This window comes from Callorhinchus milii, unplaced genomic scaffold, assembly GCF_018977255.1.
Source record: "Callorhinchus milii isolate IMCB2004 unplaced genomic scaffold, IMCB_Cmil_1.0 Scaffold19, whole genome shotgun sequence".
Classification (NCBI taxonomy): Eukaryota; Metazoa; Chordata; class Chondrichthyes; order Chimaeriformes; family Callorhinchidae; genus Callorhinchus; species Callorhinchus milii.
In genome coordinates this window covers 1,134,095-1,277,249 of record NW_024704760.1, presented here as the reverse complement: position 1 = coordinate 1,277,249, position 143,155 = coordinate 1,134,095, and the positions used below count along the sequence as shown (strand labels likewise).

Below are 143,155 nucleotides of genomic sequence, written 5' to 3'. Positions count from 1 at the left end.
CTTTGGGACGTCCTCCCGACGTGAAAAGCACTGTATCAAATGCAATGATTATTATTATTATTATTATTATTATCTGCCTTCCTTCCTCAGCCACCACTCCCCTGAAACTCTGGAATTCTCTCCCTCAATCCCCTCCCCACGTTCAAATCCCGCCTGAAGACCTTACTTTTGGATCTTGCTTAGGGTCACTGCCCGCCCCACCCCCCCCACCTCCCCCCCTCTTTCCCCCCCGAGCTCGGGTTAGACTCCGCCACTGTCAAGCGCTCCGAGACGCTACCTCGCGTGTTGTTTACACCCCTTTGCCTATCTCTGCCCAACAGCGGGAAGCCATCGGAGACCTCACCATCACTCACGCGGAGCTCCGACACGCCGGCACATACATGTGCACCGCACAGACCGTGGTGGACAGCACTTCCGCACACGCTACCCTGGTCGTCAGAGGTAAACTTTTACCGTCAATTCACTGTGCAGTGTGTCCTGTGAAGCGCTTTGAGACGTCTCAACGACGTGCAGTGCAAATTGTCAGAGACACATTGTTGTTGGTGTTGGTGTTGATGTTCAAGCGCGAGGGCCGCTACCCCACGTGAAGGGCGCTATGCGAAGGCAAGTTGTTGTTGATGTTGTTGATGATGCTGTTGTTGTTGTTCATGTTGTAGGACCTCCCGGGCCAGCAGGGGGCGTCGTGGTCAAAAAAGTCAACGACTCCTCGGTGTTGCTGAGCTGGAGCCGAGGTTCCGATAACCACAGCCCCATCGGCAGCTACAACATCCAGGCCCGGGCTCTGCTCTCCCAGGAGTGGAGGAACGTCAGGACAGGTGGGTGTTGGGACCTCTTCCCGACCGGGAAAGGGTGTGACACAAATGCCATTTTGTACTTGTATTGTACATCAACCCCAGAACGTCTGAGCCACACTGTCAGACCTGTTAACAGTGACAAAGTAATTTGATAGGGAGGGAGGGAGGGAGATATTTCAATTCCTCTGGTTTTCTGGTGCTGTTTGGCCTCATTGCTCTGTTCTTCATCCCTCCGCTCTCTCTCCCCCCGCGCCCCCCCATCTCTCTCTCTCTTTCTCGCGTGCCCCCACTCGCTCTCCTTCGCCCCTTCTCTCTCTCTCTCTCTCTCTCTCTCTCTACACCCCCACCCCACCCCACTCGCAGCTCCTCAACACATAGAAGGCAACGCCGAGTCGGCCAGAGTGGTCAACCTCACTCCGTGGATGGATTACGAATTCCGAGTCACGGCCAACAACATCCTGGGGACGGGTGACCCCAGCCTCCCCTCACAGGCCGTCCGCACCAAAGCTTCCGGTGAGTGGGGGGTGGGGGGGTGGTGGCAGCGAATGCCTTTGGAACCAGTGGGGAGGGTGAGGGGGTGGAGGAGGTGATCTCCCACGTTGTCATTGTTCCTGAGTCACGGGTCATGGTGAACTGTGTTGACGTGTTGTGTGTTGGGATCAGTCTGACCGCCACCTCTCATGTCCGTTGAGATGAACTCTGGCTCTTACCCGCACAGCTCCCACCGTGGCTCCGTCCAGCATTGCCGGCGGAGGGGGCGACCGGCACGAGGTCGCAGTCACGTGGACGGTAAGTGCTGAGAAACAGACTGTTGCTTGAGACTTTCCCGTACTTCACCTCACCTCACCTCACCAGGCCAGGCCAGGCCAGGCCAGGCCAAGCCAGGCCAAGCCAAGCCAGGCCAAGCCAGGCCAGGCCAAGCCAAGCCAAGCCAGGCCAGGCCAAGCCAGGCCAAGCCAGGCCAAGCCAGGCCAAGCCAGGCCAAGCCACGTCCAACCTAACCTGCGAGCTCAGCTTCAATCAGGCCAACTTTCTTTACCCGTTAGTTGTCCTCCTACCGATCAACTCGCTCCCTCCGCCCAGCAGCCCACTCCATGTCCCCTACCCGACCCACCCCACCATCGCCAGTCGGGCCTTCAGCCTCTCTGACCCCACCCTTTGGAACTCCAATCCCACAACCCCTTTGACTCTCCACCCCCACCCCCCACCTTCAACCAACTGCGCCTTTGGTCGGTCACCCTCCTACCCCCCACCCTCCCCCTGCTCTCCAGCCCCTCCTGATCCCAACTCGGGTCAAAATCCCTGACTGTCCAGCGCCTTGGGACGTCCTCCCGACATGAAAGACGCCGCTGGATATAAATGCAATGTGTTGTTGTTGTTGTTTTAAGCCGGTGCAGCGGGAATACCAGAACGGCCCCGGGTTTGGTTATGTCATCTCGCTGCGGAGGCAAGGGACGGAGCAGTGGGTGACGGCCAGGGTGGCAGGCGCTGAATCCACACAGTACGTTTACCGCAACGACACCATCGGGCCCTACACCCCCTTCGAGGTGAAAGTCAAACCGTTCAACAGTGAGGGCCAGGGGCCGTTCAGTCAGGTGGCCATCGTCCACTCGGCCGAGGAAGGTACGTCCGTCCATCGCAACCGAGACCCTCACCCTCGCTCTCCTCATCTCCCGCCTCAACCTCTAGTCCCACGCCCTCCTCTCCGGCCCCACCAACCTCCGAACTCCAAACCGTTGCTCGAAAGTGTTGTGACCGCACGTTTTTCATATTAATTGTTCTTTTGAAGGGATTATTTTCCCCCCGGAACAGTGATCCGTCAGTTGACTGACACCGGGGTTCCCACTTTACCCCTCGGTAAACAGAGGCCGGGAGCAGAGGGATGGACTCTCACGCTCTCTCTGAACACGGGAGGGTTTCGAGGGCTTTTCTTCGGTTGCCTGTTAACGCGGCAAATTCTCGATCTTCCTCAGAACCCAGCGTCGTTCCCTCGAGGGTCTCGGCCACCAGCCTGTCCTCCACGGAGATGAAGCTGAGCTGGGAAGCGGTGGAGCAGGTCACGAGGAACGGCATCCTCCTGGGCTACGAGGTGAGATACACAGGGAAACAGCAACACTGACATTTAGGAACCTTTAGCGACTACCAGACAAAGCCAGACGACCAAAGTTCACCTGGTTTGCCTTCTCCCATCCCGGTAGCCGCTTACTACAATAATATGGGTGTGTTTTCCAGCCCGCGGGGGGTCAGACATGTGCGGAAACCCATCCAAACCAAGCTGAGGATTCCCAGTCCTCTTGTGTCGCCTTTGAGACGCTCTGTGTGTGTGTGTGTGCGTGAGTGTGTGTGCACGTGTGTGTGTGTGTGTAGAAGGTGATGGAAAGTCAGAGATCTGTAGAAATGTCCTGTTTTGTTGTTGCCGTCTCCAAAGATCAGATACTGGAGAGAGAACGACAACGAAGCAGCGGCCGATCGGGTCAGGACCCTCGGCCTCGAGACCACCGCCCGAGTGTCAGGTCTGCGTCCGCACACGCTCTACCACGTGGAGGTCCGAGCCTACAACAGCGCTGGCACCGGCCCTCCCGGCCCCTCCACCGTCATCACCACGAAGAAAGCTCGTACGTATGGCTCTCGTCTTAATAATAACAATAACAATAATAATTGCAATGAATAATGATCCTTGCGGTTGACACGACGCCTCATCACGTCGCGAGGACACCCCAAGGCGCTGACGTCCCAATGCACTTCACAGCATGTCCTGTAAAGTGTAGTGACTGTGTATTTTGTGAGACAGTAAGTGTCCACAACAACAGTGATACCTTCCAGGAGATACAGCAAGTGCAACGATGGAGTTAGGGACCAATTTTTCTGTCTGGGGGGCAATGTCTGGCAGAAAGTCCCTTCTCTTTTCAAATTGCACCGCGGGAACTTTAACGTCTGCCTGAACAGTGCACAGATGGTGTGGGTGGGGGTGTGGGGGAAGGTGTGGGGGAGTGGGGTTTAACTTCTCTTCTGAAGAACCCCAATTTCTCCACCTATCCCCCCCCTCCCAACCTCCACCCCCGCCCCAGAGAGACGATAAAGTGGAGACATTGGCGTGAGGAGTGAATGGGTGGTGGGTGGGTGCGGGGGGTGGGGTGTGGGAGGGGGCGAACCTGTGCCGGTCCGGATGAAAGACTTGACGTCTCCGTGTCTTTCCAGCTCCGAGCCAGCCGCCCGGGAAAGTCTCCTGGAAATCCATCGGCTCCTGGATCCGCATCAAGTGGGATCACGTCAAGGCTCTGGAGAACGAATCCGCTGTGGCTGGATACAAGGTGCGGTTGGTGTCCGTCAGAGCCTCAGCCCTGGCTCAGTCGCTCATACTCACACTGACACACTCACTCACTCTCACACTCACTCTCACTCCCTCACTCTCTCACACACACACACTCAAACACTCACACATTCACACTCACACACTCACCCTCAAACTCACACACTCACACACTCCCACACTCACGATCCCACCCTCGCCTTGGCCTCTGGGTAAGAAGGTCGTGGGGGTTTTGAGCTCACAGTTTAGGCCGACTGTCCCATCACAACAACAACAACACATGACATTGACACAGCAACTGCCTTTCATGTCGGGAGGACGTCCCAAGGCAATGGACAGTCTGGGATTTGGACCTGAAATGAACAGTGGGATCAGGACGGGAGGGCAGGAAGGGAGGGTGGGAGTAGGAGGGTGACTCAAGGTCTTGAGACGGGCCTTGATGGAGGGGAGGGAAGGGGAATCGAGGTGAAGTGACTGTGGAATTGAGTTCCAGAGGAGGGGGCAGAGAGGCTGAGGGTGAGTGGATTATTACATTGCTGGGATGCAATGCTGTGGAGGGAGTACAGTACCCCAGGACTGTGCTGGAGGGTCAGGTCATGGTGTGGGCTTGGGTGAGGATGGCTCTGACCTCTCCGCTGATCGCTGCAGGTCCTGTATAAATCGGACGACCAATCAGGCATCAAGTTGGTGGAAACCAGCAAGAACTCTGTGCAGCTGCCGATGGCTGAGGACATGAGTTACCTGGTGGAGATCCGGGCCTCGGGGGAAGGTGGGGACGGAACGCCCACCAAAGTCAGGATATCCAAACACTCAGGTGAGGGTCATCCCTCGGGAATTGAGGTCAAACGTTCGTTTGGGCCACCGCGGCAGCCATTTTGCTGGAGGACCCGGGTTTGATTCCTGGGAAAGGCGTAAACTTAGGCAGGTTTCCTTACTCCACACACACACACACACACACACGCGCCTCTGTTCACCTGCAGTAAGTAGGAACCCGGTTGTTAGTCGATTGGCGGATCGCTTTCTGGGGGTAAAAATCCCTCAAAAAAAAATTGGGTCACTCAATCCACGACTGTTTGTGGGACCCTGTTGTGGGCAGTTGGCTGCCGCGTTTCACCCACAATCTGTGAATATATTTTGAGACGTCTCAACAACATGATGAGGCGCTACATCAAATGCCAGTATTATTATTATCATTATTATTAGTATTATTATTATTAATGTTACTGTTACAATGAGGAACAGTCCCCCTGTTTAGGATCCCTCCGCCAGTGGGAAGAGTTGGCCACTGTCTATCTTGTCAATTCCACATCATTGCTCTTGAACCATCTCCTTGTTGTTCACCCCCAGGTACCGGCATGATGGTCGATTACTCAGGGGTTGAAGCGTTGCGCAGTGCTCTGGCCACAGTGATACTGACTCTCAGTGCAGTCGGGTGTCTGAGCCTCTGACAACCGCGACTTGGCTCCCAATCGACAGCTTTGCACCGTTTTCTTCCCTCCAGCGTTGGATCCTCCCCGTCCGTCAAAACGTTTGTAGAGTCGTCGGGGGTGGGTGGGGGTTGGGGGGAGAGAGGTGGGGGTGGGGGTGTAGGGGAGGAGTGTGGGAGGGGGGCTGGGGGGGTTGGGGGGGGTAAACAAATAAACTAACCCGCAACATTTGTCTCGCACCAATTTTAAAGTCGAAGATTTCATACCATTTCAGGGGGTGAGGGAGAGAGGGGCGGTGGGGGGAGAGGGGAGGTGGGGGGAGAGGGGCGATGGGGGGAAAGGGGAGGTGGGGTTGGGGGAGAGAGGGGAATTGTCAAGTTAAATTGAAAGAAACTCACAACAGAAACTTATTTTGAAAAGAAAAACAAAGAGATAAAGCAGATGAAGGTTTTTTTCCCCATCACAATGGGGGAATATTGGACAGTTTGCCTGAATGGGACAAACTGCTGTGCACAATTGGCTGCCGTGTGTCCCTCACAAAATACGCAGTCACTCCACTTTGCAGTTTATTCCATGAAGCGCTTTGAGACGTCTCGAAGACGCGATGAGACGTCATATCAAATGCATACTATTATTATTATTATTATTATTATTATCCATCTACTCTTGTCTGACACTGTTATGTTACTGAGAAGAGAGTGTGGCGATACCCACAGGAACACAAGGGAGTAACGCTATAATGAGTTCACCATTACGTGGGGATTTTTTTGGGTGGGGTGGGGGGAGGAGGGGGGATGGGGGAGGGACGGGGGTTTCTAACGCACCCGAAGGCCGAGTTGTATAAAGCAGTCTTTCTTTTTACTATGCACATTCTATTGTATATTTGTACATACAGATCGAAGGGAGGAGGTGTTAGTCGCCAGTGTCCAACCCTCTAACAGGGGGCAATGTTTGACATATCGCAGCTCTTCTGGACATCAACATTACTCTACACTCCATTCGAAAAGTATTGAGTCTTAAGTTGGGAGGAGGGAATTAGATCTTTGTGGAGTCCTGTAGTGTAGTGGTTAGATAACTCGCCTCGCAAGCGAGAGGACCTGGGTTCGATACCTGGGGGGAGTGGGGGGGCAAGTTTCCTTACTCCATGCACACGCCTCTGGTTACCAGCAGTCAGTAGGAACCCGGTTGTTAGTCGATTGACGGATCGCTTTTCCGGGGGTAATAATCCCTTCAAAAAGAAGAATAATTTGGTCGCTCAGTCCACGCTGTGCACAATTGGCCGCCCCCACTCAAAGATGTGATAAGGCGCTCTATCGAATGCAAGGATTATTATTATTGTCTCTGAGGGTTTAGTTAGCGATGGCTCTGTAGCGATGGGTGTGTGAGGGGGGTGGGTGGGAGGGAGGGGGTAGAGTAGGAGGTGAGCGTGACGCTGAAGGTAGCAGATAGTTCCTAGCAGTAGAGGTGAGCGATGTGTCAGTTTGTCAGAGGAGGAAGAGAGGGCGAGTGTAACGGAAGGCTCGAGGGTCTTCAGCCCTTTTCCCCGAAGGAAATTATTAAACGGTTTGTCAATTGTGTTTTGGAGGATTCCTCAGCTGTACAGAAAACATGTGTGTGTGTGGCGGGAGTGTGTGTGTGGGGTGGGGTGGGGGGGGGATTGAAGCCAGACCTTTGAAAGGATGGTGGAATAGTCTCGGAAACGTCAGGGTTAAAGGAATTGAAGTACTTGCTCCCCAGAGCGAAGGGGAGAGCACGGGAAGCCCCCTCCTGATCCCAACCCCCAGCTCGGGTCCAAGTCCTTGACTGTCCAGCACCTCGGGACGTCCTCCCGACGTGAAAGGCGTCGTGTAAGTGTCATGTGTTCTTGTTGATTCCTGGTTCCCAGCTGGGCTTTAAGAAAAGGCCCCAACTCTCTCCCCCCACCTCCCCCCCGACCATCAAACCCACCCATCTTGTCTAACGTTCATTCCCTTTTTTATATCCAGTGTCAGTCAATGGGCTGGAACCATTCACTAAAACAATTTAAATTCATGGCAAACTGTGAGACATTGTTGAATGTTAAATTTTGTCTCAATCTGCAAAGTGTTTTTCCTCCCCACTTCCCTCCCTGACCCCATTCCAAATTCCCTTACTCCACACGCGGCTCCGATTTCCCAGCAGTAAGCCCGGTTGTTAGTCGATTGGCGGATTACTTTTCTGGGTGTAATAAATCCTTCAAAAAAAAATACAAATAATAATTTGGTCACTTCAACCCACGACTGTTTGTGGGACGCTGCTGTGCGCAATTAGCTGCCGCGTTTCGCCCCCAAAACGCACCGTCAATTTACTTTGCAGCATATTCTGTGAAGCGCTTTGAGACGTCTCGAAGAAGTGATACGGCGCTACATCAAGTGCAAGGATTATTATTATTATTATTGTTATTCCTCCCCCCACAACCCCCCACCCTCCCCGTCTCCAGTTTCTTAAACAGAAGAAACCGACAGTTCCAAATAGAGACAGGGTTTCCGATTATGTTATTTATTCATATTTTTTACTCACACTTTTCTGCGTGTTTTCAGGGCGAAAAAAATAATCGGGCCACCTGTCTGGGACCAGGTGGAATTTCGAGGCCTGGGGGCGCCGGGACAGGGGGTGGGTGGGAGGGGGCGGGAGAGGTGTGAGGAGTGAGGGAGCTCCTCACAACACAACACAAAGGCCGGAAATCATGGAGCACAAGGAAATCCCAGAGATAGGTTGTTGGAACGGAATGTGCGCTCTCTCTCTGTCTCTCTTTCTCCCCGGAGGGACACATTGATTGCTGTTGGATCTGTTTGATGGACCCATTGGTGGTGTCGTGACAACGATCCTGATTGAAGGCCTATCTCACTCCGCAGATTAGAGAGGGTCGGGCACTAAAGCGGGGGGTGCCTGTGTCTGGTGGTTGCTCATTGCTCCAGGAACTGCCGAGGTGTAATCGGATGGGCTTGTTTAACACTGAGCTCTTTGATGATTCCTTTGGCCAACAATTGGGGGTAACCAAGGAGGGGGGGGGGGCACCTCCTCCTCTGTCCTGTTCCGAGCCCCCGGTTGTTTTTTCCCAGTCACTGCACCTGCAATCCTTGCATTTGATACAGCGCCTCATCACGTCTTCGAGGCGTCTCAAAGCGCTTCACAGGACACACTGTAAAGTGAATTGACTGCGCAGTGACTGATGTATTTTGTGGGCGAAACGCAGCAGCTGATTGCGCACGGCAGCGTCCCACAAACCGTCGTGGATTGAGTGACCCAATTATTATTTTATTGCTATTTTAATAATTAAAGATTTTTTTTTGTTAATGTCGTGGTCTGAGGTTGGAGTGGGGGGAGCCGGAGGTCAGGAGACGAGAAAAACTGGGATAGATTGCGGTGTTAAGTCACGTGTAAACCATGTATGCATTTTGCGCCGCGTGTAAATACATGTGCACAGAGGGAATCACAGGTGTCCTCGATTGTGTAATTCACACACAAATGTTTTTTATTTAATTGCATAATTAAATCTTCCCTCTCCCCAGCAACACCCCCCCCACCCCCACACCCACACATTTCCCTCTGTGCAACGTATCTTCACGTGGTTTGCGTACGGCTCATAACAGATGCCCAAATTTCACCACGAACAGTCGCGGATTGAGTGTCCAAAATGAGGACACCCAATCCACGGCTGTTTGTGGGGACGCAATCGGCTGCCGCGTTTCACCCACAACATACACAGTCACTGCATTTGACAGTAAATCCCGTGAAGCGCTTTGAGCCGTCTAGAAGACGTGTTAAGGCGCGATATCAAATGCAAGGATTACTGTTGTTGTTATTGTTATTATTTCTGTAACTCTGTCAGGACCCAGAGTAAAAATCAGTTGAAAGAAAGAGAGAAACTCCGAAGCTTTCTCTCCACGTCGCGTTTCAAATTGCTCCGAATATCGAAAGGAATGTAGAATATCGTATTTCATTTATACAGTATAACAAGCCTGGACATTCAGAGAATCTCTTCCTAATAAAGAATTACACGGATGACTGACTACCGGACTTGTGTGATCATTATTCCTAAAGTGTCTGGTCCTGTCTCTTCTCACCCAAATTGAAGCGTAAATACTGGAGATTGTGTAGGTGTGCACTCAAGCCTCACCGCAAATATTTCAGGAGAAGGCCGGTAACATGTTATTAAAATAAACCTTGAAACAGATTACTGAGAGTCCTTAAAGCCGAGAACATTTCGGAATGATTCCAACCTCCCCCCCCCTCCTCCTCCCCAATGGATGGTCAACGTGATGCTCACACTGCGATGTAAGTACAAAAGCACTGACTGATGAAAGAGTTTAAGGATATCCCATAGGATTTCCTGGAGCAAGTCCCTGGATTGTTTCCCGGTAGCTGACGTGGAGCTGCCCGGAGCCTATGTTGCATGAAATCTCCCACTGGGCACAATATGCTTATTGGCTTTGCAAACGAGCACAGAGGCAGGATTTACTGAATGACTTCCTGCCCGAGCTATTGGATGGGTGGGGGTGGGGGGGGGCCTTTGTGTTTGGTTTATTTATTGGAATCCCTCAGTGTGGAATACGTTATTTCCCAAACGCAGACCAGGCAGCGAGGCGAGCAGTCATTCAATGAGGCAACCAGTAAACAGCTCGCGAGCAAAATCCTCGTTGAGCCAGAGATTGGTAAACAGAGTCGATCTCCTCCTCGTTTCCTCCTCACCCTCCTCAGCCCACCCTCCGTCTCCGCCCGCCTACCCCAGCCAACCTAAACAAACAAGCCCATCTCACCTTAATCTGGCCCAAGCCGGCTGTGACTGCCAGTGGGTCAGTGAGCAACGAGGTGAGGTTCCAATCTCAGACTGCATCCCCCCCCCATCCCCGCACCCCCCACCCACTTTCCCTTCATCGTTTCCGACACCGCACAGTCGCTTTCCGCTCCCCGGAACATTCTGGGACGTCCCACGACGCAAAGCTTCGGACACGACGGACAACAATAGTTGAGCTCAAACTTTATTAACTGTGAAAAAAAATACATAACAGTAATACAGCGCTCACAGAAGTCACGTCAGATGGGACCAGACATAATATAGACTTCAATATAGACTCAATGTAGACTTACGCAAAGTATGAGTTGTGTCAAATTTGCATAGAATATAAACTCTAGATGATTATAATAAATAATAATCCTGGCATTTGATACAGCGCCTGATCAGGTGTTGAGACATCTCAAAGCGCTTCACGGGATACACTGTAAAGTGGAGCGACTGTATATTTTGTGGGCGAAACGCGGCAGCCGATTGTGCACAGCAGTGATTATACGATTTGTACAGATCAGACTCGGGCGGGTTTTATTGTAATAATAATAATAATAATCTCTCATCTCCTTTTCAACGTGTATAAGATTAACAGTCCCACGATGGTCCCAATGGTGCCCCCAATGCCAACAAACCTCAAGTTACTGTTAGTGTTTGTGAAGAAACTGTTGAAAAATTCCCACCATCGTTTGATCTTCCCCTTCTGGATCGCTGGCACTTGCTCCCCCTCCATCATCTCCAGCTTCTGCTGGGCCGACAGGGCTTTGAAGAAGTCCAACTCCACCAGACCCGCTGGGAGCACCCTGATGGCGTTGAGAATCTGCTTCACCACCTCCATGGTTTGACTGTTCTGCACCTCGCACATGTAGGTGCCAGCGTTCCTCTCCTGCACGGGCTTCACCGGTGAGAAAAGGGGCAACAATAATAATAATAATAATCCTTGCACTTGATGGGGGCCTTATCACATCTTCTAGACGTCTCAAAGCGCTTCACAGCCAATACTGCAAAGCGAGTTGACTGTATATCTTATATTTCTGTATATTTCCATATTAAGTCTTGTTAGGGGATTAATAATAATAATAATAATCCTTGCATTTGATACAGCGCCTGATCACATCATCGAGACCTCTCAAAGCGCTTCAAGGGATACGCTTTAAAGTGTAGTGACTGAAGCTTATCAGCTAGAGGAGTGCAATATCCCTGAAACTCACCGTGAAACTTATCAGCCAAGGGGCCTTGGTGTACCTCAGTGGGTAAGGTCTGAAGAAAAAATTATCTGTGGTCACGACCCCCTTTGCTATCCTCCAAATAAAGGTGAACTCCGTTAACCCTACACTCTCCATGGTTTCATCGACGCAGCTGAGGTTCAGGCCGGTGCCCGCTGTGAGGGTCCTGGTGGTCAGCCCGCACTCCTTGCTGACGAGGCACAGGGCTTTCTCCAGAATGCATTCGGTCGTGTTGCCCACCTTGTCCACCCTGCACCGGTATTCCGACCTCCAGCCCAAGCCGCAGGTCTTGCTGCAGGGGCTGGCGCTCATCAGGAGCACCCCCGTGACAGTCACGTTCTGTAGCTCGGGAGGTGCCGTAACCCACTGGCCGTCTTGGTGCGAGCGAGCGGGGAGAAGGGCTGAGAGGATCAGGGCCCCAGCGTAGGAGAGCAGCATGGCTGCCTTGGCTGGGTGGGTGGGTGGGGGGTCTTGTTCTTGTCTAAGGGGCTTCAGGTGTCTTTGTTACATCAGCACAATGGGACATTGGGAACAATATGGTGTTGAGGTGACAGTGTGACACCCCCCAAACTCCAGTCGGTTGGTGTTTAATAAGAAGCTTTTTTCCCTGAATCAACACAGCCCCACTTCTTCATTCGATTTTTTTATTTTAAAAAAAATTAGACAAAACAATGCTTTGAGAATAACTCAAGCAGTTAATTGGGAGCGGGTGGGGTGGGGGGGGGGGGGGTAGAAGAGGAGAGGAATAGAAAAATGATTACCCGAGATTTAAAATAATCAATGCGTAGATTGAGCCGTTTTCACCGAAGCGACACCTTAGAAACAAAAATGTTTTAAAAAGCAATGATTGCTCAGTTTGCACCTGTGTTCCTGGTGAACAGTCAGGAGTGTTCAATCAGTCCTCTGACCAGAAATTGCTACGTATCTCACTTTTCTCATCAGCGAAGCGTTGTGTTAATAATAATCCTTGCATTTGATAGAGCACCATATCACGTCTTCGAGACGTCTATAAGCACTTCAGATTATATTGTGAAGTGAATTGACTGCGTATATTGTGGGCCAAACGCAGCAGCCGATTGCACACAGCAGCGTCCCCGCAAATGGGTGTGGATTGAGCGAACAAATTATTATTATTATTTTTTTGAAGGGATTATTACCCCCGGGAAAGTGATCCGCCAATCGATTAACAACCGTGGAAAATTGCTTAATGTTTCACCCTGCCCGGGAATCAAACCCAGGTCCTCTCGCTTGCACTCACCACTGCACTACAGGGCTCCTTTTCAAAGACTGTGACATTCTCGGAGTGCTGTCAAACACGGGAATTGTTAATCACGGTGTTTTCGAATCACTGGGAAAACCCACTGGAGAGATTAAACCATAGAATGAAAAGCTCTTGGGCCTTTACGAGGTCTGAAGCGAGTGAAAAAGTCACCTTTTCAACACTGATTTCCGTAACATGCAAACGTGGAAACACACACGTGTGTGTGGCTTTTATACTTAAGGCACACCTCTAAGGGCAAGTGGTCTCAAAGCGTCAAATAAAAAGGAACATCAAATGGACAGAGGGTCTTTCAGAAAGAAGCCGGGAAGTTGTACAAAGCGGAACTCCGACCGAACCAAACACTGGGAAAGATAAGAAACCAAATCACTTCGACTCGACAGTAATTACAGTATTTATGAGACACTCGGGAGACATGATGAGGTGCTATAACAACACAGGTCTTTCCTTTGCTTTAAGGTTTATCACTGGTACTCAAGGCTGCTGACACCACACAAATACAACTTTACGTCACTCGGGCATAAGAGAAAACAGTACTGGACTAGATCCGGTCTGACCCGGGAGATTTAGGTACCAACCTACCCGCACCCCCATCGGGCATACACAGCTGCTGGTGAGAAACCTTTGTATTTTTAAGTCATGTGTATGAGGGCGACCAGGTGTAATCCATCTCTCGACCCCATCTCCCTTCACGCGAGGATCAGTATATGGCTTGAGCAAGTGTGACCCCCTTGTCACAGGCAGCATGTATTTGGCACATTATGCTGTGGTTTCGTAGTCAGGCGGGTCCTTCTTATAACTACATCTTGGGTGAGATTTCAAAACCCACTGCAAGGTGAGCAATGCCAGCGCTGGGAGAGGGCGTCAGCCTCTCTGTATTACGGAGATGTGTGGTTCTGACAGCTCTTGGGGAGGGGAGGATCGCAAAGGGTCAGCGACTGCAAACACATCCAGTTTGTAGAAGACTGGACTGAGATAACAGCACATCCACCATCTTGCCCAGAAGAGGCTGTACAGGCATTGAAGAGATTGGGGATGAAATGGAAGGAACGGAGGGAAAAGGACACGGCTATATACGCGCGCTCACACACACCCGCACACCCGCGCGCACAGAGGAAAAACTCACCAGCAATCTGCGCTTCCGATTCCAGGAACGATTGCTTTTAAATGAAAACAACATCAACTCAACAACGTACAAGTTCGGAGGACAGCGAGAGAGAGAGAGAGAGAGCGAGAGAGGGATTAAAAAAAGTCTAGGACGTCAATTGTCTTTTCACTTAATTAGCTGGCGAATTGTCAACAAACTAATGCTACAAAGGTATAGAACCTGTTCTTGTACAAACAGACGGCAAAGGTTTGTGTGTGTGGACTTGTATGTGGAGTGACCACAAACAGCTTTCGGTAGCCTGAGATGTTAAGAGCCTCCGTACTGTGTGGCCAATGGATACCACACCCTGGAGTCTAGCACCGCAGGCAGATACAGGCCTGGTACGGATGCACCTCCAGTGCTTTGTCCAGTGAGCATCTCTGGGTCAAGTCATTGTTGGGGGTGACGCTGGATCCTGTGCTGTTTGTTCAGCTGTTGACCCCCTCTGCCCCCGGCTCTGCAGGCACGAAAATCACTAACCACTCTTTGAGAGATTAAGGTTCAGCGTAATAAAGTTCTTGGTAAATTGTACATCAGATCCTCCTCATCGACCAATGTTTCCATCAAAAATCGACTGGGTTTCACTGGCACTGTTGTGCGGGCGGGTTAAAGAGGACAGCAGTTCCACGCTTTGCAATGGTCCCCTTATGTGCTTCTGTCCTCAAACTGACTAAGATACCAAGTTCCGGCTGGCTCGGTGCTGTTAACACGCTCGCTAAGCTGGAGGGCAGCGCGTCAGCTTAAGGTGTGGACAATAATCACCTTCGCTCGAGCTCACAGGTCGGAAATGACAGTTCCTCCTGAAAATAAAAAAAAACGCGAGAAACAGGTTGTTAAGTGAGGAAAAACACATCGCCAGGTTAAGCCTTTCCGTCCCTGAAGTGCGAGGGGAACACAAAGGGTTTGGTTCAACCAGGATCGGAAGCAGCTGCGGTTGTCCCTGGGCTTCAAAAACCTTTCGTCTCACAACTTCACCGCCCCCCCCGCACCCACCACCACCCTTAGATAAGGCAGTAAAACATAAGAGGGTTCAGGCTGGGACCACAGCACTGACCCACAGGCCCTGGTGGATGGAGAGGGCAGGTTGTCACAAGGCACCGGAGCTGTTCCCGCACCAACACACACACACACACACACAGTCCGTCACGCAGCTTCTCTTTAGCAATGGACACACAGCGCCCCCCGTTGGCCCCGTGTGGAGAGGCGCCGTCGCAGCTCGTCGCTGAAGCCGTGCGGACTGCAACGAAAGCCGACTCGCGGTCCCCGGTCAGTGCCGCGTCGGGATGACTGCAGGCGGGGGGATAAGGACAGGACGCTCGGGGCTACCGACGGCCCCCAGCGAGGCAGGGAAAAGAGGGGAATGAACATCAGTCGAGGGTTCCGTTCCCGATTGCTTTCCGAGCGAGTGGAGGTCAGGCGAGGGCAGGACCCAGGCTCGGGTGGATAAGGTCGCCGCCATTCACTGTCTCGCACCTGAACAACAGCCACTTACTTACCTGTGGATCAGCCAGGAGGAGGAGAAGGGAATCCTGCCTTGAGCAGACGTGGGGAGAGTGTATAACCAAAGGCACTGAGGGTCAGAAACCTGCCACACAACAGTGCAGAAGGAAACAATACCCCCCACCCCAACTTTCATCCCCCCACCCCGCCCTTTCCCACCCCCACAAACTAAAACTACAGCATTTCAGAGCAATCACTTAGCGGCAGAGCCACAGCATCAAGGAGCCAGGAGACTCAGGAAGCAACAGTGATCGTTCCTAACGAGGGGACAAAGCTGCAAGGAAAAGCTGCTCTCGGTCACACGCACACGTCTCGTGGCAATGCTCACTCGCTCCAGGTGCCTTCCCCTCCCCTCCCCTCAGGCTCTCGTCTCTTTGGCTCCAACACAGAGTGGCCAAACTAGGGGGCAGTTGTACTTTCAGCTTAGCACCTGCAGCCTACTCCCACTCCTGCCCACGTGCCTTCATCCAAGTATTTATATTCTTTTGTGTGTGTGTGTGCGTACGTGTGCGTGTGTGCATGTGTGTGTGTATACGTACGTACATGTGTGTGCGTACGCGCGTGTGTGCGTGCGAACGTGTGTGTGTGTATGCCTACGTGTGCGTACGTGTGTGTGTGTGCGCGTTATGATCGGGTTTGAGTACATTGTTAAACACTGCCGTTGTAAAACACAAAACGTGAGTGTGGCCGAACTGGTTAACTCGCACCCCCCCCACCTCCGCCCCACCGGGAAAGCAGGGCCAGGCACTACACTAACAAGCACAGGTACCAGGCAAGCTGCAGCAGCTCCCACCGTGGTCCTTACCTGCGGGTGGCTCTGCCATGTCTGCCTGCTCTCTGCCCTTCACTGCTCCTTCCAAAGCTTTACCTCTGTCCCCTTTGAAGCCTTTGGACTTAATGAAATCTTTCTCTTTACCTTTCGTTCCTTTCGGCCGTCCCGCTTGCTTTTTCTTGGACTTGCCGTCACCCTTCACGCCGAGCAGCGGGTGAACTTCTGTTCGGTCACGTGGCGGTTGGGGGGGTGGGGGGGGCGGAATAAAAAGCGAGAGATTAGGAAAGCAGAGGTGCAAGAAAAGGTTCTAAAGTCCACTGCAGGAGAATAGTGGACAATCTCAGCCCCTCACAAATTCCTGCTCAGTCTCTCTCCCATCCCTCCGCCTTGGCCCCCTCCTTCCCTATCTTCAGATCACAGCTGAAGACTTTTCTCTTTTGACTGCACCAACGATCACTTGCTCCCACTTCCAACCACCCCCCACCCACCGGCTCTGTGTCGCGCTCTGGGACACGACCCTGCATTATTGTCTGACGAGCAACAAGTGATGGGAGACGTTTACCATCTGACGGGACTCCTTGCAGCTCGATGTTGGTCATCTTGGGTTTCTTCTTTGGGGGCTGAGTTCCGTCAAAGGACGTCTGGCGCTTCTTGTCTGGGTTACTCGTATCGTCTGTTACTGGGGTCTGCGAACATAACACACGCGCGCATACACACACCAATCAACCATGAGCAAAGCACAGAGCGATTCCATGTTGGCTTTGCAGTAAGTACTTTAGGCGGACACTCTGAAACCGGAAGCATTTATACACACGCGGCAGCCCACCTGCACGGGTTCAGGAGGGGGTCCGTAAGGGTTTTCTTCGGGATCTTCCACCTCTGGAGATATTGGAAGGTACAGCAGAGCCTTGCAATCCTCAAACTCTTCATCGCTAACGGGAAGACAAGACCAAGCCCATGGGTCAACACACACCTCTACTCGTTGTTCCCTAACTTATTGCAGTCTATTAGAGAACCGCTAACTTTTTCACAATTGGAAATTTCACCCCTTTCCTCCCCCTCACAAAAAAAAATAAAAAATTCAGGGAACAAACGGATGTGCGGCCAACTCCAGAGTCGCCGCATTTCACAGACGTTTCAACGTGATAAGGCGAGATATCAACAGCAACAGCTTGCGTTTATCTCGCTCCCGCCAAGCAGGGCAGCGTCCCAGAGCGCTTGTGTGATATCAACCCCCCCCCCCCAGGCGGGCGAGGTGGCCTCTTGACCAATTTTTCGCGCCCGAGTTAATTCTGCCAGAATTAAAATAAAAGTCTTCTACCTGCTGCAGAAAGCAGCGATGGGGTCCACCGACGTGACGTCAACCTCCTCGTCCTCAGCTGCGTCTGCACCTGAAGATATTCCACACGTGCACGGGCCGGAGACAAAACAACAACGACGACGTGCGTTTACGCAGCACCCCCTCGCTCACGCAGGGCAGCGTCCCAGAGCGCGTTGGCAGTGGCGGAGCGCAACACCGAGCCGGGGGTAGAGAGGGAGGTGACTGTAGGCCCCCACACCGCCCCGGGTGAAGAAGATGGTCTTCAGGCGCGATCTGAAGATGGGGAAGGATGGGGGCGAGGCGGAGGGATAGAGGAAGAGTGTCCCAGAGTTTCGGGGCGCAGCGGTTGAAAGCGCGGACGGCGGTGCAATGCAGGGCACGGGGGACGCACAGGAGGCCGGAGCCAATCGAGTGGGTAGTCGGGTTGCAAAAAAAAACACAGGAGTAAAGAGACGAGGATCGCTTACCCGTCTGCTCTGGTTCACTCTTATCTTCGTCTTCGATGTCAAATTCAGACTCTCTCTCTTCGTACTCCACGTTCTCGTCCAGCTCTTTGAAGTCCGGAGCGAAAGCGCTCCAGTTTTCCTACGGCAGAAACACGTCGGAATCGATTCCCTCCGGACAATTCGGAACCAGTGTCAGCCCCCGAAAGGAAAGTCCAATCCCACGTTACTGCTCGCTCCCCCACACCCTCAGCCTTTAATGTTCCTTCCTTTTTTATATTTTTTAAAAAACATTAACCCACTTGTCGTCCGCTCTCCACGGAAACATTTCCTCCCTCACCGTAGAAGGCAATTAGACAAATTGTCCGGGAATTGAACCCGGGTCCTCTTGCTTTGCGATGCGGGTGCGCTAACCACTACAACAACAACTTGCGATCGCTTCCCGGAGCAAAGTTAGGTTAGCCTAAGACTTACCACTTGATTCTGAGCCCAAATGGACACGACCCCACTGGATATGGAGGCTATGATCGGTCGCACTGGGTGCCACTGGAACAGAGAGAGTCGCATAAAAACAGGAAGTTTTGTTTTATATGAAAAAAGTAATACACAAAACAAAAAGGCTTCGAAACGAAGACTGAAGTAGGAGTAAGAGTGGGAGTAAAATTTTGGGGATAACAAAGGCTGCGACTCACGGCCACGTCGAGCAGCAGCTCTCCCCGGGTGCCGTGCAGGATCTTCACCAGGTTCCCGATGCTCTTCTCCCAGATGTACAGCGCGTGCTGCCGGGCGGAACCCGCGCAGATATACTCCCCATCACCGGAGAAGCAGCATTTCTTCCAGGGGGTCCTTCCGGGACACACGGACGGCAAGCCAGTCAGACAAACACGTACCGAGAGGAGCCTTTGAAAGCGCTTTATTAAGCGTTTCGTCCACAAAATACACAGTCACCGCACTTTGCAGCGTATCCTGTGAAGCACTTTGAGACGTCTTGAAGACGTGACGAGGCGCTCACATCAAATGCCAGGATTATTACGGTTATTAAATGGCCTTTACACAGCGCCTTTCACGTCGGGAGGACGTCCCAAGGCGCTGACCGGTTCGGTTACCTGTTCACCAGGTCCTGTAGTTTCTGCATGGGCTCCGGCTCGCCGTCCCGCCCGCACGTCAGGATCTCCCGGCCGTCGTAGACGCGAATGATTCTGTCCGCTGTGTTTATTAAGAAACAGCTGCGGACGCACAAGAGGAGAGAAATCGTTGTTAAAATTCGATGCAGGGGTTTTTGATAAAGTAAATTAAAACTGGGAGAAACTATCTCCCCAGTAACTCAAGCCCACGAGTTTCAAACCAGCACCCAAAATACCTAAAGGGAGAGAGAGAGAGGGGAGGGGGGGGGGCGGTCAGAAGAATGATTTTACACACAGAGTCTCTGTGTCAGCTTTCTGTAAGAGCGACTCCCCCACTCCCCTCTCCTGACATCCTCTGTTCTAGGGGCTGCAAGTAGAGGAACAGGAGGAGGCCATTCAGCTCCTCGAGCCTGTTCCGCCATTCTGTTAGATCATGGTTGATCCGTACCTCAACAGCAACCGGCAGTTATATAGCGCCCCGCACCCAGGGTGGCGTCTCAAGAGCGCTTAACCCAACTACATTTACCCGCCCTTGCTCCATACTCAGTTGCCAGAACAACCTCCTGTTCATCTCCAGACCTGCCCGCGAGATCACGAAGCCAAGACAAAAACGGTGTCCATCACTCCCTCACCTTCCTTTTCGTGCGAATTCGATGGATTTAATAGCCGTTGTGTTGCTGGTGCCGGTCGTGACGCGGAAGGAAGCCACCAACTCTTGCACGTCCGTCTTTAGAACCAGGATCTGAAACAGCAAACCGCGTCTGAGCTTTTACCGGGTGGGAATGCGAGAATTCAGTCACAACTCCAACACCAACAACGTGTCTTTACACAGCCCACCCCACCTCGCGCAGGATAGCGTCCCAGACCGATGTACAATCATAGAATTAATACAGGACAGAAGGAGGCCATTCGGCCCATCGTGTCTTTGAAAAGAGCTTCCAAATCAACCCCACTCCCCCGTTCTCTACCCATAGCCCTGATCAACCCCACTCCCCCACTCTCTCCCCATAGCCCTGATCAACCCCACTCCCCCCGCTCTCCCCATAGCCCTAATCAACCCCACTCCCCCGCTCTCTCCCCATAGCCCTGCAAACCTGTCCTGCCCAACTTGTCCTCTCCTGCAATGTTACTTGCTCCCCATGTAGCATGTAACATTGCAGGAAATCTTCAACTCTCCCCTCGGGAGGGAAGCACAGGGTGGGGGGTGTGGCTGATCTTAAAATCGGAGGTGAGCCAGTAAAATGCGAAAGCAGAAAACATTTCTTTGCACAGAGCGAACGCTGTGAAAACGTGGGACCCAGAAAAGCCTCAAGAGACAAAATCAACCAGGAAGGTATTGCTCCGTACCTTGCCCTTGGCGTTTCCGGTGTAAATGTACTCCCCTCGTCGGTCGAAAGACGCCACTACGTTGAGGTCCGAATCGTCGTCCACCGGTAGCACCACGTGTTTGGAGTCCGAGAGGGTCAGCAAGACCGGTGCACACTTCATGGGGCAAACCAGGACCCTGTTCCTGTAACACAGGGGTAAACACAAGCTCGGTGACAACGTCTCAACAACAACAACTACTACTTGTCATTTATACAGCGTCCCCTCACGCAGGGTAGCGTCCCAGAGCGCTTGACACGTGAGGCGAGGCTTCGATTCCCTGAGGAAAGGTTAGAGCTGGAGCCAGACTTTCTGGGAAACATGGATTGGAGATGCTGAGCAGAGAACAAGCATCTCCTCCTCGTGGGGAGGCAACGACATCTTACACTGGTGCAGCATCTTTATAATAATAATAATAATCCTTGCATGTCATGTCGTGTGGGGGCTGGAGGGGAGGAAGGGAGGGGAAGGCGGTTAAAAAACATACGCTCGCGGATACAAAGAAGTATGGTAACCCCACCCGAATGTCGGGAATACTCACTGATCTCTGGGATGGAACTGGACTTTCAGGACTGGCGAGGGGAAACGGAATCTCTGGTCACAGTCCCCGGAAAGCACATCCCACAGGGATACTATGTTATCCGTCGAAGCGCTGACCAGTTTATGTCCATCTCGACTCCAGCTGCAAAACACCAACAAGAGGCAAAAAAGTATATATCAGCGGGGAGAGAGGCAGCGCACGGCTAACTGTAATATAACCCTTGCTTTGGACACAGCGCCTTATCACAAAATTAATTCACTTTAACAGTATATTCTGCGAAGCAATTTGAGTCATCTCGATGACGTGATAAGGTGCTATATATCAAATGAAAGGATTATTATTATTATTACCCCTCCCCCGCCACACACAGTATTGCTGAAGACACACACACTGTATTGCTGTAAACACACACTGTATTGCTCTACACACACACACGCACACACAAGGATGTTTATGATGTTCCTACCACAAGGAGCAGACGGGATGGATGTGTGCGCTGATGATTTTCGCGATGCCTCTCGTCAGGAAGTCCCAGATGACAATCCTCCCATCGTTGCAGCCCACAGCCAGCAGAGTGCCCCACCTGTTAAAGGTGCAGGTGAGGGCCATGCTGATGCAGTCCAGTGTGCCATCTGCCTCCTGTCACACGAGCAAAGAAACAACACTCGGATCATCTCGCTCAGACGCACTGGGGGGCAAGCACTGCCCCAGCAAGTAGCTTTCGAAAACCCCCTTTTTTTAAGTATATATTTAAAAATATATGTATAAAATCCACACACAGACACAGACAGAAAAATCACTCTTGCAACAAAATGCTACTTTATCAACATCTCCAGCAGCTCAAATTAGACCAAGTGTGTCAGCGCCCTGAGTCTGAAGGTCTCTCATCCCATTTGTCACCTCCGCTCGACTGACACCTGCTCCCGCTCGTCCCTCGCACCCTCCGCCCCACCATCGGAGGTCGCGCCTTCAGCCACTATGCCACCCCCACCCCCCACAAAACTCTGGAACGCTCTCCCTCAATCCCTCCGCCTTGTCTCCCCCACCTTCTCTCCCCTCTTTCAAGTCCCGCCTGAAGACTTCCCTGCTCGACCGTGCGTACGGTCACATCCCCACCACCCCCACCGGCTCGGAGTGGAGGGCGCGGTATAAGTGCAAGTTGTTGTTGTTGTCTGGGCTGGATTAGATTCAAGTCCGGGTCACAAGAGAACAGTCAGGGTACGAGCAAAATAAGTTACAGCAAAACGTATTAAAACTCATCACCTCTGGGTCACAGGTACTTGGGGGGAGAGACACTAAACACCTTCCGAAAAGCAAAGTACATATAATATATATAAAAATATATGAAACGTCAGACTTACCTCTGGATAATTCTGTCCAAAGGACTCTGCAAAAACACAAAATCAAGTCATTATCTCAAATGCCAAGAATCACCAGTAAAGATTGCGCAGAGCGTTATGTAACCCCTCGTATGTACTTTTTCCAGTTACATATTTATTTCCTAACTCCCCATTTCCACTTCTGAGGGCGGATTCTGCCAAACTCTCCCCCACGTCACCGGTCACTGTCTCCCCCCTCCGAGGACTCTGCCGTTTCCTGCGTTTCACCCTCGACGGCCGTACCGTCAGCCACTGCCCCCCCCCCCGAGGCTCTGGAACTCCCTTCCTCACTCCCTTCGTCTCGCTCCTTCTCTTCCTATTTTCAGGTCTCCGCTGAAGACCTTCCTTTTCGACCGTTCCTTTGGTCACGTTCCCCCCCCTCCCCACCCCACCCCCACCCGCTCTGCCCCGGGATCCGTTACTGTGAAGCGCTCCTGAGACGCCGCCCGGCGTGTGGGGGGGGGGGGGTGGGGGTGGGGGACGCGATACAAAGCCGAGCTGTCGTCGTTGCTGCTGCTGCTGTCGTCGAAACGCACAGCGTCGAAACCTTTTCTACGGCGGAGTCCTGAGGCTCAGCGGTCGGAGCGCTCGACGCCGGGTTCAGCTCCAGACCTCGGGGGCGTCTCCTCACCCCACACACGGCCCCCAATAATAACCCCCTCCAGACAGGACAATCACAGTAATAAATTGGGCCACTTCAGCCCCCGGCTGTTGGTTTGCGGGGGAACGCTCACCGCTGTGCGCAACCGGCCGCCGCGTTTCGCCCGCAAACGTACAGTCACTACACTCTCTACGGTCTATTCCGTGCGGCGCTCTGAGACGTCGAGAAGACGTGAACAGCGCTGCATCAGAGATGCAAAGATTATTATTATTATTATTATTCTCTCACACCCTCTCCCCCCAGACTCTGGGCCTCTCTCTCCCCACACCCTCAGCCCCTCCCCCCCCTCCCCCCCCAGCCCCCATCTCTCTCTCCCCCCACCCTCCCCCCCTCATCCCCTCTCTCTCTCCCCCCACCCCCTCCCCCCCCCCCATCTCTCTCCCCCCCACCCCCCCCTCATCCCCTCTCTCTCTCCCCCCCACCCCCTCCCCCCCTCATCCCCTCTCTCTCCCCCCCCACCCCTCCCCCCCATCTCTCTCCCCCCCTCATCCCCCTCTCTCTCTCCCCCCCCACCCCCTCCCCCCCCCCTCATCCCCTCTCTCTCTCTCCCCCCCCACCCCCTCCCCCCCCCCACCCCTCCCCCCCCTCATCCCCTCTCTCTCTCCCCCCCACCCCTCCCCCCCCCCTCTCTCCCCCCCCACCCCTCCCCCCCCACCCCTCCCCCTCTCCCCCCCCCTCACCGAGCAGCTCCAGGTTCATGTCTCCTCAGGCTCAGGCCCCGCGGCTCTGTCTCGCTCTCCGGCTGCGCTGCTCCCGGTGGGGGGGGGGAGGGGGGGGTTGGGGGGGGGGAGAGAGGGAGAGAGAGAGAGCGCGGGAGGGATGGGAGGGGGGGGCGGGAGGGCAATGTGGGGGGAGGGGGGGACCCCGGACCCCGCGCTCGGGCTGTGACAGAGACTCGGTGCTGCGCCGCGGGCGGGAAGGCCTCGGGTCCGTCGCTGTAAACCTTCCCCCTCCCCCCGCGGTCTCTCCGGGCGGCGGGTTCCGGAGCCCGGACACCATTGGCTGCCGCGCCGCTGCCGTACGGAAGTACCGCGCGTTCCTCACTTCCGTACGGCAGCGGCGGAGGAGGAGGAGGAGGAGAGGGCGGGGCGAGCACCTGCCTTGAGCCCAGTGGGGCGGGTTTCACGCCCAATGGGGCGGAGTTCGCGCCCAATGGGGCGGAGTTCGCGCCCAATAAGGAGCGCTGTGAAAAACACAAGAGTTTAGGGTCTCGAAAAAAAAACCCCTAAATTTCGGTAATATCTTCATTTAAAACCTTTGCTTTGTTTTTTTTTTCCCTCATCAGCAACAACAACAACAACTTGCCTTGACCGGAGCGCCCCTCAGGCAGGAGAGCGTCTCGGAGCGCTCACCATTATGACCAGTACTGCGTTGGGCGAGAAATTTAATATCCGATGTAAGGATTATTATTGGTGTTATTATTATTATTATTATTATAAAAAAATAATAAATTGGCCGCCGCGTTTCGACCGTATATATGTATATACATATACAGTTCATTTACTTTACAGCGTATCCTGTGAAGCGCTTTTGAGACGTCTCGAAGACGTGGTGTCAAACGTAAGGATTATTATTGTGGTCATAATAATAATAATAATAATAATAATGGGGTCAGAACGGACGCCCGAAGAATCCCACGGCCGACGATACTGTGTTTATCCGCCAGCAGTGATTTGGGGGTTCGCGCAGGACCCGCCTTTCCCTCCACGAGGGACGGACGTCGCAAAGCTTTTTGCCGTAGAGAGCTGTCAGGCTCTCAGCCCGGACCGCGTTCCCGCTCCTCCTGTACCTCCTCGTTTCTCGACGACAGAAAAATAACTGTGCGAAGCAAAGTGTGTCGACAAAGCTCAGTCGGCTTTATTGAATGAGTTCAAGTCGGCTCCGTCCGCAAAGATATACAGTCGATTCACTCCCCAGCAAATCCCGTCGCGCGGTTTGAGACGCGACGAGGGGTTACGTCTAATGACTCGCGACGGCGAACAAAGCTCAACTCTTCCAGGATCAATCACACTGGGCTGAAGTTTGAGAGATTTAACACGGGGGGAGGGGGGGGGTGGGGGTGAGGGAAGACGGTGTGGAGGGCAAAGCTGGGTGAGAACCCCAAGCTGGCGGGGAGCGTGGGGTGGGGGGGGGGCAGAAATAACCTGAATTTGCCCCCGTTCTATTTATGACTGGCTACGGAGATGCTCTCACAGTTCTCGAAGGGCACTCGATGCCTCTCCTGCTTTATTCCCGGGGTCCCTGACGCTGGTTTTGGAAGAGATTCAGTTTGCTAACGATCCTGCTGAGCCCCCCCTCGTAGGCAGAGTAGCGCTGGGGTCCGGGCTGCTCTGTGCTGGGCTCTGGGTCCTCTCCCGCTCTCCTGCCCAGCCGCCAGCTTTCCTGGCAGTGCCTGGGATCTGCGCTCTCTTCCCCTCCCCCTCGGTCGCCGCGTTTCCCGGGATGCTGGCGCTTGTGGACACGGCTGACCGCGGAGAACCATTCGCGGGAAAATCCCCTTTCCTGTCCACCCCCCCTCCCCGCCGGTTTCCGTCCCGGACCGTCCCAACCCCCTCCCTCCTTCCCGCTTGGAATCCCCCGTTTCCCGGGATGCTGCCGCCTCTGGACGGAAAGCGGGTCAGTCGCTCGGCTCGCAGGACCCTCAGCGAGTCCCTCACACACCGTCCCCGTCGCCCTCGAGAGGAGATCCGTCAGCGAAGCTCGTTCTGGTGCTAAAAAAAAAAATGCAACGCAGGCAAGTCAAGAGGAGGCCATGAGATCAGCAATGACTTCAAAACAACGAGAACAAATCACTTCAGGGGTCTCGCAGCAGCAGAGAAAAAAAAACATGTCGCTGTGCGCAATCGGCTGCCGCGTTTCGCCCACAAAATATATAGACACTGCGCTTTACAATCTATCCTGTGAAGCGCTTTGAGACGTCTCAACGACGTGATATGGCGCTGGTACCAAATGCTCGGGAGTTGATCCCCTGCGAGACAAGTGAGTTAACCACTCACTCCACTGCAGGGCTCCAGTCTACGCCCCCTCCCGGCACACCAGCCTGACCTGCTCATACCTCGTCGCTCACCCGGCACGGGGTGAGAAGGGCCCTCTCTCGCGCTCTCGGCCCCTCCGTCATCCTGTTGCTGACTGCAGGACAGTCCGTGGAGACATGAGGCCAGGCAGGAGAGAGCAAGCTGGAACAGAAGCAATCTGAAGAGCAGGGCTAATCCCCTGGCCATCCTGCAACAACAACAACAAATTACATTTATACAGTAAACCTCACATACGTCATATCAGTAGGGACATTTAATACGACTTATGCAAAGTATGAGTTTATATTAAACTCGCCTCGAATATACACTCCTGAACTGGACTCGGGCAACTCCGCAATTTGCACAGATCGGACTTATGAGAGTTTTACATGTAAACCACCTTTCACATTGGAAGGATGTCTCAAAGGCACTGGACAGTTAAGTGTTTGCATCAGAGCTGGGGTTGGAATCGAGAGGGGCGCGGAGGGCTGGAGGAATGTGGCCAAAGGCACGGTCAAAGAGGGATGTCTCGAGACCTGCCTTGGGCTGACAGCATCAACCCGCACACCGGCTCAGGGACTTGCTTTCACTCAGAGGGTTTTACATGAACAAACAACCATTTTGCCACCAGTGGTCGATGAAACCAAGACCCTAAAAATAGTGGAAGGGAATCGGAGAAGCACTTCAGAGAAGGAGAACCATGTAAGAAGGCAAAAGGGTGTGGTGGGGGGATAATGTTGCGAGGGTGGTTGGGGGTGGGTGGAGGAAAAGAGCTGGGAAATGTGGAGCGAAGTCAAAAAGAAAACAAGAAGAAAAAAGTTGGTAAGAGACAGAATTCGAGAAAAAATGAAAGCGAAACAAAGGTTTGAAAGAATAATTCACACGAGGACTGTGTACCTGGTCTCGGGTGATAGTTAGTTGTGGTGCACTCTCTGTGGCTCTGCTTCTCTCTCTCTTCTCCTCGGTCTCTGCTCTGGACGTTCTGAGGCAGCAGGCTTTATACGCTTACCATTCACCACCCATTCACCCTCCACCCGCCCCAAACACACACAGCAAGGCAGCTCCTGCGAGCTGGAGTGCCATTTTCTCCAGGGTTTCCTGCAGATTGAGAGCCACGGTGTCTGGAGATATCACCACCGACCTCCCCCTTCCCTCACCACCCCCAGAGAGCAATGCTTCTTTGAGGAAGGATTCCAACTGAGATCCTTCAGTTACCATGGGCCCAGCAAAGGAGGTACAACAACAATTAGCTCTTAAACTTCCTTATCAACACATTGCAGCAATCTCAGGGAAAGTGGGGGGAAAAGGTACGCGCACAGAGCACTATACAACTCTATTCCCTTTGGGTATGGAGTGCTACTGAATATCCGGCTGTTCACCAGTCTGGATGGTGCCAGGCAGGCGCTGGTGGAATGGTTGTAGCTGAGCTTTGGGTAACTCCGATAACCAGAGTCAAGGGGCGAAAGCAATACCAACCAGTAGCCGTGGGAAACGGAGAGAGGGTCTCTGGAACAGTCAGATACATAAAGCAAGTTTCAGGCGAAACGCGGCAGCCAATTGCGCACAGCAGCGTCTCCACAAATAGTCGTGGATTAAGTGACCAAATTATTATTTTTTTTTGAAGGGATTATTGTGCCCGGAGAAGTGACCTGCCAATCAACTACCAACCAGGTTCCTACCGACTGCTGGCAAACAGAGGCGTGTGTGTGGGGGGGTGGGGGGGAGTAAGGAAACTTGCCCAATGTTTCGCTCTGCCCGGGAATCGAACCCGGGTCCTCTCACTTGCGAAGCGAGCGCTCTAACCCCTGAGCTACAGGACTCCACAAATAGCACGATCGAGAGACAGACAACACCAAGGTATAAGGTTAATGTCTGACTTTATTATACAGCACCTCATACATATTCTGTGCAACTTTGCATTTTTTTTATATATATATTTATAAAACAAAGGATTCATGATAGCAAACAGTCATAATCACAATGGAATAACTTCTGTTTTAAAAACAAGTACTTCTGTTCTGGGGCTTTCACTCGAAGTGTCTAAATTGGTGAAAGATTACAAGGAGTACAACATACATGATGGTAAAATATTAATACAGTAAAGTAATGCACCGAGTGGTGACAGTGTTCCGTTACACCAGAGTGTAAGCATATTTAACATTTAAATAAAAACCTTGGTTAAAGGGTTTAAACACACCACACGCTGGGCTCTAACAGCAATGAGCTTGTTCAATACTAGTTTGTAAAAAGGAAAGAGAGTTTAACAGCCACCTACGTAACAGCCAAGTTTAGCAAACTATTTACCTCGACACAAAGTTGTGAGGGAATAAATTTGAACAAAGAGAATACTCTATACAGAGCTGTGCTTATGAACAGTGCACCCTCACCCACTCCCCCTTCACCTCCCGCCAACAAAATAAAATCAGCTTGAACCGCATGAGTCTCCTCCATAACCCAGACTCACAAAAACATGGTTTAAATCCATAATACTCTCCCCTCCAATCTGTGCGCGCACACACACATATATATATATATATTGAATATATGCACAGACACACATTGAATATACAAACACACGTAAAAAAAAAAAGCTAACCGTAGTTACGCAGTGTTTTTAACAGCCACGTAAGGTTTTAGTCCTGTTTGGGAACAGTAGATTATTTGGTGCAAAGCCAAGATGAGATGGGGAAATTTTTACGTGATGGATTTTCAGAAAATATTATTTTTATTCTTTCTTCCTTTGCCCCTACTTACGTCTTCTGATTTTCCAAACGAGTTTTTGTAAGAGAATTTTTAAACCAGTTTTATTAATGTATGATTATGAGCGGGGGTGGGGGCAAAGAAAGAGAGAGAGTCAGACAGAAGAGAAACAGACAGACAGAGAGTCAGTCAGACAGACAGCGAGAGAAAGAGACAGACAAACAGAGAGAGAGAAAGAAAACGAGAACCCAGTTACAATCCCACCATATTCCTTCAAATACAAACAGAACAGGTAGAAAATTCCTGGTTAGTGTTTTTTTTTAAAAAAAGTTCCATTTCTATCTTGGCTTTAGTTGGGAAAATTATGTCGTAATTAATACAGGGCTTAAAAAGTTACAGATTTGTTTTTTTTTTTGGGGGGGGGGGGGGGGGATTGGAACTTGGGCTTCCAGAAAAAAACTTAACTGCATTTGACTTTGTAGCACAAGAAAGGCCAAGGGGAGAGGTGCACCCTGAGAAGTGAGGTGTGAAGTGAGGAGGGAGAGCAAAGGCCAACCTGCAACCTTGGTGGCAGATGGTATGGAAACCAGAGATTAAGTGCTCGTTTAGTGTTGGAGCCGAAAGTGTGAGAGTGAGTGACTGACTGCGTTTGAACAATGGCAGGAGCCAATATTATTATTATAACAAAATACTGAACAAACACACTTTGCGTTTTGAAGTGCCATGAAAACCGGTTATCCCGGAGAGTGAGAAGACGTGCGAGGGAGGGGACAGGTTACAAAGCGTCGCCCTCTGTGCGGTGAGCGCCCCTAGCTTAAAATTCCGTGCTCGTTGCCGTAATAGGAGAAAGATCTAGAACCGGGCTGTTCGGCATCGCTTTGATCCAAGCTACAAAGACTGAGTGCGTTGTGGATTGCGATATTACAGTAAAGACTGTTAGCGATCAGGAAAGCTATTGTGTAAACTCTTCCAAGGACAATGAGTTCAGAGTGTGACTGGTAACCTATAGGTAGCTGCCAACATCCTTACGCCATTTACATGGAAACTATGAGCCAGGGATCGAGTCATTGTCCGTTGAATAGGGGAGGGGGAGGGAGAGAGAGATTGCTGACCCCCTCAGTTGATCCTTCTGCCCCTGAAATCAAGGTGAACAGAAGTCAACCTCAGGTTACAAAGAAAGGTGGAGGGCGGTGGGGTCCGATCTTACAGAACAGTCCTGCAAATTCTGGGGCTCAAGGTGACATTCAGCCCAGAGAGAGCAAGAGAGAGAGCGTGCATGAGAGCGAGGGAGAGTGCGCATGAGCGAGAGAGAGCATGTGAGAGAGAGAGCGCACGCGAGAGAGAGATGAAAGGGGCTTTCTCCCTCAATAGAGCAATTGGCAGTTTGTTTCAATAACTTTACATCCAAGACCCCGGTTTAAGTCCAGCCCAGATGCACACAATAACTAATAATGCTGGACATAACATATAGAAGCTACATTCCCAGTACCTTACAGCACAGTCATCCCTTCCCAACACTCGGTTCAAAGGTTCAAAGTTCTGTGAGGGAGACTTCCTTACAATGATACACATCTTCTTTGTCTGTTTTTTTTAAATAAACAAAATACTGACCCTATCGCTTCTCAAAATTAGCTTTTCCTAAAAGGAACATGTATCAAAAGCATCTCCCTTTAGCACAGGTCAGTCTGCGGGACTGAGGAGAGGTTTTTTTTTGTAAAAGCACGCTTCGAGGTGAAGCTGTTCTAATGAGAGGAGACCGAGTTAACCAGTGCAGATTCAGAACTTTGATCATCAACTTTGGACTAAAGTTTGCAAACACATTTAGAAAGAAGTGAAACGCGACAGTGGTGGAGCATTGAGGGGACGAAACCAGTGTTACTCAGAAATAAACCACGAGCCTTCGTAGAGTTACGCACAAACAAGCGCTCCATCCCCTCCCCCCAAATCGGTGTTACTTAGCTTATGGTTTTGATCATTTTTGCTACAAAGCCGATTGCAGTTAAAGTCAGTTGGTGATTTTGCCTTTGTTTCCTTGTCGTTTCCAACAGAACAGGCTCAGTTTTCCTAGAGATTAGTTGACGCTGATTATTTGCAAAGTGGCATCTCCAACCCACCCGAATGCATTTGCTTTTTCCGAAACTGTAGATTTTGATGCAAATACAGTTGGAGGAGTGAGCAGAGAGGTGAGGTGAGGAGTGCCAGTGCCAGGGACATAGGCATTTATTCACTTTGGACACTCAATGTCAACGATACACATTCCAGGTCAGGCACAGCCTGGGTCAGAAGCAGAGAAACTGAACCATTCTAACAACGTGTGATCCCTGACAATCTCTTAACAATCTCACCCGTGAAGAGCAGCCTTACTACACTGTAGAGACTTCCTATTTGAGATGCTCTTCCCACATCTTACCGCAGCTGCCCAGATCCCTGTTGGGAGTTTGCCCGACACATAGGTCATTCAGTACTGTAGATTTGTTCGATAAACACAGGACTGTGCCTGACCTCAGGGTAAACGTATACATCAACGCAGTCTGTCGTTACTGAGAGCTACTTATCCCGACAAAAACATTTACATGCCGCCTTCCCATTGCACGATTCAAAACAACTTTCACGCAAACCAACTTTAATGTACTGACATTTTTCCCCAATTTTTTTTAATAAAGTTTCAGCATGAACAGTGCAATAAAAGCAGCCAGCAATAAGACGAACTCCCAACAACATCCGAAATATCTGCACCCAATATTGTGCGTTATTGCTTTCCTTCCCCAACTTTAATACTGCTGTAGTTCAGGCTCTCAGATCAAGAGCAGCCAGTGGGCATCTTAACTAAGTCGATGGGACACTTGCTGGCACATGCGATTGTCTACAGTGGAATAAATGTAATGGTTCACATCCAACTCAGCCACAACGAGTAGATCAATCCTTTCCCTATACCAAACAATTCCAGGTCCTGTTTTCTAGTTAAAACCCATCTCTTTCCTGTTTCCCCACTGACTCTCACCAGCTGATTGTATGCTAATGGCACAGTTCTGAGTCCCCAAGTGGCCTACCCTTAGGAGACTGCTGTTTTGTTCTAAAAGTACATCTTTAACTCCACCCCCACACCATTGGGTTATGGTAAAATATCATTCTTCGTGCTGAAAACATTTTTTTTAAAGTTTGGTAAAAAAGGAGGGACTGTTCGTTCTTCGGAAAGGTTAGGCACCCCCATCAGGCATAAACTGATGGGGGTGCCTTTCCCTGAAGAAAGGGAGACTCTTCACATCTGAGGGGAGCCTTTGGTTACTGTAACAGTTCCGATAAACAGTCAGATCGCAAATAATTTTTGTTAAAAAAAACAAGATGTTTATAAAACGCCGATCTAGAACAAAACTAATCTCCTAATTTGCGGACTGGACACAGTTGGGCAGATGTCCCATTTCGGTTTACAATTGCAAAACATCCTGCCATAATGCATTTGAACGCCAGACTTAAATAAGACAAACTCAGGCAGTCTCCAAAAATGCCAGAGTCTAATTTTAGTCGACACGAGTAGGGAAAAAAAATGCGATGTTTGATTAGACACAGCAAGTGACCCAAATGGATAAGATGCCCACAGCTTCACACAGTCAGAACTGCAATGGAAACTCTCCCTCCAACCCAAGGCCACGCTGTTTTAGGGGGAAACTCTTATGACAAAGCAATGGCTGGCGATATAGCGTGGTTACTGTGAGCACCAGTGTGTGATTCCCCCCTCCCCACCCACCCACCTCATTCTGTTTCACAAGTAATTGAACAGTCCACACTCTAACCAACCTCATCACATTGCATGGGTTACTTTTACCAGACTCTTCCTGTTGGTTTTGTGTCAATGAAGTTGTAGTTAATTGTTTTCGTTCCTATTGGTACTAAGGAATCGAAAAGGTGCAAGGTGGTTATAGAGGAGAGTGAGTGGGTTTGAGTGATAGAGACTGAGTCTTGAAACATCAGGTGTATTTTCATTTACGCTTTTGACCCTGTCCTCAATCCTGGAATCAACAGTGTTCTTAAAAAAACACAAACAAACAGTAGGACTTTCGCTTTCCCGATAACTGCTCAGCAACAAGTGAATTCAACAAGTGAAAACCGGTGCAAAGCAACTGGAAGTTGTGCAAAAAAAAAAGTGCTAAGGGTGCAAGAACAGTACTATAATTTCCAGGATTCAAAACAGTTTTACAAACTCAAACCGGTTTTGATGCTCAAAGACTTCCTTCCCTCACCCACAGGGAGAGAGAGAGAGCAACCAACCCAAACCCTTTTCTCTCCCTGTTCCACCCATAATTAGCAGCTTCTTTCTGTTTCCTGGCCACACAGGTCTGCTCCTGGGTGGCAGGCAGTCTGTGTGGATCAGGGGAGGTGGTTGGAGGTGGTTTGAAGAAGGTTAAAGTAGATCTCTCTGGTTGGTCTCAATCATATGCTTTTTTGTGTGCAGCATCTCAGGGACAATTTTTGCGGTTTAGCTGATCGCTCCACCACTCCCGCCCCCACCCCACCACCACCGCATTCAAGCTCATTCAAACTAGGCTTTCGTTAAACGGTAACCTAAGTGAGAAAGTTCCTCATAACTCTACTAATTCCACAAGCTGACTCCTGTTCCAATTCCTGCAAGTAAAACGAAAGAGAAGGACCGAGTTCACCGTCTTGCTGCTTAACGTAACCGGTGATGTTGATCTAGTGTTAATACTGATATTGCTGGGAGCCAATGGCATCCCTACTGCCCTGTCAGTTGGGTCCTTAGCACCTCGCTCACGTGGAGTTGTGCTGCTCTGGGCTTCTCTTACAGAGTCGGTCTGCGACGTTCTGCAGGATGGGCTGCACTATCCCGAGCAGGGGCCGCTGAGAAGGATCTCCACTCCAACATGCCTCCATCAGCTGCCAGCACTCCTCATCAAACATGGCCAGCCTCTCTGGCCGTGCTCCTGGGGCAGGAGGAAGGAGAGCAATCAAATCACAACCTAGGAAAGGGTTGCTGCTCATTTCAACAACAATTTGCATCGACACAGCACCCCCTCACACAGAACAGTGCCCCAGAGCGCTTGACAGGGGCCGAGTACGACGTCGAGACGGGGAGAGGGAGGTGACCGTAGACACGGTCGAAGAGGAAGGTCTTGAGGTGCAATCTGAAGATGGGGAAGGAAGGGGGCGAGGCAGGGGAATAGAGGAAGTGTTCCTCCAGATAAATCGGAAATTCATCTGATGGTTGTTTGTGCAACCCAGCTATAGGGAAGGAAATAACAGGGGCAATTAATAACAATCCTATGTGTTATATATATATATATTAAAAAAACTTTACAAACAAAACGCCCTTTTAAAATATCACTATTGTTGGCAATAATTACTTGTGGTAAGTTGACAGAATAAGGTACTAAAAAGCTCTAGTCTTTCTTTTTCGTCAATTGTGCTGTTAACTACCCAAGCAACCTCCAACATCGTCTAAAGCACGGAAAACGGGAGTCTCGAACAGAACAGTTGCAGTGCCCCCTCCCTCCCTAGAAAGGTCTCCTGCTTCCATCTCATTCCAAAGCCTCTTTTGTGTGAACACTGAATAATTCAGGACAGCTGTTTGTTCCTCCGAGGGGGAAGAATGAGCGAGCGGCTGAAAGCCCGCACATAATAAAAGAGAAATGAATCTAACACAAAAAAAAGCCTTTCATTTGACTCATTTGTGATCATGATGCATCTTATTACAAGATATGCAAAATTTTGATTTAAGGACTCAATCTTAACCCTTTCACCAGCCAGTTTGTCTGCTCATACCTGTAGGAAGCTTCTATATACTGCACAATTGCTGTTTATTCAGCAGGCCTTGGGACACTCACAGTGCAACTATTTTGTTGGACCCAACAGGAGGATTATGATGAGACAGTGGAAGCAGAAAGTGTTGTTTGTCTCAAGAACAAATTAGATAGATTTCTGCTAGAAAATAATATCTGGGGATACCAAACAATATATAGTTTGGGACACACATGTCAAGCGACTGCCAGGATGGTGGAAGGCGAACTAGATGGACCTTGGTCTTTTGTCTTATAGCAAATTCTTAATTTCTCATGCTGCCAACTTGTTTTGCTTAAGACATTTTATGGTGTGCTTGAAAACTCTCTAGAAGTTACTTGGCAGTTGAAAGGTCCCTTCCAACCAGCAAAAACAAGATTAAAAAAGTGGTCAGTTACAGTGTCTAGTCAACAACATGTAAACTACATAAAGCACTACACATACAGTACAACCAATGCACAGCCTCCTAGTTACTGTCATTCTGCCTCTACAACTCCGTTCTAGTTTAAAGAGAACACAAGTACCTTTTTTTACGTTGTTCCAGAGCTGATCCTTGCTCGAGCATTTCTCAAAGGCTTCCGGGAGTTTGATCGTTCCTGTGCAGAGGTACCAGAAGAGAATTCCAAAAGCATAAACGTCCACCGAGTTATCATACTTTCCTACAAATAATCAGAGAAATACAAACATTCTCTTAGTATTCAGGGCACGGCTGAGGCAGATGGGAACAATGCAAGAGAAAATGTATGGCAATGATTCCTGGCAAGTGTAGACCATTTGTCCTTCCAGCCTGACCACCTGTAATTGGCATCACCTTCACAAGTTTGTCTACCTCTCCAACCTGCTTACTCCCCAACCCACTATCCGCTGCCTCTGCTCAACTGGCTCCGGCCGCCTACACATCCCTCGTGCTCTCCGTTCCACCATCGGTGGCTGCACTTTCAGCAGCTATGCCCCGAAACTCTGGCACACTCTTCCTCTATCCCTCCACCTTGCTCCTTCCTTCCCCATCTTCAGATCGCACCTGAAGACCTTCCTCTTCGCCACTGTTAAGCGCTCTGGGGCGCTATCCTAATTGAGGGTCTCTGTATAAATGCAAGTTGTTGTTGTTACCCTCCAAAACTGAGATCCACACTAAAGGGAGTCACGGAGCAAAGGTGGCTTTGTATGTGAAGGGCTGAGGGGCATGAAGGGCAAGAGTTAGCGGGGCTAGTACTCACTCAGGTAAAGCCAGGCTTGCTCGGGAGATTAGATTGCTCCTGAATATTTTAAGGGGACATTGATAGCTAGGCTGAGCGGTGCAAAGCAGTAATTTAATCAAAAGGTTCTGGACAAAGTCACAATTATTGCAGCTCTTTACGTTAAATAGCTCGGGATGTATTCTAGATGTATATGAATGACAAACTACAGAACAATCATCACCTGATCAATTGATCACTCAAAAACGCTATACTTTTTCCCCACCAGTTTGGTGGGGATTCTGTTATCATGTCGATTCTGTGGTCCGAGTTTTGAAGTTTCATTCATGCTCTCTAGATCTAGAGATCAGTGTAATTTGCCCTATTTAATGTGGTTTATAATATCAACCAATTTAAATCAGGCCGAAATGGAGTGAGATTCCGTTCCGTTCGCAGGGCAGGTTTATCCATGTGTATAATATATATACACACACACATATATAAAAATTATGATAATCCTTGCATTTGAGAAGTGCTTCACAGAATACATTGTAAAGTGGATTGACTGTGTATTTCATGGGTGAAACGCAGCAGCCAGTTGCACATGTGGCAATTGTACGGGCATCAGGCGAGGACAGGAGCACGTTTAGCTGCTCAGTTTAAACCTCTTGAATCATAATAAACCACAGAACCAAATCAGCATTTTCACAGCACAGCTGACAAACAACCATTGTCTAAGACCAACCTCTCGAAAAAACTGACAGACGGAACAACTTACCCGAAAACAGTTCAGGCGCCATGTGAATGGGGGTTCCTACGATGCTCCCAGACATCATGGCCTCAGGTTTGCAGAATCCCAAGTCGGTGATTTTTGCTCGGTTCTGCTTATCCAACTGCAAGATGACAAAGAAACATCCAACGTAAGGTTTAACAGGATTCGAAAGACAAATGCCGAAAGGATGTTCACATAGTGACACAACCCACTTTACTTGCGGTTCCCAATCTCACAGCACATGTGGAATAATAATAATTATCCTCCTTGCATTTGATATAGCGCCTTATCACGTCGTTGAGACATCTCAAAGCGCTTCACAGAATATACTGTAAAGCGAATTGATCGTATATTTTGTGGGTGAAACGATGTACAACAGGATTCACACCACAAGACCCTGCAGACAAGTCAGTTTTGACCTAGTCAATGCTAGAGTAAACACATGGAATGAGGAATCGATCTGGTAACATGACTGAGATCACAAGATATTTCGATTTTAAACCAGTGTTAGCTGTCAATCCAATGGCACATGAAGAGCTGATGGTATTTTTAATGTTGCATAAAGTCATTTTTCTCAGAGCTATTGCTACGTTTTCGTGATCGAGTGCGTATTCACTGTCAAGAAAGGTCAGAACAGTTTTACGGAGATTTACTCTCCAGCTGCAGCGAATTAGGCATTCATTAGCACAATGCTTCCAGAAAATGGAATAAAACGTAATGAGTATTTTAAGCGAACTTGACATATGCAGAGGGAGAAAGTTGCGGCAGCTAATTTTTCTTCTATCAGCTGCTACATAGCTCATTTTCAGTTTTATCGTTTAAATCTTAAGGAAGATGGACTTTATAAAGGTTAAGTACACTTTCAAGTCTTTATATAATAATGAATGTCACAATCAATTGCTAACAGATGCAATAGTTTTCCTCAGTTTAATAAGCTGCTGGAGGGAAAAAATAGATTTTTTTTATTCATTAATCCACGGTGCAGAGGAGCTGAAAGTATATCCGAACTAATTACCAAAGATTCAACACAACTCATTTAACATTGTTTTTGACATTTTTATAATTATAATCCTTGCATTGATACAGCACCTTATCACCTCTTCGAGACGTCTCAAAGCACTTCACAGAATATACTGTAAAGTGAATTAACTGTATATTTTGTGGGCGAAACGCGGCAGCCAATTGCGCACAGCGGCTTCCCCACAAACAGCCGTGGATTAAATGACCAAATTATTATTATTATTATTTTTCTTGAAGAATTATTGCCCCCGGAAAAGCGATCTGCCAATAGGCTAATAACTGGGTTCCTATTTACTGCTGGTAAACAGAGGCGTGCGTGTTATTTATACTGAAAAGATGACGCACATTGGAAGTGAGGGAGAAATTATCAGCAGTATTCGGAAAGTGGGGGATGGGGTGGAGGGGTAAGAAAAGTAAATCGTAAACCTTACCAAAACGTTCTTTAGCTTAATGTCTCGATGGACGAGCCCCTGTCGGTGCAGAAAACGGATACCTTCCACCACATCGAGTGCAATCTGCAAACGAACATCCAGCTTCAGACCACACTAAGAAAGGAAGAAAATAAAGCTCCTTTTAATCTGAGAGAAGGAGATGTGGTGACAAGCCTTAAAACTAGATGAGAGAAGACACAGCACATAAATCTGCAGCCAGTCTATGTCAGGTTACAAGTCCAAACCTCCTTGCTGACCGGAATTAAATGCATTAATGCAAAATAACTCATCAGATTGCACTGCCGTTACCTTCAGCCCAGAGTAGAGGTCTTTGTGCAGCCTCTCCATGATTAGCAGGACTGCAATACTGGAGCCCCCTCCGTAACTGTAGTCTATCACTGAGCCATGAAGGTCAACCAGTCGCTCGTGCTTGGGTAAAGATCTGCAGGAAAGGAGGAGGTACTTTATACTCAAGTATTGCATTTGCAAACATAACTGCAACATAGGGACAGGAGTAGGACATTCAGCCCCTCGGGTCTGTTCCACCATTTCCACTTGATCACAACTGATCTGTACTTCAACTCCCATTTACCCGCCTTGGCTTCATATCCCTTGGTAACAATCTAAACCTAATTACAGATTAACGTCTTGATAAGGAGAAGAGAAATAGAAAGAATCAAGGAGATGGGAAGACACGGGATTGGAAGAGACTATTGCAAACTGGCCAACCCTAACATTCAAAAATTACCAAGTCATTTGTATTCAAATCCACCTCGAAACCGTTTGCACTCAGACGAAGAAGTAACGCTCCTCCCCCTCCCCCGGATGATGGGACTGTACCTTGTGTAGTGGAACTCCAGCGCGAGGTCATTCCAGTGCTTGTCATCGGGAGGCACCACAGACTTCAGGGCACAGGGAGAATGTCCAGCCCAACTCTCACACAGGTACACAACTCCGTACTGGCCTCGGCCCAGCTCCCGACCCAGCTTAGGCTTGCCTGAGAAAGAGGGGGGGAGAGAGAGAGCGAGAGAGAGGAAAAACACTGTTAGGTGGACACACTGAATGCTCTCTGTGGAGCTGGCTCGGGCACATGGGAGACTCTTTAACGACAACGGGCCTGAAGTGGCGCTCGGGCTGTCAAGGAGCACCCCCCCCCCCCCACCACCCACCAAATATTCGCAGGGGGGAACTAGGCAAGTCCAGCTACAATCGATAGTTTTTGTTCCTGGAATTATGGCCTAAATCAAGAAATAGTCAAACAAGAGAATCTAGCCAACACTGCTTTAAATGAAGGGTGTGATATAACCGCAAAGTTAGTGAGGACACAGGTTATATATTGTGTCTTCCAAGGTGTTTCCCCATTCTGAATGGGATGCTGCCCCTCTCCGCACAGCTAATAGTTCCTCTCCTCACCGCCCCCCCCATCATAATCAACGCCAAGGTTCAAAAAGAACCAGCGCAAAGGGACGGAGCTCACCGTGCAAGAGCAAATCTCGCAGAGAGCGGCTGTCCAGCGACAGTCGAGCCAGCCTGGGGGCGTGATCTTTCCGCACTTTCAGCCACAAATCCTCCATCTTCTCAAGTCTTCCCGAAAGCCCTGCTTCGAGCTGCAGATGGGACATCGGAGAAATTAAAATTAATCTTTGTGACCTTTCCAACTGCGCGCTGCAGCCCACCCCAGGACCAGGTGAGCTGACAGTGAGTTGACAACCGCCTGAAGTACTAAGTAAATTCCAAAGCAAAGGGTAGTGGAAACCCAACTCTCTCCCCCCAAAAAGCCTGTGGATATTTGTTAGGTAAGGGTTTCAAGGGCAAGTAATTGGAGTTGAGCTACAGATCGGCCATGATCTTATAGAACGGTGGAACAGGTTCGAGGGGCTGAATGGCCTCTTCCTGTTTCTATAAGTATTTGAGAGACGCAGAATGCACTGTTTAACTCAGTAAAACATGGACACACCTGTCGCAGAGAGGCAGCAAACGCTTCATGAGAACTGTTGAGCCTGGTGCGGAACTGACTACATATACTCTTTGCTAGTTTAGTGGCACAGAGGCTCTCGATGGCATCCTGTCCAATCTTTCTTTTCCACTCCGTAGTGACAGCCGGAGGGTTTACCCAAGGCATCCTCTGGATAATCTGTACAGAAGCACACCGACAAAGCAATGAGTTGCACACCATCTATACTCAATTGGCCACCGCATTTCGCCCACAAAATATACAGTTGATTCACTTTACTGTACATTCGGTGAAGTGCTTTGCGACATCTTGAAGATGTGATAAGGCGCTGTATCAAATGCAAGGATTATTATCTAACCAGAGAGTCAATTAGGTTTTGACCTGCAAGATTCTTGTGAATCTTCAGTTTTATAAGATCCTCCTCTTCAACCGCGCTTTCAGCCACCTTCCTACTCCCACTCTCACTGCCATCCACCCCTCATGATCCCAACCCCCAGGTTGGATCCTAATCCCTGACTATCCAGTGCCTTGGGACGTCCTCCTGACATGAAAGGCGCCGTGTAAATGTAATTTGTCGTTGTTTTTATAATTCAGTCAAAGGGAGACGGACAATATTTACAGAGTTTGATTTAATTTGAAAGGTTTGGTACCAACACTCCAAGACATGTCGCTGTTCTAATCTGCACAGTTTCTCCCTGTTACCTGCTTAATCTGCTCCCAAAGAAGCCGAGATACTGTGGATCCTGAGTGAAACGTCACCTCAACATGATAGGCTGCATTTAAAATCTGAAACGGAAATAAAAGCTCGGTATTTTGCTTACTGTTAATAGAGGTAATTTCCAAAGTAGAATCATTACCACAAAGTAAAACCGACCAGAGAAAAACACCCGTCAGTACAAGCAAACAGAAAAGCTTTCATGTTTTGTAGCATTGGCAGTATTGCGGCAAATAATTCTTCCAGGCAGCAAGAAGAGCCCTAGGAGAGAATCTTTCGGACTTGAGTACAGACAACAGGAAGAGAGGATAAAACATCAACTGGAATATGCCCTGAGGTACATTTGCTCTTATCACACCATCCAGATGTAATAGTTTGCAACAGGAAGAGTGCGGTTACAGCAATTAGAGCATCTTGTAACCAGGTTACGTGACAGGAAGGATGGGTTTACCAGAAAAAGACTAGTAGTGAAATAACCAACCCATCAGATTGTGAACCCACCTGTTTTAGGTGATTACTGGTGACATTGTTCATGGCAGTATCGTGATTGGATTTCTCGAGGCTCTTGAGGCAGCGTTCAAGGGTGCCCACGAAACTCTCTCGGAGGTAATCGACAGAGCTGATCAGTTGATTAGCAACAGCTTGGTTCAGCCGTGTTATAATCAGGTCCTGGATCTGCTTAATGCAACATTTAATGTCCTTATTGCTAACAGCCTCTCCGTTTTCGCAAATGATTATGTCTGGAGGAGGGACAAAAATAGTAGAAGATTTACATCAGTGAAATTCTAGATGTTTAAAAAAAAGTAAAACATACCAAAAACACAGAACATCAACAAGGATTAGATTTGAATGTGTGTCTGAATGCACAAGTTTCCCATTAGCACTACCAGTTGTGAAGTCCTGTAGCGTAGTCCAGCGCCTTGGGACGTCCTCCCGACGTGAAAGGCACTCGATAAATGTAATTTTGTTGTTGTTGTAATGGTTTGCCTAGCAGTAAGTAGGAAACTGGTTGTTAGTCGATTGCCAGATTGCTTTTCCAGTGGTAATAAGCCCTTCAAAGAATAATAATGTCACTCAGTCTACGACTGTTTGTGGGACGCTGCTGTGCACAATTGACTGCAGCATTTCACCCACAAAATATACAGTCAATTCACTTTACAGTACATTCTGTGAAGTGTTTTGAGATGTCTAGAAGATGTGATAAGGCGCTGTATCAAATGCAAGGATTATTATTATATTATTATTAGCGCTACCAGATATTTAATGGGAACAATCACCACAGAAACATTGAGGTGCTAAAAAAAAACTGCAATGGGCTCTTAATTAACAATTGTGCTTTAAGCTGCAAAAATAACGCCTCCTGCAAATCCCAGCAGCTCGTTTCAAGAGTGTGTTAATGGCTTTTCTTAATTCTCATTAGTAATTGTTATTTTAATAGGAAAAATTAAAACACTGGTGGGAATCCAAGATGCTCGTAAAACACCCCGGATCTGCTCTTGTGGCTAATTTCCCTGAACCTTCCCCGTGTTCCAATTATTTTCAACCCTCTCGCGATGATGTGTTTATATGATGGAACAGAGAATAGAAACGGCAGCAACTTTCTTCAGAAAAGCCACTTCAAATGGGTTTTGACGTATCTTAAAAACAGAAATTTCGAGCGCAGAAGGCTGCCATTCTGCTCGTCATGTCTGTGCTCTGTTATGTGTTTTAACACCATTAATTATTAATCCCTATTTCCAACTCTTTCCCCATATCCCTCATTACTTTTACCCCATTAAGGGGCCTGTATTCGCACGAGGCTCAGGATCCAAGACTTTTTTTGCTCTCCCCGCAGTTCCCTAGTCTTTGATACCAGCTCTCTGATTCGTTTTATTAGTTATCATTTCAAATACCCATTTCAAAATAAACCCCCCGTTGACCCTCATTCAGTTTGCACAAACATTTTTTTCCCCCCACACACAGGTTAGTGAAAATCTGGAACCCTCTCCCCCAAAAGACTGAGGATTATGGCTGGATCCATTCAAATTTTGAAGCCCGAGGTGGATAGATGTTTGTTGGATAAGGGCATCAAGGTACCATGGGGCAGGGGCGGGTAATTGGAGTTGAGGTACAGATCAGCTATGGTCTTAAAGAACGGTGGAACAAGCTCAAGGGGCTGAATGGCCCCCTCCTGCTCCTATATTCCGACCGGACTTTCTTATTGAGGATCCATTGATCTCTGCTTCATGATTACTGATACAGCTCTTGTTCTACCACACTCCACCGCCAGAGGTCACCTTGATACCCGATTTCCTGTTCATCATCTTCAAACCTCTACCTGGTCACAGAGATTTCCAGACTGCGGACACCAGAACGTTGAGCTAGTTTTAGAAGATATTTTCAGTATTTTTAATAGAGTGGGGGTGGGGGGGTGGGAGTAAGGTATAAAACCAGGCATTTTCAATCATATTCATCTTTTCCAATAGTCACGCGGAAACTGTACCTCCACCTGAAGATGAGAATTAAATTTTTAACGTCTCAAGGACAGCATCGACGAACAACGCAACACTCAGCCCAGGATTGCACTGGGACTAAAAGATAAAGTCCAGAGGTGGGGCTTGAACTTGAAACTTCTGACCCATTGGCAAGAGTGCCACTCGCAACAACAACAAAATGACATTTGTGTAGCCCCTTTCATGTCGGGAGGACGTCCCAAGACGCTGGACAATCAGTGTTTCGGACCCAAACTGGGGATCATAAGAAGCTAGCTCGAGGGTCCAGGAAATGGGAGCAACCTGAGCAACCTCACTGGCAAGCAAGACTTGATCTAATATGTTCACACCAAGTTGAGCAACTGGCAAAACACGAGAAACGATTAAGAGAATCCTGAAACTGTACAACGGGGAAATACTTCGTATTACAAGTACTTCCACCTAATGTTTCCTTTCTCATCCAAACAAACTTGTTAGGACTTCTCTTGTGAATTGATTTGCCCTGTAATAAGGCTGCCCCATCTCTCGCAGATGTTCAGGGATTCCCACTGGGGAGGGCTCCTTTTACAAACCATTCCCTTCAGTTTCTGAGCACCCACTGTTTGTGAGTAAGCATGGATTGGGTGCTGGCTAAATTGGCTCCATTAAAAAGCAGCACTGTCTTCATGAAGAGGGTTAGTGAAAAGAAACAGCTGGGTGAGGTCAATCACAAACTGAGTAAATCACATCAATTATACTGCACTGTCACAGTGAAAATAAATGTCCTTTGGTCTCCTCAGCCCCTGCGCCCAATACATTAAAACTAATTTTCTCCTCTCACAGGGTTTATTCATCTAAGAATACTTGCCTGGGAAGGAATTTACTGGCAGAAAAGTAGACATCCTCATTAAAATGACACCCAATATTTTCCAGACTGGATCTCAAGAGGGATAGGAAAAAAATTGAGAAATCTGGAAATGCAATGGTGGGGGCAGGGGGGGGGGGGGGGGAGAAAGAGTGTCAAACTACATTGTCAGGGATGGCATATTTCAGACAAGAAGGTAAACCTCAAATCCCCTCCTGCCTGTTGAGGTGGAAATTAAAAATACTGCAATACCATTGGGAGAAACAACATTCACTTTTCCGATGTCCTTGCCAATAATCCGCAAGATAAATTGGTCACTCACTGCTGGTCATTGCTTTTCGTGGGAGACTGTATTTAAGGCAACCACTTTGTCTCCAAATACAGTCATTCCACTCAGCACTTAAGTTAAGCTCTATATCAAACGCAAGTTTTTTTTTTAATAATCCTTGCATTTTTTTATAGCACCTTATCACATGATTGAACCGTCTCAAAGCACTTCACAGAATATACTGTAAAGTGAACTGATTGGATAGTTTGTGGGCGAAACGTGGCAGCCAATTGCGCATAGCAGTGTCCCACAAACAATCTTTGGGGTGGGGGGGGGAATCTATTAAGATAATATGCATCCAGGTTAGTATTATTTACTGCAATCCAGCTAGCTTACATATTAACTAAATATCTGTGGCTAACTGCCCCCGTCTACATTTTCCCTCACGTAACACAGTCCACACTTTTAAATTAATTATGAATTAAAACTCTAAACGGCCTATGGATTATACTCTTACCTTGGAATTCCAAGTTCCCTGCCTCTTCCAACAGCCCCTCCTTCAGTCCACTCAACGTCTCTACGATCAAGTCTCTCATTTCTTCCTGCTTTCGGTTCGCTATGTTCATCAGTGACTGGAAGAGTTCGTTCTCCTTATCCCGGGTGTACTCCAGCCTTTTGGGGGTGATCTGCAGGTCCCTCTGCATGTCGAAGGCCTGGTTGATGAAGATGTCCAGCGAGCGGCAGTGAACTCCGTTCAGCACTGTGGCTGCGTCCACCAAATGCATCTGCACCACCTGCTTGGCGAAGGCCCCGAGCTGCCGTAACTTCTCAATGTGTTCCACCAGCACGCTCTGGGCTTTGCCAGCGTTGGGCTGCCCGCTCCCAGCGGGGCCCAGAAAGTCCGACTTCAAGAGCTGCTGTAAAAGGGGGCTCTTTTCCTTCTCGAACTTCGACGCTTTCACCACCACCGGCACGTCCTTCTCCTGTCCCGAGTGAGACTCGGAGTTATTGTTGCACAAGTGTCGCGGCACTTTGATGAAAAACACAGGTAAAGAGAGTTTCTTCAACTCCTGCAACTCGTGTTCTTCAGACTCAGTCAAGTGCTCCTCACTGATGGCATAGACAATGATCGGCAGAGAGTATTTCAGACAGTCACTCAGCGTGCTCCCCTCAGACTGAGCCTCGCGGCATGGGAGAACTAGAATATCCATTTCCTAGGAATTTAGACAAAGGACGGTTATAAATGGATCAGGTGGGACATTGCTTATGATCTACAGCTTTATAGACTCTGCCAGCATTAATGATCTTTCTTTGCAGACTTCAAACTTACCAAGACCCCATTGGACACTCTGAAAGTTCAATCAGCAAGTACAGTAGTTGAGTGCTTAATCTGAGTGAATTATGAATGAAGTGCTACTTTGGAATGTAAAGTGTAGTGACTATTTTGTAGGCAAACGCAGCAGCAATTTGAGGAACAGGAATGTCCCACAAACAGCCATGAAGTGAACAACCAATTGTACTTGGGGGATTGTTCACAAAACACACAAAATGAATCAAGACAATTAATTAATTTTCTGTGATCTCAATAGCAATCATCTCAGGCTTCAATTAAGCTATTTTTAGCACTAAGAGCTACAGGAATTTTATTAATATAACCTCATTATTTGTGATGCTCAGTTACCTCCTTTTCTTTTTAAAATCACTTTTAAGCAACATTTATAAAGTGAAATTCTACACCTTCAACAACAAGAAATTACATTTGTATAGTGCTTTCCATGTCGGAAGGACGTCCCAAGATGCTGGACAGTCAGGGATTTGAACCCGAGCTGGGGGCTGGGATCAGGACGCGTGGAGGGCGGGGAGGGTAGGGGGTAGGAGTGTGGCCAAAGGCGCAGCAGAAGAGGAGGGTCTTGAGACAGGCCTTGAAGGAGGCAAGGGATTGAGCAAGGCGAAGGGACTGTGGGATGGAGTTCCAAAGGGTGGGGGCAGAGAGGCTGAGTAGGGCGGGCTGGGTAGGAGACATGGAGCCTGTTGAGCGGAAAGGTTGATATGGCGTTTGCAGTTCTCAGAGATAGGAAGGAGCAAGGCCATGGAGGGCTTCAAAAACGATGACGAGGATTTTGAACTCTATCCTCTGGAAGACGGGGAGCCAGTGGAACCGGGCGAGGGTACAAAAGAATCACTGAGCAAAATCATACACCAAAGATAAAATCTGTCCAAATTAAATTAGAATCCCTTTTGACCCTCGGTCTGGAAAGTGTTCAAAGTGCTCAATTTTTCCCCCCAGCGAGAAATTGAAGTCATGCCTCAAAAAGGATAAGAGTCGAATTGGAATTAAAATCACATGGAAAGTTCCTTTTAAAACTATTAAAAGCCCAACTCGATGGGTCTGCCCTTGCCTGCTGTGTGCTGAGAGATACACACACAAGAATGACTCCAGTCTAATCTGCTCCCACAATGGAGGCAGTCACTGGTATCTCCGCAATACCGAGCAGCAAATTTACGGAGGAACTCGTGCATTAAATGAAATCCTTCCAAAAAAAAAACAAACCCCTGAAAGGGCAAGGCCAGGACGACGAGCCGGGAAGCAGCGGTTACAACATGTAAGAGTTGCTGCCAAATGCCTTCAAGACGTCTCAAAGCGCTTCACAGAATGCACTGTAAAGTTAGTTGACTGTAAGCTTTGCGGCTGAAAGTAAAAAAGTCAAATGAATTCACCCCTCTGCCCACACACCACCCACAAGTTTTATTTTGGGACTTTCCAAATCCGAAGTACAATATTGCAAACGCCCCATATGAGAATGCAGGACAGGAGATTCAAGGGTTTTGAATAAGTTTCTATTCATTTTGAGGAAGTATCCAAGATGGTAACTTGGGCTAATTTTGCCTACAGCTGTCCACTGAGCTGATGCTTCCCCAAACATCATGGACACCAACATGATCATGGCATACTGAGAATATACTGAGCATACTGAAGAAAAAGGAGCAGGAGTAGGCCATTTGGTTCCTTGAGTCTACCCCGAGAGAATGGGCAGAAACACACAGCTAAATAATTCCACAGTACAAAGTGCTGATGACACCCACGCACTGCCCTACTCTACTCGAAGTGGCTTCCAGAACAAACACAGATGTGCGTGGAGCCCGAACACAAGCAGCTACAAGAAGTTTGGGAAAAAAGGAACATTTAATTAGCAGCGCTGGACTGATGTTCCCCTTCCATCGGTCTTCAAAATCAATTAAAATGTCCAGTGATCTTTCTCGCAAATTTCGTTACTGCAACGAGGGAAATTGGCAACACGCTGGTGATGTTCGTGCCAATTAACGCCGGACCTGCATGTCGGGCGCGCTCTAATGTTATTAGAGGCACCCTCTTTATAAATATCTTGCGGGTAGTGTCGAATATCCGCTGTGCAAACAAAGAAACCTAAGTCTGCTTCTCACAGAGGGCTGTCGGAATGTGGAAAGCTCTGCCCCAGAAGGCCGTACGAGCTGAATCAATCGGATGGATGGGAGACGCGAAGATACAGGGCAGCCCTGTTAGAACAAGGCCCAGTTCAGTGTAGGTTTACTTAAAAGTTCACGTTTGCTATGGATCCGCAACTTTTACTCCAACAGAATCTAAATCGATCCCTGGTACCTCAGTTACACCCCACACCGGGGTCAACTGAAAGAACTTATATAAAACCAGTAAACTCTAAAAATCAGAAGTGCTGCCCCAAGAGAGCACATTCACTGGAGGGGAAAATAGTTTTTATTTTTGATCAATCCAAAGACAGACCCCTCTGAAGTGGTTTCCTTGAATGAGCATTCGGCCCAAACCACCCTCACAAAAAGCGCAAAGACAACATCCCCATTAAACATACTCCTTGGAGAATCAACTGACAACCAAACTGCCATCTATGTCAATGACCCAAATTATTCAAATTTAATCCAATCGGGCAGTCAGACCCAGTTCTGTCTGCTGTCCCATACATCACAGTTCACTTTCATACAACAACAGATTGCTTTTCTAGTCAATTGCCAAGGTCCAAAATAAAGTCAGAGACAGGAGTGCAGCCACAACTTTAGCTATTGAATGACTCATCTGCAGAATGAATTGCACGCACAAAAAATCTCGTGCACAAAAACAGCAGCACTGTATGAAGACCGGAAGGATTAACAGCTGGAAACATTGGTTTTGAAATCGCAAGCTCCTTCTGTATTGTATATGGCAAGATGTTTCCTCTTTCTGAACCCAACCTTATAGATTCCTATACGAGTTTGTGCAAGTTTTATCACTTATGGAGTCCTGTAGCATATTGGTTAGATCACCCGCCTCCAAGCGAAAGGACCTGGGTTTGATTCTTGAGCAGGGCGAAACCTTTAGGTAAGTTTTCTTATGCCACACGCCTCGGTTTACCTAGCAGTAAGTAGGAACCTGATTGTTAGTTGATTGGTGGATCGCTAACCAGGTTATTAATCCCTCCCAAAAAAATTATTCAATAAATAAACTCATTCAGCAATGATGGAAGCAATTTGAACTGTTAAGCTCCATCACAGCACAGAGCCAAAGCTCCTCCAAACACTACTCGCTTTCTCCCTTTCTCTATGGCAATAGTCAGCATGTTTTTGTTTTAAGAAACATTCAATAGAACTAAAAGAGTGGTAAAGGTGGAAAAGGTAAAGTGCGATATTCTAATATAGCTGGTGTCCAACAACGTTAAACCCCCGAAGAGATTAGCGAGGTGCAATTTCACAAACGACAGCAGTATTTGGAATGGATTAAGGTTTAATCACTATCTCTCAATGGACTTTGTACATATTGGATAAAATTTAATGGGGACCTTTTGTGCAGCAATCAATTTTTTATATATATCCGTTACCCAATATTCACATAGCTACAATCTTTAGGGAAAAACAGGTTTGGATATAAAGAGATAGATAGACCTCAGCTCATGTAAGACAGTGGATTTCTATGTCACACAAGGCGGCCTTCAGACTTGACCAGAACTTAATACTCTTAGTTCTGATCTCCCATATGCACCCAAAATACCCTTCATAAATCTAGATATTCATTGGTCCTATGATTAAAGTGTGTCTCTTCATTCACCAAAAATGGCACAGTGTGTGAAAGGCTAGGATTTGAAACTAAGACTGCCAAGCAAACAACAACAATTTGCATTTATATAGCTCCCCTTTTGCAGGGCAGTGTCCAGAGCGCTTGAAACATGAATATAGGTGACCGTTATCGTGAGGGCAGTCTGTTCGAGGGTGTGTGAAGCTTTTCAAAATAACAACTTGTCTATCCATTTAAAAGCAAGTTGGAATGCAGTATCAAAGGGGACAGTACAGAAGTGACCAAAAAGTGGATTAGCATTAACTAAACGTTGAAATTAGAGCCTTACATTAACTAATGATTCATTTTCTATTTCTTATGCTAACAGGGCATAGAATTTCTCAGGTAAAAGAAGTCCCGAAAGTCCTACAAAAAAAGTGAGGAGAAAAATCAATCACAGGTGATGAATGCAAATACAAGGATCATTATCACGTCTGCTCTATAGATCAGATTTAGGCTATTCTGAAACGACGCATTTCAGTTCTGCATCAAAAGCCCCCAATTCCATTGGGAGAGGAAGAAAGTAGAAGGTCAGGAAAGGAATCTCTAGCCAACCTGCTTTAAATTAAAATCCTGGACTCCTAGTATTCTAATCCTGGGCTTCAACAGTGTTAAATACCAGGAACTAATGAGTCATTTTCCACTTCTTATGCTACCTGGATGTGAAATTTCTCAGTAACTTACAACTTTCAGTAATAAGACAGCAGAATGGGGAGATAGATCATGATTCGTCTCCAGACAGACATCTGGAATGTTCCTCAGAAACATCGCAAACATCATGAGGAGACAGTACAAAAGTAAGTTTTAAAAGCATTGTGTAACTATACAAAGAACAAGGTCGTTAAAAGTTTTAATGTACTGTAAGGCTTCAGTGAGTGCCAACTGAACTCCTCCTTTTGGCCAGATCGCCAACTTAACCCCAAAATAGTCTTCAACAGAGTTTGTACATTATGCTGAGGATATTAGTACTGTATTTGGGATAAGGTCATCAGCAAATAGAGCAACAAACGATTGGCCAATTTGCCAACTCAAGAATCTTTCTTTTGTAGAAGCTTTTTTTTAAAAAAAAACTTTTTTGTGGGCAAAGGCACTTATAGACAACAAAAAGTATTATTTGGTGAAGTGGGATCAATTATTAGTTAGGAAGTAGGTTTCAAGTGGTTGCCCTCATCGGTTTTTATCCTCTCATTGAGACAGAAAGGCACAAATGCGCACACTGAGGACATCCTGCACTGGTGTAAAATGGTTTCATCGGAAAGATAAAAGCAAAGGAAAACAAAGTGATACTGCTGAGGACTGTAAATTTGCAATTCTGAGAATATTTTAAATATCTCAATATATTTTGAGTTGATATTTCAAATAATGGCGGATCGCCTTCTGGTGGTAATAAGCCTTGCAAAAAAAATAATAATACGGTCACTCACTCAAACCACGACTGTTTGTGGGACACTGCTGCGTGCAATTCGCTGTCGCGTTTCACCCACAAACTACGGTCAATTCACTTTACAGTGTATCCGGCGAAGCACTTCACGACATCTCAAAATGTGATAAGGAGCTATATTAAATGCAAGGATTAATATTATAAAATAAAAAACAGCCTTTGTCTAGCTACAATGGGCAGCCAACATTCAGGGAACCACTAGAAATTCTTCCCAAACAAGGCACGGGTGAACATCATTACCTGCAACAAGGGATGATGTAGTGTAACCTCCAGATGCGCTAATCTGTGTGCGGGGTCCTCATTGCTGTCCTGCATATTCAGATCCTCTTCGGGAATGGTATCCCATTTCCTTTGGTGGGCAGCGAGATGATGTACCAACACGTACTGTCCAGGCAATGCCAAACTGATACTGGTTCTCTTTCCGTGAGTGAACTTCAGACGCCTCCTCCTGCAATTTTTTTCGTTGCTGTTCTTGACAACTGGTAAGAGTTTTTCACCCAAAACACAATTGAGTACATGGCACTTTGCCCCACAGTTCTGGCCCAAGATCAGAATACATGGAAAGCAGCCCACTGCGGCATGGAGGTAATCCTCTTCGTGTTGTGGGAATGATATGCAGTCTGCCGCACCTAGGAGAGAAACAAGGCAGTTTGGAAGGTTAATATTTATTAATTATTATAATCCTTGCATTTGATACAGCGACTTATCACGTCTTCTAGAGGTCTCAAAAAATATACTGTAAAGTGAATTGACTGTTTATTTTGTGGGTGAAAGGTGGCAGCCAACTGGCAGAGCAATAGTCGTGGATTGAGTGACCAAATTATTAGTTATTTTTTTAAAGGGATTATTACCCGCCAGAAAAGCTCTCCACCAAACGACCAACAACTAGGTTCTGACTTACTGCTAGGTAAATAGAGGAGGACAGAGTAAGGAACCTGCCTAACATTTCGCCCTACCTGGGAATCGAACCTAGGTCCTCTTGCTTGTGAGGCGAGTGCTCTAACCACTAATCTACAGGTCTTCACACAGAAGGTGAGATGGAAATGTGGAAATTTCTTATTGCAAAAGGGATTAAGGGATATGGGGATAAGGCAAGGTCAGGTTATTAGCTGGAGTTAGATTGGAAGATCAGCCATGATTGAATGGCGGGGCAGGTTCGAAGGGCCGAATGGCCTACTCCTGCATGTTATGTTATGAAAGAGAGTGTCTACTGGAAAACTTTCAGGAGAGGAGGAGAAAAGCAAACCAATCATCAAGATCCAGCAGTGAATTTAAGGTATTCATTTGAGGAGCCTCAATGGTATTTAACACCCTTGTTGTTGTTTTGTGAACTACTCAGTTCAACAAAGCAGTAATTCAGGATCTGCCAAATCTGTTCTTTATACAAGCTTTCATTATTTAATAATTGTACATACATTACAGAAATTGTACAGCACGAAAAGAGGTCATTCAACCCACCTAGTCCGTGCTGGTGTTTAGTCTCCAGATGAGCCTCCACCCCTGCTCATCCCCTCCTCCTTGCCACTCTATACCCTCTCTCTCCCCTCATGTTTCCATTCCCTGTACAGCGGAGATGGCAAATGGGACACTGACGTAGGCCCAGCAAAAACAAACAGCAACACAGATAAGGTCTTGGCACAAGTGAGAGGGATAAACCACATCTTAGATCTCTCTCAGGCACAAGGATATTAATCATGAGATCCTTCCACTACCCAAGGCTTTTACTCTTGCATTGTGGTACAGTGGACAGCTTGTGGCCGCCTCTCAATATCCCTTCAGCAGGGTTAAAAAACAAGCTTGATATTCGGTCAGTTGAAATTTCTGATTCGGGTCTGGCAACGCACCACTGTTTATTACACCGTCCAATAAATAAATGGTGACCACACAGTCCAACCAGGGCTGGCAAGACTCGGGCTGGTTGGAAATAAATTGTATACAAATGCAGAAATGTCAACCTTTCTGATTTTAGATGGGCCGAGATGCAGCAGTAGAAAGTTGGGGCTTGGACCCTTTTGCTTGACAATCTTCCTGCAGGGATAATAATAATAATCCTTGCATTTGATATAACGCCTTATGACTTCTTTGAGACGTCTCAAAGCGCTTCACAGGATATACTATGAAGTGAATTGACTGTATATTTTGTGGGCAAAACCCGGCAGCCAATTGCACTCGGCGCAGGACTAGGGCCTGCCTGGTGTTGTCAGGCGAGGAAGAGATTCAAGGTTAAAAAAAAGGCTTATTTAAGACTAATCTACCTTCCAATACACAAGACAACCACTGCAGAATGTGTGATCTTTGACAGTATGTCTGAGTAACAAAATAAGTTGGAATAAAACAAGTGGTAGCACAAAGGATTCAACCTGACAGCTCCAGTAATATTGCAAGACTTGAAGCATTTCTTGAGCAAGAAATCTGTGACATTTCACTTCCCTCCCTGCAAATGATTGCAAATTGTTAGTCTATTATTATCATTATCACATACAAAATACAGTCAATCCACTTTACAGTATATTCTATGAAGCGCTTTGAGACTTCCCAATGATGTGATAAGATGCTCTATCAAATGTAAGTAATATTATTATAAAATTCACCAAAAAGAGGTTGACTTTAGTCATTTATCATATTGCGGTTTGTGGGACATATTGTTGACACAGATTACCTGCTGAGTTTATCTACATAACAGTTAATAATACATTACAAAACAACTTATTCTGAATAGTACTGTGAGATATTTTCAGATAAGATGATACATCAAATCATAATTATAACGTGCTTAAAGTCATTCAACCTACATGAAAAGGGAAAAATCCAACATGAAAAGGAAAAAATGTAAAAGCAAATGCAAGTTGCTCTTGTATTAGCTGCAATAGATGAGACATATCATGGGAGCGAACCTCAATGTACATATTCATGAATCTAAAAAACCCCCCACAAGTAATCACAAATACTTGTTCTGACAAGTAATTTTAACTCAGTGGGAATTCACCATGTTTCCATTATCCGACTCTTCATTTAACTACAGAGGAACGTGCTATTGAGAACGTAATTACATGATATCCAGTGATGTGGTCAAGCCTGCTGCCTGAATGGCTCTGGCATTTATAGTTGGATTTAAAAAAAAACAGGGGCAAGGGACTGGAGGATGCCCAGCACCTGCGAAACTACAACTAAGGAGGAAAACAGAAATTGATTGCTAAGTCTGAAAGCTAACTACATCCATTTACCTTCCCCCTTTGTCATTTTTGTAAAAGTATCAAACCACAATTGCAGAGTGACCGTAACTTCCGATTCAAACCCACAAGAGATTTGTGGCACCACAAAATAATAAATGTAACTAACACATTGCACTAACTGCTGATCTGCAGATAAGGTTGAGTTAAATGCACTGAATTAATTGTAAAAAATGCAATTAGCTGAATTAATTAAATAATTTAAATCAACACTGGTCTACTGCAATACAGATTAAAATGCAGTTATTTACTACTGTTTGTGCGACATTGAAGTCCACAGATTAGCTGCTGTGTTTAACAGTAAAATGCAAGAGAGCTAATCAGAGTCTCCTTGGAGCTGCACTGGCTGAAGGGTGGTCCTTGCCGGACAAGCAGCAGAAAGCTTACCAGACTGGGAATGCAATGGCAAGCGAAGTGGTTTTAACTGGTTAGACTCCAGCAGTTACCCCAACGCACACTCTGGGGTGCCCAAACCTTGGCCGTTTGCCAACCTGCACCCATTTCTCAAGAATTCGGTAAGCAGGATGTGTCCCCTCTGAGGAGAGGGTGCGCATGCCATTCCAACATCTCGGGAATTTCCCACGGGTGGAATCTATTGGGTTTGAATACTCTTAAGCATGGCGATGGGTTGCAGTAAACCAAAGTAAATCACTGAGAGAGTGCGAATGCGCTGAATTACTGCGAACAGCGAGGGGAAGGTTTCCCCTCACTGGTTTTATCGGGTTGAAGGCGTGAAACCAATCCGTGGGGTTTTAACACAGGGGCAGGCAGAGAGACACACACATCCAAACAAGTCTCGTCTCGCCCACAAAATGCACTCAATCCATTTTACAGTATAATCTGTGAAGCAAATTGAGACTTGATAAGGTGCAATATTATTATTATTATTGTTATTATTATGTCAGCTCTGAGGGGGGACTGGAATTTTCCTAAACCCTGGGAAAGCTCGCCCGACGGCCATCAAGAAGTTGAGGGGAGGGTTGACTCGGAAGAGAAGGTTGAGGGGCGATATGATTATGGTCTTTAAGAAAATAATATCTCGGGATATAGTATACAGACACACACACACAGAGACACAGTACATAGACATACACAGACAGACAGACACACACAGACACACACACACACAGAGACACAGTACATAGACATACACAGACAGACAGACACACACAGACAGAGACACACACAGAGACACACACAGACAGAGACACACACAGACAGAGACAAACACACAGACAAACACACACACACACAGAGACACACACACACAGAGACACACACACACACACAGAGACAGTACATAGACATACACAGACAGACACACACAGACAGAGACACACACAGAGACACACACAGACAGAGACAAACACTCAGACAGAGACACACACACACACAGAGACACACACACAGACAGAGACACACACAGACAGAGACACACACACAGACAGACACACACACACAGACAGAGACACACACAGACAGACACACACAGACAGACACACACACACACACACACACACAGACACACACACAGACACAGTATACAGACACAAACACACACGAAGACAGTCTATGGTTCGGGACAGGCCATGTCCAGGCGACTGGTGGAAGGCGAACTGGATGGGGACCTCGGTCTCCTCCCGCCTGGTCAACCCCCGCGTCCCCCCCGGACCCCCGGACCCCCGGGCCGGGCCTTACCTTCCAGCGGGCCCGGGCCCCCGCCCGCCGCCGGCCTCAGTTCCCTGAAGTACTTCTTGGTCTCCTTCAGGTTCTGTTTGAGGTACGAGACGTGCTTGGACCAGCCGCTGAACGTGCGGATCAGCTCCCTGGCCACGGGCGTCAGCGACTTGCCCCCCGTGGCGCCGCCCTCCATCCTCGGGCCGGCGGCTGGGCTCCGGGGCCGCTCCGCTGCGCTCGAGCTCCGGCTCCTCATCGCCGACGCCCCGCGCCCAAAGCCACTGCTGGGAAAGCCGGCCCGCCGCCTGCTGGGACATGTAGGCCCGCGGGGGCATGCCGGGAAATGTAGGCCATGCCCCGTCCTGGCGCGGAGCGAGCGAGCGAGCCTGCGCGCGCACCGCCACCCCCCCCCACCACCCGTCTCTGGGTGGTGTCATCAGTTGCGCCATGGGAAATGTAGGCGGGTTCCCAACGCATTGTGGGTAATGTAGTTCTCCCCACCCCACTCCACTCCAACGACCCCATCCTCACTCAAGGCAATGTGTATAGTCCTCCTATTCTTTTTCTCTTCCCCCCACCCCCCCCCCATCCCCACCCCCACCGATTACCCAACTTTCTAAACACTTAGACAGCAATAACAATTAGCATTTACACAGCCTTTCACACTGTGAGGACATCCCAAGACGCTGGACAGTGAACGATTGGGGTTTCGGGTCAAGAGCGGTAGATGGTAGAAGGGATGGGAGGATGGCCAAAGGCTTTCCCCCCACTCCATCCTCCCCGCCCCCCAGCTCAGGTCTGTAACTCTGTCTGTCCAGCGCTTTGGGACGTCCTCCCGATGCGAAAGGCGCTTTGCAAATCTAATTTTGTTATTGAATAATAATAATCCTTGCATTTTATCCAGTGCCTTAATCACATCTTCGAGATGTCTCAAACCGCTTCACAGAATATACTGTAAAGTGAATTGACCATATTTTGTGGGCGAAACGCAGCACAGAGGTGTCCCACAAACAGTTGTGGATTGAGTGACTCCCATTTTTTTTGAAGGAGGCAAGAGATGGGGAGAGGCAAAGGGATTCCGGGAAGGAGTTCCAGAGGGTAGGGGCCGAAAGGTTGATGTGGGGATGGAAAATGTTCTTCAATTTTAGCTTGGTTTAGGCATGAGGGGATCTCCAAGTACTGCTCTTCATATAGCATGAGCTGGGTGAAATCTAGGGTAAACTCTTGGGAAGACACAATGACCAGATAGTAGGCCTTCCCTCGTCCCATGGATTCCCATTTTTTTTCTAGAGAGGAACTTTGTCGGTTTTGACTTGTTTGCAAAGGTGACAAGGCAATGCAAGGAAGATTACAGCTCACAGAGACTGTATATATACACTGGGTCAGCTGATTAAAGTTGTTATAAAAAAAACACAACTGTGGACTGCCAACAAGAAATCCCAGGAGGCAGAAAGAGAGAAGCCTCTCTCAGTTGAAATAGAAACTCAATCACTGTTTCTGAAGTACAGTATGTTCAAATTTAAAAATTATCTGGAAGAAGACAGCTCATTTCCAATCATTTCTTAGAGATAGGAATATATATATATATATGTGAATGTTCCCAGGCACATACGCACACCAGTTGCTCCCTGACTCACATACAAAAAATATAGATTTCTGTATCAAATGCAAGCAAAAGCTGACAAGTATAAATACTTGCACAATCTTTGATATTCAGACTCGCAGCAAAGGGGCTCCCTCCAATGGCTCAGCTTAGATCATGCACTAACAAATCATATAGAATAGGAAGATTTCAGGTTGGGATCTCAGCTGGACAGCAGTGAAGTACGAACATTGGTCTTAGCATCACTGGACTAGATACATCAGTCAGGATATGTGCAACTGATTATCGTTCACTGACCCTTGCTGGAAAGTAAATGCTTGGTGAGATTGGGTGATTGGGCTCAGCTGTGAGGGAGGATCAGCATGTCAACACTCAGTGTGGAGGTGGACACTCATCTCATGTTTACCTTTCAGTGGTGCACTCAACATAGACCAAAGATTGACCTGGGACTTTCCAGTTTCGAATGGTATCAGCTCAACACCATGCGTTTACCCAGAGTCATCTGGGAACCTTGGGAAGGAAACCAATCCCTTTATAAGTATTGCTATTTTTAGGCATCACCATTAGATAAACTCCAATACCTTTACAAATGGTTCATTATATAACAAATTACTGAATATTCCCATTGTACATATGAAAATATTTGCAACATTTCAATTTTAAAATGAGGAAAATAATTGTATTTGATATTTATTGAAATATCACTGCTTTTCTCTTATATCCAGATCTCATTATTTTAATTCGTTTCTCCGTGCAGTTATATTTCATTTATTTTTTCTTTGTGTGTGCAGCGGTGTGTATATTTGCTCATTTATCTGCCAGTCTATCGAATCCCTCTCACTTTCATGCTCTCTGCTTCTATCCCTTCCATACTCGCGCACTCATTTTTCATCTTTTGTCATTTCCATTAGCATTTAGAAAGATTTACAGTGTGTGTTCAGTGGGGGGGGGGGGGGGGAGGATAGGGAGGGCAGAATGGTCTCCACACTGCCAAGGAATAGATAATACCCCACATTCAGGGTCTTAATTCTCCTGACAATTTTACATGCCTTTGTTAACAAATTCTCAGCATATGTCTGTATGGCGTGAAGTGTTCAGATGTCTATGAGTCACCTCAACCTGGGACCTCACAAAGATAACACAAGGGCGTTATTGAAGATATTTATAACAATTAATATCTGTCGAGATCATGCAGAAATTTCTGCAAAGCACTATTTATGAAAATTTTGATCACAATTGGAAGAGTCACAAAAATACACATCAATTACACATAATAATCCTTGCATTTGATACAGCACCTCATCAGGTCTTTGAGACATCTTAAAGCACTTCTCAGAATATATTGTAAAAGTGAATATGTCGTGGGCGAAACGCGGCAGCCAATTGTGTTCTGCAATGTCCCACAAACAGTTGTGGATTGAGTGACCAAATTATTATTATTTATTAATTTAATTTTTAATTAAACACAACAGACCCCAAGCACATAAGAGGCAGGAAAACAAGCCTCTCTGCAAGATTGTATAATGGAATCACACAGCACATCATCATCTTCACGTTCAATGTTCCCAATTTAAGGTTATTTTTAATCCTCTCTGTTGTTAAATCAACAAATGAACCCAAGATACTTTATTAATTGAATTGATCCTCAGAGAGTATGAAAATAAAAAAAATTGTGGGTTTCTCCACCTCAGCACAGGCCATAATTTCAGCAGTCACAAACACAGTCACAGAGAAGCTGGAGACTTTACATCCCATTGAATGGTCATTTCCAAATGTTTATCTTCGGTTAAATATTATACAGCTAATTCATCTCTTTGACATCATGAATGTATTTGTTTTCATCAGAGGAGGGAGGAAAGAGAGTAGTGATATCCACTCTTCCAGATACTGAACAGTTTTAGACTATAACTGTGACATGAATTAGACATTTGCCAGATTATACAGTACCGTTTGTGTTGGAGTAGATTCGTTTTATTCATAGGGGCACATACATTTATCATCCTGGGATACATCTCCCCGCACTTATGACAGTTTTGTTGCTTTAAGCAACCCAAAGCATACATTTTATAATTACATTAAATAATTACTGCCATCCTTTATTACTAGGACAAAACAAGATACAGTACATCTGTATATTCAAAAAGCTTTGGTTGCTTTGATCACTGTAGATTGAGGAGACTTGAATTGTTTTTGGGGGTGGCGGTTCTTGATTCTAAGCGTTCTGAGATGCTCCCCCACGTGAAAGAAGCTATATAAATGCACACTGTTATTATTTAGGGTTCAGGGAGCTTCTCTATGCAGAACTTTTCCAACAATAAAGCAACAAACCGGACAAATGGAAGCCATGCAGATGCGTAGATCTCAGTAGTTTGGTTTGGAGACTAAGCTTGATGGGTCAAATATTCCTTTTCTTGTCCAATATTTTTTGTGGTCTCCTATATGAGTGCAAGGATCTTTCTAATAATCAGTATCACAATAAAAGGCAGGTTTCCTTTCTAAACTATGCTTACTTTGTAGCTACTGTTTGCTCTATTGAAAGCGAAGAGAATTTTGAAAAAATCAAGACTCCGAGATATATGCATCCACAGCATTTCAATTGGTTACCAGGTCTTGTGACATTAAAAAGCTCCCTGAAGGCTTCATTGGTGGAATTACTTGTGACTGAAATGATCAATGAGCTTGTTTGTTTATCGGCTAACTGAAGGCTCTCTTCCCCATACTGTACAAAGCCTAGTTGATAAGGGTAGACTACGTCCATATTGCACGCACCAAAATCAGAAAAGGGCAGAAAAGGTAGTCCAAATTGGCAGGGAAATTTCAGGGAAGTGCCCTGGGTACAAACGATCTGTGACTCAAATTAATTCAGATGTATTTTGAGGCATCTGTTCTCAACTACACAACCCTTTTATTTTGTAACTTCTGCAACTGAGTATTAGTAAAGTCACAATCAGAAGCCGATTTGAAGAAGAATATGCAATCCAGCCTTCCAAGGCCTGAACCTTCTCATGATCGTAGCTTTATGAGTTGGATGCATCATTGAACTATGGCAACCATCCACTTGTTCGGTTGGCCATTAATAATAATAATAAAGATCCCACAAATACTATTGAAAAAGAGACATAACGTAACATGTAGGAGCAGGAGGAGGCCATTCGGCCCTTCGAGCCTGCCCCGCCATTCAATCATGGCTGATCTTCTAATCTAACTCCAGCTAATAACCTGACCCTGCCTTATCCCCATATCCCTTAATCCCTTTTGCAATATGAAATCTATCTATAACATAACATGTAGGAGCAGGACCCGGCCAATGATCCTCTAATTACTTACTCACCTTCATCAATGTTTGTGGGACCTCGGCTGTGCATAAATCAGCCATCCTGGAAAGTACACAGCAAAAAAAAAAATCACTACGCTTTACATCGAATCCTCAGCTTCAAGTCCACACCGGCTCACAAGAGCGTTAATAACAATCCTTGCGTTGGGTTATGGTTCCTTGTATCTATTTGTGTACGTATGTATGTAATAATAATAGTAATCCTTGCAACTGGCACAGCGCCTTCCACGTCCGGGAGGATGTCCTAAAGCTCCTCACAGGATTTGCTGTGAAGTGGAGTGACTGCGTACTTGCGGCCAAACATACATGTGCATATAATAATAATAATAGAATCACAGAATTATACAACACAACAACCACAACATGATTGCACTTACAGAGCGCCTTTCACGTCGGGAGGACGTCCCAAGGCAATGGACAGTTGGGTCGGGACCCGAGCATTGGGGGGAAATGGTCAGGGTGAGGGGAGGGAGGGGGCGAGGAGGGGGGAGATGGACAGGGTGAGGGGAGGGAGGGAGGAGATGGTCAGGGTGAGGGGAGGGAGGGAGGAGATGGTCAGGGTGAGGGGAGGAGGGGGAGATGGTCAGGGTGAGGGGAGGGAGGGGGGAGATGGTCAGGGTGAGGGGAGGGAGGGGGGAGATGGTCAGGGTGAGGGAGGGAGGGAGGAGATGGTCAGGGTGAGGGGAGGGAGGGGGGAGATGGTCAGGGTGAGGGGAGGGAGGGAGGAGGGGGAGATGGTCGGGGGGGGGGAGGGAGGAGGGGGGAGATGGTCGGGGGGGAGGAGGGGGAGATGGTCGGGGTGAGGGGAGGGAGAGGGCGAGGAGGGGGGAGATGGTCGGGGGGGGGAGGGAGGAGGGGGAGATGGTCGGGGGGGGAGGGAGGGGGGAGATGGTCGGGGTGAGGGGAGGGAGGGGCGAGGAGGGGGAGATGGTCGGGGGGGGGGGGGAGGGAGGAGATGGTCAGGGTGGGGGAGGAGGGGGGAGGGGGAGATGGTCGGGGGGGGGGGGAGGGAGGGGGAGATGGTCAGGGTGGGGGGGGAGGGCTGAAGACGCGGCTGAAGAGCAGGGTGGGGATGGGGATGTGGGGGGGAGGTGGGGGGGCAGTAGTAACCCGGGCATCGGACACAGGGCCTCATCGCGCCTCCCAGACGCGTCTCAAAGCGCTTCGCGAGGACACACTGTAAAGTGGAGTGACGGTATAGTTTGTGGGTGATGTGCAGAGACACAGAGACACAGTGCGTGTGTGTGTGTGTCCTCTCCTCACCTCCTTCACCCTCACTCGGCGCTGACACCGAACACTCTCTCGCGCCCTCTCGCTCTCTACACACACCCACACCCTCGCGCCGAGCGCAACCTAACCTGAATGCGGCCCCACAAGCCCCGCCCCCGCCCCGCCCCCCCCTCGCGCGCCGCCGCCGCCGCCGCCGCCTCTCGAGTGGACGTCACCCGACAACCGACCGCTGATAGGCCCACCCGCCGGAGCCAATCAGAGGAGCGCCTGGCAGCCGAGTCCTGAGCCGCCGGTAGGTGGAGGCGCACGTCAATCGGGGGCGGGGGCGGGGGGGGGAACGCCGGATTCCGACACCTGATTGGTTGAGGTGGGTGTCGCTCAAGGCGGTGGGCGGGCGGGAAGGCGGGAGGCGAGCAGGTTAGGTTGAGGAGGCGGGCGGTCTCCCCCCGGCGGCTGGAAGGCGCGGGTCCGGGAGTCGAGGCGGCGAAAGTCGGTCGTTGGGGCTGAGGAGGTGTGAGGGGGGGGGACTCGGTGATGGCGATTCGAAAAATTCACACGACACCGCGTTCGGTGATGGCGGCGGTGACGGCGGCGGTGACGGCGGCGGTGACGGCTGTCTCGGTCACCAAGTGCAAATTTATGAAGTAAAAAAAAAAACGCCTCTTGGGTTTGGTCCCCCGCGGAGGTAACCTCGGCCTCATTTTTTTTGCGCTCTGAGGGGAGGGAGGGAGGAGGTGTGATGTGATGGTGGGTGTGGGTGTGGGGGGTGATGTGTGTGTGTGTGATGTGTGTGTGTGATGTGTGTGGGGGGGGGGTTGATGTGTGTGTGGGGGGGTGATGTGTGTGTGTGGGGTGATGTGTGTGTGGGGTGATGTGTGTGTGTGGGGTGATGTGTGTGTGTGGGGTGATGTGTGTGTGGGGGTGATGTGTGTGTGGGGGGGTGTGTGTGGGGGGTGATGTGGGGGGGGTGATGTGTGTGGGGTGATGTGTGTGTGGGGTGTGTGTGTGGGGGGTGATGTGTGTGTGGGGGGTGATGTGTGTGTGGGGGATGTGTGTGTGGGGGTTGTGTGTGTGGGGTAGGTGGTGTGGATGTGTGGGGGGGTGATGTGTGTGTGGGGGGTGATGTGTGTGTGTGGGGGGGGTGATGTGTGTGGGGGGGGTGATGTGTGGGGGGGGTGATGTGTGTGGGGGGTGATGTGTGTGTGGGGGGTGATGTGTGTGTGGGGGGTGATGTGTGTGTGGGGGGGGTGATGTGTGTGTGGGGGGGGGAGGTGATGTGTGTGTGGGGGGGAAGTGATGTGTGTGGGGGGGGGAGGTGATGTGTGTGTGGGGTGGTTGATGTGTGTGTGGGGGGGGAGGTGATGTGTGTGTGGGGGGGAGGTGATATGTGTGTGGGGGGGGGGTGTTGATGTGTGTGTGTGTGTGTGTGGGAGGGTGATGAGGGGTGGGGTGGGGGGTGTTTAAAAGGCTTGTCGACGGGAAATTTACCTCATGAAAACCCCCCCCAAAAAAAATCCAGCTTTAATTTAATTTTCTCACCCTTGAAACTTAAAGGAATAAACGCTATTTTTATATATTTATATATAGATTTATATTTATTTAATGATATGTATATAATACATATATTTGGCGTGTGTTTTTAGTGATCCACAGGAGCTGCCCTGCCTTTCCTCGTCGTGTTAACAAGAGTCACTTTTTTTGTGGGATGGGGGGGGGAGGGGGATTCTTTTTGAAAAGAAATACACCCTCTGGGTTTTCATTTCTCTCAAAAAATCCATAAATCCCAATTTTATGCAGTTATTTGGTCCAATAATAACAATGATGATGATGATATTAATGATTATTATAGCTACTGACGTACCTATATGCGCCTCTTTCGTTAACAGATGAAGCGGTGCAAATCCGATGAGATACCCCTGGATGAGGACCACGGGATGAAGGCAAGAGCTGGCGGTGCTGATGCTGGGATGAAGGACCATGTCTACGGGGATGCTCCTCAGGATGCCTCCTGCCCCTCTCTCCCTCCGCCTTCGTCCTCCCGCAACAACAAAACGCCAGATCTTAAGGTAAACCCACATCCCCGAAGATCAACGATCGTTATTTTATCACTTTTTTTTTTAAAAAATCACCTTCGTACAGTATCTTTCATGTCGGGTGTGTGTTGAAGCACAATGGCTGAGATGGGTCCTAAGGTAGGCTTCGACAGTGGGAAGGGAGCGAGCAGGCCAAGGCGGGTGGACTCAAGGGATGGAGTTCCAGAGAGTGGACGCAGAATCCATGAAAGCTTGCCCATCCATGGTTAGGTGAATTAGGCGTGGTTTCTTCTGGTAAGCCAGTGTTCACTGAGCAGACAGATTTCAAGTCTTTGGAATTTATTATTATTTTTTATTATTATAAGTGTTTGGAAGGTTTTGTTCCCCCCCCCCCCCTCCGTCCCACCATCCTCAGGCTCAAGTTGACACCTGTCATTGCCAAGATTCCAGTCCTGCCAGTTTTTGTTATCGGTAATGTCGCGGTGTAATGTTGTTATATAGGAAAATGGGAACAGGAGTACGCCATTCAGCCTCTCGAGCCCTTTTCCCTCATTCTATTCGATTATCGCTGATCGCTACCTCAGCTCCAAATTTTTATTTTTTTATGCTCTGGTTTGTAAGGGCAATCATGGCCCCCTCAAGAGTTATCATAGGTGGCTTAAATTTCAAACAAAAACAAGTGACTAATGTCTAGCATTTTACTTGTCCGGATCCTGCATCCTATACTTGGTGGCACAATGCATCAATGCACTGCTGCACTTTGGCAGCTCATGCTTTCTGGTCACTTTCGAGTGATCAGACTATTTTTGTCCTTATTACTTAGTTGCCTTCCTCCTTCCCTGATTGAGTTCGCTGTTTTCCTGGTTTTATGTCAACCATTTCCAACCTTCTTCATTGTGGGTGTTTGTTTCCATTATCCTGGCCTTTGTATATTTGACCTTGATGCATAGGTGGAGAAATGTCTTGATATGAAAAGACATTCTTGGAAACTTAAGTTTTTTTTTGTTAAGGTTCCCCTTCCCAACAAATTAGAGAGTTAAAGGTAACAAAAATAAATACGGGTGACATTCCAGTGATCTGATAGATTAAATATACCAATAGAACACAAATCTACATTTCCCATTATTTCAAGCTTGAGTATGTTAGAAGCATAATTCTGAAATAAATTGGCTGCATTGAGTTTCGTAAAGAAACAATGAGGAATCTAAAATTAGGAACAAAATGGCATTCACTTAAGCTTTGTTTAAGTTATTGACATAAAATGGTGTGTGTACATCACACCTACGTGCATATCTTTATGCCTTCTAAGTTTAGCTGTATATTCCCTTCCCCCAGAAAATATAGCAAGGGATAAATATACATTGTACTATGCATAGATATTTGGGATGAATAGGTTGAGTGACAGTTTGGTGTTTTCCCAAATGTTCGTGTCTACTGTTCCTGGGAGAATCTATATCCAGTTGCATTCACCCCTGTTGCACTTGTGTGCTCAATCTAACAAATTGTCAAACTGCTACACAAAAAGCAAAATGAAAGATTCATTTTCTGGCCTATATACAAGCACAGCAGTTTAAGGATTAAAAAAAGACCTGTTCCGTTGCATTCCCCGTTAATTGCAAAACAAAAGCAAAGCCCACATTTAGAGGTCCAGTGTTTGACAGATACATGCTCTTGAGTCGGTCAGATACTGCAAGGAGGCGTAGCCCGAGAAAATGCAGCAAGGAATAAATATGCATTGTGTTATTTTTAAGGTTTGGTTTGAGCTCATTTTTTTGCACTTGTTAAGAGAAAGTACACTGGAGCTGATAGCTGCCCGGTTCTGAATGATGAACTGCATTAAGCATTTCTGCTTCCTTGCCTAGACTTGTTTGAGCTAAACTGCTATCCTTACAGTGTCAGCTTGTTTTGATTCTTCCAGTTACAAAGGAGGAGAGAAGCTACAGAATTTAAATTTTAACCGACTCGATGACCTCAGATTATCAGGACCTCTTCTCCCCACCACTCTCCTATTCTGTACTTCATGATCATAATAATCCTTGCACTTGATATAGCTCCTTTTCCCGCCGCCTTCAAGATGTCTCCACACGCTTCACAGAAGATACTGTAAGGTGTAGTGACTTGTGGGCGAAACGCGGCAGCCAATTGTACACAGCAGTGTCCCACAAACAGTCATGGATTGAATGATTTATTATTATTTTTGAAGGGATCGTTACTACTGGAAAGCAATCCACTATTCCTTGGGTTCTGTAAGGGAGGCATGGAAGAATAATTGGAAGACAAGCCCTCTGAAATTCATTTGGCTGGCTACTAGATTAGGTAACATCTGTCCTCTTGACCTAGAATAGTGTATAGGGAGAAGAGTTGATGTGTGAAAGATTATATGTAGATACCCTATCAAAGTCAGAATAATACGAGATTTTAATAAGTGCAAAAATATAATTAACATACCTTTGCATCGGTGCATTGCTCATATTAATTTTATTGTGCACTTCATATTTGTAACGCATTTCATATTGGAATACTGGTCATTCATTTCTGACTTTATTTTTATTTAATCTCCTGGTGGTGCAGGAATGGAATAGTTATATAACATGTAAATAAATAACTCGAAAAAAGAAGTTGTTTCATCATTGTTGTAAGAAATTAAGCTAAGCTTTGATAGTCTCCAGAGAATTGGACAAAAGGGCTGTGGGTTAGCATCCTCAATCCCAGGGTGAGTGAATGTATAATAATAATCCTTGCATTTGGTATAACACCGTATCATGTCTTTGGGATGTCTCAAAGCTCTTCACAGAATATACCGTAAAGTGAATTGACTATATATTTTATGGGCGAAATGTTGCAGCCAGTTGCACACAGCAATGTCCCACAAACAGTCGTGGATTGAGTGACCAAATTATTATTTTTTTTTGAAGAGATTATTACCCCTGAAAAAGATTGACAACTGGGTTCCTAGTTACTGCTAGGTAAACAGGGGTGTGTGGAGTAAGGAAACTTGCCCAAAGATTCAGCCTGTCCGGGAATCAAACCCAGGTCCTCTCGCCTGCGAGGCGAGTGCTCTAACTACCAACCACCCGACCTCCAGATGGGGTGATGGGGGAGAAACCAGGTTGGAGAGGCGGTATAGAACTTAATCACAGATAGTTTATTTTTCTGTAAGCCACTAATTCTAGTTGTGTATCTTGTTATTACCATGTGTTCTGTGGTTAAATAATTCTTGGTTTCCCACACTGATTTTTTTTTAAATAACTACTATTGTGGAATGGGTGTGTCTCTACCTCTTGAGGGAAATGGTTGTTGGAAGTCCTGGAAGTACAGTTTCAGAGACTTAGTCTAGGACATTGGGGGCCAGGACAGGCAGTAATTGCATTGATTCCTAAACTAGGGATATTTTGAAAATGTATTGTCTGCTCTCCTTCAAAATACTACCCTGACCAACAGTCCTCCAGTTAAAATAGGCATTCACTTCATGGCTGTTTGTAGGACCTTGCTATGTGCAAAATGGCCGATGTATTTGTTTTGCCGACAAATACACAGTCACTACATTCTATTCAATATATCAAGTGTAATCACTTCACATCAACAACAAATTGCATTTATATAACGCCTATCACATCGAGAGGACATCCCAAAGCAGTGGACAGGGGAAGATTTGCCCCCGAATTGGGTGTTGGAATCAAGAGGCAAGGGAGGGGGTGAGGCGGAGGGGCTCTAGGAGAGAGTTCCAGAGGGTGGAGGCAGAAAGACTTAAGGCCCGAGGGCAGGGTACGTGGAACAGACCTGCCGAACAGAGGGAGTACACAGGTCGGAAAAGTTTTTGTAGGTGACAGAGGTGGGGAGGAACAAGACAGTGGAGGGCTTTAAAGGTGAGAACAGGGATCGTGAACTCGATCTTCTAGGGGTTGTGGAACTACTGAAGCCGGGCAAAGATGGGGTTAATCGGGTCACGGAGCTTAGTGCGAGAGTTCTGAATAATCTCCAGATTGTGGAGGGAAGAGTTGGGAAGTCTGGTCTGAGCAAGGCGTTAGCATAGTCGAGCCTGGACTTCATGAAAGCAACCTGAGGGGAGAGATAGTGGTGGAGGTGGGGAAGGCAGAACGGGTAATTGACTGCAAGTATCTATGAAGCGCTTCGAGATGTTTTGTCATGGTAGCCGATGTATCAAATGCTAGAATTATTTATTCTTCTTACCTCCACTCAGAAGACAAATTATATCGGTGGCCGGGCTTTCAGCCTCTCTGCCCCCACACTCTGGAACTCCATCCCACGGTCCCTTCGCCTCGCTTCCTCCCTTGCCTCCTTCAAAGCCAGTCTCAAGACCCTTCTCTTCGATCGTGCCTTTGGTTGCCCTCCCACCTCTCTGCCTTCCCTCACCCCTACACCACGTCTCCCCCCATGCTCGGGTCCCGACACCTGACTGTTCAGCGCTTTGGGACGTCCTCCCGACGTGAAAGGCGCTGTATAGATGTGATTTTGTTGTCGTCGCATATTTGTTCCTGGTAGTGTTTGATCAGAAACGTAGTCTCTGCAGAAAAATAAACCACTATTTAGCCAAGGCATGTGGATAGCATTTCAGTTTCATACAGCAGCCTGGCTCCAATTTCAGGAGTTTTATGTTTTCTTAGCTTTTATTACGAGTCATGGAAATCAAACCTCGTCCTCTCTGTGTGGCTCAGGGCTGCAGCATCTTTTATTTTGGGCTGATACTTGCTGCAAATTGAGTTTATTTTCAAATTTTCGCCCCCTGCTCTCATCAAGGTGATGTCTCACGCTGGGTGCTGGCAGACTGCCAGTACCTGTCCCATTGGCCATTCTTTACGTGTGAGCAGGATATTCAGTTGCTGAGGACATCATAGCAGAGCCTGCTACCTGTATCCACACCTGTACCTTTCAGCAGGGATACCTAGTGGGATCACGGTTCATTTTCCCTTCTGCTCTCTCGCCCCCCCCCCCCCCACCCCAAATAACACCTGGAGTAAAGAGGTCAATTTCAGTGCAACAGTGAACAGAACAAAGTGGATGGCTTTGTAGACTATGTAGCTCAGTGCTGTAGAGGCAATACATTTACCCACATTTGTTTCTGATTTTTCGTTCTTTTCTAAAGGCTACGAGTTAAAGAGAGAAAGACTGATGTGGCATACCACCTTGCCTATGAATATTCATTAGTGTATTTCTGCCTCTGCACAAAGTGAGAACGAGGCGCGGCTGTAATCTGACTCTGTCTCAGATGTATCTCAGTAACCTAGTCTCACTCCCATGCTGCTGTAGTGGAAGTAGTGGAAGCTGGCAAGGTAGTGCTTATCTACATATTTGACAGGCTGCTCTCTTCAGCTCAGATGATGCCCATTTTTTTCATGTCGTGAAAAAGCAAGGTGCTCTGCTGACTGAAATAGAAGAGGTTTCTTACCTAGTAGGACTGGTGCCCAGCAGCCTGTTTCCTTATTGACTAGGACAGTATTACGAATTTAGCCCCCGACAGTTTTTTTTTTCCCAAACAGCATAGCTAAAAAAAATTGGCACAACTCAACGCGGAAAAAAAATGCCCTATTGTTTTTGTGTTTGCTACCAGAATGCATTTGTTTGATTGAATTAACCGTGTTCATGGATGAAGAGGTAATAGATCAGTTTTGGCAGAAGTCTGGGTACGGAACGGTTGCATGCCCTTTGTCAAAGAATGCCGTGTGGGCATCGAGCAAGAAAAACCTAAATACCCACTGGAAGAATATAATAATGACTATATTTTGCTTTATTTAAAGCGAATCCAGCAGGTGTCTGAAGGAGGCAGTTCAGGTGGCATGTTTGGACATGGGCTGAAGCAACTTTTTCACCATCGGAAACGGTCCAGAGAACGTGACCAGACAACGCAAGACACCTCTCAATCTTGCCACCATCACCATGGGCACTCTGATCATGAATCAGCGGATGAGAAAGAAAGATCTCCTGAGATGCACCGTGTGTCCTATGCCATGTCCCTCCACGATCTTCCCGCTCGCCCTACTGCCTTCAATAGGGTTCTGCAGCAGATCCGTTCCCGGCCGTCCATCAAGAGAGGAGCCAGCCTCCACAGCAGCAGCAGGAGGACAAAAAGTGGAGCAGCTGAATGTCAGAAAGGTAGTCCTCACCTGGTGCGAAAGACGCCCCAGGACAGTTCGTTGACCGCAATCCTACAGCAACATCAATACAGACCGAGATCCTCATCCACCACGGATACACCCATTGCTGCTGGCGAAAGTGGCAGCATCTACCCAGCAAATGAGGAGTCGGAACGGATCACAGATAAGGTACAGTACCTTTTTTTTATTTGATTTAAAAACCACGTGGAATGGTACTGAAAGATCCTGCAAAACAGTATTCGCACTCGAAGAACATTTAATTATCGTGGATTATTATGTTCCCATGATCTTATTTGGGTAAGCTCAAACGAAGAAGAGAAAAATAAGGAAACTGTCCAAGGTTTCTTTGAAACTGACGATGCAGGAGTTTTCACTGTTAGCAGTGGGAATTGAATTGGCATTCTGTTTGTTTCTTACTGTTGGTGTTTCATCTAAGGTTGGAGTGGTTATTTCCTTCCTCTTCAGATCATTTAAAAGAACGGGTTCTGTTTTACTCGTAACTATCAAAGCAATAAAGCCTTGAGTAATGATTGAGCAGTATGGCCACAGGAACTGAGCGCATGTGGTTTTACAGTCTTGTTCAGAAACTCTAAAATCACATTAACTGCCAGTTTGATCTTTATCAAACATTTCTTGATAATATGTGTCCAGCAACATTGTCATTTCTTTTGGAAACCTTGTATTTTTTGGTATATCTTAGTTTTGTAAGGTGGAGGACGTTCATGCGAGAAGTTAACATAGTTCTACTTTTGCATCCACCACCAGCCTCAGCAAAGCATTCTTTATGCTACTCATGTGGTTTTCTGCTTCCTGTACAAACTACCTCTTTAATCTGTAGGGGGGGAATTGTCAATTCAGCGCCTGACAGTGCTGACTTGTGAGCCGTTTCTGTGTTCCTGACCTCTTCTGTCCATGAAGAGCAGAAGTGTGCCAAAAGGATTTCACACGGGACCTTTACTGCCAGAGCGTTTATCTTGTTAATCTGGTCTTGACTGAAACACAGGTCCTGCAGGTGAAATTAAGGTCTTCTGTCACTGCATCACCTAGTAATAGCACTGAAATTTCATGCTGTACTCTTTTGGCACCAATATGGGACAAATATTGCACATCGGAGCTTTAAAAATAAGACATTTATAGAAACAACAGTCAGGGATTGCTCGAAAAATGGGCACCAATATTCTTATTTTTTAACCAGAAAAAATTATATGCAAAATGAGTAAAAGTGAGCTGCTAATTTTTTTTTCTTTGTTCTACCTTCAGGACCACTAAAAATTCAACTCTTATTTGTTAACCAGTTAGGTTTTAGCTATGCTAACCTTGGGTTATGTGTAACAACATTTAATAACTAAGATTACTGAATCCACGAGATTAGAAAACTTTGTCTCAATGTGTTTGCAATAGTAGCGGCTTGCTAGCGTACACATTGTCCAAATTGTGGTTATTATTCACAAACGGATTGACGGATCTTGACCGGATCGGACTTTAGTCTTTAAACTTTAGATTTTTCTTTGACCCTGGTATATACGGGTGATATTTCCATTTGAGTTTAGTTAATTCTTGACCAGTCTGGAAATCAAAATTATTTGGCAAAGTGTTAGAAGAAATCAAGTGTCCGAGGATGTTGCATTTTTCATATTTACCATCTGGAATGAATTGACTGAGAAGCCACCGTTAGTCATTTTGTTTGCCTTGGTTGAATATTAATAATCCTTGTATTTGATATGGCACCTTATTATGTGAGTCGCACTATTTTTACCCCTTGAGTAAGGCAGAGTGACTCAGATCTGCTTAGAATGGATTTGAGAAGGTGATGACAATCTCGAGAGTCCACTCTGGTTTCATGCATACCTTCTCTTTGTATGTTTGTCCAGGGGACCTATGATACTATGAAAAGAACAGTTGAGTTCTGTTTGATTGGGAACGTCCCAATCCAAATTCAAAGTCCGACATTATAGCGCAACATTTTTTTTCGCAGGATTTAGCCACAGTGGGTTTTTTTAAGCTCAGAAGTGCAGTTACGATTGCAATCACTGGGCTGTAAAATCTACAGGATCGTTTTTTTTAAAACCTGGCATTTTGTTTAAACTTTTTTTAATTAAATGCAGTCTTTTTCTGACACCGGAGGGAACTTTACTCTGCATTTAAAAAAATATATATGATTGCTATTTTATGTCTAGTTTTGTGGAAAAAACGGTTGTCAGTTTTATACACTTGACTAGTGTATTCGGAGGAAGCATAAACCAATCTAAAGCTGCAATTATCGCACTGAATTTCACAATGCATGTCTCACTGAGGAAGACAAGTCAGAAATCCCAGGAATGTATATTACAACACTGGTTGCTGTAAAACGTAGCACTTTGCAACATTGCATTACTGAACCGATAATAAATCCTAATCTTGTTGGTTCTCTGTGGCGCTGTACCACGGAACTCCAGAAGTGGTGAGAAGCTGTAGAAGAAAAGAGTCTTATCTTTGTACATTTTGCTACAAATATTGTACATTCTGTTACTTACATACACAATTCTCCTCGATTTGCAGATATATTATCTTGTCAATTATTATAGCAAGGGCGTCAGCTTGGTAGAATACTTGCCTCAGGGACAGATGTTGTGGGTTTAAGCTCCACAATGGGACTTAAGCTCAAAGCCCAGTTCTGACACTGTACCGGGAGACGACAGCACTGTTGGAAGTGTTCTGTTCTTCAGGTGAACGTTAATGATCCCACTTGCATTGTTCATGGAAGTTTATCCTAGTATCCTAGCCAGCAATCCAGATAAATTGGTTATTCACTTTCTGGGATCTAATCTATGCAAATTGTTTTTCACTTTTACCTATAAATAGTCAATATACTTATAGTAATTACCTGTGAAGCACTTTGAGACTTTTCTAAGAAACCAATCGCAATGATTAAGAGTATCTGAAGCAGGCATGTGTTTCTCGGTGTCAAACATTCAGCTGACTTTAAAAAAGACACTCTATCAAACGCAAGGATTATTGTCGTGAGGCTGATGTTGATAGGTGATGTCAACTGTCTTTTTATTTGATTAAAACACGTCTTTCATTAAGAGAATTTCACATGGCAAGAGTTTAAGCTGTGAATAAAGCAGACATATGACTGTGTTTCATATAGTATATGTCAGCAGCTCACAGGATCTGAGCAAGATGGAGCTACACAGGCATCTCTGTGATGTGTTCTAACATATCCAGGGCTGAGAAATTGCACAAAAGTAGCTCCGGAGGAAACCATCAGACTATCTCATCAAGGTAGTAATGAGGAGCATAGAATTATTTATAGCAGATGAAAATAACTTTGAACTGTAGGGCTCAAATTCACTTGTAGTTTTAAGTAAAATGCATGACTGTTTTTAAATCAGAAAATCTTGCTTCTCGTATTCAGTGGCGTTTCAGTAAATCTCATAATTAAAATGAAATCTGCGTCATAAATTCTGATCCAGAAAACTAGATTCAGAACATGAAGCAGGAAATTCAGCAGCAAAACAACACGTTTGGCACACTGCATCTGGACCGGCCAACTGGGCAGCCACAGATCTCGGTTCACACATTATAGAAGAGTGTTCTTCATCTAATCCAAGCAGATTAATTTCATGACCCAAGTAGACTCCCACTGACTCCCAGTGACTGCCAGCCAATTGAAGAGTATGATTATAGATTAAGTCCTGCAATTCACTGGACAATTCTCAGTTCCCATTTGAAGTCCATCTACTGTGGGAACAGTACATTCCTTGTTTGATATGAAGCCTTCAGAACTTTAAGGAAAGCAGCTCTTGCGCTCAGGAAACTTGCTGCATCAGTTTGTTTGTATAAATCTTCCTGTTTTATGTTATGAAAACTCTGTGTGCAAAAGCATATGGTAAGAAGGCATCCTTATTGAGCTAGGAGACTAACATTTCGCATAGATCCACAAGATTGTGTGGAATTTTTTGGGGGAAAATGAATTTGTAATTTCAGTTTTAATTTGGAAGTTGTTTTTTCATAGTCCTTTTTAAGCAGTGGCTGCAGTCATTTCAATACTGTGGTAGCACATTAAAGAGATTTAAAAATTTCCAAGAATTCTCAACATACGATGTCAGCCAATGATCCAAGTTTACAACAAATACGATCCTATTTGTGTAATGTTTACAACTAGAGAATGTAGAATATATTGCAGCTGATGTATGGAAGAGTTGCTGAGGTTATGTGACACTGTGATGCTCTTATGCATTTCCTGGAGCTTAGCTTGGATATTCGTTATCTTGATCAGGCGGTAGTACTGAAAGCAGTTGGGGGGGGTGGGGGGATTTGCTATCCTACCTAAAGTCTTATATTCCTGCTTGTCTGGAACATTTTGTTTTTCGTGTGTGTGTGTTGCAGGTCTTAGGTTTTCAACTGTTCAACTCCATTTCGTGTAATTATTGTGCTTAAAAATGAACCTGCATCAATCCCAAAATAATTCAATTCAAATCTCTGAAATGCAACACATCATAAACTTGTGTACAGTCAAGTATTGATGGAAATTTTTGCACCAACTGTTTATTTTCAGTCGGTATCTCTTTGCATACTTACATTATCCAGATATTATTAAATATAATTGCTGTTGACTAAAAGTAATTGTGTGATCCGGTGTGCAAATGCTTTCTAGATGCTTAATGATGTACTCCGGAGGCAAATGTGCTGCCTATAATATTTGCACACCTCTGATGGAACAAATATTGTGGCGATGGGGGACTGAGGCAGCTGTACTGAATTATTTTGCAATTAAAATAAAAGATTAAGACTGTAACTTCTGCTTTTGGATGGTGCAAAGATGACTTACAAAGGATGAAAATTATCTTTTGCCTCGATCTTAAATCTTCCTTTCCTTGAATTTGAAAAATTGAAAGCAATTTATGAAAGGAAATCATTTGGACTTTGTATACAGTCCTGCCTTAATGTAAGCCATGCAGATCACATTAATTTGACTCGGGAGAGGACAGAGCCACGGTATGTGGTCATCTCGGAATAGCTGCCAGCACTCTTGTAACTGGGTCAAAAAGTTATGAGTTTGCATCTTTGTTGGGACTTTGTCAGCCCATTAATTGGCATTCTCAGTAGGATCTGTCCTCTGTGAATAATCAAAATCTTGTTCATTTCTAGCAATAAAATAATTAATAATCCTTGCATTTGATATAGTGCCTTATCACTTCTTCGAGACGTCTCAAAGTAAATTGACTGTAGATTTTGTGGGCAAAACGCGGCAGACAGTTGAACACAGCAGTACCCCACCACCAGTCGTGGATTGAGTGATCAAATTATTATTATACATTTTTTTTGAACGGACTATTACCCCTGGAAAAGCGATCCACCAATCGACAAACAACCAGGTTCCTACTTACTGCAGGTAAACAGAGGGTGTGGAGAAAGGAAACTTGCTTAATGTTTCGCCCCGCCCGGGAATCAAACCCGGGTCCTCTAAGCTACAGTAGTCCACATTATAGATATCAAATATATATCAGTCCTGACTATTTCAGCATGGTTGGGGAGGGTTTGGGTGACAGCAGACACTGGGAAATGAGGGGTAAGGGACGAAAATTAAAATGCGCAAGAGTCTGGTTAATTGATAGTAATCTCTCGTGGGGGAGTTGAGCGTCAGGCAATCATTGCAAACTGCTTGAGATTCAGTCTCAGTCTTGACGTTGTCAGAGGAGACGGCTGCCTTGCGTTGCTGGCTAGGCCATCTGCTGTTTTATTTGATGGCTGCAGCATGATTTTCTTTCAAAGCAACGTGTTATTTTTGGCACTGCAGCTGACAGCTTTACAGATGCTGTACTTTTATTTTGTTGCTGTGCTGCAGGTGACCACTTGGCAACGTGTTGGCTTTTGCTGTGTTTGCGTTCAGCAGTCACGTGTGGCCTTCTAGGGTTCCTGCTGAACGTGAAGCACCTCCTGCTAATAAATCTCCTCGTTATTTTTCAGACACTCGTGCTCTACACCTTGTGTATTTTACTTTTCGAACGACTGCTATTGCTCACCATCAAATTTTAATTGTATATTGCTTTGAGCTATTTCCATTGCCTGTAATTGATTTGTTTTTTCAGGCCACCAGGGGTGTTTTTTATTCATATTAAGTTACAGTGCTGCTCTTTGAGCTGGATCTACATTTTAACGGGGCAGAATCGGAGCATCTATTTTTAATAAACTGCATTGTTCCTTTATCTTCCTGTGCACAATGGTATCCTTCTGCGTCGGTGAGCTGCTTATCATTTGGCGGTTCTGTGTTCCGTTTTCATGCTGTAATCTCTACTCTGTGCCTTTTGGTTGGACCAAAAATGAATTTCAGTACTTTTTGAAAAATATATTGTGTGAGATTATGATCTGAATTTTATTAGGAGTTACATTTTGTGAAGTAAACTTTTGCACTTTTGTCTTTTTAAACTGTCGCAGGAGATCTCATCACACTATTGGGAGGAGAAAAAAAAGGCAGTTTCTCTCAGGGTCCTGGTCAGCATTTCACCAGATCATTTCGTCTTGTGGCTGTTAGTATGACTATAATGGATGCTGTGCTTACTGTATAAAAAAAAGTTCTGACGCCTGACAATGATTACTGTAAAGAGCTTTGAGACCTTTTAACATAAGGTACTATAAAAATATACGTCCTTTCTTTTAGTTGGGGAGAGGAAATTTCCATCCTACACACTGTTGAATTTAAAGATGTGTCCAAGATGTGATGGACCAGATATACAGTATAGCCACTATCCAATCACCCATCTTTGATGAGCTAAAATTCACCAAAAAGGTGCAAAGAAAGGGAGGCAAGGAAGGAAAAAATCCTCAACCAGCCAAGGGAGATGTCCACGGTCCCATAGTTTTTAATCAGGTTGAACCAGTGTGAGAAATCCAAGAAGCTTGTTACGTACAGGATTAGCTGTCCTAGTGTAATCTTACTCATACTCGGCCTTTCTCACTTGTTACTGTATTCCTTAGGTATCCCTAGATCCCTTAAACCCCAGCCACTACTGCCCTATTTCTAACCTGCCCTTCCTCTCAAAAGTTGTAGAATGTGTTCCAGAATGCGTTGTTGCCAACCAACTTAGCGCACACCTCCTCTCACTCCCTCTTCGAACCGTTCCAATCCGGTTTCCGCCCTGCCAACAGTACACAAACTGCGCTTGTGAAAGTCACAAACGATATCCTCTCTATGTGTGACCAGGGCTCCCTCTGCCTCCTTGTCCTCCTGGACCTCTCCGCCGCGTTCGACACAGTCGATCACGCCATCCTCCTCCACCGCCTTTCCTCAGTCATCCATCTCAGTGGGACTGCACTCGCCTGGTTTGAGTCCTACCTCACACACTGCCAGCAGTACATCTGCACAAACGGCTTCTCCTCCCGCTCTCACCCGGTCACTTTCGGGGTATCCCAAGGATCCATCCTTGGCCCCCTCCTCTTTCTGATCTATATGCTTCCTCTTCGGCCACTATGCCCCGAGGCTCTGGAACTCCCTTCCTCACTCCCTTCGCCTCGCTCCATCCCTTCCTATTTTCAAGTCTCTGCTGAAGACCTTTCTTTTCGACCGCGCTTTTGGTCACTTTCCTCCCCCTCCCCCTGGCTCGGTCCCACGATCTGTTACTGTGAAGCGCTCTGAGACACCATCCGCCGTGGAGGGTGCTATATAAATCCAAGTTGTTGTTGTTATCTCATTGTCTTCAGTCTCAAACACAAGATCAGTTGCTTTTTATGGTTCTCATTAAGCATTTCACTTTTTTTTAATGCTAAATTGATTAGAAGAAATGATACCATTATTAATTTAATGAACCCAGTCACATTTCTTTGCTCCTCTTATGTACTCACCTGAGTCAGAAGATTGCGGGTTCAAGCCTCACATCGGGACTTGGAATCAGTCTAAGGTTGCACTCCAATGCAGCGCTGGGAGGGGGTAGGGGTTGCATTGACTTTTTTTTCTATTCAATAAATCAAACTATTAAACAGTATTATAATAATAATAACCTTGCATTCGATACAGCGCCTCGTCACATCTTTGAGACTCTTCACTATAAAGTGAATTGATTGTGGGCGAAGTGCAGCAGCCACTTGCGCACAGCAGTGTCCCACAGACAGATGTAGATTGAGTGACAAATTAACATTTTTTTTTCTTCACTGTACATGAAGTTCAAGTCATATTTGAATCATTTTTATTCTCTCCTGAAAGCATCTTTAAATCCACCGCGAGCCCCATCACATTGGGGATAAAATCTAATGCATCCATCTATCCGAGGTTACCGGAGGTCAGACGGCACCAACCAATCGCAGACGGGTACTGGGCTGCTTGGGCAGGACACTGGGTATTAGTTGGGTGCTTAATCTGCTTTATGGAACATCTTTGCTTTACGGCAGATAACTCAGCACTTTCTCAGGCTCAAAGCTTCCAGACTCTGGAGGAATCGTTTCGTTTCCTTTCTCTGTGTAGCCATTTCACCCCAAGCAATCTGTGCTGCCTGTGCTCCCAGATTACAACTGGCTCGTTTTTTAAATAATTGAATGCTGTAGAGTTGCTTAACATTACGTGTAATTTAAATTCTGTTGTTTTTTTTCACACTGAATGGTATATAGTTCCATATATTTGAGAGAGAAATCTAAAAGGGTTTCTACCCCCACCCCCCATCTCTCTGAATTTCACCTCCCCGGTTGCATTGTTGAAGCTCGAAGACACAAGCCTCAGAGTTCCGAATAATCTGCAGCTCGTGGAGGGAAGAGTTGGGGGTTAGGGCAGTATTCCCAGATAGTGGCATAGACACTTTGTCGACTTAAAATCTGACTTGAAGTACATAGATAATGACAATAGTAATAAAGTGTTGGCACTCAGGTTACAGATTGGTGCTACAAGCTCAAAGGCAGATAGTACAATATTATTGCAGAGGGCTGCAGTACTTTATGTTTAAGTTCTAAATGCTTGATTCTTTAATTTCCAAAATAGTTTTTAAATGTGGAGGGGCATAGAGGAAACCCTTGCCCATTTAGCCTAATATTTAGGTTGTCTTGTGATATTAGTGAGCAACAGCCTAGGTTGAGGGCTGACATCACTGGAGACTCTTGTTACTGTCATCAACTGATAGTGCAGTTTATATTTGTTCACATGTGGCAGGCTTTCAGCCAATGACGTTTTAATTTTTTTTCAGCCGAAGAGTAAAGCTATGTCACCTTTTAGTTCTGTTGCATGAGGTGGTGGTTTATTAAATGGAGGATGACGATCTGGAGTTCCTGCAATCACGGAGAAAGGTTATCACAATTATTTGGTAGATTGTCCTCAAGAGTACAGTGCCTGCAATTGATCACAATTAATTGATATATATTTACTGAGAAAATGTGGAAGCAAAGATTAACCAGATCTGTGACGATCGGATTTCTCCCGCCAATCTTAAATAAAATGGTCATTCACTTCATGGGTGTTTGTGGGGCATTGTTGTGCGCAAATTTGTCTGCCACATTTACCTCAATATACAGTCACTCTATGAGGTAACAATTCCCTGTGAAGTACTTTTGAGATGTTTTATGGATGTTGTATCAAATACAAGGATAATTATTTTCTGCCACTATTAATTATCTATGTTGATGTGTTGTGATCTCCTGATAATTTTTTTATCTCTTCTAAATCAATTTGTTCCAGTAACTTTTCTCTAGAGAACTTGTTTGATTTAAGAATTTCATTTGTTACCTAGAGTGTATCATAAGTTATTTAGATAGTGGTCTTGTGATCCTTATTGGGACATTGAAAAGGAACTACGGAACAAAATGACCGTAAAGGATCAAGACCTGTATGCTGATGTTTTTCAAAGCGATGGAAGAAGGCTTTTCTGTACATTAACGTGGACTATGTAATTGCATATTAATGTTTTTTATTGCACATTAGTTTCATTTGATTTCATCATTCATTTGCGCAATGCGACATTCAGATTACAACCCAATATGCCAATAGCATGTTCCTGTTCCCATATTCCTCTTCAGGCCTCACATATGATAGCTAGATGTTCAAGGAGCTTCTACCAGTATAGTGACCATTTAGGGTCGACGACTTGGTCTAAGAGAGCATAGGTCAGGGACCATGTTTCTTGACAACATCGACCAACTTCCTGACAACATGATGCCAACAAATGTATTTAAAACTGGGAATTAAAACAATTTGATTTGGCAATGATATCCTGATGACAAAGCATACTTTAAAATGAATCCTTTGTGTTCTTATGTGTAACAGCACCTGATCTGACCAAGATGTACAGACCACCACATTCATTCTTTTGGATATTCTCATAATATGCAATTTCCATATTTCAATACTAACCTGCAGTCTATTGCAAAGGATCTTTGCAGGTCTAAAAATACAGCGAGAATCAGATTTACCTGTGTGTCTTTCGATTTGGATGCACAGAATCAAATGCAGTCTAAATAGTGAGCATACTAGTTAGATCCAATTGTAGCTGATGCAGTGCGGAAATTGTACAGATTGTCCACCAAACTGCCTCCTCTCATACTGGCTGTGCTACCCATCTACAAAATCGATTCAACAGCAACACCTTGCACTTATACAGCGCCCTCCATGCAGAGTAGTGTCTCAGATTCTGGGCTGTTAGTTTGAAACCAGTACATTATAGCAATGCCACATTGACCATGAAAGTGCAAATTGTCCAATGGATTAATGAAGGCATCCTTTTTTGCAAAAGTGCGTTGATTGTTGTGTGTTTCCACTTCTGTATTTCTTTTCTCAAACTGCCTCCAGGCATGATGTGCAGGCATGTTGGTGTGTGGGTATTGTCTCCATCTGACCATTCAGCCTTTGGTGTTGTTCTAGGTATCAATACATAGGGATAGGAGTAGGCCATTCAGTAGGCCGTGGAGTCCTGTAGCTCAGTGGTTAGAGCACTCGCTTTGCAAGTGAGAGACCTGAGTTCAATTCCAGGCAGAGTGCGAAACCTTGGGCAAGTTTCCTTACTCCACACAGAGCCTAATAACAATCCCTCCAAAGCCAAAAACAATAATAAATTGGTCACTTTCAATCTACGACTGTTTGTGGGACATTGCTGTGCGCAATTGGCTGCCGCATTCGCCCACAAATATACAGTCAATTCACTTTACAGTGTGTTCTGTGAAGCGCTTTGGGACGTCCTCCTGACGTGAAATATCAAATGCAAGGATTATTATTATTATTATTATTCAGCCCCTCGAGCCTGTTCCACATTCTATAAGATCATGGATCTGCACCTCAACTCCAATTACCCACCCTCGCCCCATATCCCTTGATACCGTTACCTAACAAATATCTATCCACTTCCATCTTGAAAATGTGAATGGATCCAGCATCCACAGCCTTTTGGGGGAGCGAGTTCCAGATTTCCACTACACTTTGTCATTGTACTCATTCTCTGTACTGGTGTTGGGACTTGAATTCACATCTACAGTTTGTTTGCATGGCAAATGGAAGTCAGATGTTTTCCCCATTGGAAAGGAGTAGAATTGAGAAAGTGGCCTCGTCTTGTTCAGTTCGCTCACCAGCCCCCCCGCCAAACCCTAACCCTCCCTCCCAAACAAGGGAGCTGAGAATGAACTCTCTCCCTCCTCCTTTGTAAAATCCCTATCTGGATATATAAAGAATAAATAGGCAGTATGGTCACAAAGCTTATTTAGAGTATTCGTACCAAATATATCAGAGGCATTTGTTGGGGAAATTACAATTAATTAAACAAATCCACTTTCAATATTGTCCCATTTTGCCTGATTCTCTTTAATTCATTGCATCAAATTGCTCCGAAGGCTATCACCACCAGTCATATACCTATAAACAATAATAATAATAATCCCTGCATTTGATATAGCGCTTTTCACGTCGGGAGGACGTCCCAAAGCGCTTCACAGAACACATTGTAAAGTGACAACTTACATTTACACAGTGCCCTTCACATGGAATAGAGTCCCACAGCGCTTGACAGTGGCAGAGTCTGACACCGAGCCAGGGGGAGAGGGAGGGGAGGGGGTAGGTGAACTTAACAGAATCCGTAATTGTGCTGCTGGGTGTTTTGCACATTTTAAGTGGAGACGGTATCAAAATTTTATACGCCCATTATTAAGTTTTGCTGAAATCCTCGCGGGAAAAAAAATGCCTACAGTGCAGCTGTGCAGAAGCATTACACAGCTACTGTTCTGCTTATTAAAATACTAACTGCAATACTGCGGGGCTGCTGTCAAGGGCATAATACGTCCCTGGGCTGAGCTGACATTGACAATCCACTGGAGCACTGTTCTTGCACTCTAACATTTGAACCTCTATCTGTTACTGCCTTCAGACCCACTCTTTCTTGCATGTTATGCTGTATAGATCGGAGCATTTAATGCGATGCAGTAACGTGTTAAAAATAGCGCAATTCTATTATGTAACACAGACAGTTTGTCTTAAGCAGGAGCTAATAGCATTTACTGACTAAAGCCTCACCATCTCCGTTTAATAAAGAATTCCTGTGCAGTGCTTATGAGCTAACTGTCGACTTTCTAATTGGTACGTTGCAGAAAAAGTGGTGGCTGTCCTGTGGCAGTCTCTTTCTGGCAGAAATCCACCCGATGAACAGAGGTTGATTGGTGTAAGTGAACACTGCTTGTTTATAGGACCTAGTGTCAGAACTGTATCAGGAACTGAAAAGCTAACCCGGTGGAATTGTTCCAAACCCCATCCCGTCGCAGTGAAACAGCCCGTCAAAGCAGCACGTTTCACTGCAAAACGTTTGGGTGGTTTGTTGGTATTTGCAATTCATAACAAATAAGCATATACCTAAATTTAAAAAGTACTTTCATTTTTATAATGCCTTATTATCACCATCGAAACATCTCTAAGTGCTTTACAGTTAATTACTGTCCAGTGAGGTAACTGTGGTTCAAATGCGAAGACAGCAGCCGTTTGCACAAGCAAGGTCCTACAAACGTCCAATGTTCGTCTACATAGGAATGAAGATCAAAGTTTCCCTTCCACCTTATAATTGATAGTACGTTAACTGTAATGAACCTTTGAAAGGTTTTGCCCAGAGACAAGTAGGGTGGTTTAGAGATATGGTTACTTCTAACACTGCTGCCTAAATGTAAATCATGGAGTATCACTGTAAGAGCAGTAAAAGGTATCCTTTACCTTGATATTTTTAGTAGCATTGGTTGCTTCAAATAAGAATAAAATAAAATTTCTGACCATGGACTATCAGCTTCCCGGTACAGAGTAGCAACCCTGTCCTGAACAGACCTTATTCTATAACTGAGGAGTGTTGCTCATGTTTCTTTTAGATGCGGCTTAATCACATTTCAGGACTTAAGCTCGTGTCAGCTGAGTAAGTCTTGGTATCCAGCTGAAAGATGTACAGTGTAGTTGTCGCATACTCAAATATGTTGGAGAGACATTAAAAGCAAGTCTATTTTGGCATAGAACGCAATTACGTACACGTTCCCTTTAGTCACCCGTAGCTGGACAGACCCAGATTACTTTTGCTGGTAATTTCCTTGTGTGGTGAAGCAAATTGCTTAATAACTTTAGTTCTTCCTCCGACTGACTGTAATTGAATGTTCTTTTAAATGAATGCTCTGCAGTTACACCACCATCAAACCGCAGGCTAGAGAGGCCGACCACTTTACTATGGAGTTCATAAAATTTCAGCCAGTTTAAAATTGTAGCGAAACATCAGTGGACTTGTATTCAGCTGATTATTGCAGGACATGGAGTTTACCTGTTTTAAATCTCACTAAATGAATACTTCACATGCAACTCCCAGCTTAAGAAGATGCCCTGTGTTGTTTCATCACTCACACTAGATATACTTATGTCTGTCAGTCTGACTGTGAAACTGTGTTGAGTTCAGGAGAGCTTTGAGTTCGGACTGTCAGCAAGAGGAACTGAACCATGTTGAGATTTCCCCAAACATTATCTCACACAGGATTTCTTTCCAACCAAGGGCTTCCTTCTTCCTCATGGTGTGCCTTGGGAGGATTTTAAAACCCAAATGAATGAGTCTGCACCAAGTCATTTCAGCCAATGCAATGAACTGAGATTTGGGAGTTCTGAAAGCTTATTGCTAAATAATTATATTTGTGGTTAGCATCTGCTAATTGCTGGAATAAAAAGTAATTATACTTAGCCCAACATACACTCTTTTTTACGAGGAGTTTAATTCTATATACCTCTATTCACCTTTTTAGATTTATTTCAAAATTGCTAACAGTTAATTCTGAACTGTCCAGGAGCTGACATTGAACATTTCTGTGCTTGGGAGTTACATCTCTGTTTGACCTAGTCCAGTAGTTTCATGAGGTGCTTGATCTGATCATTTGTGGACAGATTGCATGCTTTGATCGATGAAGAATGAGCTGTTGTTGGAAAAGTTAGCAGAGGGTCTCATGACCAGGAGTGAGATGAGATAATAATCCTTGCATTTGATATAGCGCCTTATCAGGACGTCGAGATGTCTCAAAGCGTTACACAGAATATATTGCAAAGTGGATTGACTGTATATTTTGTGTGCATGATAGTGATGTACAGGGTTTGATAGCTAGCTGGCTTAGGAGAGAGGTAATTACAGTACACATTCGTGCCGTGCATCTATGAGGTTATTGTAGGATATTTTGTTCGTTCTTAGCCTTAGGTCACTGATCCTATTAGCTCTTGTAATTTCAGATATCTAGGTTAGCAAAGAGCACTCAGTCTTCGAGAAATGCAGGATGGATTCTATTCCCTGACCTCGGACTATTGCTTTCTTGCTGGTTGCTGCTTTAACCAAATGCATGGTGATGGTCTTTATACAGGTATATCTTTTTAACAAAATGTTGATAAAGTAGTAGATGATTGAAGGGAATTAGGTGTGAATTAAATGTGCAAATTGTAGAAAACACTGGATTTTTCATCTGCTTTGCGGATTTCTGAATTCTCTGCAAGTCCTTTTATAATTGAAATTCAATTTCTTCAATTTCCAACAAGTGAGTACTTTGCTGTACTAAAACTCACCGAGTGTACAGAAACATTGCTAACATTTTAATGCCTTGGGACATCCTCCCTATGTGGAAGGTGCTATATAAATGTAAATTGTGAGTCCTGTAACTAGAGCACTCGCAAGCAAGAGGACCTGGGTTTGATTCCCGGTGAGGGCAAAACGTTGGGCAAGTGTTTTTACTCCATACTTAGCAGTTAGTAGGAAGCGGGTTGGTAATAATCACTTAAAAAAAAAATGTGGTTACTTACTTAATCCACGATTATTTGTGGGGCACTGCTATTTAATAATCATAATCTAACAACCCTTGCATTTGATACAGCGCCTTATCACGCCTTCGAGACATCTCATAGCGCTTCGCAGCACATACCGTAAAAGTGAATGGGCTGTTCTGGGTTGGCAATCTGGGTTGGCAGTAGAGCAGATGAAGAATAGTCGGACATGATCTTGAAACAGCGACTGAGTGACTGAGCAAATTGCCCTTTTCTTAAGCTGTTATTGTATTGTAATGGACGGGAACTTGTACCCCAGCACTTGTGTTTCGTCACCAGAGGGGACTGTTCATATTTCTGCTGACTGCTGGGGCCCCCTAGTGGCACACGATCGGCACTGCAGCGGGATACTCGTCTCTCGAGTGACGCTGACGTGAATTTTGCCTCTGAAATACCATCTTCATTTGCTGCCGTACTTAGTTTGCCAAACAAGAGCAAGAGTCAGATGGATGCCCACAATTCGCTTCATTGATTGTTTCAGTGAGGGTTGGGTTATTTTGGGGCTTATTATGTCATCCTGGTCTATGATTACTGAACCTTCAGCATTGCGTGCGCGCGCGGTGTATTAGGTAGCTTTGCCGGAGCCTGTGCTCCGTAAAGTGGAATATTCTTGTTTCCAAACCAAATAAATCGTTTCCAATGCGTGGAGCAACTGTAAACGGGAGGCATGAACCTTGTGAAATTATACCTTGTGAAGTATGTCAAGGTTTAGTCATTATGGGGTTCGGACAGGGTAATTTTAGCAGATTGACTGAGGCAAATGTGCTTGATCTTGTGTAAACAACCAGGTCTGATCCTGTTCTTGGTTTGTGTGACTGTGGGAGAACTCTGGATGAATTGCTGTGTCTGTGGCTGGAGCTATCCACCTGTTGTTGAAGAGTTTATTGGAACTTGTGGCTGTCAAAAAAAAATTCTGCTCAGTAATACTCTGGCAAGTGTGATGATAAAAGCGTGCTGGCATCTTAGATGTGGTCGGGATTGTTGAGGTGGAGAGGTTTCAGCTGCCGCTTTAAGAGTGCCACTTGTTCTTGGCCTGAATATATCAGATTACCTATTGCCTGGTTGGTGAACTGCGAGCTTCTCATAGCGTGGGTTTCAAATCGCGGAAGATCAGAAGGTGCCGGGCGCAGAGTTGAGTAGCATCGTGGGGACGCGAGAAATGGTCTGCAAACCTCAGGCGGTCTGTGTGGTACAGCTCAAACTGAGCTGAGCGAGAAAGAACAAGAGATTTTTAACCTGCACAGCATGGCAATCATTTGCATGCTGAGTCGAAGCCGAGAAAAGCGAACTGGAATCCTTTAAGTATCCTTTTACATGCGAGACTTACGTTGTTTGATGCGTGTTGGTAGTTTTATGGTAAGGAATGCGAGCAGTGCATTGCAGTTAATTTAACTCAAGACCAGATCAATCTCTGCAATGAATGTAGCACAGACCTTGGCAGATTTACTGCAACACTTGGTCAACGTTGGTCTTCAATGCTGGGCCATTAAAAATGCCTGCCTCTGCACGTCCTAGCTGAGGGGGGAGGGGGGTGATTAAGCAGTAAATTGGTGACTGTAAAAATTGATGCACCACCGTTGCAGATTTAATACTTAGATTTATCCACCTGCACTAATCCAACCATCTGTAACAATAGCTTTCACTTGTGAAGCACCTTTCACGTTGGGTAACATCTCAAAGTGCTTTACAAGGAAAGTGTAGATCCCTGAGCAAGGTGGGATGGGAGGGAGGGGGTGGTGAGGAGGAAGGTGACCAAAAGGAAGCACAGTCAAAAGAGTAGGATTTTCAGAAAGGTTTTTATGGCAGGGAGGGAATGAGGTGGAGGAATTTGGGGAGGCAGCTTCAGTGAGTAGGGGCATAGTTGCTGAAAGCTCGGCTGAACAAATAGTAGCATTTTGCTGGAAAGTATTCGGCAAATTCCTTTTTTTTAAATGAAAGGTCAACGTTGGGGAATAAGTTCTTATCTACCACAGGCATTAATCTTACTCTAGCTCTCTTCTGCATTTTAGTGTGAAAAGCAGCCAAGTTACAAGTGTATGCTTAGGTCCAGCACAAGAAAAATCACTGTGCTATGTAGCACAAAACCAATAAGTTGTGGGTTTGTTTTCCAGTCTGTTCGGAGTTAGTGTATCTCAGCCTGGGCAGTTGGTGTAGGTGCTATAATTGGCCTTAGTTAGAAGTTAGAACTCCTGTGCGAGGAGAAGAAAACTCAGACCGTGTTTCCACTCCTGATCATTGTCCAGTCACCTCTGCATGAACGTGCAGCGTGAAGCGGTCTCTCATTAATCCTCCAGGCAAAGTATATTTTGCAGGATTCTATCTCTGAATATTAGAACCCAAGAGGCCCAGTAAAGTTAAGCTTCTAGTCTTTGACGAATCAGCAGAATTTTTTAAACTGGTAGCTGGGGATTGTTGTCCAAATGTGGTCTCTTTTTTAATCTGCTGTATCGCCCATTCCTGGCCTGTGTATTTATAGTGACTGATGCTGTAACTGAGGATTCAGTACATGTTGCCTGTCAGATGATGCAAAGTGGTTCTATTAAAATCATCGGGAAGCATTTCTATTGTTTTTTTCTGCTGCAGCAGCAATAAAAAAAGGCAGATTCTTTCTTTCCTTAACTTCTGACAGAAGGGATTTTAGGTATCTCAAACTTTCCACTGAGGGAATGGTCATGATCACGAGCCAGCTGTTGACCGATCTGCTCCCTGCTTTCTGACTTGCCAGACACTCAAATGGCCGGTTCCTCTGCAGGAGGAAGAATTTTTCTTCTTAATTCATTACTGGGGACTTTTGTGAGTACTACAGCCTTGCACGTGTATGCCTTTTATCGGTGTCCCCATTGCTCATTTAGGTATCACGACAAAGATTTGTAGTTCTGTGTCAACATGAGGGATTTCTCTAGAACCACTTTGGCTTGAAATAAGACTGTCTGGTTTAGGTGGACTTACATAAAGCAATCTGAACGATAAAAACATGATTGCAAATCTTGGCTCAACTGGCACCATTCTATATAGCAATCCCTGAATGTCCTTTTTATACAGGACGTGCATTCTCACACATTGATTGTCCATTTCTTTCTGACTTAATGCTTCTTTTTCATATGCGCAGCTTCAGGTGGCATTCCTCATTTTTATTCCATTACCTGCCTTAAATGAAGTTGCCTGTTACATGAGGAGACAAATGTAGTGACATTGATGACCATTTTAGACCATACTTCCTTTTAGACCAGTTTCAAACCATGAATAAGCAACGAGTACAGATTTTCATCCATTATTTCCTTACGCTGAAAGCTGTTTACAAGCTGCTACTTTTACCATTTTTTAAAAAATCCATGAAGCCAATGTTTATTTTCGTCTATTTAATTTTGCAGAAAACTAGAACCACAGCAAACATCCAAAGAGTGTGACTTGCTCTGACCTCTCTGTACACAGCATGAGGCTGTCTTGTTTGTCAGCAATCCTGAAATGCTAAGTACAGAAATCACTTTAAATTAAAATCAACCGATGTAATGGATTCAAGTCATGATTTTTGCTTAATCCAGTCAGTGTTTCTGTTGAAATGAAGACCAAATCTCAGGATTGCATGGATTTAAGTTGGAATAATCGTTGCATTCACTATAGCATCTGTAAAGTTGAAATGCCTCAAAGCTGTCGAGTGAAGTGACTGTGTATTTGTTGCCAAATGTATTTGCTGGTCCTTCAATTCATGGCTATTCACGAGACATTGCATACAGCAATGCCTCGTGAATAGCCATGAATTGAAGGACCAATTTTATCTGTTAGATTGTTGGACAGGAAACTTTCTCTTTTCGAGTAGTGTCAAGAGATCTTTAAATCTTTTGTAAGTGGATGAATTTCCAGTAACCCACCCACCCTCTCTCTCTCACGACTGCTGTGCACATCAACCTTAACGCCTGAACAAGAATAAAACTATTTTCTTTTTAATTCCTGCTATTTAAAAAAAACTTAACACCACCAACCTTTAGATCAAACGTTGATATGTGACCTAATTAGTTTTGCTTCTCTAATGTATGGTTTTGAATGTTGATTGATTTGTGATATTGATTGTGCTGTGACTGTGTTGAACTTCTTGAGATTGCTAAGCACTGGGAGGCGTTGTTTAATGGCTTCAGTGTATTTCGATAATGTGCAGGATTGGAAGATGACAAAGCACTCGTGTTGCAGGTAGCGCTCGATAGAAAGTTGACAACGTTTCCAAAGCTAAAAGAGATTATTTATGAAGGTGCTAAACTGATTTTAAGTGGTGGGGAAAAAAAATTGTGATCAGTATCTGTTTCAAGAGAAGAAATCCTCAACTACATAAGGAAAAAAGGACTGTATTTTTACAGCACTTAATATATCAAAATTATACAAAACTAGTTGCAGTGGTTGTCAAGTGCAATGAATACACTTTATAGTAAATCCTGTGAGACATCTCAATGACTTATTCAAACGCAAGAATTATTATACATTGAAAGCCAGGGCAAAACCTTAGGAAAGTTTCTTTACTCAACACATCTACTTACCTAGCAATAAGTCGATTGGCCAACTGCTCTCCGGGGGTAATAATCCCTCAAAAAAAAGTGGTCACTCAATCCGCTGCTGTTTGTGGGGCATTGCTGTGCACAATTGGCTGTCGCGTTTCACCCACAAAATGCATACCTTGCAGTATATTCTGTGAAGCACTTCGAGACGTCTCCCCAACGCGATCAGGTGCTGTATCAAATGCAAGGATTATTATTATTTTAGCGGGCAAATGTGACAGCCATGGGAGGGCTCTGAACAGATGCATACACCCATGATATTCCAAATTTAATTCTAAACCTGACTGACTATTATGAATGTCTAGTGATGGTGGCAGCAAAAATCCTCACGCTGTCTTTATTTTGCTATGTTAGGCCATGCACTGGAGCTATTTCTGTTGATGAATTTTGCATCCAGCTGTACAGTAGCCTAAGTAGCCCAGCTCCCAGGAGAGATGCTTTCATACTGTCGGTTCTCAGGCTGAACCACTAAAGGGAAGCGTAATGTGACAGGGGGGGAGTGTAAAATTAGAGGAACCATGGAGTGGCGCGTGGCTGTTCATCCCAAAGAATTACTCACAACAAAATGTCACCACTGTTCTCTTTAGCGATGTGTGGTTTGGGCTAAACAAAGTAATTGCATAAAACATCAGCCGGCATTTTCATTTGAAGCTGTGAGACAACCCTTCAGGATAATAGTTACACCAAGTTCAAAGCGAGTCCCCATTTTATTCTTTCATGCTAAGCGGTGTATTTCGAGGATTGTGCAGTTACACTGACAGGCAGCAGGAGTGGCTGTCAGTGATGCTCTGGCGATCTCGTCTGCACAAAGGAAACAGTACAGGAGCCTCTGTGTGTGCAGATCAAGCCACTAGAGGTATGAAAGGAGGAGAAAGGAAAAGGGCGGTTTTTTAGATCAACTATGCCGGGCAGTGAGGCACCACTAACCGAGCGCTGTCACCTGGATGCAGTTAATGTCCTTTCTTTGCACATCAATACGGTAAAAACCCAGAACTTTTATTCAAGTTGTTACCATTCACTGTTGTAAAAACCCCTTTGCATGCTATAGGCGTGGGCATTTGTAATGTTGGGGAAGAGAAAGCAAATCAAATGTAAGTTCCTTTGACAAAGGAAGGTAGATTACGATGGATTCTGCATACACACACACACACACATTACTACACGCACATACTACATGCATACTACTACTACATACACACGCACGACTCATCTGGGAGATACAAAAATTAATTAATATTTTGTGAGGTTTCGTCAGATGCTGAATGGCCTGCTTTGAATTTCATAATTTCCTATGGCCTGCTTTGAATTTCATAATTTCCTATTTTTATTTTATATTTGGAGCCAAAGTTTGTGCCTATAAACTGGGTGTGGATATATAATAATAATAATAATAATCCTTGCATTTGATATAGTGTCTTATCACGTCTTCAAGACGCCTCAAAGCGCTTTACAGAATATACTGTAAAGTGAATCTCCTGTATATTTGTGGGCGAGACCCGGCAGCCAATTGCGCACAGCAGTGTCCCACAAACAGTCGTGGACTGAATGACTATTATTATTATTTTGATACGCAAGATTTACAGCTGGGGAGGGGGTGTGGGGGTAAAAAAAAAACTTGGTTTTGTGTGATTCCCTCCCAGTGCTCCCAGTCTCTTCCCAAGGGGACCTTTTGTGCAACGAAGTAGAAAATGATTTCAAATGGAAATGCTGATGTAAGAAAGCCAGTCAATAATGGGTTGAAACATAATTCAGAGGTGAGAGGGGAGGCAAAAAAAATCAAAGCCACCACATCAAAGGAGCCTGTTCTTCTATCTGAGCAAAGTCAGCCATCTGGTCTTACCCCATCCATGTAATTGTGTTATGTGTGCATTTGATCCTTGAATAAAAAAACAAATAACTGCTATAATCTTCAGAGTAGCAGAAATCTCACATTCAGTTTCAGAGATATCAGGATTCCATATTTTGTCCGCTGTTTTTCTTGGGTGGGTGGGTGGGGGGGGCGTCATGGGTTGTCACCCCGTGGACCTTATTTGCATCTTCCTTTACTTTCTCAGTTTGTATAACCCTAACGATGCACACTCACCTTGCAAGCGAGAGGACCTGGGTCCGATTTCTGGTCAGGACGAAACGCTGGGCAAGTTTCCTTGCTCCACGTGCCTCTTGTTTACCGAGCAGTAAATAGGAACACACCGAATGAGTGCTCCTGAAAAGCAGAAACCTGAGGCTCGAAACTCTAGTGTTAACCTATAGGTTATCCTTAAATTAATTTGGGGCTCATTTTTGTCGGTAATTTATCGACTTGTGGAATAAGGTGATTCAAATCTGGGCTCCAGCCCAATGACCCGAGATCAGATAACTCAAAGCAGACCGGGGATTTCTTGGACTTTTATGTTCAAAGGCTCAATAATCCATGTATTTCCTCACTGAGCCATCAGGGGACCTTTTTATTATGCTGTGTCTTAATCCCTTGTAACGTATCAACGCTGGATTAGGATTATAAAATTTTAATAAGGAGCTACCATGGCTATAAATGCATTTGATGTAGTATCTGTATCATTGAAATGTCTCCAAGTGCCTCACAGGTAAATACTGTCAAGTATTTAACCATATATCTGAGGGAAACACAGCAGTCAGTTGGCACACAAGCAAAGCCCACAAATAGCTGTGAAATGGATGACTAATTTGGAGGTTTGTTGGCCAGGACACTCACTTGGAGAAGCGCCGGAGGATCTATAACTTTCATCTGAAGAAGAGGTTGATGGGCCTCGTTTTAATGGGGGACCTAGATTTATGTGAAGTTTTTTATTGCATCTTTAGTGATGCGATAATTTAATTTTGAAAAGCACTTCAGTTTTGTTCTTGAAGTTTGAGCAGTTAATCTAATTGTATCTTAAATTGCTTTTCTAAATGTTCGTTTATAAAACGTTTAAAATGTTTGCTGTATTTTGAGGATATTCCCTCTTGGCTCGATAGAACTGGCTGCCTAATGCCCAACAGTCTAGTTTATGGGAGCGAATCTCAAGGCTGCACTGGGTTAGCAGATGGACTGCAAACCCTTATGGATTTCCTTTTGTCAGAAGCTAACGCGCACACAATCTTTCCTCACAGTTACTGTTGCCTTCATTTGCACTTCATCTCTCACTCCTACTCATATTTAGCTGTTTTCTGTTTGTTGAATTTGCCTGATTTGACTTGTTAATTTTATAATAATAGTAATAATAACTCTTGCACTTGATATTGCGCCTTATCGCGTCTTTAAGACGTCTCAAAGCGTTTCACAGAATGAACTAAAATTAATTAACTGTATTTTGTGGGCGAAACGCGGCAGCCAATTCCACGCAGCAATTTATTTTGAAGGGATTATTTCCCCGGGAAAAGCAATCCACCAATTGAATAACATCCAGGTTTATACTTACTGCTAAGTAAACAGAGGCGTGTGGCGTAAGGAAACTTGCCCAACTTCGCCTTTCCACGAATCAAACCCAGGTCCTCTCGTTTGCGAGGCAAGTGCTCTAACCATAAAGCTACAGAACTCCGCTGTTTGAACTGTACTCCACCTGGTCCTAACCTGTCAGACCATTTTGTCTGGAAATGTAAAATTATACAGAATTATAGATGATTATTAATTTATGATTTAATTTAAAAGCTGTATTAAGAACAGCCAGGAATAGATTCCAAGTCCGAATTGAACATTGTTTCTACAATTCTCTGTGATCTTTAATATTTTAATGCAAATCGGTCTAAAAGACCAAGGGCTGTGTCAATTGGTAGCTCTCTCATTCTGAAACAACAGGTCACAGAATACCTGACCCGAAGCTCTACTGTGACCTAATAAAATGATAATCTCTGTGTTATAATCACAAAAATCACAAGGTGTGTGTCTCCAGTGAGTTAACTCAGCACCATTAGAGAACCAGATTGTTGCTTTTTATCTGATGCATTTTTGTTGGGTTTAGATGGTTGTGTGCACAGTTTTTGACCTCATCTGAACTTGACTGTTACTCGAATGCATCTGCAGATGTTTACCGTGCATTGCAATCATTAATCAAGAGCACAGCTGTCTAAAACTTCATCCTGAAGGTAATTCCAGAGTTCTTTACATTGTGCAATTTTGATCACTTTGCAACTTTTATAAACTAGAGCAGCACAATGAACCTTAAACTTCCTGCCTTGCGTCTTCGACCACAATAATCAGATGATGATAACCTCAGAGGTACTGTGACATTGTGAAACCATTTATGAAGTAACATCAGCCTTGCTCTCATTGAGCAATCTCTTGATAACGATGAGGATAATAATACTACGAATAATAATGCTTGTATTTGATATAGCACCTGATCACGTCTTCGAGACGACTCAAAGCGCTTCACAGAATATGCTATATAGTGAATTGACTGTATCTTTTGTGGGGGAAACGCGGGAGCCAGTTGCGTACAGCAGCGTCCCACAAACGGTTCCGGATTGAGTGACCTTTAGAGAACCAGACTGTTGTTTTGTCTTTTTTTATTTTCAGTTTTTCTTATTTGCTCGAGAAGTACTGACAGAGAAGTACTGAACCTTCTAACACTACAAATAACTGGTAATAGTTATTGTGGTTTGTTCCCAAATGTGCATGTGTCTGCACATTTCATCATTTTACCCTTTCTCACTCTTCCCTCCCCCTCCTTCACGTGGCTGTACCTCCTATGCTTTGCATCTCTTATATGAGTTACAAGGCAGAGTAGCATCTTCCTGTCAGCTAAATAAAATAGATAGTAAATGATAAGCGTGCAGTCAGATGTTGTGAAGAGGGTAGTTCCACAATATCCACAGTAGAGACAGAGAAGTACTGAACTTATTGAACAGAACATTACTAGCCATGGGCAGACCATGCCTCAGGAAATACTGGCAACTTCAGCAGGGCCTCTGAACATGAAGTTCAACTTTTTCCGTCATGCGGCAAGAGAAAACCATTAGATCTGAAAATCAGCCTAAGGTACAGTGATTCTGTGCCGAATTGGCTGAAAGTGCTTAACAAATTTGGCAATCTTTATTGATTGCACTATTGAAGCCCCAACAGCAGTATATCGTACCTACAGAAGTTTTACTTAATTGTAATGCAACACAGCAACTGTTTCACTGCCCTGTGTATCACCACACACTGTGACAGTATGTGACACTGAGATTTCACACTAGAATCTCTTTACAGTTACATTTCACACCCTAGGGCAGATTAATGACTGCTCCAATCCTAGCCTAAACTATTCTTAGTTTTCTCTTCGACTCATACCTTAATAGCACGCTGCTCGGGTCTGAAATGCTGTACACTATCCAGCGCCTTGAGACGTCCTCACGACGTGAAAGGCACTATACAAATGTAATCTTGTTGTTGTTGATAGTCACCTTCTGGACACACCTGTAAAGAATGCCCACTTGGGTAAGGGCCACTGACGGGTGTCTGTGACACACATAGAAACCCATCACCACGCTTAAGAGTATCCAAACAAAGCTGAGGTTTCCATGTATCCCACCTACACATGGTAATCCCAGAGATAGATTGTTGGAACAAGATGTTTACTCTCGTTGGAGGGACGCATCCTGCTTAGCTAATTCCAGAAAGCATTAGGCGCAGGTTGGCAAGAGCTAAGGCTTGGGAACCCCAGAGTGCGTTGGGGTATCTGCTGGTGTCTAACCAGCTAAAACCACATAGCTTGCCATTGATGTTGCTGTCTGGCAAACTTTCCTGCTGCTTGTCCAGCGAGGACCACCCTACCCATTAGGACTTTGGCTCCAGGGTTAACAGGCAGGAACTGTACCTTAGAAACGAGTAGAGAACCTTCAGGAACGAGTCAAGAACATTGGAGGTGTGTATAGTGTCTTGAGAATTGTTCAGAGTGTAACTGTATTCTTTTCCTCTTTCAGCTTGAAAAGGGAGATGTGAGTACCCTAGGGCTGCCAGGGAACGCCAGCCATGGAGGCTCGGACACCAATATCAGCCTTGAGGTCCCTGACGGCACCCCGGACCCTCATAAGACTAAGGCCGCCATAGAGCACCTTCACCAGAAGATCCTGAAGATCACGGAGCAGATCAAAATCGAGCAGACCGCCCGGGATGACAATGTGGCCGAGTACCTGAAGCTAGCCAACAACGCGGACAAGCAGCAAGCCTCTCGCATCAAGCAGGTCTTCGAGAAGAAGAATCAGAAATCAGCACAGACCATTGCCCAGTTACACAAGAAGCTCGAACACTATCACAGAAAACTGAAAGGTAATTGTGAGATGGGATAAGGCAACGCTGAAGGATGAACCTCTCTCCTCTCACGAGTGGAGCCTTGGGAAACATTCCTTTTAAAGAGGAGGCGTATTCTCGTTATCTTTGTGGGCTTAAGTAAAACAGTGCAGCAAGGAGAGATGCCTTTCAAACTCCAGTATGTGCATGGATATTTTGCTTCACAACATTGAGGATTTAGAACCTTTTATCTTTTTTAAGTGGGGACATTGTGGCTGCACTGTCTGTCTCTTTTTGGTCACCTCCCCCTTGCTCGGCATCGTGCTCCGCCACTGCCAAGCGCTCTGGGACGCTACCCTGCATGAGGGGCGCTGTGTAAATGCGAGTTGTTGTTATTCAACTTGAAAGGTGGCTTTAGCCACTACCTCATGTTGGTTGTGCTCCCAGTACTTTGCCGAAGCAGCCATTATTCATTTTGTGAGGCTCGTCAACTATTGCCTGCGACAGCATAGATCTGCGAGGCACTTTGAGAATTTTAGGTGCTGTATCAAATGTTGGGATTATTATTATTACTTTTATTTAGTGCAGTGCCCCTTTTAGGCTGCCTCCAGCGTGGACTGCCAGGCTCACTGTCATTATTCCATGTTCCTTCCGCACCCTGCCTTGGGGAGATGGGGGCAGGTTGCAGGTGGGCAGATTGCAAGCAAACTGCGCTTTGTGTTCAGTGAGCCCCACTCTGAGCGCCCACCACATTTCACAATCTGATGTTTGTAATTGGAGCATCAGCAGCAGAGATCCGGCTTTAGGAGTTTTACCACCAATAAGGAATATTGCTGCCTTAAGCTGAGAGCATCAGTTACCTTCTCTGATTATTCTTATTATAGATTGTGCTGAGTAACAGTGCTGGCATTTCAGCCTCTCCTCAGCCCGTCAATTTGTTTTAAAAAAAATTTAAATTAGGCTACTTGGATTGTGATATAAAAAAAATTATATTGCAATATCTGCCCCCTCTATCTCCTCCTCAGCCCCTCTCACCATAAGAATAATATGCTTACATTCAACTGCACACTGATAAACAAAACTTGCAATAAATGTGTTCAGGGCTTGTGCCCCAAGAGAGGAACCCCAATCACAGCCTGCCTGAGCTATGAATAATAGTAATAAAATGAAGTATGTTTAGCTGAGCTTAGGCACTTTAGCCAAGAAAAGAGGGAATGTACAAGAAACTCAGATCAATGCAAAGATTATTATTATTTATCAATACTTTCAAAATCGCAAAGGCAGCAAGCCACAGGTTCAGGAACTATCAAGGAACCTGGAGAAGGTGGGGGGTGGGGGTGAAGACAGCAGAAAATATTTTTTTAAACAGAAATTTGTCAAATTACGCTTTTTTATATAAAAAAATAACTGGATAAATACTTAACGTGGGAAGTCCCTGGGATAGTTCCAGGCCAAGAAGTTCTAACAACACAAGACAATGGTTCCTTTGTGGCTATGGCTTGAGAGAGTTGATCTCATCCGTGGAGAGCAGCCAGCGAGGAGGTGTAGGTAATATTCTAATCCCCCAAAGCCTCACCTGGCCTCAGTTGTCTTTTCAATTTTAACTCTGGAACTGCATCCCGCAGTCCCTCTGTCTCTCCCTTACCCCCTTGAAGATCCATCTCAAGACCTTGCTCTTCCCGACCACCAGCTTACGTCTGGGACATCCTCCCGACGTGAAAGGCACCATACAAACGTAATTTTGTTGTTGTTGTCTTAAATTTTAAGCATGTGCAGAATTTTGACTCTGGAGTTTCAGTTGATCTGGTGGGAATGGGTGACAGCGATTCATGTGGGGGGGTTACAATGACAATGAGTTACACATCTATAAATTCCTTAAATATCTGAAACTCAGGTAATGCAATTTACCCAAACTGTAAGTGTAATAATCTATTGTACTCCGGGATGTAATCCAGACAACTAATCTGTGCTTCAGGGAACATAAAACTACTTCAGCATTTATACAAAGGGATTAGTTTGTATTGGTGCAGTTCTTTTCATATTTGGAGCGGGATTTCAGACCCACAGCCGAGCAGGTAATGAGATTCTTTATCCAGGTCATTAATCTTCCTGATGCTGCCAGCGATGAAGTCATGTTCACAGTGAACATTGAATCAAAACCCTTCTATAACATGTGATTTTTATTACACACTTGGTAACTTTCAGATATCTGTGGGGGGAGGGGGCAGAATGCAGAGTAAGAGGTCAAGTAATTCCTGGCTGGAAGGGGTGGGGAAGAATTAAGTAGGAAGAGTCACTCTAGATTCCTATAACACGCTTTCAAAGGGTTGAAATTCCATTTGCTGTTGCGTGAAGGGACTTTGGCATTTATAAATCCGGTCGTGAATAACAATGGCAATAACTCATTACACCGCCTGAAATCTTACCCCATGAGTAAGTGTCCTGTCCTGACTGAATAGGATTCAGTTCGATTGGCAGATCCCTTTTATGGGGGTAATAATCGATCAAAAAAATTCTGATAATAATTTGGTCACTCAACCCACGACTGTTTGCAGGACACTACTGCGCGCAGTTGGCTGCCGCTTTACGTCCTCAAACTACACAGTCAATTCACTTTACAGTACATTTTGTGAAGCGCTTTACGCTTTGAGAAGATGTGGTAAGGCGCTATATCAAACGCAAAGATTATTATTCACGAGTTACAACCTAAAGGGCGGGCAGAGTAACGAATGATACGTTTGTTTTTGGTTTCTGAATGTAGGGTACGAATACTTGTGATTCCCGCAAACGTTGGTGAGTTTCAGATGAAAAGTTTCGCTTTATTCCTGACACGCACGCTTTTCTCTTTGCCATCTAAGTAGAGATCGAACAGAATGGTCCATCGAGACAACCCAAGGATGTCCTTCGGGACATGCAGCAGGGCCTCAAGGACGTGGGGGCGAATGTGCGAGCGGGAATCAGCGGCTTTGGTGGAGGAGTAGTGGAAGGAGTGAAGGGAGGGCTGTCGGGCCTCTCGCAGGCCACCCACACCGCGGTGGTCTCCAAGCCCCGGGAGTTTGCCAGCCTGATCCGCAACAAGTTCGGCAGCGCCGACAACATCGCCCACCTGAAGGACCCGTTGGACGAGTCACACCCGGAGGAGGCAGCCAGGACTCTGAGCGGCAGCGCCACGCTGGTCTCCAGCCCCAAGTACGGCAGCGACGACGAGTGTTCGAGCGCCACGTCCGGCTCCGCGGCTGGCAGTAACTCGGGGGCGGGCGCCGGGGGCATGGGCAGCCCCAAGTCAAACACACTGGACAGCCACCACAACAACTTTGATACTATCCTGGACGAACTGCGCAAAATCAAGGACAGCCAGTCGCACCTGGAGGACGCCATGGAGGACTTGAAAGGGCAGCTACAAAGAGACTATGCCTACATGACCCAGTGTTTGCAGGAAGAGCGATACAGGTAGCGTTGCTTACACTTGTGGTAATGGGCTTTGGAAGTGGGGAACACGGGTGTGTGTACACGGCTGCGGACCTTCCCCCAACAAGCTCCCTTCCCAACGACACTTTTCTGTCACGTTTGCCTGCATAAAAATAACAATAATAATCCTTGCATTTAACACAGGGCATTATCGAAGTCTTCCGGACGTCTCAAAGAGTGTCTCAGAATATACCGTTTTGCCCACAAAACACACATGCAATTCACTTTACAGTTTATCCTGTGAAGGGCTTTGAGACGCCTCGAAGCCTCTGGTAAGGCGCGGTATTAAATGCAAAGATTATTATTATTATTATTAAAGCGAATCGGCTGTGTGTTTTGTTGGGCCGAACGTCGAGTCGCAGTGACCGTTATTTGTCGCGTAGCGAAAAGTAAAAACAGTCGCCGCAACTGGACAGCGATTCCCCGTGAACCGCTTTGTAACGTTCCCACATTGTCAAACTATAAGTATAATAATTAAATTACATTATCTTTATAAACTGAACGGCCGGAGGTGGAAAGGAAAGGGTCAGGTGCCGGGACTTGCAGTATCTCCGAGGAACTGCAGGCGGCGCCGCTGACTGCTGCCTCGTACCGGCACAGCAGCACCACCGCCTGGCGATAAGCGGCGTCGCAGCTGCCTGCAAAATTCATCTTAAAATAGACGCACAAAATCGTTGACAGGGCCTCGCATTCAACCATCATAATGGCCCCCTTTCCCCCCCCTCCCACCCCCTCCCACCCCCACCCCCTTCCCCTTCCCCCCCAAAAAAAAAAATCAAATGATTTTTAAATCTAATTTAAGACGGTCAGACATGTAAGGGCAGTCAGTTCGGTTACTAATTTGCTTTCCCCCTTTCGAGCTTTTCTTTAATCTCCCATTTTCCTCCCCACATTAAAAGGTCACCGAAGTGTGAGCTTCAGGAGAAGGCAAAACTGGAAGCTTTTCCCGCAGTCCTCAGCCAACTGTGCTGTGTAACTGGCACTGGAGTCCTGTAGCTCAGTGGTTAGAGCACTCGCTTTGCAAAGCGAGAGACCTGAGTTCAATCCCCGGGGGGTCAGGGCCGAACCTCGGGCAAGTTTCCTTACTCCACACAGAGCCTAATAATAATCCCTCCAAAAACCCAAAACAATAATAAATTGGTCATTTTCAATCCACGACTGTTTGTGGGACATTGCTGTGCGCAATTGGCTGCCGCGTTCGCCCACAAATATACAGTCAATTCACTTTACAGTATATTCTGTGAAGCGCTTTGGGACGTCGAGAAGACGTAAAAAGCGCTATATCAAATGCAATGATTATTATATTATTATATGAAACGTGCACTAGTGAGATGCACATGAGAGCTCTCTCCTCTATTGATAAGCTGTTTTATCTAATACTGCACAGTAGAACCAGAGGACACAGTCTGCGTTTGTAGGGGGTAAATTTAGAACAAATCTGCAGAGACGCTGCTTCAGTGAGCGAGTAGTAAACTTATGGAACAGGATCCCTAGGAAGACTGGGGAAGCAAAAAATGTTCTTTGTTTCAAGAACAAATGAAATAGATTTTCTGCTGTAAAAAAAAATCTCGGATACAATATATAGTTTGGGACACAACATGTCAAGCGACTGCCAAGATTGTGGAAGGTAAACTATATGGATCTTGATCATCACACCTAGCAAATTCCTATGTTCCTCCTCTTCCCCTGCTCTTTTTTTCCCTCCCCCATTGTGTATGGGCTGGTGCTCAATCTCCCAACAACAACAACAACAACAACAAGATTCCATTTATAGAGCGCCTTTCACGTCAGGAGGACGTCCCAAGGCGCTGCACAGTTGGGTCATGACCCGAGCATTGGGGGGAAATGGTCAGGGTGAGGGGAGGGAGGGAGAGAGGAGGGGGGAAATGGTCAGGGTGAGGGGAGGGAAGGGAGGGAGCGAGGAGGAGGAAGAGAGTCGAGAGGGGAGCTGAAGGCTCGGTCAAAGAGAAAGGTTTTGAGACCGGCCTTGAAGGAGGAAAGGGAGGAAGCAAGGCGAAGGCACTGGGGGATGGAGTTCCAGAGCCTCGGGGCTGAGAGGCTGAAGGCCCGACCACCGATAGTAGGGCGGTTGGGGCGGGGGACGTGGAGCAGACCGGAGCCAGAGGAACGGAGGGTACGGGCAGGTAGGTAGGGGGATAGTAGGTTGGAGAGGTAGGAGGGAGCAAGGCCGTGAATGGCCTTGTAGGTGAGGATGAGGATCTTGAAATCAATCCTCTGGGGGATGGGGAGCCAGTGGAGGCGAGCGAGGGTAGGAGTGATGTGGTCCCGAAGCCTGGTGCGGGACAGTACACGAGCTGCAGAGTTCTGAATGACCTGCAGCTTGTGGAGGGAGGTGGCGGGAAGGCCGGCGAGGAGAGAGTTCCCATAGTCCAGCCTTGAGGTGACAAAGGCGTGAACCAGGGTTTCAGCAGCGTGAGGGGTGAGGTAGTGCCGTAATCTGGCGATATTCCGGAGGTGATGGAAGGCGGTGCCAGTTGTGGTGCGGATGTGAGGGAGAAAGGACAGCTCAGGGTCGAACAAAACGCCGAGGTTCCTGACTGGCTTTGAGAGGTGGAGAGTGCAGCCTTGGATGCTGATGGTGTCAGCGCCTGAGGTGCGGAGGCGCTGACGTGAGCCAATCAGGAGGGCCTCGGTTTTTCGCACGTTGAGCTGAAGAAAGTTGTCTCTCGTCCAGGACTCGATGTCGGACAGGCAGGCTGTCAGGACATCGGTGGTCGTGGAGTTGAGAGTAGAGGAGGAAAGGTAGAGTTGGGTGTCATCCGCATACATGTGGAAGTTAACCCCATGTTTGCGGATGATGTCACCGAGGGGGAGCATATAGAGGGTGAAGAGGAGGGGACCGAGGACAGAGCCCTGAGGGACACCACATGAGACAGTACGGGGGGTGGAGGAGAAGCCATTCGTTGAGACGAAGTGAAGACGGTGGGAAAGGTAAGAGCTAAACCATTCAAGGACAGTGCCTTGAAGGTTGAGGTGGGAGGACAAGCGGTGGAGTAGGATAGCGTGGTCGACCGTATCGAATGCTGCCGATAGGTCGAGGAGGACGAGGAGACAGAGGGAGCCCTGGTCACAGATAGTCAGGATATCATTGGTGACCTTGACCAGGGCAGTTTCTGTGCTATGAGCAGCACGGAAACCTGACTGAAGGGCTCCCACTGGAGCTCTCTACTCTAATCCCATCCCAATGTGGGGAATGAAGGAAAAACCAAGAAAATTCACTGCATTCCTCCATCCGCCCACATGGTGACTTATCATTAGAAAAGGGACATGACTAGTCAAGCTGTTTGATGCTTTGCTTTATCAACAAAAGATATCAGTTGAATACACATTAGGTTTGTGGTTGCCTTATAGATATGAACGTCTGGAGGAACAGTTGAATGATCTGACAGAGCTCCATCAGAACGAGATGTCTAACTTGAAACAGGAACTTGCCAGCATGGAGGAGAAGGTGGCCTACCAGTCTGACGAGAGGGCCCGAGATATCCAGGTACACACTGCTGGAAACCATTAATAAAACTGAGCTCCGGTTACCTGTTGACACGGTTGTCACAGATTCTCAGGGCACTGTTCGAAAAGAGAAGGGAGTTTCCTCTGGTTTCCTGGCCAACAGTCCTCCAGATGAAATTGGTTATTCACTTTGTGGCTGTCTGTGGGACCTTGCTAACTGCAAATTGGCTGGTGAATTTGCCGATCAATACACAGCAACTACATAGAAATAGGAATAAGCCATTCAGCCCTTCGAGCCTGTTCTGCCTTCTATAAGATCATGGCTGATCTGTACCTCAAGTCTAATGACCCCTGTAACCCTAGATCCCCTGGCCTAACAAATATCTATTCACCTCAGCCTTGAAAAGTTGAATGCATCCAAAATCCACAGCCTTTAGACATCTTACACCTTATAGATGCTGAGGTAAATGCAAGGATTACTATTTGTCTGTTCGCCATCCATGACGTGATCTCACCTCCTTCCCCTGTCCCCCTGCGTTTTGCTCATTTTCTGGTTACTTCGGGGTATCTTATCTTCCTGCTCAGATGGCAACACATCCGGCTTCGGCTAAATTCCCGACCTGGTGAATCTTTCTCAGGGCTCAGCAGTTTCACTCGCCAGACTTAAATGACCGCAAGATCTCAAGCTTCCCACTTGCCACCGTGTCCTTGACTGTGATGAATCCATCGCTTCCGCCCCCTCAGCTGCCTGCCATGCAGTGCTGTGGGAAGAGAAGGGTGAATAAGAGAAAACAGAATGTATTTTTAATGTCTGCAGTTAAGAATGTCTGTGGTTTGTGAACGTGTGGGTGGTGGGGAGCGAGGGAGGTTGGGTCAGCATGCTATCCTGTTGTTCGTCTTCATTCAAACAGACTTTGAAGTGTTACATCCCAGATAAACCTTGTATTGCTGACGGCACTGTTCATAGACAAGACACCGTTCCTATGTGTTGCAGAAGTGGCTGAGCAGACACATTCCCGAGCTTGTCTGATCCAGCTCTCGAGCATCGCTTGCATCCACTGTCTGGTGACCTCCCAGTTTTGCAGCCGTGATGAGCTCATCCGGTCTGAGCTATTTTAATTAACCCTTTGGCCGATCAAGTCCACACTAGTCTCTGCAATCCCACTCTCCTGATTGTCACTCGATCCCCCATTGTTTGTGGGACGCCGCTGCGCGCAATTGGCTGCCGCGGTTCGCCCGCAAACCACACAGTCACTCCCGCTCTACAGTATATTCTGTGAAAGCGCTTTGAGACGTCTCGGAAGACGGGATGAGGCGCTGTATCAAATGGAAGGCTTATCATTTTTATTATTAAGTCACTGACATGAGGCTTGAGCGTACTGCCTCTGACCCAGACATGAGACGGCCGCTGACTGAGCCAAGCCAAGCTGTCACCGGGTTGTTGTTGGCGTAGCGTGGTGGTTTCTCATTTCCATGATCTCTGCCTCTCTGCAGGAAGCCCTGGAGTCCTGCCTGACCCGCATCACCAAGCTGGAGCTCCAGCAGCAACAGCAACAGGTGGTGCAGCTGGAGGGAGTAGAGAACGCCAACGCCAGGGCCTTGCTGGGCAAGTTCATCAACGTCATCCTGGCCCTGATGGCGGTCATTCTGGTCTTCGTCTCCACCATCGCCAACTTCATCACTCCTCTCATGAAGACCCGATTCCGAGTGCTCTGCACGATGTTACTGGTGCTCTTCCTGGTGTCCTTGTGGAAACAGTGGGACAATATCGTGCACGTCTCACAACAAATAGGCTTAATCAGCTGATGTGGACAGTGGTGGGTGCGGCTGGCAGATCCGTGTGTGATTATTTTTCCAAGGTTTCCAGGCCTTTCGTTCCCCTCCTCCCTCCTTCCCTCCCCTTCCTCCCTCCCACTACCCATTGTTGTCAATCACATTGTGAGCGAGGCAACTAACTGTACTCGGCATCGCAGCCTGGGACCACGATAAGGCCTGGAGTCAAAGGGACGAAAGGAGAATAGCGACCAAGCCAGCTTTGCCAGACTGCCCTGCGCAGACCTGCACGCAGAAGGAAGACAGATCGACATGGTCCATAATGACTAGTACCATCTCAGTATTGCATCTTTCCCCCCCAACCTCACCTCCACCTTGTTAATTTATAACAATATATTTAAGTCTCCTTTTTTGTAGGGGGGGAAAAGAAGGGAGGAGTCTGTAATGTTTGTGTTACTGCCTATTTATTTATGACTATTGCATTGGGTAATATAGCAGAAATGATTTGCACATTCCCCTCTCTCTCTAACCCGAGCTTGATCGCATTGCACATTCCTATTTATGTGAAAGAAGAAGAAGAAAAAAAACTCTCTGAAACGAGTTGTTTAAAGGCACTTGTCCTGGATCTGATTTCCATGGACTGAAAATAAATAATCAGTCCTTTTATGGGAAGGCCACAGTCCATAACTCAAGAAATACGTTTAAGTGCTTGAGAATTTGTCCCAAGTAACTAAAACAAGTAGCCATTCCTGGATATTCCACCCCCCCCCCACCCACCTCTCTTTCTCTTCATCTCTCTTACTTTCCCCTCCCCTTGATGACAATCACTGCTCCCCCACAGCAGTGAACGTAGACTGGTTCAGGTCACCCCGTCAGTCAAGCACAAACCTCCCCACGCCTGAAATGCATCATGTGTTAAGATCATTGTCTGAAGGTTTTAAGGTCGTGCAGAATTTTGCGAAAAGTCTTAAATTTAGTTGTAATTTGACAGCTTTTTTTTCGGGGTTCTTTATAATATACATACAGTGTGTATATATAATATATATTATATATATATGTGTGTAAAAAAAAAACTGCTTCCAAATTAAGACTGTAGGCTTCAGAATTGTTTCCAACGCTCTGTAAGGCCTTAACATCTTTAAACCGATTGTTTTAAAAGCTGAAAACATGTGTGTTTTGGGGCCTCAGAGAGGTCAAACGCACGGTGAGCTATCGTAAGGGGTGGGGGGGGGGGGGGGGTCCTGGTTGTTGCGCGAACTGACTCTGCGTTGCAGAAGAGGTGACTGGCTGGTGCGGCTGGACTGTGACACGGAATCTGGGTTGATTTAGGCTGCATTCATTAATTAATACATCAGGAAATGGTTGTGCACGTTATATACAGTACTGTGAAAAACACTTGTGATGTTACAAAGCCGCTGCCTGTTATTAAGCGCCAGACTGCGGCGGGGAGGCTGCGTAGGCCAAAAGGACAGGAGCCGACAAACTAACAAAAGCTGTGCTTTTTACCCGCTTTGCTCTCGGCTTGTGCGTGGCGAGTCGCCCGGCTCCTCTTGCGGAAACACTGCCGCGGTCTTTCGCTTGCCACTTTCAGCAGTGCCTCGTTGCACTCTTGGGGCATCGACGGATCGCTTTTCCGGGGGTGATAATCCCTTAAAAAAATAATACTACTAATAATAATTTGGTCACTCAATCCACAACTGTTTGTAGGGACGCTGCTGTGTGCAATTGGCTGTTGTGTTCCCCGCCCCAAATATACAGTCAATTTTTATAGTATATTCTGTGAAGTGCTTTGAGATGTCTTGCAGAAGTAATAAGGCTCTATATCAAATGCAAGGATTCTTATTATTACTTGCTGCCAGCCGTTTCCCAATAGGAGCATCACCCCCCCCCCCCCCCCCCCCCTCCCACACACACACACGATGCAGTTCGCTGCACCATAATGCACTTTATGAAAATCTCAGTCTCATTCCATTCAGAAGCTTCTCAAACTCTCTCGACTTTCACTGCATGGAAATAATCGCTGCTCTCTTCTCGCTTCGGGGTCTGTGCAACAAATAACAATCCCAACAAAACCGCCCACGCGGGTGCGTTCCTGCTATAAAGTGCCTACAACAAGCCGGCTGGCTCACAGCCTTCTACTTCTGTCCTCACCTCTGCTCGGCACGTTCTGAAATCCCATTGCATCTCGGAAGCGGGGTGGGGGGGGGGGGGGAGGTTCGGAAATGGATGCCAAGAGATGTCAAAAAAGGCATTGGAAGGACTTAGAAGTCCCAACTGCACAGCTGTTGACAGGGTGGAAGGGGGTGGGGGGTGGGGGGGGGAGGTATTTGTGGTCACACGACCCAAATACAAGAGGTACTGATAGATTTAACCCCACTTGCACTGTACAAACGGCCTCTCATTGGTTCCGTAGCCATCCGAAAATCTATAGGAAACTGCCTCTTTACAACACGCTGTCTGGCTCTCAAAGGCATTCTTTATGGGGTGGGGGGGTGTGGTGGGGGGGGGAGGCTCTCACTCAGTACGGATAGAAAATACAGAAGTGTCTGTAACCTGGTATGTTGTGTTACAGGCGTTTTTAAGATTGTTTTGTCTTTAAGGTGGTCACTGCTAATGAGGGGGAAGGGAGGGGGGGAAACTGCTATTTATTCTTTGTGTTCATAAGGTCCAACATTTAATTTTTTCTGTCATTCAGTGCGAAACCTGAAGTTAAAACCTGTCTTTTTTTTTATATTAAAAAAAAAATCGCTATTATTCAGAGAATTCTTTCAGTACCTTTTTGAGGTTCGAACTCTCTCATCGGTGGTTGTTTTCCAATGCGGATCCCGTTCCGACAGTCTGTCTCTGGGATTTCCGCGTGTGGCCGGGACGCATGGAATTCTCAGTTGGGTGTGGAGGCTCTCGGGAGCACAGTGATGGGTTTCCGCACGAGACAGACACCCGTCTGACCCAAAATAAAATCAGTGGGGACTGCTTCACCGCTTCACAGACATTGCAGACTATTTCCATTCTAACAGCCATCGGTGAAGTGTGTGTGTGTGCGTAAGTGTGTTTTTTGGTGTGGGGGGGGGTGGCGGGTAGAGAGAGAACGGGCAGAAAGGTAAGATTATTCCTCTCACCCCCATGTCAGGAGATTTTGTTTTAAATTCCCTCACTGTCCAACACCCCCCTCTCCCCCCACCTCTCCCCCCGTGTGTTGACTGCTCTTCCACAAATGCTGCTCGTTTATGTTTACTTGAAAGACTCCCAAATATACAGTCAATTCACTTTACAGTGTGTTCTGTGAAGCGCTTTGGGACGTCCTCCCGGCGTGAAAAGCGCTATATCAAATGCAAGGATTATTATTATTATTATTATTATTATTAAGTGGTCAACGGGCCTCTCGACACAGGAAAAACACAAACTCTTTGTGGACACCTTGATGGATAGCGTGTCACTGTGTCTGACTGGTGGAGTATGTGGAAAATACCAGTAAATTATCCTCCTCTCTCTCCCTCTCCTCTCTCTCTCTCTCTCTTCCACCACTACCCCCAGTTTTGGAATTTTAAAACACCAACTCGAGGCTTGTTGAGAGCCTATTTTGTTTTAAGTTTGAGTTGACGACGTCTGAAAGTCCTGCAAACCGGCCGGCTCACCGTATTTGTTTCCATCCCTATTCCTTAGCCGTTCCGAGGTGCTGCCCCCACCCCACCCCCCCTTCACGCCCGCCCAATGTGTGTGTGTGCGAGCGCTGAACCAGTTTCTTCACAGTCTACTTAAACCCATTCCTAAGCCAAAGAGTTTGATGTAGTCGTGTCTTCGAGCCATGTCGTCTGAGGAACAAGATATCATAGAGAGGGAGAGGAAACGAGAGAGGGAGTTTGAGGGGGTTGAAGGTGACATTTTTTTCAGAACTATTTTAAATCTCTGGGCAATCGTGCACAAGTGTCACAGACGAGGAGACAGTGACTGTCAAGTCTGAGGAACATCACCTGCAGTGTTCTTTCTTATCCTTTTTTTGCGCTCAACGTGGAATGGTTGGGGCCCGGGAGTTTATAATCTATAAACTTGTATCAAACTGTCCCATCATCTGTCCGTCTGTCTGTCTGTCCGTCTGTCTGCTGTACTTTTTTTCTGAAAGGATAAATGTTACGGATAAATCTGTACTTCTGCGTAAATTACATCCAGAAAACCTTAAAATAAAATTGTCAGAGAAAAAAAAAAAAGAATTTTTTTAACAAATTATTCCGGAGATGTTCTTTTTTATTTCTCTCTCTTATCACTGGAGCCCCGTGGCGTTGCGGTTAGATCACTCGCCTCGCAAACGAGAAGACCTGTGTTTGATTCCCAGGCAAAACCTGAGGCAAGTTTCCAGACCCTCTGTTCAACGAGCAGTAAGTAGGAAGCTGGTTGTTAGTCGATTGGCGGATTGCTTTACCGGGGGGTAATAATCCCTTCGAAAAATAATAATAAATTGGTCACTCAAACCACGACTGTTTGTGGGGACGCTGCCGTGCACATTTGGCTGCTGTGTTGCCCGCCCACAAAATATATACAGTCAATTCACTTTGCGGTATATTCTGCGAAGCGCTTTGAGACGTCTCGAAGACGCGATAAGCCACTGTGTCAAATGCAAGGATTATTATCATTTTTATCCCTCACTTGCGTTCAAAGAGACCCGTGGAGGTTGAAGTTCACGCTATTTACTCTCAGCTTTTCGTGGGGTCTCTTCAGTCCACAATCTTTTTGATCTCTCTTGCTTGCCAGTTGTTCTCTGGCTTTGATCCAGAGCAGTTCAAGGCATTCCTGGGCACAAGTCCTGAGCTGTACGGTGGTTTTGCAATGAGAGTAAATTCCAGTCCAACTTTTTTTGCTGGATGTGAAGCCAGTTCTTTATATAGCCAACCAGAGGTCCGAAATTCCCCCTGTTCTTAGTCTTGAAACTATTGCATTGATCCTGTGGAATTTTGAAAAATGCCTTCAATTCGGTCTCAATTATTTTTGGATACCCATCGAAAAATCCAAGGTTTCCACCCAAACTGGAAAAACAAGACTTTTTTTTCCCCCGGATATCCTATCGGATCTTTAAATTTTAGCACTACCGTCTGAAACCCAGCATTTTTGTTCACATTTTGTGGGAATGTTACCCACTAAACCGACACCTGTTAATGATGATGTGAACAGCATAAAGTATATCCCTAACACACACACACACACACACCACACACACACAGACGCTGGTGGGGTGCGTGGAACGCTCAGCTTGGTTTGGAGACTCTTAAACACGCTGATGGGTTCCCACGTGTGTCAGACACCCGGCTGCCCCCTCACCACACCCTCCCACCCCCCCAAACATTAGGCAAATGCCTAAATTGGTGTTGCCGGCTTAGATTAAGAAAATGGTCTGACAGAGTGAGGCTAAGGTGGAATGTCAGAGCTCAGAGAAGGTTAAGGGACAGGCCCGAGTGTATACAGTAATATAATGATGGCGTCGCTGGTAACAGCTGAGATCGCTGGTGCCTGTGACTGGCTGGGGTGGCTCTACGTTCTGCCCAGGGTGTCTGTCGCCTTGTGCTTCCCACGACGTTGAGGGCCGACAGCTGGGAGGCTTCCTCAGCACGTTATAGTCCGATGCTTATCCAAGGGAACAGTTGGCTGGTTTATTCACATCTGAGTTCTAGCGGTGCCACACACACACACACACACACACACACACACACAAGCCTGTAATAAAGCTTTCTCTCGTTTCCTTCCCTTCGTTTCCTCCTCTGGCTCATAATAAAAATAACAATAATTTTGCATTTGATGCTGTGCACTTCACAATGTATTGCGTGAAGCGCTTTGAGACGTCTCAGCAACGTGATACGGCGCTATATCAAATGCAAGGATTCTAAAGCTTTTAACGGGTGGATATTAAAACGCAAAATATTGACCGGAACACGAGGCGAATTTCCTGCTCTCCTTTAAAATCACACTGTGAGATGTCTTAACATCCACTGAACAGTGCAGTCCTCTAAAGGTTAACGACTACGCACATGCCCTCGGTTTGTGTGCGGGATGTTGCAAAGCTCGTCTACAGCATTCCAACAGCAGAGAAAACCTCTCAAAACTATTTGCCAGTGCAGTATTTTTTTCCCCTGTAATGCTTCCACACAAAGGGGCAAATTAAGCAACGGCAGATGCTAGATGCTCCGCGAGTGAATATATGGTTCCTGTCGCTCCCCTCAATCAATGCCGCCTGCAAAAATGTTAGGAATGAAATAGCAACAGGAAGTTGGGGCAACGGCAGAGCTGTGGAATTTAAAACAGGCCGAAAGTTTATGCGAATTGACATGTGCTACATCCCCTTTATCCCCTGCGATGCCCGTCTCAGGAACAGAGGCGCCACTGGTGAACAAACCGTCCGGTTTAACTGAATCTAAAAATATCTTGAGCAAGTATATTAATAATAATAATAATAATAATAATCCTTGCATTTGATACGGCGCCTTATTCACGTCTTCGGGACGTCTCAACGCCCTTTTTTTTCCACAGAATATACCGTGAAGTGGAGCGACTGTGTGTTTTGTGCGCACAGCAGTGTCCCCACAAACAGTCGTGGATTGAGTTAATTAATTAAGTCCAGCTTTCTCTTAAACGCGGTGTGTCGGTCCTTACCATCAGAGAGCGTTTGCTGCCCTGGTTGCCAACAGAAAACAGTCACTCCACTTGACAGCAATTACCTGTGAGTTGCCTTGAACTATTTCAATGTAATTAAGGCGCTGTAAGAGATGATTTTTGTCTTCTAATGGAACACCACACCACTACTTCGTTGCCACTAGGTGACGGTGTTCGTGCCTTAATAAAGCCGGGTGGGTGTCTGACATGCGTAGAAAGTCATCAGCTCAGAGGCTCCAAACCGAGCTGCGTATTCTCAGAACTCACTGCCGCAAAAATACACGGTCAATTCACGTTACGGTATATCCTGTGAAGCGCTTTCAGACGTCACGAAGAAGCGATGATCATAATAATAATAATCCTGGCATTTGATACAGCGCCTTGTTACGTCTTCGAGACGTCTCACAGCGCTTCACAGGATGTGCTCTAAAGTGAATCGACTGTATATTTTGTGGGCGAAACGCGGCAGCCAATTGCGCACAGCAGCGTCCCCACAAACAGTCGTGGATCGAGTGACCAAATTTTTTGGTTGTTGAAGGCATTATTACACCCGGAAAAGCAATCCAACTTACTGCTGGAGGTGTGTGGAGTAACGATAAGGCGGTTTATCGAACAGAAGGATTATTATTAGGCTGCCTCGCTTGAAAGGTGCTGTCCTGCACCGTACGTATGAACGTGAAGGATTATTGTGTAATGATAATTTAGTTGTTTGTGGAATGTGACTGAGATTCTCCCTTTTATATCAGAGAAATGTGTTTTTTGAGGGATGTTTCCACATCACAGCTTCCAGCAGCCGAACAGCTGGTTTTGTAGGATTTCAACCTTGTGGGGAATGAATCGGAAACTGCGAACGGCATTTTCCATTGGCATTTTCACCTGTTTTGGAAAGTAGGAGAAAGGCCATGTTCTGTACTTGTGGGAGGGGAGAAAGTGGGGTGGGGGGGGGGGGGGTGGGGGGAGAGAATACTTTTCACGGGGAAAAACATTGACATTTTTCCTGTTTGGCACCCAGAGCTGAATTCTTCTCTCGCAATTTATCATCAAAAGGAAAAGCAAATTGTCAGAGGGACAGACTGTTCCACTTATAGCTGGGAATCTGCGCAGCGACGAGCTGAGCTGTGCGCACGTGGCTGATCCTACAGCGCGTTCATCATTATTATTACTTTTTTTTTGGAGGGATTATTAGCCCCCAAAAACGATCCGCCAATCGACTAACAAGTGTGTTCCTACTGACTGCTGGTAAACAGAGGCGTGTGTGAGGAGTAAGGAAACTGGCCTAAGGTTTCGCCCTGTCCTGTCCCGCCCGCCCGCCCGGCCGGGAATCGAACCCGGGTCCTCTCGCTTGTGAGGTGAGGGCTCTAACCACTGAGTTACAGGGCTGCGCTACCGTTGATTGATTGTCAAACACGTCAGGGCTTTCTGCTTTACTGCACTTTGCTCCAATTAATTCACATGAGTGACAACAGTGAGACGCAATTCTCCCCCCTCACACCCCCCAACGCACACACACACACACACACACACACACATACACTCCACTCCCACCCCACGTGAAGCACTTTTGTTATGCGGTGACCGTTTGTGCTGTCGGCCAGACATTTCTAGCGTCTCGGCCCCTCTTAATCGACTGTTAGTTGGCCGAGCATTCCTGAAAGGAAAGCAATTATTTTGCCCGAGTCAGTGGGACCCACGTCAGTCGGGAACGTCAGAATATTTCAGCTAACGGGGCAGTGATTCCAACACCCGAGGGAACGGACTGTCCCGCAATTACTAGTTTAATTAGGAACACGTTCGTTAAGAGCTGTTAGTACGCACAGAATGTCACAGCACAGGAGGTGAGGCCATTCAACCCATCTCTGCCTGCGCCAGCTCTCTGCTGTAGACACCCTCCCGCCCCCACCTCCCTTGGCTTGTAATGAGGGGTGTGAAGTACCGGTAGGGGGGGTTTGGGGTGGGGTGGGGGCTGGGTTTGGCATAGTAATAACAATAAAATCGTTGCGTTTCATACGGCGCCTCGTCACGTCTTCGAGACCTCTCAAAGCGCTTCACAGGATAATAATAATAATAATAATAATAATAATCCTTGCATTTGATATAGCGCTTTTCATGTCAGGAGGACGTCCCAAAGCGCTTCACAGTGTAAAGTGAATTGACTGTATATTTGTGGGCGAACGCGGCAGCCAATTGCGCACAGCAATGTCCCGCAAACAGTCGTGGATTGAGTGACCTGCCCAAAGTTGGTGCCAAAGTTATATTGATGGTGCACTACGCTTCTATTCTCTAATGCTCTATAAATATCACCTCTCATGACGTACAGAGTGACTGCCTGACCTCGCCAGTTCCCAGCCAATCTCTTACTCTACAAATATGTACCGAGACTTCCTGAGCAACACATCAGCCTGGAAAAGGTTGCAGGAAATGGCTCCTTGAGCTCTTGTCAAACTAGGTGCTATTCTGGTCTCTTCCTGGTGAGTGAAAACACATTGGAATTATTGTACTCCCACTCCATGTGAACTTAACGGAGGCAACAGCATCAATAACATTCCTGAAAGGCTGACGGGATCGTTTATAAGAGAGGAAAGTGGCTGCCGAGTTTCGCTCGCTAAAAGAAATATACAGTCAATCCCCTTGACAATGTATTCTGTGAAGCGCTTTGAGACATCTCGAAGATGTGATAAGGCGCTGCTTCAAATGCAAAGGATTATTATTATTATTATTATTATAGGGTAAACAAGAGATCGACATCAGTAACAGTGCAAGAAAAACACCATCTTGGGAATCGATCCAACGCTCTCTTGGGTCTAATTTAATTAGCTTTTTTTAAATTATAATTCGCGCACCTGATACAGCGCCTTATCGCAGCGTTGAGGTGTCTCAAAGTGCTTCGCAGGATCTTATTGTAAAGTGTAGTGATGGTGTATTTTGTAGGCAGAGGCAGCAGCCAAATTGCACACAGCGACACCCCCACAAACAGCTGTGAAGTGAGCGACTGATTTTATCTGTGAGATTGTTCCACCCCTAACTCTACCAAGGACCCCTGTAGCCTGAGAATTAGCCTCCATTATAGGGTTAACATCGCCTCTCTGGTCCTCAGGTTCATTGTTTGCCTTTGTGCCCAGAACAGAGAGAGAGAGAGAGAGAGAGACACAGAGAGACGCACATGGAGACAGAGAGAGACACAGAGTGACACTCACACAGCGAGACACAGAGAGACAGAGAGAGACACAGAGGGAGAGAAACACACATAGACAGAGAAGACAGAGACAAAGAGAGAGAGAGAGAGAGAGAAACAGAAAGAGAGCGACAGAGATGAGCTCTTCTGTTTCCATGCCAGGGGGGGAGTGGAAATTAATCCGAACACAATGGAAGGCTTGAATGTTCCATCTATTACAGACGCACTCTCCATCTGTTCCACACCTCAGCTCCCCATCCCCATCCCCCACGTGATTCCAACCCTTGGCTTCCTGCACCAGAGATTAACACCATGTCTCCAATTCATCGTGTCATGCTCATCGTGTCTCTAACCTGGGAGTGTGGACGGACGCACAGTGTAGAGGGAGCGTTACTGTATCTCTAACCCTGACCTGGGAGTGTGGACGGACAGTGTAGAGGAGCTTTACTGTGTCTCTAACCCTGACCTGGGAGTGTGGACGCACAGTGTAGAGGAGCGTTACTGTGTCTGTAACCCTGACCTGGGAGTGTGGACGCACAGTGTAGAGGAGCGTTACTGTCTCTAACCCTGACCTGGGAGTGTGGACGCATAGAGTAGAGGGAGCGTTACTGCGTCTCTAACCCTGACCTGGGAGTGTGGACGGGTGCACAGTGCAGAGAGAGCTTTACTGTGCCTCTAACCTGGGAGTGCTGGATAATTAACCCAGATTGAAGATAAAAGTGTTCTCTCCATTCCCCAACCCTGAGATCATCAGAAACAAAGAAATATCAAGCCTCAAATTACCAGCCGAAGCGTGAGTCAGTCTTGGCCGGGGATCAGAGATGTACCTGGGTTTGCATTGTATCTCAGACAGTGTCTGACTGGCCCACACTCCAGTCTGATTATCACACACTCACCTCCTGATCCCGGAGTGCTGCTCAATGCTTAAAAATCCTTATAAACCTGTGTTCTGTGTACAGTGACCTGTGTACTTACGGCCTCTGTTTACCCACAGCGAGTAGGAACCCGAACGTTAGTCGATTGGTGGATCGCTTTCCCGGGGGTAACAATCCCTTCAAAATAAATAAATACATAAATAAATAAATAAAAATTTGGTCGCTCAAACCCGCGACCGTTTGTGTGGACGCTGCTGTACGCGATTGGCTGCCGCGTTTCGCCCACAAAATGCCCAGTCAATTCCCCTTTCCGGTGTATCCTGTGAAGCGCTTTGAGGCGTCTCGAAGACGTGATAAGGTTCTGCATCAAATCCAGGGATTATTATAGCGGAATGGTTGGAATGTGCTATAAATACACGAGGCGTTCAGTATAGTTACAACAACAAGAGCCAAAGACTGTTTGATCAGCTGGCATCAATAGCAGCATCACGCACGGACTTGGGCTACAATACGGTAGTAACTATTGAGCAAATTCCTCGTCCTTTGTTCGGGCTCCGTAACACACACAGCTTCCTAGAGACTCAGTGTTGACCGGTTTGTGGTGTAAACACCTAACAGGTCAACTCATGCAATGGGATTCCATTGTCCTGACTTGAGGGTAACTTTACACTCGCAGAGCAGTGGGGAGGTCAGGTAGCGCCAGAGAAACTATTCCCTCTGGTGGGGGTGGGGGCATCGGATTAAAATCAGAGCCAGGACATTCAGGAGTGAAATCGGGAGGCAGTTTTTTCACACAAAACGTTAGAGGGAATCCGGAACTCTCTCCCTCATCCCAAAAGGCTGTGGATTATGGATGGATCCATTGAAAGGTTGAAGACTGAAGTCGTCAGCTCAGGGGATCAAGGGATATGGGGGCAAAGGCGGGTAATTGGAGTTGAGGTACAGATCAGCCTTGATCTAGTAGAATGGTGGAACAGGCTCGAGGGGCTGAATGGCCTCGGAATTCCCCCCTCCCTCACACACTCACACACCACACACACACACACACTCACGGCATCACCTCAAACCACAAGCCTCGCTAAGAGCTTTCAAACGCTCTTCTGACATGAAATATAAAACTGTTGCTATGTTTTGGAAACATCGGGGCTGACGGGGAAGGAGAGTGAGGGTCAGGAAAACCCCCCACTTTTGTTTACTGGATCGTCAGGTAACAAACTTAAGCCGTTAATGGTCTGGTGTCAATCGTCAGACTCTGGCCCACATGTATGTGGTGCGTTTCTCTACTGAGATAATAATAATAATAATATTAATAATAATAATAATCCTTGCATTTGACACAGGGCCTTATCATGTCTTTGAGACGTCTCAAAGCGCTTCACAAGACAAAGTGTAATGTGAATTGACTATATATTTTGTGGGCGAAACGCAGCAGCCAAATGCGCACGGCAACGTCCCCACAAACAGCCGTAGATTTTCGCCCACAAATCTCAGTCATTTCACTTTACAGCGTATCCCGCGAAGGGCTTTGAGGCGTCTCGAAGCCGTGATAAGGCGCTGTATCAAATGCAAGAATTATTGTTATTATTATTGTTAGATAACAAAGCAGAAGATGGAACGAAGGGCGACCGAGCCTCCGTGTGCGTGTCAGACGCCCTCCGACATTGACCAAAAATGACCTAGAGCTGGTCTCAGCTGGGAAATGTCTGTGTGAGGAAGCCCCAGAATGTCTGAACTCTTCCGCCCCTGGGAGAGGTGAGATGGAGTTACTGAACCGTACGGAATGTGTGCGTGAAGCCTGGCTGTTCTTTGTGTGTGTGTCTGTGTGTGTGTGTGTGTTTTGTGTGTCTTTGTGTGTGTGTGAGAGAGAGAGACGCAATCCCCTTCAAACCACACTCTTTGAGAGCAGCACACAATGGAAGTGATGGTTTGAATTCCTCCCCTGCTGCCCGGGTGACGTGGGGCTTGCGAGGGGTGTGTGTTAGCAACAGCTTGGAGCTCCCGTCTCAACTCAGTAGCGAGGCCCTCCCTCCTGCTCACTCGCTCCCTCGTTTGCTCGATCGCCCGTCAATCTTTGATTCAAAAGGTCCTGAGGGAGAGGCAGGTGTCCACAGCGAACCCGGGGGGGACACTCAGTCACAGAACAGCGCGAACAGGACTTAACTGAATGGTGGGGTTTACGTTGCTGGTTTGTCTCTGTCGCTCACGCCCTGGCCTCCCCAGGTCCGGTTGATAGGCTCCGCTCCCAGACTGACCTCACCGTCCAGAACAGTCCTTAAATGTGGAGTCCCGCAGAGCAGCGCTTACAACACTCGCCTCGCAAGCAAGACCCGGGTTCAATTCCTGGCCGGAGAGAAACGTTAAGAAAGTTTCCTTACTCCACACACACAGACACACTCACACACACTCACACGCCTCTGCTTACCCAGCAGTGAGTAGGAGCCCGGCTGTTAATCGATTGGCGAATCCCTTTTCCGGGGGGTAATCATCCCTTCAAAATAAATAAATAATAATGATTATAATTTGGTCACTGAATCCCCCGCTGTTTGTGGGGACGCAATTGGCTGCCAGGTTTCGCCCACGAAACGTACAGTCACTACACTTGACAGTGCATCCTGCGAAGCGCTTTGAGACGTCTCGAAGATGTGATAAGGCGCTGTATCAAATGCCAGGATTATTATTTTATTATTAATATTACAAGTAGGGGTTAAATGGCTGCGGGCTGTGTGCCAGGGTTTATCTGCACCTGCACAAAGCTCTAGGAACCACAACAAAGTCAGCAATGCTCAGCCCCCGTCTCTCTTCCTCTCTCCAAACCTCGGAAGGGAATCTTTGACATTCCTGAGATCCTCTGATGTCTCGTGGGATGGTTGCCGCGGTGAGCGGGGGGGGGAGGAGGAGGTGGAGTGGGGCAGATGTTTGCCAACACAGTCCTGCCCTGTCCGCACACCCCATCAATAGTAATAACAATCCTGGCCTTATCAGCTCGTCGAGACGTCTCAAAGCGCTTCACAGGACGCAGCGTTAAGTGGAGTGACCGTGCGCTCTGTGGGAGAGGACAGGGGGTGGGGGGAGGATGGTCTGTGAGCCAGATGGAGGGTCTCGGTCTGTGCGAGGGTGGGCACCGCCGTTTCCTGGAAGAACCACAGATTGTCTGGGTCCGTCAGTCTCAGGTGTGCAGACAACCGCACGCAGGGAATCACCCAGCCCTGGGCCTGTCTCTGCCTGTCTGCCCCACACACGTCACCGACTGTCTTTCATTCCAATTGATTGGGTAACTGAAGCTGCCGTGAAGATCACGGCACCATTTTTAACCCTCGAGATATCTTGGGAGTGTCAGCCTGGAGCAGTGGGTAGCGCTCTCTCTCTCTCTCTCTCTCTCTCTCTCTCTCACCTCGGAGTCAGAAGGTTGTGGGTTCAATCCCCCTGCGACGCGACTTGGAATCACATCGTCTAAGTTGACCCACTATTGCAGCGGTGGGTGGGGGCGGGAGGGGATTACGTTGCATTGTCAGAGTCGATGTCCTTCGAATGAGACGTTAAACTGAGCTCCCCATCTGCCTGGTCAAGTGGACTGAAGGCACAGTCGAAATGGAAGGTCTTGAGATTGATTGATTGATTGATTGATTGATTGGCTGATTGGCTGATTGATTGACTCCATCTCAATGGTCAATCGGGAGATTGAAGGGGGAGACCGTGTGTAGTTTGGGACACGACGTGTGAAGTGACTGCCAGGATGGTGGGAGGCGAAAACTGGATGGACCTCGGTCTGCTTTTGCCTTGTAGCAAATTCTTACGTTCACCAGAGAGGGGCCACCAGCACGAGGATTCTGAGGCATTTGGTGTGTAACCAGGACAGTGCAAGGCCAAGGCAGAGCTCACTGACTGACGGTGCGTTGGGAGAAAGCGAGGTGTGGGTCGGGAGAGTATTGGGAAAGAGTTGACAAAGGAAACTCAAAGTGAAAGTTCGTTGAGGATCTATTTCAGGGAATACACCTATTCGCTCTCATTGCTGGAAGCGTGATTCAGAGGGTGTGTGTGGGGGGTCATTAACTGAATGAAAAAGAAACAAGCACCTGACCTCTCCCACCCTCGAAGGGACACAATGCAGTTAATCTGGTGAGTTAATCCAATCTCTGGATTAATAATCCCAGAACAAAAGGACGAGTTTCAGTTTTTCTCTTCCCCAATTTCCTCCTCCTCCTCCTCCCCTCGAAGCTTCCTGTATAACCCTCCCTGTTCGTGTGGTGTTCTGCAGCTCAGTGGTTAGAGCCCTCGCCTCGCAAGCGAGAGGACCCGGGTTCGATTCCCGGGTCAGGGGGAAACGTTGGGCAAGTTTCCTTACTCCACACACGAACACACACACACACACAGACACACACACGCCTCTGTTTACTGACCCTAACCCGGTTGTTAGTCGATTGACGGATCGCTTTTCCGGAGGGAATAACCCCTCCAACAAAAAGATAATAAATAATAATAATTTTGGTCACTCAATCCACGGCTGTTTGTGGGGGACGCCGCTGTGCGCAATTGGCTGCCGCGTTTCGCCCACACAATACACAGTCAATTCACTTTACAGCGGACCCTGTGAAGCGCTTTGAGACGTCTCGAAGACGTGATCAGGCGCCGTGCCAATTGCGAGGATTAATTATGATTATTATTTTTATTATAGCGCCGCTCACGCAGGGTAGCGTGTCGGCCATTAAACAGATTGACTTCAAAGCCCCCGACGCGAGACTTGAACCCACAAGCTTTCTGACTCAGAGGCGAGCGCACCACGGACCGCGCACAGCCGAGTATTGCTTCGGAGCAATTGAACGCAGGGAGAGAGCCTACGGAGGGGGCGGGAGGGAGGGAGGGAGGCTGTGCGGGGTGGGGCGAGGGGTGGGTCTCGTGCTAAGCTCCGCACCCTCCGAGGCTGATGAGCTCATACTTTCAGTCGCCCTCGGTCTTTGTTTTGATCTCTTCCGAGGAAAACAAGAACATGTCGGAGCAGGAACCAGGAGGGCCTGGCAGGCACAGCGCAACGCAGGTGTCAGCTGTGCTCTCTCTGTCGCCAACGCTCTCGCTCAGAAACGGCGCGGTTTCCAGCTCCACGTTCGGGACTCTCAGCTCTTCAATCCACGACTGTTTGTGGGGACGTCGTTGGGCGCAATTGGCTGCCGCGTTTCACCCACAAATTACACAGTCACTTTACACTTTACGGCGTATCCTGTGAAGCGCTTTGAGACGTCTCGAAGACGTGATCAGGCGCCGGGTCAAATGCGAGGATTATTAAAGGATCATTATAACACAGCTCATCTCCAGGGGTGGCGGGGTGGGGGGGGCAGTGGGGAGGAGGAAATGAGAGCCCCTTCAAGTCGTGGTAACGCAGCATATTTGAGCAGTAAACAACTATGGTATTTGGTTTGCGGAGCATTGACGGCTGAATACTCACTGAGGGCTGGAATGCTGCAGAAATTGATGAGTTCTGTTTCCGAGACAAAGTGACTCAGGAGAATAAGAACTCACACGATTCCTGTAAATTACAATCGATCGTGTGATTCACACTCTGCTGTTACTGGACCAGGGGGGTTTTTTTCTTTCTTTGCTGTTGTGTTTTCGGAGCAGATCAGGATGCCAGGCTGGGCTCGGTCTCTTGTGCATTAACCCTCCACCATCAGCCTGGCTCATCGGCAGGACCTGGAAGGGCAGATCAGTCACTGGGGGCAAGGAGTCATCCCCCCCTCAGCTCCTGTTAACCCCGCAGCCAAAGCCCTAACGGGGAGGGTGGTCCTCGCTGGACAAGCAGCAGGAAAGCTTAGCCAGACAGGGCTCTCAATGGCCAAGCTATGGGTGCGGTTTTAGATGGTTAGACTCCAGCGTTACCACACACACTGGGACAAGGCCACCAGGAAAGCTTAGGCCAGACAGGGGGGGGAGGGCCTCTCCAATTGGCCCAAGGTATGGGTGCGGTTTTAGATGGTTATGGACTGTCCAGCCGTTACCCCACCACAACCACACCTTCACCTGGTCCCTCCCCCCATTCACCCCAAGTGCTGAACCTTGCGTTATTACGTTCTACAGTCACGAGCTTCACAAGAAAAAGCACAACACTTCGGAGAGAGAGAAAGAGAGAGAGGGGGAGTGAAGCAGGTGATTGATTGATTCATTAAATAAAATTGGGCCCTGGATCAAGCGCTGGGACTGTTTGCGTGAGACTCAGATCCTCCTTTATCACACCCTCTGGGCTGTTTCACCCTCAGCTGATCACAAGCTGCTCTCTCCCTCGCTCTCGCTCCTATCCCTTCTCCTCTTGCCAGCAATTGTGGCCTCAGGAATTGGAAGGTTCCGTTCTCTGTGATCTCTTTCTCAGTAGATCTTCACCGATCTCACACGCACCCCAACTCACTCACTCTCTGCCATCTCCTCCAGCTCTGTCCACCCTCGCTCCCTCCGCCCTGCTCATTGTGTCTGAGCCCGGCTCAGTATTAGCGCTCTCTCTCTTTCTCTCTCTTGCTTTTGAGTCAGAAGTTTGTGGGTTGAACAACAACAACAACAAGAAGATTCCATGTGTATAATGCCTTTCACGTCGGGAGGACGTCCCAAGGCGCTGGACAGTGACAGCGTTTCAGACCCGAGCTGGGGTTGGGGGGGTGTTAAGGGAGGGGAAAGGGGGTGACAGATGGTCGAAGAGGAGGGTCTTGAGGAGGGACTTGAAGGAGGCTAAGGAGGGGCCGAGGCGGAATGACTGGGGGATGGAGTTCCAGAGGTTGGGGCAGAGTGGCTGAAGGCTCTCCCGCCAATGGTGGGGCGGGTGGGTCGGGGGACGTGGAGCAGCCAGAGCCGGCTGAGCGGAGGGAACGGGCGGGTTGGTAGGGGGTGAGGAGGTGGCAGAGGTAGGGTGGGGCGAGGCCATGGAGGGCTTTGTATGTGAGGACCAGGATCTTGAACTGGATCCTCTGAAGAATGGGGAGCCAGTGGAGTCAGGTGAGAGTGGGGGAGATGGGGTCATGGAGTTTGGTGTGGGAGAGGACACGGGCGGCAGAGTTCTGGATTATCTGCGTGGTCCGCCCATTGCACTTGTCGGAGTATGCACGTCCTTTGTCGTGGAGACATTAAACCGACCTCCCGTCTGCCTGTTCAGATGGATGTTAAAGATCCCGCAGCGCTATTCAATAAGAGAGGGGGGGGGAGAAGAGGGGGAACAACCCTGAGAAACTAGTTGGGAAATGGTTGAAGTTCTGGAATCATGTATGTGTTCGCTGTGCATGTGTGTGTGTGTGTGCTCACTGTGTGTCTGTGTTCGCTGTGTATGTGTGTGCTCGCTGTGTGTGTGTGTGCTCGCTGTGTGTGTGTGTGTGTGCTCGCTGTGTGTGTGTGTGCTCGCTGTGTGTGTGTGTGTGCTCGCTGTGTGTGTGTGTGTGTGTGCTCGCTGTGTGTGTGTGTGTGTGTGCTCGCTGTGTGTGTGTGTGTGTGTGTGTGTGTGCCCATCGCTGTGTGTGTGTGTGTGTGTGTGTGTGTGCTCGCTGTGTGTGTGTGTGTGTGTGCTCGCTGTGTGTGTGTGTGTGTGTGTGTGCTCGCTGTGTGTGTGTGTGTGTGTGTGTGTGCTCGCTGTGTGTGTGTGGTGTGTGTGTGTGTGTGTGCTCGCTGTGTGTGTGCTCGCTGGTGAGCAGGAATGAGAGAAATACTCCGTGTGACAGAGCGTCAGACACTCGGGAAGGGGAAGTGGTAAAGAAAAAATTCCACGAATTTCTGCTGATCCGTCCAAGGTGACGAATGTTGTTGGTGCAATAAGTAACTTATTACAATAATAATAATCTTTGCAGTTGATGGAGCGCTGAGTGCTCCCCCACATCACATCAGGATTTTGAACCCACAGAATCTTGGCTGACTCTCTGGGGCAGTGCTGGGAGTGGGGTGGGGGGGGGGGGTAGCAGACAGTGATCAGGAGACAACAACAACTTGTACTTACACCACAGGGTAGCGCCTCAGAGCGGTGAGTGCACGAGGGGCAATCAGGAGGTTGGAGCCAGTCGAGCGAAGGCAGGGGGTGGCGGGTTGGAGAGTGAGCAGGTGGGAGAGGGAGGGACGAGGGAGGTAAGTAGGGTGGGTGGAGGGGTGGGGGGGTGCCAGGGCGTGAAGGGATTTGAGGACGAGTGAGAGGATCTTGAAATCAAAACAGGAGTTTGGGCTCATTCTCTCTCCCTCCCCCACACCACCACCCGCCGCCTGCCCCCCACTCGCCCCCACCCATTCCCTGAAGCTCAGCTCTCAGCTTCCCCGCATTGTTCCTGGTTTAGTTTCCACACCAGCGGTTGTGTTTGTCTCTCGCTGACGAGCCAATGGCTTCGTAAATCATTTGCTGAAATATATACAAGCGGCTGAAGCTCAGAGTGTGTTTCTGGCTGTGTCCTGACAGCTTAATGGGTGTCTGTGTCTCTGCTGCACCCCCTCAGCTAACCAGCCCGCCTCGACTGCTGATATGTTTGGTTTCCAAATTATGCAACGCGTTTCCTCCGAGTGTTCAGCCGACGAGCTCCACAGACGGGAAATTATTATATTATTATTTTCTTCCTTTATTCCTGTAGCTGAAGTCCCTGTAGCTCAGGGGTTAGAGCCCTCGCCTCGCAAGCGAGAGGACCCCAGGTCCGATTGCCGGCCGGGCTGGGAGAAACCTTAGGCAAGTTTCCTTACTCCACACACACTCTCGCCTCTTGTTTACTTAGCGGTAAATAAGAACCCGGCAGTTAGTCGGTTGTCGGATGGCTTTTCCGGGGGTAATAAAGGTAATAATCCCTTCAAAAAAATGTATAATCAATAGTCATTGGGTCACACAATCCACATCCCTCAAATGCTTTTTTTTAATTTAAACATTTGTAATTAAAATGTATTTCAGGGTTGTTACGGTCTGGAACGCACAGCCCGAAAGGTTTGGTGGAAGCAGTTTCGACAGGAGCTTTCAAAGGGGTATTTGGGTAGGTACGTAAAAAGGAAAAGAAATGTGTAGAGCTATGGGGTGAGAGCGGAGGAGTGGGACTAGTTGGGGTAAGAGTGGCCGGGGTAGTAGGATTAGTTGGGCAGATCTTTCAAAGAGCCAGCACAGGTACGATGGGCCGAATGGCCTCCTCCTGTGCTGCAAGATTCTATCTGGCCTTCGCTCCCTCTCTCCGCCACCCTGCACTCGCCAAAAAAAAAAAGCTCACGATTCTGAGGAAAGTTTGGAGCCTTTTCAAACACAACACAACACGACACCTGCACCGCAGCCTGGGACCGCGCTCGGGGCTGCATTGTTGCTGCGACGGCCGCTGTGATCAGAGAAAGCCACTCGAATCTCCGTCAGACGGCTGGCTGCGTGCCTGAGATCTTCCCCACGTCTGGATGCTCTATGGTGTGTGTCAGCCCCGACTCAGTCGGTAGCACTCTTGCCTCTGAGTCAAGAGAGAGAGAGAAGGTTGTGGGTTCAACTCCCACCCCCCTCCCCCCCCCACCCCACATCGAGGACTTTGCACTCGTGCAATCTCGGCTGACGCTCCAACGTAAGGCTGTTGGGTGGGGTGGGAAGGGGTGAGTTGTTGTTGCGTGTGCGTGTCTGTGTCCTGTTCAGGTGGACGTTAAAGATCTCGCGGGGCTGTTGGAAAAGAGAAGGGAGTTTCTCTCTCTCTCACTCTTTCTCTCCCCCGGTGTTCTGGCCAACAATCCCCCAAAGAAAATCGCTCGCTCACTCCGCGCCTGTTCGTGGGGACGCTGCCGTGCGCTATTAGCTGCCGCGTTTCGCCCACAAAATACACAATCAATCCACTTTACATTATATTCAGTGAAGCGTTTTGAGATGTCCTTCCGACGTGATAAGGCGCTATGTCAAATGTGAGGATTATTTATTATCATGGTCTTCCTTTATTCCCACTCATCAACATTAATAATAATAATATTAATAATAATGACAATAATCCTCACATTTGATACAGAGCATTATCACGTGTTCGAGACGTCTCGAAGCCCTTCACAGGATCTACTGTAAAGTGTAGTGACTGTGTATTTTTGTGGGCAGAAACATGATCTCCTGCCTGTCCAGGTGGATGCTACAGATATTGCAATACAATGAAAGGCTCCATTCCTGTTTTGTATCCGGTGGCCCTATTGCACGCACCATAGGGTTGACTTTGGCAGCTAATTACGGGCAGTAACAAATTCCACCCTGTTTAATTGAGCCCATAATTAATGGACAATAAAAGTGGAACACTCCCAGATTGCAAACGCCTCTGGTGGAAAAAACACACAGCTTTGACCCACTGATTAAAGCTCTCCTCTCACTCACTCTCTCTCTCTCTCTCCCTCCCTCCCTCTGAGTCAGGACAGCAATCGCTTTGGATAAAGTCATGAACGGCTTTCAATCACCAAAGGGAATGAGTAATGGCACAACTCAAGGCATTTGCCCTGACATGGGCAGTACCATCCAGAGGTCAGAGGGTGGTAGTTCAAATCACACCTCATTGATATAAAGCGAATAATTTGAACCTCAAAAGCAATTCTTAACCCTTCCGGCCTCCCCCCTGCCCTCCCTGTCTGCCACCCACATTGGTGTGGAATCCTGCAGTCTGGTGGTTAGAGCTCTCGCCTCGAAAGTGAGAGGACCCAGGTATGATTCCAAGGCGGGACGAAATATTAAACAAGTTTCCTTACTCCACACACACACACACACACACGTCTCAGGGGGTCAGTGTGATATTCCCCGCTCCATTGTAACTGGGTGTAATCTGGCCAAGCGTGTGACTGGGACTGCTTTGAGGCCATGGAGAACCTCCTCAAGAGAAACACAGACCCCTGGTGCCAAGGAATGTTATTCTTGGACAAAGACTTTGTTAATTGTAGTTAAAAATAACCATCCCAGAAAAAACACAGGCTCGTTACACTTCGCAGTCACTCACTAAAAAAAATTGCTGGCCGTTACTAACCTTCTCCCCACACAACACACAGAGGCAGACAGGTCTCACCTACTGTAAGTGGACATCTCACCTGTTCAGGCGATGTCCTTCAGGTAGGCTGTTGAAATGAGGCTCCCTCTGTGCCTGTTAAAATAAACATGAAGTATTCCTGTTTCTCCTGAGTCTGGCTCAGAATCCACCCCTCCCACCAGATAAAACTGCTCTTTCTCCACAGGGCTGTGCGACCCCAATGTGGCACCATTTCACAACTTTAGCCATTTGCATCCGTCAATCCCTACTCAGTTACACTGGTGAGAAAGGCAATTCATTCCTGGTCAACAGAAGCCAACCGTGCTCCCAACCCAACTGATCCAAACCAACCCCCACCCAACCCGGTCTACCCCCATCTAACCCATTCACACACCCAACCAAACCCCCCGCCATCCAAGCATCCCGTATCTAACCTATCCAATCCACTCACCCCCTACCCCCATCTAAACCAAACACAATCAATCTAACCCCCCACCCACACATACACAACCCAACCCCCCTCTGCCGCTTCCCCCCCCCCCCCCCCCCCAGCTCTGACAGGAACCCTGACCCAGTTCAGCAATGCAAAACCACCAACGCAAATCAGGTTTCGATGTAAATTCTCTTTAATGTGATGCGAGTGTTTGAACCGTTTCGGGCCCAACAAGAATTTCATTTCCAGCCGTGAATAAATTAAGAAATTTACGAACGTACCCCCACCCCACCCCCCCCCCCCCCCACACGAAAACGGGAACAATAAAAACACACACACACAAAAAAATCACAGATTCCGACAGCCAAACATTCGTTTTTTGATACAAATTACTTGTCGTCGACTCCACGGACACGAGTGCAAAGGAACCGAGGACGGAAACCGCTTTCCGTGACCTCAGGAGTCCCGTGAACTTGATTCTCGAGCAGAACGGGAGATGTGGGGCCGGAGACAAAGCGATGGGAGAGGGAGAGCAAAACACTGGCAATCAGCACTTCATCACGGCACAGAATTAAGCATTTTTTCCTCTCCTTTTCGTGTTAGAATTTGGTCGATCCAACGTAGCCCTTCAATGACACCCACACGACCCCCCGCCCGCCCGACCCACTCTGTATAAAGTGCAGGCAAACCAGTTCTCAACGTCATAATAATAATAATAATAATAATAACAACAACAATCCTTCCATGTGATTCAGCACCTTATCAGGTCTTCCCGACGTCTCAAAAGCGCTTCACAGGATATACAGCACAGTGTAGTGACTGTGTATTTCTGTGGGCGAAACGCAGCAGTCAACTGCGCACAGCAGCGTCCCACAAACAGTCGTGGATTGCGTAATTGAATTCAACTCCCGTCCCCCTCCCAATTGAAAAGTAAATTGATTCTCCCCCCCACCAACTCTCTCTCTGATCGGTCGACCGAACCAATTCAGCAGAGTATGAATTTGCGGGACATATCTACAGAATCCTTAACACACGCCAATCAGCCCTCACGCTGTCTCTCGCACACGCACAAATACACACACACACACGCACACACAAGCGCGAGCGTGCACGCACACACGCACTCAAACGCACGCACACACGCACACACTCTAATATTAAACTCCTTCGTCTCTCTTTATTTACAGTTCCCCAAATCTCCGCTCCGAACACGACCAATAAATAAGAGGCGACTGTTTGGATGGGTTACAGTTTGACACATAAATAATCCAAAAGCGGTATTCCCCCCCCCCACCCACCCCCACCATGACACTCTGCTGCCTGGTTACTTTCACCGTCTCTCACCCCCACCTACCCCCCCCCACATTCCCTCTCCTCTCTCCCCCGCTACCCTGTTCAGCTCCGGCTTCCTTCTCGAACACTAGTCTCTCGTTTCCAGTCTCAAGTCCCATCTTTTTTCTCTCCCCCCCCCACCCCCAGCCCCGCTCTCCCTCCATCGGCCTCTATTTTCTCCCTTATTCTCCCGAACTCGCTACGGTGCCTTTTCTCTCACCTTTCTGCCCCCTTTTCCGCCCCTCCTCAATAAAAAATCCTTCTCTCCACTAAACACAGGGACCCGACGTTCCCAAGACAGCCTTAGCCGGTCTCCACACCCCTCTCCCCCCACCACCACCCACCGCTCTCCCTCTCTCTCCCTGGAGGGACGCATTCCTGCTTACAAGTTGCAGGTACCGGACGGGGGGGGGGGGAAGGGGCAAGGGACCCCAAATTGTGCATTGATGGTGCTGATGATCGTGGGGTTTGGTGGGGGGGGGGAGAGAGAGGAAGGGGTTAACTGCCGCTGTGAATTTAACTAACTACGAAAACAAGTGCCCGGCTTGTCGTAACAGGTTAAAAAAAAAACATTTCAGCAGAAAATCCTCCCCCCCCCCCCCCCCCCCATCGCCACCACCCTAAACCAAAACCACATTCCACCCTCCTTCCTCGAAATACGCCTCCGTTGCTCACGCCTCACTTCCTCTAACCTTTCTCTCACATTCCTTATCCTTCGCTGCTCTTCCTTATCGTTGTTGTATCGTGCGATTTTTTTATTTTAAACCCCTTTCCTCCCCCCCCCCACCCCCCCCACCCCCAACCACACCTTCAAATCCGCCCCTCCCCGACCAAAACACAAACAGAACAACAAACGATCTGGGCTCGGGTGCTTATTTGACCCCAAATTATTATTAATTTTTTCTCTCTCTCTCTGACCTCCCAAGGCTCCGCGATTCGTTTGCTTGAACACCAAATGTTGATTGATTAATTGATTGATTGATTGATCGATCGAGTCGATAAATAACAACAACAACAACAACAATCCTTGCGTTCGATACGGCGCCTTGTCACGTCTTCGAGACGCCTCAAAACGCTTCACAGGATACACTGTAAAGTGTAGTGACTGTCTGTTTTCGGGCCGCGCACTCGGTCGACCCTCACCCCAGCTTGTGGCAGATCTGCACGGCTTTCTTGTAGACGTCAGTCACGTTGTCCAGGTCCATGAGAGACCCCGGACTGTCGGCCCCGAGCTCCTCGAAGCACTTGATCTTACAGAGACGGGACCTGAACTCCAACTGGGACTTGCCCAGTCCCAGGAGATCATCAGCTGAGACGCAGCCCCTCATCCTGCCCGGCTCCCTCTCCCTCTCCCTCGGGGAGTCGGGGAGATCCAACCGGTCGAAGGACTCGGAGGAGAGGATACTGTCCTCGCTGATCGCGCTGGTGGGCCGCCCGGGCGGAGCCGAGGGTCCGGCCAAGAACACCAGGTCGTCGAACGAGCCGAAGGAGCGGAGGGAGGGGCTGCCCAAGGCCGAGTCCGTGCTGCTCCGCGAAGAGTACTTGCTGTGGTGTTTCAGGATGCCCTTGCGGGCGGGGAAGCCGGGAACGAAGGCGGCGGGGGCTGAGCCGACCGGGTGGGGGGACCGGGCTCCATCTCCGCCCCCATCCCTTCCCCGTCCAGGGGTTCCGAGCAGTCGCTGGGCTCGGGGGAGGAATAGTAGCCAGACTCCCTCTGCGGGGGCTTCTTGAGGATCCCCTTCCTGGGGGCGGTTGGCAGAGACTCCCCGAATGCCGCTCGGGACTGGGGGAGGAACACAGAGTCGTCGGGGGAGTCCGGGGCCTGGTGGGGGGCCGGGTGAGGGGTTCCGTGGCCCCTGTGGTGCTCCCCATTGCTTCTCTTCTTCAGGATGCCCTTGGGACGCTTCAGGATGGACTTGGTCGGGCTGTCGGGCGACGTTCCTCCCTCCTGCAGGGACTGGGAGATGTCGTTCTCCTTTTTGGACTTCTTGAGGGATCTCTGGCGTTCCAGGCCCGAGCCCCCCGGCTTGAACAAACCGCGCAGGCGGGAGCCGCTCTCGAGGAGCGAGCGGGCCGAGCGGTGAAGCCAGGCCGAGCCGTGGAGCAAAGGGGACCCGCACTCACCGACCCCCAGGCCGACCCCAGGACCCTCCACCTCGCCCACGGGGGTCTTGTAGCCCCAGTTCACCCACCAGTGGGAGGACACGTCCTCTATGCTCGCTCTCCGCTCAGGGTTCACCATCAGCAGCCACCGGATCAGCCCACATGCGTCTGGAACACACCCACACGGCACCGTCAGTCAGTCAACTGTCCCCAAAACCCTCACCGACCGCCCATGTTTCGCAGACGAACGCGAGACGTGTGTCGTCAATGATCGATTTGTTTTTAAAGCGGGGAAAGCACGTACACACACACGTACACACACACGTACACACACATACTGCACAGTCGCTCGCACACACACGTACACTCAGACACATGCAGACGCACGCAAGCACACACCCGCTCCCACACACACTCATACGTGCACAGTCGGTCGCACACACACGTACACTCAGACGCATGCAGACGCACGCAAGCACACACACGCACACGCACACACACACACTCGCGCCCCCGCTGGCACTGCGGATGATGGACGGAGTGGGCTGGTTACGGGGCAGTGAGGCTGACCTGATGGCGAGATGGGGGGACGGTAATCTCCGCTGCTGATCTGCCGGACCAGGAGCCGGTAGTCGTGCCCGTCGAAGGGCATTGTGCCATGGACCAGGGTGTAGAGCAGCACCCCCAGCGCCCAGCTGTCAACCTGCCAACAACGACAACAACACAGAGGTCACTTCCACTGACTGGACACAGCAATGGAGCCTCCCCCTCCTCCCACCTGCACCCCCCCCACCCCACCCGCCCGGCAACCCAGCGCCAGAGTCTCCCCCCACCACCCCCAACTCCCCCCCCACCGTCAACCCATCCTATCACAACTTTGTGGTTTATCCTGTGTACAGCGCCCCTCACACAGGTAGCGTCTCGGAGCTCTCTGCTGTGCGCAGGGTCTCTCTCGCTCTCTCACACTCACCTCCGGCCCCCGGTACGGGCGCCCGTTGACGATCTCTGGAGAGGCGTAGAGGGGGCTCCCACAGAAGGTCTGTAGGAAGCGGTCCCGGTGATAAAGGTTGGACAAGCCGAAGTCAGCGATCTAGGGGAGGGGGCAGAAAGAGCCGGGTCAGTGCATTGCTGGAGCGAGTGAGAGAGAAAGAGAGTGACAGAGAAAGAGAGAGAGTGACAGACAAAGAGAGAGACAGCTGATGGTCAGTCAATCTTTAACCCCACACAGAGCTCTGACCACTACTCACGATGATAACAACAGCAATAATAATCCTGGCATCTGACCCGGCGCCTTATCATGTCGTCGAGGCGTCTCAAAGCGCTTCACGGGATGACACACTGTAAAGCGGAGTCACTGTGTATTTTGTGGGCGCAACGCGGCAGCCGATTGCACACAGCAGCGACCCCACACACGGGCGCGGATTTCTTTTGTTTCTTTATTTTTGAAGGGATTATTATCCCCTGGAAAAGTCACCCGCCAATCGACTAACATCCGGGTTCCTGCTTACTGCTGAGTAAACAGAGGCGTGTGCGATGCGTTATATGTGTGTGTGGTGTATGACCCTTGCGAGGCGAGCGTCCAGGCTAACCAATACCCTCCAGCACATAAAAGTGTAGTGACTGTATGTTTCGTGGGCGAAACGTCACCGTGACTGAGCCTCTGCGGACACACAGTGGTCGTACGCGCTGAGAGCTACACATACACACACAGACACACGCAGATACACACGCGCACAGACAGACAGCTAAACAGCACAAACCATGCTCTGTTTACCCAGCAGTGGTATGTGCTGTACGTGGCTTTGGACTGAATCAGATTGATGGGGAATGACAGCTGCGATGTGTAATTGCATTTTTAATCAAGAGTTCGAGGCAAACACACAGCTCGGTCTCGGGCCGAGGCTCTCAGGCATCCAGGGAATCTGCCTCATTCACACAGGCACCTGCACACTTGACTACCTACCGGGCAAATAATAGAAATAACAATAATAATCGTTGCATTTAACGTCTCAAAGCGCTTCACAGGATACACTGTAAAGTGGATCGACGATCTATTTTGTGGGCCAAACGCGGCAGCCAATTGCGCACCGCGACGTCCCACAAACAGCCGTGGATTGAGTGACCAAATTATTATTTTTGTTATTATTGGTTATTTTGGTGGTTTGTTTGTTTATTGGATCGGATTATTACTTCTGGAAAAGCGACCCACCAATCAACTAACAAGTCGCGTAGTGTCGTGGTTAGAGCAGGAAAGACCCTTTCATCTCATCTCAGCCACTCCGTCGCAAGTGACTCGGCGACAAAACACAACCCGTGGCTGTGTCACTAACCCCCCACCGACTTCTCCTCAACCTTCCCTGCTCCGATAAGCAAGTCACGTTAACCATTAACTCGCCCTTAGCAGTCGGTTGTAACAAAGGTCGTTGGGACGCACTCCACCAAATTGCGTCTCTGCCAAATTCCTGGCAAGCTCACACGCTGATCAGCAGAAGCTAAATATATCCCCCCACTTGCCACTCGACTGGCAAAGATGGGGCAATGCCAGCTCCCCCCCCCACCCGCCGCCCCCCCCCCCCCCCCACCGACAGCAGTCACACACTTCAAATTCCTCTGTGCGCAACTGGGTGCCGCGTTTCACCCCACAAAACACACAGTGCCTCCACTTAACAGTGTAGCCTCTGAAGCGCTTCCAGACATCTCGACGGCCTGATCCGGCGCTGGGTCAAAGTCCAGGATTATCAAGGGAGAGAGAGAGAGAGAGCGAGAGCGAGGTGTCGGGGAGACCCACCTTGACGTTACCGTTCGAGTCCAGGAGGATATTCTCCAGTTTCAGGTCCCGGTGAACGATTCCGTTCTGTGACGAAACGGTAGACAGACAAGAGAGAGAGAGAGAGAGAGAGGGTGTCAGTCTACAGCGAGACTCAAATGCAAGACGTCTAAAGCCATTTGCAGACCGGTTCCCTTCCCCCGAAGCTTGGACTCCTTACACGCACTGACAGTATTCCGCTGTGCGCGATTGGCTGCCGCGTTTCGCCCGCGAAACACACAGTCACTACACTTCACAGCGTATCCTGTGAAGCGCTTTGAGACGCCTCGAAGACGTGATAAGGCGCTGCATCAAACGCCAGGATTATTATTATTAACCTCTTGGAAATCAATGAGAGAGATTGGCCAGTGTTCAGTGTGTGTCCCCGAGAGATGGTGTGGGTGGGGGGTGGGGGGTGGGGGGTGAGCCCCTGTGGGGGCAGGAAGCTTCCTGCTGTTTACCCGGAGGTCTGCTCCGCTCTGCTGTTTCCAGTAGTTTATCATTAGCAGAGTTATAGTTATTGGCTCAGCGATCACACTGGTCTTCAGGGGGGACAGAGCAACTGCATCTGTGTGCGTGTCTGTGTCTCTAAGGCGTGTGTCCTGTTGTGCCCGTGTGCGTTTGTTACCGTGTGCGCGTTTGCTCATACCTGTGTGTGTCCGTGTGTGTGTGTGTGTGTGTGTTCAAAATCTCACACAGACACACTTGCGTGCTTGCACGCACACACACACGCTCATACACAAACAGGCTCTCTCCCACGCGCACACACTCACACACACACACACACACACACACACACACAAATCAGGTGCGTCTCCAGCATGTAAATTCCCCGCTGGGGTGTGTGTGTGTGTAACAGAGACGTGGTTCCCACACAGTCACTCCCTTTCCTGTTGGTTTGGTTTAATTTGGTTTAATTTGGTTGGTTTCTCTGCTGATCCAATGATGTCCCGTTTCGCGTCGGACGTTAAAAGGGACCACTCCCTCCCTCCACCGAGGCTGGGGCGAGCGTGACACACTCGCACACACACTCGCACACACACACACACACACACAGTACCTTTTTCAAATCCCTCACTCCCTGGCACCTCCCCACCTACTTACAGCCCAACTCACCCACTAACCCACTGCCTCCGCTCGACCGGCTCCGGCCTCCTATTTGCGCCCCCACCCCACAGACCCCCCCCCCCAACACCCCCGTAACCCCCACTGCACCATCAGCAGCCGGGCTTCCAGCCACGACACGCCCCGAAACTCTGGAACATTCTCCCTCTGCCCTTCCCCCCCCGCCCCCCCTTTCCTCCTTTCCTTATCCATCTTCAGGTCGCGTCTGAAATGCTTACGGTCACCTCCGCCCCCCCCCCCCCCCCCCCACCCTCCCCCCGCTCGGTGCCGTACTCCCTGACTGTCAGGCGCTCTGGGACGCTGTTGTTGTTGTTATTTTGGTACCTTGTGGCAGTAGTGGACGGCGGAGACGATTTGACGGAAAACATGGCGAGCGGCCTCCTCGCTTAGACGGTGTTTCTCGTTGATGAAGTCGTACAGGTCGCCCTTGCTGGCGAACTCCATGACGATCACAATCTTATCCTTGTTCTCAAACACTGCGGACGCCAAAGAACGACACCAGGTCAAAGCCAGGGGAACGCAAGTCAGGTCCGGTCAACCCCTCGGACCTGCCACAGTCTACCCCACCCCCACCCTCACTGCCCTGCAGCGCTGACATTACCATAGCTCACTCCCCCGCCCGCCGCTGTGAGGGGCTGTGGGGTAGGGGGGGGGCGTAGGCTGTGCTCTGTGTGGGACCCTCACCTTCGTAGATGTTGATGATGTGCGGGTGGTTGAGCGAGGACATGATCTCAATCTCCCGCCGAATGTGGACCAGATCCTTTTCATCCTTGATCTTCTCTTTCCGGATGGATTTGATGGCGACCTGAACAGGAACAGAGAGATGAGATGGTCAGCCAGAGAGCGAGAGAGGGAGAGCGGGAGAGGGAGAGCGGGAGAGGGAGAGAGGACTGAGATAATAGCTGATCTCATCTGCCCCAGTGGTTAACTACCACTTATATTTATATGGCGCCTTAATGTGGGACAGAGTTAGGGTTGTGCTTTACTCACTAGTCGTGTGAGCGAGTGTGAGCAACAGGGTGTCTCTACACCCGCTCGAGGTCACAGTCAAATCTATGCAAACTCTCTTTTTTTTATATATAAATGGTGTCTTTATTGTCAGGACCAAAACTGCTCCGACGGAGGGAAAGAGGGTCAGAAATCCAACACAATTGAAACTGTTATCGGAAAAGAAGCAGGAAGGGAAACAATCCCTCACACACACAGACACAGACAGACACACACAGACACACGCACACACAGACACACAGACAGACACACACAGACAGACACACACAGACACACGCACAGACAGACACGCACAGACACACACAGACACACGCACAGACACACACACAGACACACAGACAGACACACACAGACACACACACAGACAGACACACGCACAGACACACACAGACAGACACACACACAGACACAGACAGACACGCTATTGATTGCAGTAACCCTGACAACCCAAGAAGCATTCGCAAACCCAATCACAGATCAGGAGCCCCTACGCCCAGCGAGTCAGCGCGACTGGTTTAGTTTTGAATTTGACACAGACGATGCCCTCTGGACCCTGACATACAACTCCCCAACTCCCCCCACCCCCACCCCCACACTCCCCCACCCACACAGCCACACGAGGCAAAAGGGGAGAAAACTGAAGGAGAGGGAAACAGAATCCTTTGGTGAGATGTGCCCCCAGTGCGCACACACACACACTCACACACACACTCACACACAGACACTCACACACACACACTCACACTCACATGGGGAAAAAATGTCATCAACAACAAAACCAGTGCAAAACAAGGCAACTATCACTGGCTGATACCCAACACAGGGGGTGGAAAGAAAACACACAATAACACGTCCGTATGTGTGCATATATATATATATATACACACAAAGATACACACAGCGATTGCTCTCCTCCGACCTGTTTGGTAACTCCCAAACACAAGGGCAGGGAGGGACACCCAGGGGCAAAGTGTGAACAGCAAGTGAGCAGAAACTGGTCCCCGTGACATCGCCGAGGCTGAAACCAACACATCCTGGGTCCCAGGCTGTAGCTTCTCCTCCATCCTAAAGTCCCGGGCTCCCACCTTAGGTAAACGGCCGCTGAACATGTCCATCCCAAAGGCTTGACACACCTCCCCTTCCCACCTCCGCTGCCTCCCCGTCCTTCAAGAGGATCGAGTTTAAAATCCTCACTTCTCAAGCCCTCCACGGCCTCTGCTCCTCCACCACTTCTCCGACCTGTTAACCCGCGCAACAATCTGTCCGCTCGGGGGGCACTGACCTGCTCCATGTCCCCCCCCCCCCGTCCGTCTGTCCCCTCACTCCTGCCCTGCCCACCTCACCATCCCCGGTCAGGCCTTCAGCCTCTCTCTGCCCCCACCCTCTGGAACCCCTTCCTCTTTGACAGTGTCTTTTCTCCCCCAACAATTCCCCGGAAACCACTGCCCTTTTCCCGAAGGCTCCCAAGCGCCAGGAAAGTCATCCGAGGTTACAGTGACATGCAGCGAGAGTGGTCACACCCAAGGCATATAAACTGGGCTTTAAAGGGATGCAATGGGATCAACGGTTACAGTATATATCAGGGCTATTAAGCCCTATGTTCCTTGGAGAGCACAGGAGGGTTGGGAAGGTCCTGGGGACTGAGGGAACCATTCACCTCTGGTGTAGAAGGTTTGTACATCCCATGGTCCCTCCGCCTCGCCCCTTCCCCTCGCCTCCTTCAAGGCCCATCTCAAGACCCTCCTTTTCGACCAACAGTCGGTCAACCTCCTACCCCCCTCTCCTGCCCTCCCCCCACCCTCCTGATCCCAACGCCCAACTCGGGGTCAAACCCCTGACTGCCCAGTGCCTTGGGATGCCCCCCCCTCCGCCCCCGACGCGAAAGGCTCCGTGTGAATGTCACTTGTCGCTGAGTTGCCTCTGAGGAGGTGGGGCCGACCTGACCGAGGTAACGTGATACCGAGCATTTTTATTGCGTGTCGTTGACACGACATTCACACGCTCAACGGTCAATGTCCCAGTGCTCGGCATCTGCCCCGATTTCACGGTTTTGCAATGCAACGTATCCCAAGGATCACAGTCCACCCAACCGGCCCAGGCTGACACTCCCGTGCAGCGTTCGGGGGGGGTTGGGGGGGGGGTTTGTGTGGGGGCTTTACCGCATTGCCGGGAGTTGCCGTTTGGGACATTAAACAGCTGCTGCCTGAGCCCCTGTTCAGCTCCGCATTAAAGCTCTTACTCCCGTATTGCCGTTAGAAAAGAGAAGGGAGTCTCTCTCTCTCGCTCTCTCCCCCACCCCGTGTCCTGGCCGACTATCGCCCCCCGCCCCCACAGTTACATATAAATATGACCGATTCACTTCACGGCTAAGTTGCGGGACTTTACTGTGGCGCAAACTGGCGGCTGCTTTCGCTCGCCCACAAACCACGCAGTCGCTACGCTCTACGGTAACTCCTGCGTGAAGTGCTTTGCGTGATGGAGACGCTATGGTTTAATAAGGGGTGATGGGGGGGGGGGGGGGATGGGGTAGAGGAGGGAGTCAAAGTACCAGAGAGACTGCGGACCTGAATATTTAGTGTTAATGCACTTTGAGACGCTCTCTCTCTCTCTCTCTCTCCCTCCCCCCCCCCTGTGCGTGTTTGTAATCTGTGAGTAACAGCACTTTATCCGCATCAGTGCGAGGAGCTGCTAACAGGGTTTGGAGAGGCAGTCACAGCCAACTGAATTCTCCTCTCCCTCCTCCCCCCGCCTCCTGCCCCCCATCGCTCATCTCGTCACGCTCCAAAAAACTTCTAACTATGTCAGACAGAGACACAGAGAGAGCCAGGCTGCACCTGCTGGAACTCTCTCTCTCTTTCTCTTCTCTCTTTCTCTCTCTCTCTCTCTCTCTCTCTCGCTCGCCAGACAGACAGACAGACAGACAGACAACAGACAGACAGACAAGACACCCCATGAATGAGAAACTCTCTTCACAGCCGCCAGCCGATTGTCACTGATCGGCAAAACCCTCCCCGCTCTAAAACCTGCCACAACTCACCCAGCAACACCCCCCCCCCCCCCCCCCCCAACCTCTCTCCCTCTCTTTGTCTTTCCTTTTCTCTCTCTTCCCTTCTCCCCCAAAAGATATCGAGGGCCACTCAATCCACCACTGCTTGTGGGGACGTCCGCTGTGCGCAATTGGCTGCCGCGTTTCGCCCACAAAGCGACCGCGGTCACTCCACTGCGCAGCGTATTCCGTGAAGCGCTTTGAGACGTTTCGAGGTCGTGATAAGTCGAGAGAGAGAGAGAGAGAATCAGAGAGAGAGAGAGAGAGATTGACGAAGAGAGGGAGAGTGAATGTATATGTTATTCCCCGGACAGAGATACAGAGATACAAATAATAATAATAATCATAATAATCCTTGAAAATCACTGAATATGGACATCTGTCTGTAAGGCCCAGATTTTTTTTTGGAGGGGGAGAGAAAAGAGGGGACTTTACGGACAGGGAGATAACAGGCAGGAGATTAACAAGTGGCTCCGTTTCAGTCTCTGGAAACTACTGTGAAATCCCCCGGGGTTGTGCAAATAATAAACAATAATAAATAACGATAAAATCTTAACAAACCGCCGACTGTCGCAGATCGGGGAAGACAGACAGGTTTCCTGATTCAAGTCACAACTGTATATTTAACACTCAAAATGAAAATAAAGGCATTCATGACACAAATGGTCTGGGTGTAAGTGAAGTTAAAAACACCACAAATAAAACAGTAATAATATGCCTCGCGTTTGATCACTGCGCGGCGTCTCGAAGCGCTTCACACAGGCTACACTGTAAAGTGTAGTGACTGCGTGCTTTGTGGGCGAAACGCGGCCGCCAATGGCGCGCAGCAGCGTCCCCACAAACAGCCGTGGATTGAGGGACCAAATTATTACTGTTTTTTTTCCTGAGGGGTTACTATCAGGCGGTGGTGTGTGTGGGGGGGGGGGGGGGGGGTGCGGAGTAAGGAAAGTTGCCTATGGTTTTGCCCCGACCTGTGGGAACCAGAACCCGGGTCTCTCACCTCTCACTCGCCGGCGAGTGCTCTCACCGCTGAGCTACAGGATTCCTATTATTGTTTATTAAATGCTTTGATGATACAGTATAACATAATACTATAATAACAATAAGACTGTGTAAAAAATAAAATCAATAAAGATACAATATAATACTACGATAATAAATGTTTGACTGTACAGCAAATAAAAATAAACAGATTCCTGAACTAAAAATACCGTTCAACATAAGAATTTAAAAATAAAGGCGTTTATATAAATAGGTGAAACAATAAAGTATAAAAACAAACTTCACGACAATAATAAACATAAGAAATAATAATAAACACATGAACCGTAGTAACAATATATAGAGAGAAACAGAGACAGAAAGAGACAGAGAGGGACAGACACAGACAGACAGAGAGAGACACAGAGAAAGCGAGACAGACACACAGAGACACAGACAGACACAGACAGACAGAGACAGACAGAGAGAGAGACAGACACAGACAGAGAGAGACACAGAGAAAGCGAGACAGACACACAGAGACACATAGAGACAGACACACAGAGACACATAGAGACAGACACAGACAGAGAGATAGAGACAGACAGACACAGACAGACGGACAGACAGACAGAGATAGAGACAGACAGACACAGACAGACAGAGACAGACACAGACGGACAGACAGACCTCTCTGCCCGAGCGATCCACCGCTCTGTTGACTTTGCCATAAGTGCCTTTTCCCAAAGTCTCTCTGAACTCATAGCGATGCTTCAGGTTATGTTTGTGGTGATGTCGCTTCACTGCCACTCTCCGGCTGCCCCCCCCGGGCACTGCCACTGCCCCCCCGGGCACTGCCACTGCCCCCCCGGGACTGCCAGCCAACATGGTAGGGGAGAGGGGGATAGAGGGGAATAGAGGGATAGAGAGACAGAAATACAGGTAAAGAGATAGAGAAGAGGGGTTAGAGAATAGATACAGAGGGATAGAGAGAGTGATACAGAGGGATAGAGAGAGTGATACAGAGGGATAGAGAGAGTGATACAGAGGGATAGAGAGAGTGATACAGAGGGATAGAGAGAGTGATACAGAGGGATAGAGAGAGTGATACAGAGGGATAGAGAGAGTGATACAGAGGGATAGAGAGAGTGATACAGAGGAATAGAGAGAGTGATACAGAGGGATAGAGAGAGTGATACAGAGGGATAGAGAGAGAGAGAGACACACACAGAGCTACAGAGAGAGAGGGGGAGAGGCACAAGGACCACAGACTCCCCCCTCACTCACTCACTCACTCCCCTTTTCCCTCAAAACAAAAATCTTAAGAGGAGATTTGAGGGTGAAAATGAAAGAGGGGACAGACAGGAGAGAGAGAGAGAGAGAGGAGGGGAGGGGGGGGGTGGTGGGGGAGATGGGGGGGAAACAAAGCAGTTGATCTCCTCTTCTCCCCTCCAACAAAACACACAAACACTACACTACACATCGATCAAAGTCTCAGTCCTCTGGAGCAGCGCATCTCCACGTGTCGATGGCTTTGTGGTTCTCCCCCAAATGTCCTCTCTCTGTCTGTCTGTTTGTTGCAGATCAGATCCTCTACACCGCCCACTGCTAATTCCTGTCCTCCCCTCAACCACTACCACACTCCCTCTCTTCCTCTCCCCACGGTCTGTAAGGCTTCAGGTTTCCACCCCCTTTTTGCCATATTAGCATCTCTCCGCCTTCCCTCAGTCTCAACCCCAATCCCAACCCATCCAATCCCTGACCAACATCCCAGAAGGTTGTCTCTCTCTCTGTATATCTCTCTTTCTATATATATATATATCTGTTTCTCTCTCTGTGTGTCTCTGTCTCTCTCTCTCTCTATATATATCTGTGTCTCTCTCTCTCTGTGTCTCTCTCTCTCTCTATATATATCTGTGTCTCTCTCTCTCTGCGTCTCTCTCTCTATATATATATCTGTGTCTCTCTCTCTGTGTGTGTGTCTCTCTCTGTCTCTCTCTCTCTCTCTCCCCTTATCTCACGCATCAAAGAAATTCCCACATTTACTTCCAAGGTAAACGTGGATTTTAAGAATAAAAACCAGGTGGGCACCGGCGTCCGGGGGTTTCGCCAGCCTTCGTGTCGGGCGCAAATTGCCCGCCGTGTTGTCCTACAGCACCTACCCCATCGCTGGGCTGCGCGGGAAATTCCTCGCGAGGAGCTTTGACACGTCTCACCGGCGTAATAAAGGCGCTGTTATTAATTAATTTCTGGATTATTAGCAGCGAGTAAGTTGGAACCCGGTTGTTAGTCGATTGGGGGATCGCTTTCTGGATGTGATAATCCCTGGGGGAATGGGTTGGGGGGTAGTGGGGGGGTTTGTGGGGTAGTGGGGGAGAGAGGAACTGTTCGTCAAGTCACAGAGGGAAAAGGGGAACTCCCTTCGCTTTTAGTTCGACGTGAAATCAAATGGGAAGCGCTCAGTTTGCAGTCTCTCCCGATCAATTATTCCTATCGATCCAAAGATCGAAACTCGATCAGAGTCTCTAACCCACCGGTTACGTCAGGGGTTGGGCTGACAGACTGAACGGGGGGCAAAGGTTCCCACACGATCGCATGAGATCTCCTCGCGACAGAGCCCTGGGGGTTTGGTAACAAAGCGTTTCTGTGGAGGACAGGAATTGGGGGCTTTTCCAACCCCTTTTGCTGACCCTCTGGACACTATTAGGCCGTCAGACACACATCCTCACTGAAAACAACAAGCCAGAGGTTTGGGAGGATTCATTTTACACCCACACGCACGCACGCACACGCAGACACACACACATTCGCGCACACGCAGACACACACGCATACACAGACACACACACACACGCATACACAGACACACATGCACGCGCAGACACACACACACATGCACGCGCACACAGACACACACACACGTGCACGCACACACAGACACACACACATACGCACAGACACACACACACATGCACGCGCAGACACACACATGCACGCGCACACAGACACACGCACGCACGCACACAGACACACACGCCTGCACACAGACACATATGCATGCACGCACACACACACCCATGCACAGACACACACGCAATGCACTCACACACGCGCACACACTCACAGAAAGATATTAGGATGTGGAACACATACCCAATGTGTGCGTGCGTGCGTGCGTACGTACGTACATACAGTATGCATTCGAAGACATGGTCAGAGGCGCTATATCAACTGCACAGATTATTATTATTATATTATTATTCAGTGACTAACTATCACTGTGATACTGTTCTCTTCTCTCACTGCCACCTGGTAGCTGTACAGTGCATTACAGCAGCAAAACATTCCCAATTTAAATGTCAAACACATACACTTAACATATGCATCACCTTGTACATTTGCACAGAGTAATCAATTCACCCCCTCCCCCCCCCCCCCCCGGGACAGAGATACAGACATAACTGAATAAACTAACCCCCAAACAATGCCTCTAAAAGCAATCATTAAATAATTACAGGCAGTTAAGGAATGAAAAGGCCAGTAATTGTGAAATGAAATGTTCCCTTAGGTCTGATTACATTCTTTCTCTTTTTTTTCCGCGGTGGGAGGGGTCGTAAAAGGCGCAGTATCTTAACCAACGATGGAGTTTGTCTGGAATTTCCATACAATTGGATAAATGTGCGAGAGAGAGAGAGAGATAAGCACACATACGTTTGCTGTCGGTGTGATTCCCCCCCACCCCTCCCCTGACACAGACCCTCTCCGCTTCTAATAATAATAATAATAATAATAATCCTGGCATTTGATGTAACGCCTTATCACGTCTTCGAGGCGTCTCAAAGCGCTTCACAGGATACGCTGTAAGGTGAATTGACTGTTTATTTTGTGGGCGAAACGCGGCAGCCAATTGAACCCAGGCCCTCTTGCTTGCGAGGCGAGTGCTCTAACCACTAGACTAGAGTGGTTAGTGCGGCTCAGGTGTCAGTCACACCA

The 143,155-nt window shown here is 47.6% G+C and overlaps 6 protein-coding genes and 1 long non-coding RNA gene across 8 annotated transcripts in view; 2 read left to right on the top strand and 5 right to left on the bottom strand.

The window, feature by feature from the left end:
- The window catches only part of cntn2 (contactin 2), a 14,708-nt gene extending 9,072 nt beyond the window's left edge, over positions 1–5,636 (top strand). The window contains exons 13-22 of the mRNA XM_042342074.1: positions 321–441; positions 657–815; positions 1,158–1,307; positions 1,513–1,583; positions 2,183–2,417; positions 2,768–2,883; positions 3,223–3,409; positions 3,993–4,105; positions 4,753–4,918; positions 5,452–5,636. Coding sequence (XP_042198008.1) covers positions 321–441; positions 657–815; positions 1,158–1,307; positions 1,513–1,583; positions 2,183–2,417; positions 2,768–2,883; positions 3,223–3,409; positions 3,993–4,105; positions 4,753–4,918; positions 5,452–5,552 — 1,419 coding nt within the window. The 3' untranslated portion in view covers positions 5,553–5,636. The remainder of the gene's footprint in view (positions 1–320; positions 442–656; positions 816–1,157; positions 1,308–1,512; positions 1,584–2,182; positions 2,418–2,767; positions 2,884–3,222; positions 3,410–3,992; positions 4,106–4,752; positions 4,919–5,451) is intronic.
- Positions 5,637–10,804: 5,168 nt separating this feature from the next.
- On the bottom strand, positions 10,805–11,999 carry LOC103182536 (transmembrane protein 81). The gene is made up of 2 exons (XM_007899602.2): positions 11,547–11,999; positions 10,805–11,278 (listed from the first exon to the last, which is right to left on the bottom strand). Exons 1-2 carry the CDS (start codon positions 11,997–11,999, stop codon positions 10,898–10,900), a joined length of 834 nt encoding a protein of 277 aa, XP_007897793.1. The 3' UTR covers positions 10,805–10,897.
- A 1,217-nt stretch (positions 12,000–13,216) lies between these two features.
- Positions 13,217–23,842, bottom strand: rbbp5 (retinoblastoma binding protein 5). Of its 2 annotated transcripts, none has more exons than XM_042342077.1 (15): positions 23,774–23,842; positions 22,415–22,440; positions 21,520–21,692; positions 21,054–21,194; positions 20,495–20,657; positions 19,780–19,889; positions 19,130–19,249; positions 18,716–18,869; positions 18,498–18,569; positions 18,048–18,165; positions 17,581–17,650; positions 17,086–17,191; positions 16,822–16,945; positions 16,293–16,481; positions 13,217–14,787 (listed from the first exon to the last, which is right to left on the bottom strand). In XM_042342077.1, exons 1-15 carry the CDS (start codon positions 23,790–23,792, stop codon positions 14,762–14,764), a joined length of 1,611 nt encoding a protein of 536 aa, XP_042198011.1. In that variant the 5' UTR covers positions 23,793–23,842; the 3' UTR covers positions 13,217–14,761. The 2 variants fall into 2 exon arrangements, with proteins under 2 accessions (XP_042198011.1, XP_042198012.1); XM_042342078.1 differs by having other exon boundaries at positions 16,404–16,481.
- Positions 23,843–33,352: 9,510 nt separating this feature from the next.
- dstyk (dual serine/threonine and tyrosine protein kinase) lies at positions 33,353–55,886 on the bottom strand. The gene is made up of 13 exons (XM_042342075.1): positions 55,712–55,886; positions 51,024–51,412; positions 44,765–45,461; positions 41,166–41,404; positions 40,652–40,735; positions 39,953–40,129; positions 39,473–39,602; positions 38,836–38,992; positions 38,305–38,437; positions 37,996–38,109; positions 36,551–36,665; positions 35,122–35,256; positions 33,353–33,744 (listed from the first exon to the last, which is right to left on the bottom strand). The coding sequence occupies exons 1-13, from the start codon at positions 55,884–55,886 to the stop codon at positions 33,572–33,574; spliced, it is 2,718 nt and encodes a 905-aa protein (XP_042198009.1). The 3' UTR covers positions 33,353–33,571.
- A 2,843-nt stretch (positions 55,887–58,729) lies between these two features.
- Positions 58,730–61,979, bottom strand: LOC103182435. The gene is made up of 3 exons (XR_488322.2): positions 61,891–61,979; positions 60,625–60,670; positions 58,730–59,728 (listed from the first exon to the last, which is right to left on the bottom strand). It is a non-coding gene; the product is annotated as an uncharacterized LOC103182435 (long non-coding RNA).
- A 297-nt stretch (positions 61,980–62,276) lies between these two features.
- On the top strand, positions 62,277–105,245 carry tmcc2 (transmembrane and coiled-coil domain family 2). The gene is made up of 7 exons (XM_007899454.2): positions 62,277–62,542; positions 63,744–63,923; positions 69,647–70,171; positions 95,696–96,041; positions 98,864–99,452; positions 102,843–102,978; positions 104,433–105,245. Exons 2-7 carry the CDS (start codon positions 63,744–63,746, stop codon positions 104,742–104,744), a joined length of 2,088 nt encoding a protein of 695 aa, XP_007897645.1. The 5' UTR covers positions 62,277–62,542; the 3' UTR covers positions 104,745–105,245.
- A 23,932-nt stretch (positions 105,246–129,177) lies between these two features.
- nuak2 (NUAK family, SNF1-like kinase, 2) lies at positions 129,178–140,102 on the bottom strand. Its single transcript, XM_042342076.1, is given in 8 exon segments — positions 129,178–129,669; positions 129,672–130,364; positions 130,767–130,899; positions 131,167–131,286; positions 132,985–133,050; positions 134,452–134,603; positions 134,812–134,932; positions 139,853–140,102. Coding segments are annotated over 8 exon segments (1,920 nt in total). The 5' UTR covers positions 140,051–140,102; the 3' UTR covers positions 129,178–129,232.
- Positions 140,103–143,155: the final 3,053 nt, after the last annotated feature.

Bases quoted from the DNA above. Each gene is read 5' to 3' on its own strand.
- rbbp5 (XM_042342077.1), bottom strand. The intron at 21,693-22,414 runs GTAAGTCTGACG...CTCGTGTGACAG, and splicing joins TTGGACAGAATTATCCAGAG to GAGGCAGATGGCACACTGGA. The intron at 17,192-17,580 runs GTAGAAGACTTT...TCTTCCCGTTAG, and splicing joins ATCGCTGCTTTCTGCAGCAG to CGATGAAGAGTTTGAGGATT.
- tmcc2 (XM_007899454.2), top strand. From the start codon at position 63,744: ATGAAGCGGTGCAAATCCGATGAGATACCCCTGGATGAGGACCACGGG. The intron at 70,172-95,695 runs GTACAGTACCTT...TTCCTCTTTCAG, and splicing joins CGGAACGGATCACAGATAAG to CTTGAAAAGGGAGATGTGAG. The intron at 102,979-104,432 runs GTACACACTGCT...GCCTCTCTGCAG, and splicing joins AGAGGGCCCGAGATATCCAG to GAAGCCCTGGAGTCCTGCCT.
- LOC103182536 (XM_007899602.2), bottom strand. From the start codon at position 11,999: ATGCTGCTCTCCTACGCTGGGGCCCTGATCCTCTCAGCCCTTCTCCCC. The intron at 11,279-11,546 runs GTGAGTTTCAGG...CCCCATCAAGTG, and splicing joins CTTGGCTGATAAGTTTCACG to CAAGGATTATTATTATTATT.
- dstyk (XM_042342075.1), bottom strand. From the start codon at position 55,886: ATGGAGGGCGGCGCCACGGGGGGCAAGTCGCTGACGCCCGTGGCCAGG. The intron at 45,462-51,023 runs GTAATGATGTTC...CTAAATTCCTAG, and splicing joins TACATCATCCCTTGTTGCAG to GAAATGGATATTCTAGTTCT. The intron at 41,405-44,764 runs GTAAGAGTATAA...TCCCTCCTCCAG, and splicing joins AGGGAACTTGGAATTCCAAG to ACATAATCATTTGCGAAAAC.